This window comes from Chrysemys picta, chromosome 1, assembly GCF_011386835.1.
Source record: "Chrysemys picta bellii isolate R12L10 chromosome 1, ASM1138683v2, whole genome shotgun sequence".
Classification (NCBI taxonomy): domain Eukaryota; kingdom Metazoa; phylum Chordata; order Testudines; family Emydidae; genus Chrysemys; species Chrysemys picta.
The window spans coordinates 253,247,139-253,369,034 of NC_088791.1; the positions used below are offsets into that span (position 1 = coordinate 253,247,139).

The 121,896-nt window shown below is 43.2% G+C and overlaps 2 protein-coding genes across 3 annotated transcripts; both read right to left on the minus strand.

The window, feature by feature from the left end:
- Nucleotides 1-8,532: 8,532 nt before the first annotated feature.
- On the minus strand, nucleotides 8,533-51,445 carry LOC103306335 (protein-lysine methyltransferase METTL21E-like). 2 transcript variants are annotated; one of them, XM_008171646.4, is made up of 5 exons: nucleotides 39,385-39,525; nucleotides 36,790-36,878; nucleotides 12,829-12,986; nucleotides 10,970-11,087; nucleotides 8,533-10,019 (listed from the first exon to the last, which is right to left on the minus strand). In XM_008171646.4, the coding sequence occupies exons 2-5, from the start codon at nucleotides 36,860-36,862 to the stop codon at nucleotides 9,616-9,618; spliced, it is 753 nt and encodes a 250-aa protein (XP_008169868.2). In that variant the 5' UTR covers nucleotides 36,863-36,878; nucleotides 39,385-39,525; the 3' UTR covers nucleotides 8,533-9,615. The 2 variants fall into 2 exon arrangements, with proteins under 2 accessions (XP_008169868.2, XP_065437108.1); XM_065581036.1 differs by lacking the exons at nucleotides 36,790-36,878; nucleotides 39,385-39,525 and adding an exon at nucleotides 51,314-51,445 and having other exon boundaries at nucleotides 9,469-10,019.
- LOC101935754 (DNA excision repair protein ERCC-5) lies at nucleotides 42,723-121,518 on the minus strand. The gene is made up of 26 exons (XM_065581201.1): nucleotides 121,379-121,518; nucleotides 115,390-115,984; nucleotides 113,568-113,694; nucleotides 112,154-112,249; nucleotides 111,949-112,053; nucleotides 110,940-111,034; nucleotides 108,982-109,114; nucleotides 107,862-107,945; nucleotides 105,654-105,750; nucleotides 98,130-98,420; nucleotides 95,607-95,712; nucleotides 79,080-79,175; nucleotides 77,377-77,552; nucleotides 71,700-71,815; nucleotides 71,525-71,617; nucleotides 70,561-70,621; nucleotides 69,281-69,424; nucleotides 67,324-67,531; nucleotides 65,393-66,352; nucleotides 58,618-58,883; nucleotides 58,056-58,175; nucleotides 51,893-52,106; nucleotides 51,314-51,458; nucleotides 46,395-46,595; nucleotides 45,660-45,744; nucleotides 42,723-43,367 (listed from the first exon to the last, which is right to left on the minus strand). Exons 2-26 carry the CDS (start codon nucleotides 115,868-115,870, stop codon nucleotides 42,810-42,812), a joined length of 5,058 nt encoding a protein of 1,685 aa, XP_065437273.1. The 5' UTR covers nucleotides 115,871-115,984; nucleotides 121,379-121,518; the 3' UTR covers nucleotides 42,723-42,809.
- Between the last annotated feature and the right edge of the window lie 378 nt (nucleotides 121,519-121,896).

Below are 121,896 nucleotides of genomic sequence, written 5' to 3' on the forward strand. Positions count from 1 at the left end.
TCCTCGCCCTACGGCCAGGCCGGACTGTTACTCACCCCGGCCCCGCGCTTCCCCTGTGTCTCCCGGGCCTCCCTCCAGCGCTTGTGGAGGGAGGGGGAATGGTGAGCCCGGGGAAGAGGCGGGGATTCGGGGAGGGAGCCAATCGGGGGAGGAGGGGGCGGAGTCGGGGCGGGGGGGGGGTGCGAGCACTTCCGGGCTCTAGGCTCCGGGGCATTTCCTTGTTTGTCCAGTGTCCCGACCGCATGTCGGTCGGGACGCGGGACAAACAAGGAAATATCGGGACAGTCCCGATAAAATCGGGACGTCTGGTCACCCTAGCTGTAGCAGACCAGAGACTTTGGCCCTGTGTGTTGTCTCTCTCACTCCCTTTTCCTATGTTGCTTGCCTTAGGTTGTAAGCTTGTTGGGGCAAGGGCTGTGCCTTCCTCTGTGACTGCAGAGCACCCATTATAGGTGCTACCAGAATACAGATAATCAATAATAATTTAAGGAGCTTCATAAGCACCCGTAGCTGCTGTGTCTCAACATGTTCAGCATCTTCTCACCCCCCCTTCTAGTTTGAATAATTGAAGTCAATGGCACTGCTCATGTGCTTAAGTGCTTTGCTGGATCAGAGCCAGCTTGCTTAGTACCTCCCAGGATCAGAGCAATGAGTGGGCAAAACAGTCCTTTCCCAGGAGCAGTGTGGGTTTGTACTGCTCATTCTGTACGTGGTACATGCAAGAGAGCTAAAATTCAGACAGCAGAGGAGAATTTTGGCCTTATTTCAGTTGACACAAGAGGAAAATTTTAGAAGTCTAAGGAATGTGTGTTTACAGGCTATGAGGGGCACTTAGCCAGGAAGGCAAAAGAAAAAAAAACCCACTTGTTAGAGGATTGCTGAAGGATCAGACATTTTTCTATTACATTTAACATTTTGCTTATTTTTAAATTATGGCTATTTAGTATGCCTTTATCAGGGCAGCTATCTACTAGCTAATTCAAGCACGCAACTATGCTTCAAGAATATCCCAAGCTGCTTCCAGTTCCTGGCCAATGAATCTTACTGACGTAGAGGTTTGCTGCAGGGAAGGGAAAGATGATATTCCTGCAGGATAACAGGTGTCGTGCTCATGAGGAGGTAAGCTTTCAGGAGCCAGAGACTCAAACCCTCAATCTAGGCCCTTGCGGATCAAGTTCCCTACATCGGAGGCCAGCTGAAAGACATTCTGCTTTGGGAGAGGAGGATAGTCACAAGAAGAAACCTCAGACAGCAGTTGTGTGGAGCAACTCCACCTCCACCCTGTAAAAATGAAAAACCAGGGGTTAATTTCTCCTCTCTTCAGCCACTCACAGCATGGTTGATGCTCACTTTATGCAGAAGGGGACTGTGGGTAGTGGACTCCTACACTTTTTGCTTAAAATAATTCCTGTGAATGTCATATATTTGTAATCGTAGCTTATTGTGTTTGTTTGTACCCCACGGTTTTCACACCAGTTACTTATAAAGTCACAGAGCAGCTCCGTTTTTAAGCTGTTTTTATTGTGAATTATTTATTAAGAGTTGCTTATTTTTGTAGAGCTATGGTGACCTCTAGTGGCCAGTCAGAGTGATCACAGCCCTTTGGTTCATAATGCTATTTTGGGAGTGGTAATCAAATCCCTGATTATTATTTAAGTGTGACATGCTGATTTGGAATGGGAGACAGGCGAGTCATCCATGGACCCTTTGGAGCAACATCAAAGCTGAAATGCTATCTATATTATTTCCAAACTAAGGAGGGAGACCTGAGTTTACAGAACCCATTCTTCAGCCATTTCTTTAGCAAGTACGCTTAAATTAAGTAAAGCTGATAACTAGGGCCCTACCAAATTCACAGCCGTGAAAAACACGTCACAGACCGTGAAAACGGGTCTCTCCCGTGAAATCTGGTCTTTTCTCTACTTTTACCCTATACTATTCAGATTTCATGGGAGAGACTAGCATTGCTCAAATTGGGGGTCATGACCCAAAAGGAGGTTGCGGGGGGGGATTGCAAGGTTGTTGTAGGGAGGGTGTGGTATTGCCACCCTTACTTCTGCACTGCCTTCAGAGCTGGGTGGCTGGAGAGTGGCACCCGCTGGCAGCAGCGCAGAAGTAAGAGTGTTTGGTGCAGGTGTGAGGACAATAGTTTGAGGCTCTGAACAGAAAATTCTTTACTCTGGACTAGACTGAGTACATTGCAACTACCCCTCATAAATTAATATCCACTCATAAGGGACAGAGGTGAGGTTATAGTTGCTGTATCTTCTGTACTTACCAGAAACAGAATGTTCAAATGTCTCCTCAAAACCATGAGAGGCCACTGAACTTCCATTCAGTGGCTTGCTTCAGAGAGTACAGTCACAAGAAGCCTTGATGCCACAATCTAAAAAAGGGAAGGGAAAGAGACATTAAACTGAGTTTTAGTTTTCCTTATTTAAACTTTTTCCTGCCCCTGTTATTCAGTTGCTTGTAACCACTGTGTGGCCTACTTGAGTTCAGCAAATTTGTTTATGTAACCAAGCTACTAAATAAAATGGTGCTGTTTTAAACCACTCCACTTTAGTTTCCTTATTATTGCTACTGAAGCCTTCCACATCAAGATTTTATCTGTGGTGTTCTCCTAATGAGTTTTGCATGGATTCATGCTTTTAAAAAATTATAGACAGTATACAATTAACCTGGCTGCAATTATTTCCTTGTTTTTCCTCTGTCTGTTCTCTCCTTTTTTCTGGTGAAGCATGAAATCCCTACTGGAAAGTGCAATTATCTGTATAGTATTTACCTCAGAGGTTTCCAACCAACAGCCCCTTTCTACCCTGCCTGTCTCACAGGGGCTGGCTAGAAAATGATGATCTTCTACATCTACCTATATTCAGCTCCTTGGGTGTGTTCTCTCTCAAGGCAACATTGTACAGCATACAATAAGCCAGAATAAGCACATAAACCTTTGCTAACTTATACACGAGTGTGACAGCCGATCCTCTCAGAATCTCATTGTCAGGGTTCTGAAAGCCCTGTCAATGGTAGAGCTGGCGGCTTGGTAAAGAGAATTCTAATTTTCCTTTAGAGGTATTGCTGAGATCAGTAAAAGGAGTCATGAACCATGTTTTGAAAGCATAGAGAGTATTCCCTATGAGCAAGAAATCTGTTCACCAGCCCAGAGCGGGTAACCATAACAAGAACGCTAATGCTACCATGAGCGGATTTGCTGTCTTTATCCAGAAGCCAGCCTCCAGCATTTTCTCTGGTCTCTTATTCCACTGCCACACCACAGGATCTGAGAATGTAACAGCCATAGTATACTTCTGAATGACACCTGTGGCTATTCAATTTGCCTCACAGGTGAGCTGCAGCTTGAGTTAATGGAACCCCTTTTTGCTCCCCAAAAGCCTAGGAAGAACATGAGTATAGTCAGGAGCACAAAGGACAGATTGGAAGTCTGTAGTATCAAAGACTCCTATACCGATTTGCTGCCTCTGGAAAAATCAGTGTAATTATTAACCTGCCTGAGAATAATACACAAATTGCTCGATGCAACTGGAGAGGTCTAGCTTATCACTCTCCTTTGAGCCTCTGAAATGTTCTCACTGTCAGAAACCCTAGAGTGGTGTTGACTTTGACTATCATAAGTAGAGCACAGTTCTCTTACGTGCTTCTCCATAACCCCTTTTAATTCCTCGCAGAGGTGCAGAATGGAGGTAGTCAAACCTGTATATCTCAGAAGTCTTCTGAAACTAAGTCATAAAACTTCACTATGGCCTATAGATCCTATTTCAGGGTGTAGTCTGGGCACATTTGTATAAAATGGGAAGTTTAAATGCATGACGCTTTCTTCCTGACCCCCCTAGATCCTCACACGTTTATCTGGTTTCTCTCCCCTTTGGGAAAAAAAAAAAAACAACAACAACAACAACCCAGACTTGAAAAATAACTTAAATCATAACAATAATGTAACTCCTGCTTTACTGCATGTGAACTCCAACAATAGTAGGGCACAAGGAATCAAGAGCTGTCAGTCAGTTTTGTGGTTTGAGGTACGCACTCTCACTCAGGAGATCTGGGTTCAGTTCCTAGCTCCGCCACAGACTTCATGTGTGTCCTTGGGCAAGTCACTTAATCTGTGCCTCACAACCTGCTCATATGTAAACTGGGAATAATAATGCTTCCCTACCTCACAGAGGTATTGTGAAGATAAATCCATTATGACTTTAAAGTGTTAAGATGCAACAGTGATGTCTTGCCTGGACACATCTCTCTTCCTTTTCTAAACTATCTGAGGTCACTCCATGGTTGCTACCACTGTAGCACTGATGGCCATGACCAGCCCAAGATTCCCATAATTGTGGAGGCATTCCTGAGGGCCTGAGAAATCTCCCAAAAGCCTGCATCTCAGGACAAAAGTTTGAGGATAGGAAAGTCTATGTCTGACTCTTGTGTTATCCATCGTACCTGTAAAAATCCACCTCTTCCTAAAGACCCCTTGCTCTTCTGTACCTCAGGTTAAGCCAAATGTTTATAAAGATCATCAGGACCCCTCCAACTTACTCACTTACATTCTTCAGCCTACAGTCAGTGACAGTTAATATGTCTCCAGCTTCTCCGCCGTATAAAGAGAGGTTGATGAGGCCATGCAATGCAACTTGAGTGAGTGCTGTTAACCTTATACTGACTAATAGAGGTGCAAAATCTGGTACAAGCTATTTGCTACCCAGCGACCATGTGCGCTAAGGTGCAATTATTTGAAAATTTCTTGGCAGTTGTATTCTTTAGGCCACACCTCTCCACTATATTGGTACTGTCAAAAGAACTACACCCCAGTTGAACTCTTTGAAATGCTCAGCAGCATTTCCTCTTGCACCTATTAGAGACAAAAGCCTGATCTAGTCGCATGAACATGGAAAATGTAGGGTAATAATTTAGACACACAACCTCATTGTATGACAGTAAGAGAAAAATATTCAATATGAGCATATGGAAACCATATACGGATGAGGAAATTTGTTACTTTAATGTTTAATAGTGAAAAGTAAAAAATTGTAAATAGAACTCTCTAGACACTATGATACGCAATGAATGGAAGAACATTGCTGTAATGTTTGTATAAATACTAGATAAAATTAAACGGATGAAACACATTAAAGTTTAAGATTCAAATGCAAGATATTTGAGGCAAGGAAATTCTAACAAATGTGGTCACATTACTTTACAGATATTGTTGTTCGTGAAATAATTGTTAGATTAGCACATAAAGAACATAAAGTAAAATTATGTGGAAAACCAGCTAACTGTTCTATACAGTACCTCCCAATTTGGATAGCCTTCTCCTCATAGCCAACATAATCTCACTACAGCCTTTGTAGCAATTCCTCACAGTTAGGGCTTTCACTTATAAAAAATTGTTCGACTTCATTGCTTTCTCCTCCTTCAAAACAACTACCAATTGTAGCTATCAAAGATCTTTAGACTAGAGTGTACAGTTATGTGCAATGCAAATACACCAGTACTTTAGCAAGCCAACAACTAGCATGGGCATTAGATTCTCTTTTTCAAAGAGGAACAAAAACCAAACTCTGTGTAAGTAATTTTAAAAAATATAGTTCGTTGGGAACTTGCCTTGGGAAGCTATAACCATACTTGACATTATTGTGGGAGGACTATTACTGAAGAAAAGAAATAATTTCTCTATGCAAATGCAGTATATGACCTCCAACCTCACATTGGTCATAGCTAATTCACTGCTAGTCATAACAGAGGACCAAAGGTCACAGGCACAATAGAACAGATAGCCACTAAAGCATTCCCAGGAAGTTTCATACAACTTTGCTAAACAGAGGTGTGAGAAAACAGAGTAACGTTAATAAACAGTTCACCTTATGGACCCAATCCTGTTGACTTCAAAGGGACTCCAGTATGTGGACAGCCTGAAGAACTGGGCCTTAGCTGAAGAACTAATCAGTATAACAGCCACTGAAAAGCAGCTGCATTTTATTGCTTCTTTGTAACACAGAAGGTTTCTGTTTTCTTCTTTCAGACAACCAGCCATATTTCCCTGAGATATTTTGGAGTTCATTTCTCCTTTTAAAGAACTTTCCAGTTTTGGGTTTGGCCTTGTTGTTAATTACATGTTAATAGCCAGCACTATTCATATATCTATTACATGTTCCTATGTACAAATGACCTTCGGGGTGCCAGGTTCACAGCCACAAACTCCTATGATTCAGGGAATCTAGAAATGGCAGAGGGACTCTGCTTTCTTTAAAAAAAATTGTATCCCTTTTTTCCTTGTGCAGAGTTTTGGAAACAAAAACTGATCCACTAAGGTGGAAAGTTTGTCATTGATTTTTTTTCCTAAAAATTCTCAATTATTAATTTTCATCCCCACCTAACATCCAGTGCTGGCTTTTGCCATTTCTGCCACCAGATTTTAAAAAAGGGGGAGACGAGATCATGGTCCATTGTCTCTACATTTCCCATCCCACTTGGGCTGTGCTGGGAGCCACGGATAAATCTAGGATCACCACAAGGTCCCTCCTCGCTGCCTCCTGCAGCTGAGCTGGCCCCGCTGTCCAGAGCCACTGTGCTCCCTAACCACTGGGAGAATGAAAGCTCAATAGTCTGAGAAGCAGCGTAGCCTAGTGGACCAAGTGCAGGACTGAGAACAAGGGATCCTTGCATTCAAATGCATGTTTTGTCACTCGTTGGTCTTAGACAAGTTGCTTCATTTTTCCACTTTATTTTTTTCCAGTTTGACCCTGGAGTTGTGATGTTTAATGCATTTTGTAAATCAGCATAAACAAGTGCTACAATTCACACAAATGCACAAAGAAAGGCCCCCACCTAACACAGCCTATCAGCCCCTAAGACCGCAGGTTATTTGAACAATTGTCCTTGACAAAACTTTTTTAAATGATGGTAACTCTATGCGTGGACCCCAGCACAAGCACCTGGGTTTGCCTTTCTGCATAGTAGGCTGGAATTGACCTGAAGATCTCATACTTACTTATTAAGTGACTCGGGAAATGTAGTAGTATCCAAAGAATTCATATAAACCTCCCTAAAACAAAATTCTCTGGTCAGTTCCAAGCAAAGTTGTGTGGTCATCAGAAATCTATTACAATTAAAGATCAATTATTTTGTGGGAGTGAAATTACCCAGGGTACGATCTTGACTGATGGAAAGCTGTGTCCCCTCAATTCTCCACCCTAGGGTGCCTTTTACACTGCTTTGCTGTGAGAATAACAACTCCTGGTCTGCTCTCACACAGCCTCCAGAATGTAAATCACTCCCAGCTATATTGTATAAATGCTATAGCCAGCCACCCATGAATTATACTGCAAGGCAACACCAGCAAACTCCCAGTACAAGACTTTCCCCCAGAAATGTGTGTCTTATTACTGCCTGGCACCCTCCTGGACAATACAAGCTCATATAAATCCATCATTTCATTAATAGAAAGTGATATGCACAAATCTTGATATCACAAATGGAGTTTTCCAAACACTTCAATCCAAGCACACTGGTTTAGATAAAACAAGTTTAATTAGCTACAGAAAGATAGATTTTAAGTGATTACAAGTAATGAGGCATAAGAGTCAGAGTTGGTTACAACAAAATAAAAGGTAAAACACAATTAATATCTAACTTAACAAGCTAAATGAATTCAAAGCAAAGGTCTCTCTCACCACATGTTTGAACAGTCTTACTGTCTGGATTTCAGTTGGCCAGGATTCTTCCACCTAACCCCCTCCCCAGTTCAGTGTTACTTTCCTTGTCTTTCAGGTGTTGTTGATGTCATGGGTAGAGAGAAAGGGAGGAGTATTTTGAGGCCTCTGTTCCCCTTTCTTATGGTTCTCTTTTATTTTAAAAATTATCTCCAGCTGAGGTTCAGGAGACAGAAGGTCTGAGGAGATGGGAACCTCCAGCTGTTTATTTGCCAAGATGTAAATTTCTTACTCACACCCTTTTTCTTACCAAAGAACGGCAGCCTAACCAGGTGATAGTCCATGTGATTTTGTTGACACCTGGCTGAGGCATCAGTTTGCCTTTTGTCTTTGGGGAACTGGTTTGTGCCTGCTTTTACAGAGTTGGACTATGTCTCAATCTCATACAGTAGAGCAGGGGTCAGCAACCTCTGGCACGTGGCTCGCCAGGGTAAGCACTCTGGCAGGCCGGGCCAGTTTGTTTACCTGCTGCGTCCACAGGTTCGGCTGATCGCAGCTCCCACTGGCTGCGGTTCACCGCTCCAGGCCAATGGGGGCTGCGGGAAGCGGTGGCCAGCACATCCCTCAGCCCGCCCCCCCCATTGGCCTGGAGCAGCAAACCACGGCCAGTGGGAGCTGTGATCGGCCAAAACTGCAGACGCAGCAGGTAAACAAACTGGCCCGGCCCGCCAGGGTGCTTACCCTGGTGAGCTGTGTGCCAGAGGTTGCCAACCCCTGCAGTAGAGTCTTATAAATTTACATACAATGTTGCCACACACAGTTTACCAGGACAATAATGATCAGTAAATTATGAATTTTCAAATGATACCTCACATGGCATACTTTGTACAAAATGCATTATAGTTTTGTAAAAAGGTGAACACAGGGATACAGACAGACAGTCACAGCAGGCCTATCCAAAGATGCTAAGCAACTTTTTCTATGATCTGCCCATAATTAAGCATGCAAATTAAGTCATTTTGGTCTCAAGCTACCACAATGAGGCAGTGATACAAAACATTTTCTTGAGGGCAATTGTTCATATTGTTGTGCTTTCAGAGCTAGAGGTCCACAGTTGTCTATTTTGAGAGGGGCAAAGCTCCAAAGATTTGAGAATTTTTTTAAAAAGGGAATTGGTAGTATGCTGCACTATTCTTACACAAGACCATTTGTTAAAGTTTACAACATGAGGAAGAAGAGCCACTTGCCCCAACGCTGTGAGGCTCATAATCACCATGCATAAGAGAAGGCAAAGGGTGGTGGTGGGAAGGGACTTTCTTCTGAAGGGGACAGAGGCATCCATCTGCTGCCCTGACATCCCAAAAGGCATGCTGCCTGCATGGAGCTCACATCTGAGATGTCACAGAAAGCTTGCCATGGAACTATTCACTACAGTATATATTTCCGTACTCTGTCCAGTCTGGTTTATTGTCCTGTGGGAGTTATTAAAAGAACGCGACTTTGAACAGCGTGGGTGGCGGTGTGGAAACATCAGAGTGCAATTTGATACCACAATTTTTAATTTTAAATAGATTATAATCTTATGTTGTGTGTAGTCATCTGATCTTATCAGGCACTATTATAAGCTGCAATGGAAAGTTGTTGGCAGCAATACTACAGCATTGTGGATATATGATCCGCATAACTTGTGAAAAATATTAGTGTTGCACAGTTTAGCACCTAAAGTTCAGAAAATGCCAACGATATGTTCCCCCGACATGTACCAGTAGATGAAAATTTAATTTAGGATATCTTTTCAAGCATGTAAGAAGTTTTACATTTTGTTTATGACAGGACATTGATTTAACCCTAAAAAGCACCATAATCTACAGGTGTCATCAAGCATTAACATGGAACCTGTGAAGAAACTCAAACTCCACACACACACACTTTCTAATACTCAAGTTGGAAATCACGTCATCTTCTTGCCTCTTCTCATCGCCTTATACAATGCTATGTTTAAACTGGGGAAATTGGAAATTACCTCCAGGTCAAACAATTCCTGAAATCTGCCCATAAATTGGTTCTTTGTGTCCAGCCTGAATCTCATGGCCCAGAGAATAACAGTGTTGTCCTGACACAAGTGATGGAAGGTAAGAAGAAGCTCCTCCAGGAAGGGATGGTAGTACACAACATCAGCAGCCATGATGTAGTCAAACTGACACAAAGACTTGGGAAAGTTCTTCTCTAAATCAACTCCCCAGGAGAGTTCTTTAACCTGGGGCTGATGCTTACATTTCATTTTGGTATTTTTGAGAATATTGTACTGAAGGTTTCCTAGTACTTCAGGCAGATCTGTGGCAGTCACATGTGCACCTATGACAAAAAACAACAACCAAGGATTAACCCTTGAAGAATTAAGAAGTAATCTGTACACAAAACCTACTGCAAAAACAATTGCTTTTCCAGGTCTCTCACATATACATGTACAATATACCTGTAAAAACCCTCCTGTGCGTTCCATTACACTAGAAAAGTATATTAGGTTTTCACACCAAAAATATCATTAAAATATGGTCCTGCTCTGCAAGATCAAAATGATATCCTGGGAATCCACCTTTATGGGGTCTTTATATCAAATCTGCTTGATATACAAGTCAAAAGATGGGGGGAGGGGTTTCTAACTACAACCCTGCAAAGTCAGCCTAGGATCTGAGAATCCCCTGGATTCTTTTCTTCTCATACAGTAATAAAAGACACTGAAAGCTAAATTGTGTCCTTGGTTACATTGCGGTGGTTAGTGATTCCAGTTACTGTTGGTAAAGAACAGGCTGTCAGGAAAGAAGACAGAATGGACAATGTCGGGACAGCAAGCTCAAGGATACGTTTCTGAAAGAACAGGTTACAAATTGGAAAACAGAAGTGACTTGGGAAACCAGGAAGGGGTTATTTAATAGTCAGAAGATAAACTGCTCTTGTGAGAGGTTGTGTCTGAATCCAGCCTCTTCTATATCTCTCTGACCTCCTGGTCTAGTAAGAACCCTAGTTCTCACAGCACCTAATTTCTGTCCTCTGTTTAATACTGGATGGCAGCCACATCTACTGTACCCTCCCACAAGGCATTCTAAAGTGAGGGCAAGTAATTTTATGGAGATAAAAGCAAAACTGGCTTCCAAGTTGGCTGAAAACCCCAAAGGATTCAGTGTTTCTTCCTCGGTTTTCAACAACATTTTAGAGGAACTGAACAACTTACTATATGCTCCATAGTCATCAATATTCATCTTAATGAAGTTTCCAAACCCAGCAAAGCAACAGCCAGCACTTACCAAGTAAAGTGGCTACTATGGAGACCAGCCCTGTTCCCGCTCCAATTTCAATTACACTTTTATCAACCAGGCTGTATTGTTTAGCATTTGTTTCCAAAAAGTGACATAGAACAAGAGCCTGCCGGGGGAAACAAGAACATATTGAACAAAACAAAACAAAGAAATACCACTCTGTGCACACATGAAATCCATAGCTATATGAGCCCTGACCTTTCTGCATATGAATTACAAGAAAAATAGCTTTTTTAAAAAGTCAAGATTTTATGTAATTTATTTCACATCTATTTAAGCTGAATAAGTCCAACTGCACAGTAATAAGGCACATTTTTATCTTGGCTCTCTCTTGCAATAAAAGATCATCCTTTACCCATTACCTGACGCAGAGATTATATATTTTGCCTCCAACAGTGCCTTCTGCTGCCTAATTTCTGGAACAGCATTATTTTTCCAATCACAGCTATCTGAATAATACCACCTTGCACTTAAATAGCTCCTTCCATTCCAGATTCTCAAAACACTTCACAAACATCATGCATGTTTGCCCAACATCTCCCCACCTCCCTGTGTGAGATAAAGAAGTACGGTCATCCCCGTTATGAGGGGGCATGAGGAGCCTGAAGCACAGATTGCTGAAGTGACTTGCCCGACCTCACAGCACAAACGTGCAGTAGGGCTGGGAACACAACCCACGTCTCCTGACTCCTGTGTCTGTGCCTCAAATGCAAGAAACAATGAGAATAATGGGAGCATAGTCGTTTATCAGAATGAAGAGGAGATGTTTCGTCAGGACCAGGTGAACCAACCCAGAAACGATTGCTGGCAGACTGAGATTTACTTCACCCCCAGCAGAGGGAGGGGAAGCAGTGATTCTGAATCTCCATGTTTCTGTGAGTTTTCTGTTGGACCATGAATACCCTTTAACACAACGGTTTTGGGGTATGGTTCCCATGTGTGTTGCTGGGATTTTTCAAAAGACAATATTTCAGTTGTTCTTACATTCTTATTGAAAATTTTCTCTCAAAACCTACATTAGTTTCTGTTTACTATGTTGATTCCTAGTCTATGGGGGCTGGAGGGGGTGGGGGAAGAGATCACATTTGTAGACTGCCTTGGACATGCATAGATTAACACAAAACTGATGTATATGTATTCCAAAGAAGCTTCCCTCTGAAGACAGGATTGGGCAGAAATTAAAAACTATTTCCAAGTTCCGGTAAATGTCAGATGACAACTTTGGGTAGAAAATTCCCGGGTACCCATGAAAAACAGATGTAATGGTTGCCAGCTATTCTGGTCTCCTTGCAAGAGTAATCACTTTTAGGAAGGCCACTTTTTAGTGGTCCAAGATAGAACAAAATAGTTCTTTCCCTTGTTTCACTTGTAGCAGGTTCAGAAGGAAATGGGGGGCATTGTCCCAAAAGTTGCTGAAAGCACAAAAACTGAAAAATGATATATATACAGACCATTGGGCATATTTACCTGCTAATAATCAAAGATCAATTAATTGATATAATTATAATGAGATTATATATATATATATATATATATATATCATTTTTCAGTTTTTGTGCTTTCAGCAACTTTTGGGACAATGCCCCCCATTTCCTTCTGAACCTGCTACAACTGAGGGACTAGGGAGCCCTGTGCATCAGCAAGTTCATGATTAATTCTGTGGATGTGTGGACAGCTCCCACTTGCACAGCTCTAACATAAAAGATTTGTGGGTTGCAAAGAGGAGACAGAGAAAATGATGAACATTTCCCTTGTTTTTACAGAACTGAACAACAAATATGCAAAACAATTTAAAGGGCTAGAGTTTTTAGGGGGGAAAAAACAATAATATTGCATAAATATTGTACCGATGGCCAGACTACTGCCCCATAACATTCGGTGGCTTCTATAATTTTTATCTCATGGCCAGCAAAATGAAAACCTTCCCAGGGTCTGTTAGTTACAACAGCAGGAGAAAAACGCCTTCTCATGATTTCTGCAACTGTCTGTTCATCTTCATTATTACCTGGAAGTAAAATGATAAAGATCATATAAGTTAAAGAATGTTGTAACAAAATTGTGACATGAGAAGCAGAATTGACTGATCATGAAGATACGGGTTTACACAGACAGGCAGCTCTCTAGCTTCCAATCTGGCTTATGCCTGATAGTGGAAATGCCTTTTACAATAAATTGTTTGGTATGATATGGTCCTACTCTCTATGGTAATACTACTACTAACAACAACCTCAACATAGGAGGAGTCTCCTGGAATATAATTCAAAACTATTTATACAGATCACATAATGCATCTCTTCTCCTTGTTGCTGATGCAGCTGCATACAGAAAACATAAAGAAAACAGTTAGAAAAGTGACAATAGCTTATTAATTTATACACCACAATAGGAAGTATTTTCAATTGCTGCTGCTATGCTCTTTACTCACATATAGTTTTGTTTGTGTATTTTTCATTTATTATTTCCTATGCCTTTTTATGGGTTCTAAGAGTGCTATTCTCTTTGACAATGTACAAAAGGAGTCAAAATACCAACCTGAATCAACAAGGAATACTTGTGGCACCTTAGAGACTAAAATTTATTTGAGCATAAGCTTGCATGGGCTAAAACCCACTTATAGACTCAGACTTTAAGGTCAGAAGGGAACATTATGATCATCTAGTCTGACCTCCTGCACAACACGGGCCACAGAATCTCACCCACCCACTCCTGTAACAAACCCCTAACCTGTGCCTGAGTTATTGAAGTCCTCAAATCGTGGTTTAAAAGCCTCAAGATGCAGAGAATCCTCCAGCAAGTGACCCATGACCCACACTGCAGAGGAAGGCGAAAAACCTCCAGGGCCAATCAGCCCTGGAGGAAAATTCCTTCCCGAGCCCAAATATGGCAATCAGTTAAACACTGAGCATGTGGGCAAGACTCACCAGCCAGCATCCAGGAAAGAATTCTCTGTAGTAACTCAGATCCCACCCCATCTAACATCCCATCACAGACCATTGGGCATATTTACCTGCTAATAATCAAAGATCAATTAATTGCCAAAATTAGGCTATCCCATCATACCATCCCCTCCATAAATGTCTCAAGCTTAGTCTTGAAGCCAGATATGTCTTTTGCCCCCACTACACCCTTGGAAGGCGGTTCATATGCTCAAATAAATTTGTTAGTCTTTGGCCTGGTCTACACTATGAGTTTAATTCGAATTTAGCAGCGTTAAATCAAATTAACCCTGCACCCGTCCACACAACGAAGCCATTTCTTTCGAAATAAAGGGCTCTTAAAATCGATTTCTGTACTCCTCCCCGACAAGCGGAGTAGCGCCAAAATCGATATTGTCATTTCGAATTAGGGTTAGTGTGGCCGCAATTCGATGGTATTCGCCTCCGGGAGCTATCCCACAGTGCACCCTTGTGAATGCTCTGGACAGCAATCTGAACTCGGATGCACTGGCCAGGTAGACAGGAAAAGCCCCACGAACATTTGAATTTAATTTCCTGTTTGCCCAGCACAGGAGAGCATAGGTGACCACAGAGAGCTCATCAGCACAGGTAACCATGCAGGCTGATAATCAAAAAAGAGCACCAACATGGACCGTACGGGAGGTACTGGATCTGATCACTATATGGGGAGAGGATTCAGTGCTAGCAGAACTTCGTTCGAAAAGACGAAATGCCAAAACTTTTGAAAAAATCTCCAAGGGCATGATGGAGAGAGGCCACAATAGGGACTCAGAGCAGTGCCGTGTGAAAGTCAAGGAGCTCAGACAAGCCTATCAGAAAACAAAGGAGGCAAACAGACGCTCTGGGTCACAGCCGCAGACATGCCGCTTCTACGCTGAGCTGCATGCAATTCTAGGGGGGGCCGCCACCACTACCCCACCTCTGACCGTGGATTCCGAGGTGGGGGTAATCTCATCAGCCACACCTGAGGATTCTGCGGACGGGGAAGGGGAGGAGGAGGAGGACGAGCTTGCGGAGAGCACACAGCACTCCGTTCTCCCCAACGGGCAGGATCTTTTTCTCAGCCTGACTGAAATACCCTCCCAAGCCAGTACCATGACCCCATGGAAGGGACCTCAGGTGAGTTTACCTTTTAAAATATAAAACATGGTTTAAAAGCAAGTGCTTTTTAATGATTAATTTGCCCTGAGGACTTGGGATGCATTCGCGGCCAGTACAACTACTGGAAAAGTCTGTTAACGTGTCTGGGGATGGAGCGGAAATCCTCCAGGGACATCTCCATGAAGCTCTCCTGGAGGTACTCCAAAAGCCTTTGCAGAAGGTTTCTGGGCAGTGCAGCCTTATTCTGTCCTCCTTGGTAGGACACTTGACCACGCCATGCTAGTAGCAAGTAATCTGGTATCATTGCATGACAAAGCCTGGCAGCGTATGGTCCCGGTGTTTGCTGGCATTCAAGCAACATCCATTCTTTATCTCGCTGTGTAGTCCTCAGGAGAGCGATATCGCTCATGGTAACCTGGTTGAAATACGGGAATTTAATTAAGGGGACAAAGGTGGCCGTTCCTACTGGGCTGTTTGCCTGTGGCTGAAAAGAAATCCTTACCTGCAGTTAGTCAAGCGCAGGGGCGGGGAATTGCTGCTGAGCTTTTTGCCTTTGGCTAGCAGGGATCTTCTCTGATACCAGCCACGCGGTGGGGGGAAGGGTACAGTGCTCATCCCAGAGAATTGGATGTGGGGGGTTAGTTTGTTTTCTGCTGCTGAAGGTTAACAGGAAAACCGCAGCACACAATGGGCTTTGCTTGGTATGTGGGAAAGGAGGGCGCAGAAGCCGAAAGACAATGGCTTACCATGGCCGCATGCAAGCTGAATTCTGTTGCCCGGACCTGCGTCTGTGATCTCTAACACCAAAGCCACAGGCACTCAATATTAAGATGGAAAATGCGACCTTGTACTGAAATCACATGTGCTATGTAATGTGAATAGTGTTGTTCACCGTGAAAGAGTATAAACATTGTTCTGTAAAATGTATCTTTTTAAAAACTTCTCTCCTTTTTTCCATCCCTCCAGCAGCTGCAAAATTTTTCAAGCCTCCCTCCTCCGTCCCGAAGGCTATCTCAGATAAGGCGTTGGAGAAAGAGGACGCGAGACAAGATGTTCTCGGAAATAATGGAATGCACCCACAATGAAAGAGCTCATTTGAACGAGTGGAAGGACACGGTATCTAAGTACAGGAAAGATGCCAGTGAATGTGAGGTCATGAGGGACACTCAAGATGAGAGGTGGCAGGCTGCAATGCTGGGGCTGCTGCATGATCAAACAGACATGCTCCGGCATCTGGTGGAGCTTCAGGAACGGCAGCAGGATAACAGAGTGCTGCTGCAGCCGCTGTATAACCTCCCTCCCCCGTCACCATGTTCCATATCCTCCTCACCCAGATGTGTAAGAAGGTCGGGGGGGAGGCTCCGTGCACCCTCCCACGCCACCCCAGTGGACAGCCCAACCAAAAGGCTGTCATTATATTGAATTTTTTCAGTGGCCTTTTACTTCCCTCCTATCCTCCTCCCAAACCTCACCCGGGTTACCTTGTCCATTCTCTCCCTATGTTTATAATCAATTAATAAAGAATACACGATTTTTAAACGATAGTGACTTTATTTCCTTTAAAAGCAAGCTGTGATTTAAGGGGGGAGGGTGATTTGCTTACAAGGAATGAGTCAATGAAGGGGGCGGGTTTTCAACAAACGGAACTTTCACACCGTAGCCTGGCCAGTCATGAAACTGGTTTTCAAAACTTCTCTGATGCGCAGCGCTTCCTGGTGTGATCTTCTAATCGCCCTGGTGTCTGGCTGAGATTGTGGAGCACACAGCAAGCAGCAATAATAATGGGGATATTGGTTTGGCTGAGGTCTGACCGAGTCAGTAACGAGTGCCAGCGACCTTTTAAACGGCCAAATGCACATTCTACCACCATTCTGCACTTGCTCAGCCTGTAGTTGAACAGCTCCTGACTCCTGTCCAGGCTGCCTGTTTATGGCTTCATGAGCCATGGCATTAAGGGGTAGGCTGGGTCCCCAAGGATAACTATAGGCATTTCAACATACCCAACAATTATTTTCTGGTCCAGGAAGTAAGTCCCTTGCTGCAGCCGTTTAAACAGAGTAGTGTTCCTGAAGACGCGAGCGTCATGAACCCTTCCCAGCCAGCCCACGTTGATGTTGGTGAAACGTCCCTTGTGATCCACAAGTGCTTGCAGCACCATTGAAAAGTACCCCTTGCGGTTTATGTACTGGGTACCCTGGTGCTCCGGTGCCAAGATAGGCTATGGGTTCCATCTATCGCCCCACAGTTAGGGAATCCCATTGCAACAAAGCCATCCACTATGACCTGCACATTTCCCAGAGTCACTACCTTTCGTAGCAGCAGCTCAGTGATTGCTTTGGCTACTTGCATCACAGCAGCCCCCACAGTAGATTTGCCCACTCCAAATTGATTCCCGACTGACCGGTAGCTTTCTGGCGTTGCAAGTTTCCACAGGGCTATCGCCACTCGCTTCTCAACTGCGAGGGCTGCTCTCATCTTGGTATTCTGGCGCTTCAGGGCAGGGGAAAGCAAGTCACAAAGTTCCATGAAAGTGCCCTTACGCATGAGAAAGTTTCACAGCCACTGGGAATCGTCCCACACCTGCAACACTATGCAGTCCCACCAGTCTGTGCTTGTTTCCTGGGCCCAGAATCAGCGTTCCACAGCTATAACCTGCCCCATTAACAGCATGATCTCCAAAGCACCGGGGCCCGCGGTTTGATAGAATTCCATGTCCATGTCCTCATCAATCTCGCCGCCGCGCTGCCGTAGCCTACTCCTCGCCGCCTGGTTTTGCAGGTTCTGGTTCAGCATAAACAGCATGATAATGCGCGAGGTGTTTACAATGTTCATGACTGCTGTCTTGAGCTGAACGGGCTCCATGCTTGCCATGGTATGGCGGCTGCACTGTTCACCCAGGAAAAAGGTGCGAAACGGTTGTCTGAGGTTGCTTTCCTGGAAAGGGGGGAGAATGTACCCAGAACTACCTGCGACAATGTTTTTGGCCCCATCAGGCATTGGGATCTCAACCCAGAATTCCAATGGGCGGAGGAGACTGCGGGAACTATGGGATAGCTATGGGATAGCTACCCACAGTGCAACGCTCCGGAAATCGACGCTAGCCCCGGTACATGGACGCACACTGCCGAATTAATGTGCTTAGTGTGGCCACATACATTCGACTTTATACAATCTGTTTCCAAAATTCAAATTATATAAATTCTGAATAATCCCGTAGTGTAGACATACCTTTTAAAGGTGCCACAAGTACTCCTCGTTCTTTTTGCTGATACAGAGTAACATGGCTACCACTCTGCAACTTTAATCAATCAGTCACTGAACATGTGAAACAAAAACCTTAGCAACACACATTATGACAGCTAAGAGAAGAAAGCACTGCTATTGGCAGGTAAGCATATCCATGCAGCCCACGGTACCCTTGTACATAGATCCTTTCCAGTTGGCTAGATCACCCAAATGTCTTCCTTGTTGCTGTGTGAAGAACATTTAGGACAGCTAACACAATCGCAGACTACACTGCCATTTTTGTTTAGTAGAACAGAAAATTAACCTCAGTTATGTCATCATCACACAGTCTTCTGCGATGGAGTTATGAAGCAATAGCATGTTTTAATTATATATATGTATATGTACAATTTAATAGGTATATGTATATACATACTGTCACATGACTTGCATTATAATCACAATACCATGCACAATTGATTTAGGGTGACCAGACGTCCCGATTTTGTCGGGACTGTCCCGATATTTGCTCGTTTGTCCCGCGTCCCGACCAATGTTTGGTCGGGACGCGGGACAAACAAGCAATTTTTGCCCTCCGCTCTGGCTCGCGCCCCCTCCCTCGCCCCAACTCCGCCCCCTCCTTCCCCCATTGGATAGCTCCCCAAATCCTCGGCCTGGCCCCACCCCCTCAACTGCCCCATTGGATCCCTCCCCAAATCCCCGCCCCCTACCGAAGCACGCCGCATTCCTCCTCCCTCCCAGGCAAGCGCTGGAGGGAGGAGGCCCGGGGACAGCGGGATGAGTCCGGCCTGGCCCAATCGCAGGCAGGAGGGTGGGGGGTACCTGCAGGGGGGCAGCCCCGGGTCCAGCCTGGGGAACCGGCTCCCTACGCGCCCATGGGTGGGGGGGCAGCAGCTGTCCGCGTGGGGACTCTGGTTCCTCGGGGCTTCACCTCCGCCACGTGCGCTCCGGCCCCGGAGGGGTGTAGTTGGCGCTGGGTGCCAGGCAGATGCCTCTGCCTGACACGCGGCGAGGGAGAGGCGGAGTAGCAGCTGGAAGGGCCGGTCGGGCTGCACTCCCGGGCCCGCGGGGAGCTGAAGCCTGCCAGGGAAGGGGCTGCCACACGCTGGCGCGCCCGCGGCCAGCCCAGGACGGTCTCCGCGCAGGGACTTGGCGGGGGTGCTCCCCCTGTCCGTGCCCATCTCCGCGGCATCGGGCTCCGGGCAGGGGTTGTTGCATCCCGGGACCCGGGGGCCGCTGTTTACCGGCACCAGCCTAGGCGCTTTCCGCTTGTTCGTGCTTTTTTTTTTTTTTTTTTCTCCCTACCGGCTTTTTTATTTTTTGGCTCCGCCCCCTTCCCCCCCCGCCCCCCCCCCCGCGCGTCCCGATATTTCGCCTCTCTGATCTGGTCACCCTAAATTGATTTAAATATAACCATCATAAAAGGCACAGGAGTTAGCAACATTTTCTACACTGAACTATGGACACAGGTTTCAAAATGGGCTCTTCTGGAAGATTGGAGCTTCTTGGTTAACTAGTGAAGGGCTAGTTATATAACAGTGTAACAGATTATTAAACCTTGCACAGGGAGGCAGAGCTCTTTTCAATCATTCTAATGTCAAATTAGGTGACTTAGCTCAAAACCTGGAGTAAAAACAGGCTTGAGTTTCCTTCTGAAGAAGAAGGAACCAGGGGCAGAGACAGAGGAGTCCTGCAGAAAAAAATATATATATATTTTTATATATATAAATATACAGAAAAAAAACAGTTGAGTTCAGAAGGAAACTTGTGCTAAAGTTTATTGTTTTTTAAGTTAACAATAAAGGAAATCCCTGGAAAGGGGCAAATTAGACCTATGTTGAGTCTGCATACTTAGTATTCCTACCACTTCTAAACAATCTGTTTAAAAGTAGATACACTCTGGCAACTGTCCAATTTGCACTAAACCCCACACACTTTAAACAACAGTAGATTGTTTAAATCAGGAAGCAGTAGCCTTAAAATTGAATAGAGTACCATCCCTCAATTACTAAGACACGTTAGATATACTGTAAGACAAGGGTGGACAAACTACGACCCATTGGCCACATCCGGCCCATCAAACCTTTTGATCTGGCCCTCAGCTCCCACCAGGGAGCGAGGTCGGGGGCTCTCAGAAAGCAGACAGCATGACCCCGCTCCAGCTCTGACGTAGTATGCAGAGGCGTGGCCAGGCAGCTCTGCGCACTGCCCCTTTCGCAGGCACCACCCTGCAAGGCCTGATCATCTGTTATATTGGAGTAGTGAAGGAGTTGGTGCAGTAATCAGGTGCCCACTCCAGTTTTGCTTGCAATCAATGAATTCTCCCCAATAAGTAGTGTGACAGACCCAGACCAGTGGGGTACAGGAGTCTGGTAGAGGGCAAATATACTGGTCACTGGATGAGTAGTTTTCTGTTCCCTGAGTGACCAGAGCAGGGGCTGCACTAGAGTAATCAGGAACCTGCTAGAACCAGTTAAGGCAGGCAGGTTATTAGGACACCTGCAGCCAATTAAGAAGCAGCAGCTAGAATCAATTAAGGCAGGCTAATCAGGGCACCTGGGTTTTAAAAGGAGCTCACTTCAGTTTGTGGTGGGAGTGTGAGAAGCTGGGAGCAAGAGGTGCAAGGAGGTAAGAGGGTGTGCTGCTGGAGGACTGAGGAGCACAAGTGTTATCAGACACCAGCAGGAAGGTCCTGTGGTGAGAATAAGGAAGGTGTTTGGAGGAGGCCATGGGGAAGTAGCCCAGGGAGTTGTAGCTGCCATGCAGCTGTTACAGGAGGGACTATAGACAGCTGCAGTCCACAGGGCCCTGGGCTGGAACCCGGAGTAGAGGGCGGGCCCAGGTTCCCCCCAAATCTCCCAATTGACCTGGACTGTGGGTTCTTCCAGAGGGGAAGGTCTCTGGGCTGTTCCCCAACCCACATGGTGAATCTCTGAGGCAAGAAAATCTGCCAATAAGCACAGGACCCACCAAGATAGAGGAGGAACTTTGTCACAGTAGTTAATACTTTGCACTTATAGATTATCTTTATCCAGAAGATCATAAAGTGCTTTATGAACATTAATTAAAATTCATATCCTTTTGTGAGTGAGGACACGGACATGTCACCTACTACTGAAAAGCAGCAATTTTTGGGAAGGAACATGGCATCATTCAGCAGCACATAAAGTGGAGGAAAAGAAGTGACGACAATTAAATTGAAACTGCAGGAGGAATGTGAATAAGCAAAAGTTAAGTATCCAAGTTGGCATGTGACCAAGACAATGGGATTAAATGCCCCTCCTATACAGAATCTGTAATGATTATCAGCAATCAGATAGCAGTTTTATGTCATCCATGAGGCACATATATAGCAGCCAAGCATTTCTCCGTATACTTTGCTGATAGACTGGTACAGCACTGATTCAGATGCAAGAGTGCCACCTACTGAGTCACCAACATCACTTCCTCAGGAAAAAGTCCATAATCCCTTCCAAGTATTGACCTGACCTAACCTTACTTAACTTTCAATGTCTGATGTGGCAGACAGCAATCTTATTTACCCTGAAGCCATATCATCTTCTGCTGTGTCATCAATGACTTAGATATTGGCATAGAAGGTATGCTTATTACGTTTGCAGATGATACCAAACTGAGAGGGATTGCAACTGCTTTGGAGGACAGGGTCATAATTCAAAATGATCTGGACAAATTGGAGAAATGGTCTGAGGTAAACAGGATGAAGTTTAATAAAGACAAATGCAAAGTGCTCCACTTAGGAAGGAACAATCAGTTTCACACATACAGAATGGGAAGAGACTGTCTAGGAAGGAGTACGGCAGAAAGGGATCTAGGAGTTCTAGTGGACCACAAGCTAAATATGAGAGTCAGTATGATGCTGTTGCAAAAAAAGGAAACATGATTCTGGGATGCATTAACAGGTGTGTTGTGAGCAAGACACGAGAAGTCATTCTTCCGCTCTACTGTGTACTGGTTAGGCCTCAACTGGAGTATCGTGTCCAGTTCTGGGCACCGCATTTCAAGAAAGATGTGGAGAAATTGGAGAGGGTCAAGAGAAGAGCAACAAGAATGATTAAAGGTCTTGAGAACATGACCCATGAAGGAAGGCTGAAAGAATTGGGTTTGTTTAGTTTGGAAAAGAGATGATTGAGAGGGGACATGATAGCAGTTTTCAGGTATCTAAAAGGGTGTCATAAGGAGGAGGGAGAAAACTTGTTCATCTTGGCCTCTAAGGATAGAACAAGAAGCAATGGGCTTAAACTGCAGCAAGGGAGGTTTAGGTTGGACATTAGGAAAAAGTTCCTAACTGTCAGGGTGGTTAAACACTGGAATAAATTGCCTAGGGAGGTTGTGCAATCTCCATCTCTGGAGATATTTAAGAGTAGGTTAGATAAATGTCTATCAGGGATGGTCTAGACAGTATTTAGTCCTGCCATGAGGGCAGGGGACTGAACTTGATGACCTCTCAAGGTCCCTTCCAGTCCTAGAATCTATGAATCTATGAATAACCCTCTCAGCTGAATAGAGCTTTTCCAGCTGACATGAATACAGAAACCCAAGACTTCCAATTTGCAACGTAGGATGTGACCTGACAAGGTTCAGTGCTGCAACAACATATTCAACCTGCTACAGAAGCTACATACTCTCTCACCCACAGATTTAATTCAAGCCCTGTACTTGTAAATATCACATATCAGTCCGTGCAGCTCTGGAACTGCAAGCAGTTCCTCCAAGCATTACAATCTTAGGTCGTCTTAGGTTTGTAGAGCATGGCATGAATACCTAGACAAACTGGTTTGTATGGCATCCTGGTGACATAGCACTTGCCCCAGAGAAAATGGCCATTTCAAATGAAAATATACAAGTATATAAATACTTGAGGCTCTCCGTAGAACCCCAGTTTCTAATCGTTATATTTAGAGATGAGCCACAGTGGGAAAGAGTATTTTTCAGATGTCAAGAAATTTGGGTTTGGATAACTCAAAAGCAGGTTTCCTTAAAAATTTCCAACTTTGCATATGTGGAAACCTTAGAATGTTTTTTTGTTTTGGCTTGTCTGAAGAATTTTGGTTTGAAATAACATTTTAGAGGTTTGAAATTAATGGATTGCATTAGCAAACAATAATGCTTTCATCTTCAAGCAATTGTGTAATTTACTCTTTATTTTCACTTTCAATAATAGTTACTCCCAATTCTAAAAGGTGGGGGGGGGGGGAAGCACAAGGAAGCATTTAGTAACACTCAGAGGTAAACCTCAAATGATATTGTTCATTTTATATACACATTTTTCAGATGTTATTTATAGACCAGTGGTTCCCAAACTGGAGTTAGTGAATCCTTGGGGGTTCACGAAATGTTACAGGGGGTTCTCGGGGGAAAAAATTCCCTAATGGCAGACAGAGCTGTCCCTAGGGATCCCAGGCAGCATGGGGCCAGCAGCCCGGAGCCCCGGGGACTTCCAAGAGCTAAGCAGATCAAAGCAAGCAGATATATCACACTGAGGAGATTTAAACTTCAAGACTCCTTATAAGAAATGGAAAGGGAGGTGGATATTTTTTTGCTGTTTTTAAAATTAAATAGGCTGTTAGTATTGTTTTTTAAATTATTATGAAGAACAAGTTTAAGCTTTGTTGTAACGTGCGTTGTTTGCCTGGACTGCTCAAGACCTGAATGTTGTGTAGGAGGAACTCTGAGTTGGCTTCTTAAATACCTTCATGCTGTTTCACATCTGATACTCCTTGATGAAACCTAGGAGCTTTGTCTTATAAGAGGCTTAATCAAAGTGATACAAGCTACAAAAGTGAGAGCTTGGAAGAGTGTTGCTATTTTCATAATGTAATAAAATACTGTAATGATAAGTAATACATAGTGTGTAATAAGCATGTCATAAAAACAAATTTTATACTTCCAAGATCACTGCTTTTATACTTTATCCTCAGGTAAGGGAGAAAATCCCTGGAAATATTCATTTTTAGGAAGGGGTTCATGAGACTTGACATTTTAGTGAAAGGGGTTCGCAGGTTGTTAAAGTTTGGGAACCACTGTTATAGACCAAAATGATTCAAATTATCAGAGGGTCTCTATTTCCATCCAGATTAGGGCCCAATCCTAAAAGGAGTGGAGTACCCACAAGTCCCATTGAGCTATTAGCACCTTTCAGGATAAAAGGTGTGATCTTGCAACCCTTACTCTTGTGAAAAATCCCACTGAAGCTAATGACCACTAAGGGACTCCTTACACATGCAAAGGCTGCAAGACTGGGGCCCAGAGTCCCACAACCTTTGTGCCTGTTTCACTTTATCTGCTTGTCTTTACCTAGTTCTGTGGGTCCTTGAGAAACAAAGGCGGGAATCCTCAATTATTCATGCCCTTGTCACCTCTCAGCTGGACTGCAGCAATGCAATACACCTGGGCATGAAGCCTTCAGTACTTCAGAAACTAACTGATCCAGAATGCCACAGCTCATCTCTTCAGAAACACAGGCTACCATGAACTCTTCAAACCTGTCCTCAGCTCTTCACACTGATTTCCAGTAGAACACTGAATCAAGTTCAAGGTCTCAGTCCTTATCTTCAAGGTGCTCCACAGCCTGGGGCCAAGGTATCTAAAAATGCCTAACGCTCCAGAATGAGGACCATAGTCTACAACTTCACCCCTCAAGTACAACAGACCTCTCTACCATAAATGGAAAGTTCATCCATGCAGGAGACAGAACTTCCTGAAGGGCTTGTCAAAGCCTGTGGAACGTATTCCCCCAGGAACCCAGGACCATCACAAACCTCATCACCTGCTCGAAGTGCAAGGCACATCTCTTTGACTTGCCTTCTCTAACAAGCACATAACGCGCGCGGGTGTGTGTGTGTATATATACACACACATTACACACAAGAAGATACATTAAAAGAATATGCTGTGGACTGAATGAGGCAGAGGTCCTGTCAAAAAAAACAGTAAGTGTTCATGTAATTAAAGACTATCATAATGCATGTGCACAAGGGGCCCAAATCAGGGTTCCACAGGCAACCTTAATTGTAGCATTTCCTGACTTTTGCCTACTTGACTTGAAAACCTTAAAAACATTAACGTATTTTTTGTGTGTAATTTCCCAGGTTTTTTTTTAAAAAGTAAACAAAAAAAATCACACAGCATATTGACACCCACATAGATCATTGGCAACATTAGAACTTTTAGATCCAACTTCATAGACCTCTGCTACTTGGCTAGCAGACGTAACTGATACCAGTAGCAGGTTGTTATCCCCCATGTGGACCAGCACTAGAAGGAGGATGAGGGAGCAGCAGGGGAATGCTTAGACTCTGGGATTTTTGGTTCCACTCCAGGCTCTTGAGGGGGAATGTACTTTAGTGGCCAGAGTCTTTTGCTCATTTCTCTCAAGCTTGACCCCTTCCATCTCTGTCCACCAGTCCTCTCTCTACTTCAACACTGGCTCCTCATCCCATCCCATTCTCCTTGCCTAGTTGGTCTCAGACTCCACTCCTCAGGTTTCTGATCCCAGTCCCAGTAATTCCTAGTCTCACCATTCCAGACCCCCATCCATCAGCCCCACCTATAATTTTAAAAAATTCCAAAACAAACACTCCACTGCACATACCCCTCTCACCCAGGGAGAAGAGGATAGAAATAATGTGACAGATGATAGTTACGCTGCTTAATGCACTTCTGGAAGGTGCTCAGATGATATTACTGGGATGAACATAGTACAAGAACCTAGATAGAACAGAACATTAACTATGCCCTTGACAGATTTGAAAGAGCCCTCAGGAAGAGCCTTGCAGATTACTTAAATATAGCAACTGTTAGATGACCTAGCAGTGATTATCAGAGGGTGTAGAACACTAAATCCTTTCACTCCGCTTAACACATACCGAGAGTAATGTGCTACTGTCCAAGAATATGAAACAAAATATTTTTCCAGAGAATAAATTTACCTAGAGACTATTTGACTAATGTTCTTTGGCTTTATCCTTTAGAGGGCTTGCAGCTAAGCCAGTACTATTGCTATTAATATCTGCAAAGGGGGAGAGGGAGAGTATGTCTGGAAATATATAATCAAATGCATCTGTGTTAATTTTGAAGACAAGACACTGAAATACAGTAATTGCAGTGCATTTATTTCTAGGTGTGTGACTTTATTTGCCAAGAAAATCAATTCGATACTCTATGTCAATGTAATATAATGCTTGAAACTTTATACACATGTAGAAATTTAAAGGCATGACTCCCATAGCAGCTATAACCCTTACACAGATGGCATCTAGTGAGATAAACTGTCCCTAGCACTGAGCTGGTGCACAGAGTAGGGGAGTAATCCCCTCCCTCCTGCCCTGCTGCTGATGGACTAGAAGCTAGCACCCCAAGCAGCATAAGAAAGAGCTCAGTAATCTGGTCCCCACCAATTTTCCCCAACTGGTAGTTAATTATACTTTGCATTTTCAAAGCACATTTTAAGCAAAGGCTCTCGAGGTGTTTATATCAGCTATAAATCAATTAAAACTACTCATACCACCTTAATGCATTAAGGCAAGAAACAAAGCCATCTCTGGGGAGGAACAAATGACAACAGCATAGGAAGAGGAGTCAACCCCTCCACAGCAGATGGACACTCCAAAGGAAGTGTAGGTAGGCAAAACAGAACCCAGTGCTGGGATTCAGAAAGAGCCACAGCCTTGTTGAGCCAGCCACAGGAGGAGTGCACACCTTTTGAAAGGATGCAACGATCCATATCCTACTTCTGTGGGCTTCCTGAGGCATAACAGGCATGTTGCCTCCAGGAGCTGGTCTGGCACAGACCTGCACCCTTTACACAATACAGTCCATAGCAAGTTACGTTATTAAAAGGCAGATTATAGAGAAATATTTTTATTAAACACAGAAGGACTGAGACAGATGTTCTAGGATATCAGAACTTTGCAATTCTATGCTTTTGTACATGCAAAAACCACCACCAGAATGCTGCATTCCTCCCCGCCCCCCCTTCATATAAATGAACATCCAAATTTAGAAAAGAACAAAAATCTTAATTTTACATGAGTCAACTCTGTAATAAAAAACAGTATATTTTACCCAAGTGAATGAATGTACTTTGATGCAATCAGTCCTGATTAAATCTGAAGAAATTTATTAGGAAATGCCTGACACCTGCTTACTTTTCTGAATTAATTGCTATTATACTAAGGCCTGGTCTACACTATGAGTTTAATTCGAATTTAGCACCGTTAAATCGAATTAACCCTGCACCTGTCCACACAACGAAGCCATTTCTTTCTAAATAAAGGGCTCTTAAAAACAATTTCTGTACTCCTCCCCGACGAGCGGAGTAGCGTTGAAATCAATATTGTCATTTTGAATTAGGGTTAGTGTGGCTGCAATTTGATGGTATTGGCCTCCGGGAGCTATCCCACAGAGCACCATTGTGACCGCTCTGGACAGCAATCTGAACTCAGATGCACTGGCCAGGTAGACAGGAAAAGCCTCGCGAACATTTGAATTTCTTTCCTGTTTGCCCAGCACAGGAGAGCACAGGTGACCAGAGAGAGCTCATCAGCACAGGTAACCATGCACGGCGATAATCGAAAAAGAGCACCAGCATGGACCGTACGGGAGGTACTGGATCTGATCGCTATATGGGGAGAGGATTCAGTGCTAGCAGAACTTCGTTCGAAAAGACGAAATGCCAAAACTTTTGAAAAAATCTCCAAGGGCATGATGAAGAGAGGCCACAATAGGGACTCAGAGCAGTGCCGTGTGAAAGTCAAGGAGCTCAGACAAGCCTATCAGAAAACAAAGGAGGCAAACGGTCGCTCCGGATCACAGCCGCAGACATGCCGCTTCTACGCTGAGCTGCATGCAATTCTAGGGGGGGCCGCCGCCACTACCCCACCTTTGACCGTGGATTCAGAGGCAGGGGTAATCTCATCAGCCACACCTGAGGATTCTGCGGACGGGGAAGAGGAGGAGGACGAGCTTGCGGAGAGCACACAGCACTCCGTTCTCCCCAACAGCCAGGATCTTTTTCTCAGCCTGACTGAGGTACCCTCCCAAGCCTCCCAAGCCAGTACCCAAGACCATGACCCCATGGAAGGGACCTCAGGTGAGTTTACTTTTTAAAATATAAAACATGGTTTAAAAGCAAGCGTTTTTTAATGATTAATTTGCCATGAGGACTTGGGATGCATTCGCTGCCAGTACAGCTATTGGAAAAGTCTGTTAACGTGTCTGGGGATGGAGCGGAAATCCTCCAGGGACATCTCCTGGAGGTACTCCAAAAGCCTTTGCAGAAGGTTTCTGGGCAGTGCAGCTTTATTCCGTCCTCCATGTCCTACCATGCTAGGTAGCAAGTAATATGGTACCACGCCATGCTAGTAGGAAGTAATCTGGTATCATTGCATGACAAAGCCTGGCAGCGTATGGTCCCGGTGTTTGCTGGCATTCAAGCAACATCCATTCTTTATCTCGCTGTGTAGTCCTCAGGAGAGCGATATCGCTCATGGTAATCGGGTTGAAATACGGGAATTTAATTAAGGGGACAGAGGTGGCTGAAAAGAAATCCATCCCTGCAGTTAGCTAAGCGCGGGGGGCGGGGGGAGGGAATTGGCGCTGAACTTTTCGCCTTTGGCTAGCAGGGATCTTCCCTGATACCAGCCACGCGGTGGGGGGGGAGAGATAAAGCAATCATCCCAGAGAATTGGATGGGGGGGGGGGCTAGTTTGTTTTCTGCTGCTGAAGGTTAACAGGAAAACCGCAGCACTCAATGAGCTTTGCTTGGTATGTGGGAAAGGAGGGTACAGAAGCCAAAGACAATGGCTTACCATGGCCGCATGCAAGCCGAATTCTGTTGCCCGGACCTGTGTCTGTAGTAGCAAAGCCAGAGGCACTCAATATTAAGAGGCAAAATGCGAGCTTGCACAGAAATCGCATGTGCTATGTAACGTGAATAGTGTTGTTCACCGTGAAAGAGTATAAGCATTGTTCTGTAAAATGTATCTTTTTAAAAACTTCTCTCCTTTTTTCCCTCCCTCCAGCAGCTGCAAATTTTTCAAGCCTCCCTCCTCCATCCCGAAGGCTATCTCAGATAAGGCGTCGGAAAAAGAGAATGCGAGACGAGATGTTCGCGGAAATCATGGAATCCACCACCTGTGAAAGAGCTCATCTAAATGAGTGGAAGAACATGGTTTCAAAGTATAGGAAAGATGCCAGTGAACGTGAGGACAGGAGGGACCAACGTGAGGAGAGGAGAGACGCTTGAGATGAGAGGTGGCGGCAGGAAGATCAGAGGAGGCGGGATGCAATGCTCGGGCTGTTGCGTGAGCAAACAGACATGCTCTGGCGTCTGGTGGAGCTTCAGGAACAGCAGCAGCATCACAGACTGCCGCTGCAGCCCCTGTATAACCACCCTCCCCCCTAACCATGTTCCATAGCCTTCTCACCCAGACGTGTAAGAATGCGGGGGGGGAGGGGAGGCTCCATGCATCCTCCCATTCCACCCCAGTGGACAGCCCAAGCAAAAGGCTGTCATTATTTTAACCTTTTTTTAGTGGCCTTTTCCTTCCCTCCGATCCTCCTCCCAAACCCCACCCAGGCTACCTTCTCAGTTCTCTCCCTCTTTTTATAATCAATTAATAAAGAATACATGATTTTTAGACGATAGTGACTATTTCCTTTGAAAGCAAGCTGTGATCGAAGGGGGAGGGTGGGTTGCCTACAGAGAATGAGTCAATAAAGGGGGCGGGTTTTCATCATGGAGAAACAAACAGAACTTTCACATGGTAGGCTGGCCAGTCATGAAACTGGTTTTCAAAGCTTCTCTGATGTGCCACGCTTCCTGGCGTGCTCTTCTAAATCACCCTGGTGTCTGGTTGCGCATAATCAGCAGCCAGGTGATTTGCCTCAGCCTCCCACCCCACCATAAAGGTCTCCCCCTTACTCACAGAGATTGTGGAGCACACAGCAAGCAGCAATAACAATGGGGATATTGGTTTGGCTGAGGTCTGACCGAGTCAGTAAAGTGCGCCAGTGACCTTTTAAACGGCCAAATGCACATTCCACCACCATTCTGCACTTGCTCAGCCTGTAGTTGAACAGCTCCTGTCCAGGCTGTCTGTGTATGGCTTCATGAGCCATGGCATTAAGGGGTAGGCTGGGTCCCCAAGGATAACTATAGGCATTTCAACATACCCAACAGTTATTTTCTGGTCCGGGAAGTAAGTCCCTTGCTGCAGCCGTTTAAACAGAGTAGTGTTCCTGAAGACGCGAGCTTCATGAACCCTTCCCGGCCAACCCACGTTGATGTTGGTGAAACGTCCCCTGTGATCCACAAGTGCTTGCAGTACCATTGAAAAGTACCTCTTGCGGTTTATGTACTGGGTACCCTGGTGCTCCGGTGCCAAGATAGATGGAACCCATATACCTATCGCCCCACCACAGTTAGGGAATCCCATTGCAGCAAAGCCATCCACTATGACCTGCACATTTCCTAGAGTCACTACCTTTCGTAGCAGCAGCTCAATGATTGCTTTGGTTACTTTCATGACAGCAGCCCCCACAGTAGATTTGCCCACTCCAAATTGATTCCCGACTGACCGGTAGCTGTCTGGCGTTGCAAGCTTCCACAAGGCTATTGCCACTTGCTTCTCAACTGTGAGGGCTGCTCTCATCCTGGTATTCTGGCGCTTCAGGGCAAGGGAAAGCAAGTCAAAGTTCCATGAAAGTGCCCTTACGCATGTGAAAGTTTCGCAGCCACTGGAAATCGTCCCACACCTGCAACACTATGCGGTCCCACCAGTCTGTGCTTGTTTCCTGGGCCCAGAATTGGTGTTCCACGGATAGAACCTGCCCCATCAACCACATGATCTCCAAAGCGCTGGAACCCGCAGTTTGAGAGAATTCTGTGTCCATGTCCGTGTCCTCATCACTCTCGTCGCCGCGCTGCCTCCTCCTTGCCTTGTTTTTCTGGTTCAGCATAAACTGCACGATAATGCGCGAGGTGTTTACAATGTTCATGACTGCTGTCTTGAGCTGAGCGGGCTCCTTGCTTGCTGTGGTATGGCGTCTGCTGTGTTCAACCAGTAAAAAAGGCACGAAACGGTTGTCTGCCGTTGCTTTCATGGAAGAAGGGGTGAGGCTGTACCCAGAACCCCCCGCGACAATGTTTTTTCCCCCCCAATCAGGCACTGGGAGCTCAACCCAGAATTCCAATGGGCGGGGGAGACTGCAGGAACTATGGGATAGCAATGGGATAACTACCCACAGTGCAACGCTCCATAAATCGACGTTAGCCCCAGTACATGGACGCACACCGCCAAATTAATGTGTTTAGTGTGGCTGCATACATTCGACTTTATACAATCTGTTTCCAAAATTCGAATTCTGTAAATTTGGATTAATCCCGTAGTGTAGACATATCCTAAGTTCTGCACAGCACTTGCTCTCTTTTCTTTTGTTATGCTGAACTTTTTGTACGTTGTCATCCCCAATGTATTATTTGTATCACAAACATCTATGGAGCCAAGATTGAGATGCCTCTGTGTTTGGCACTGTACAAACAGAGCAAGAGACAGTCCCTGCCCCAAAGAGTTTACAATCTAAAATGACAACACAGACTCAGGGTTGGGAGGAAGGGATAGAACATCTATGGACTTCTCTTCCCTGCAGAGTTAACTTGAGTCTTGCTCCTAACTTGAGTCCCATCCACACTTTACAGGAGCCTGGTGGTCCTTTTAACTTCAATTGGCCAGCCAGTCAGGGACATAGGCTACAACATGAGTTAGTACAACTCATCAGCTTCTAATGCAACGACTCTGCGTAGCTCGAGCGGTATGTCATAGTGTGACCACTCATTCAAGATAGGCTAACCCAAAAGGAATTAATTCGATTGTAGATGACTTGAGTCAAGACTGCAGTGAAGACAAGCCCTAAGTAGAGTGAACAATGTGATAATTTGCAAACATTTTTGTACCATAATTTAATTTTGTTTTTTTAATATTTTGGAGTCGGGTTTTGTTTGGAGAGGATTAGCTGAAAAGAGAAATAAGGAAGTAGAGGGGATACCAAGCGAATGTAGCACGAAAACAAGAAGGGAAGGCAGATGGAGTGAGGCTGTAGTAAAGAGATTATTAGAGGCAGGACTGATAGCACTCTAGTATTAAGCTCGCTTGACACTTCCCATTACAAGACCCTATTTTAAGTTGGTTATAGCTTTGCCACACTTTATATGTTTGGACTGAAGTTTTCCATGCTGGATGCCTGCCACAGGCTCACTTTTTTGGAAAATTTCAGCCAAACACGATTCAGCCATTTCTGAGAACAAACCTAGGGAAAAATGTATTTTTCAATATTAAAAACATCTGGCAACCTTTTCTTTGGAAAGCTTTACAATCTCCGGGTTTGAAGCAGAGACTTGACATTTGGCAGGGGAGTGACTTTCATGACAGGGATGTGTTTGTTACAGTCCCTGTAAAAATCCACCCAAGTTTGGGAATGTTCTAAGCCTTTTAAAAATCGCAGCTTGCGTATGTTCAGTAGACACTCACTATAGCTCAAAAGCTAAAGTTTCTGCAGATTCTGTCCTCACTGATCATGCTCAAGCCTCTCACAACTCCTAGGGTATGCACCATTCCCACAGAGTGACTGAACATGCTCCAGCTCAGGGCTACAGGCAACCGGCTGCTCCAAGCTGGGGAACAGAGCAGGGTGCCCGTCTTCCATGTGCTCTCATTGACCCCCTTGCTGGCACCCATTCAGTATGAATGAGGAAGCCATCTCATTCAAAAGCAGAGGGGACAAAAGATGGACTGAAGACACTGTGGGGAAGAGATGGGGGAGCAGATTGGCACAAGGAACATGGGGGCAGAGACTGGTACTGGTGGTTGGTAAGGGCAGAGACTGCATCTGGGTGGGCAAGAAGACTAGATCCAGGAAGGGAAATGGGGAAGAGACAAGGAACCAATAGGTGGGGGAGAACATGAGACTGAATGAGGAGTGGGGAAGAGTAATTGGGGCTGGTAGGGCAAGGAGACTGGGAACCAGTAGGGCAATGGATCTGACAAGCAGTCGGAATATGGGGGAGAATTCAGACTGGCTGGACAAAGGGACTGGGACAAGGATTCAGGGAGACAAGGACTGTGGAGAACGTGTGATTTCTGTTAATGTTATTAATGTGGGTGACTCAGTTTACCCATTACATTGTATTGCTACCCACTGGGCATGAAGGGGTTAATTTCTCCCCATGGGATATGTGAATGACAGTCAGATGTTATGCTGACAGCAGGTCTGTCTGGGTTGAACCCAAATGGGCCATCAAGAACTGAATGAAATTAAACACATATGAATGGAGTACCCTAGAGAGAAAAATGAAAGACCCAGCAGTCAAACACTGACCAGACGTTAACGCCTGGCAGCCAAGGAAGGAGAAGGTGTGGAACACAGTGGGGCTGCAACTGGGGACAAAAAGACACAGGAGATGTCAGGTGACTGCGTTAAAAAGAACTGCGCTCAGAGAGACCAGGGAGATAGACACACAGGGTCAGAGTCTAGAGGAGAAGGAGACTGAGATGGACTACAGGAGACCATGGAAATGTAGACCAGTTGCTCCTGCCACTAAAAACAAAGACTTAAGCTTGACTTTTCCATGCTAATCTAAGATTGTATGTCAGCAGACTAACAAATGCTTGCTCGTTTCGAAAATGCTGCCCTGCATTGCTGCAAATACTTACTGGTTACATTGCTCCCTGAATGAGTACAGCTTCTACCAGGAGTCTTAACTCATTTGGCCTCGCTGTAGGGAACATGGCAAGTACAGAGGTACCATACTCCACAAGTTCAGTCTCAGAGTTGTGAGACTTCATGGTTTGCCCTTGTAAAAAGTTGTGCCTGAGGCCTGGAAAATAATAGAGGTAGGCCCACAGAGTCTGTATAAAGGCTGCATTAAACCACCCTGTACACCTAGGACAAAAGACATGGATTAGATGAGGAGCCTGGAGATAGACTAGGACTGGGAGCCAGTAGGAACAGGGAAAATGGAGTGTGTGGAGTGACTGAAGGCTGGGGACAGAGACAGATAGATTGGGGACTTGGGAAAGGAACTAGGACTGGCTGGGAAGGGAGACTAGGTCTGGGAGCCAACAGGTAGTGGAGACAGAGTCAGTGGGTGGGAGGAAACTGAGATCAGATGAGGAGGCAGGGGGTGACAGCGTGGCAATGCAAGGAGACTAGGATTTAGCGGGCAAGACGACTGAGATTGATATCAGAAACTTGAGTGAAGACGAACTGTCTACATGAAGAGAATGGGACTAGGATAAGGAGTTAGTGCCAAGGTAAAGACTGGACTGGGACAGGGACAGGCTGAAAGGGTCGTGGCTGAAAGGGTCATAGTTGGGGGCAACAGGTAGAAGAGTATGGCCAGTAGAGCACACTTCCCTTCAGAGCCTGGAATGGAACCGGAGATTCCTGAGTTTTACCATCCCTCTTCTGTCAGCAAAAGGAGGGATAGCTCAGTGGTTTGAGCATTGGCCTGCTAAACCCAGGGTTGTGAGTTCAATCCTTGCGGGAGCTACTTAGGGATCTGGGGCAAAAGCAGTACTTGGTCCTGCTAGTGAAGGCAGGGGGCCGGACTTGATGACCTCTCAAGGTCCCTTCCAGTTCTAGGAGATAGAATATCTTTATTTATTTAAATATCAGTGGCAGAGGCCTGTGCAGTGAATCTAAAGGATCCAAACCAGATGGCTACCCATGTGAGCATAAATCTGATGCCACATGATAGAATTTGGGGTTTGACTTTTGATATGCTGATATCCTTACTAATATGTGTGAAGAAAGAAACCGTGTGTTACATCTGCCCAAAAGCAGATGGGGTGAAAAGAGATAAAGTCAAAAGTGTTACAGGGCATGATGGGAGTGTAATATATGAGCATACACTGGAAGGCTGCCTGGCTCCTCTCTCAAGCCAAGGTCAAGCAACCAGTTAAAATCCAAAGAAAGGCCTGGTCATGTCCAGAGCACCACCTCACTCCTTACCCCTCCCATGGGATACAAAAGAGGTGGGACAAAGACCCAGACTCATGACCCTCCAAAATGGAACATGACCGTAAGTTGTACGGGGTGGGACTAGGGGTATGCACTGCAGGTATATTTGGGCCTGCTAAGGAGGAGGAGGTGAGAATGGGGAACAGGGACACAGGCAAAAGTTCTGTGACGTCAGTGCTAGGAAGGGAGACGTGGGGTAAAGGCTCTGCAGTGTCAGAGCTGGGAACGGAACAGTGGGAAACAGACTCTGCCGGCATGCAGAGCTATGGATATGCTTGCTTGAAACTAACCCCAATAAACATTGCATTGCCTGCACCTCAGACTTCTGGTCTTGTGTGTGACAAGAAGCAGGGGAAGGGGTGAAGGGAAAAGCCTCCAACAATTGTGTGTTCCTCTTTTTCTGGTTACCTAACTTGAGACCATGGGATTTGATTTACAGAAGTGCTGAAAACTCACAGCAGCAACAAATGTCTATGGGCCCTGAGCTTTATATGTTCAAAGTGCTATATAATGGTAGGACCTGATTTTTCACAGTACTTAAGTATCTCAAATTGGGCACCCAAAATTACTGCATACTTTTGACCTCAATCTCCCTGTGCCTCAATTTCTCTTGAGTAAAATGGGGATAATACCACTCCCTGATCTCACGGGACCGTGTGGGGGTGTGTATTGTGAAAATAAATTTGTTAGTGTTTGTGAAACATGTAGATACTGTAGTGATTAATACAATTGAAAAAGCACATGAGGACATTAATAATGGTCTTTAGAGCAGGGTTTGAATATTGTGCAATAAAAAAAGGCAGGAAACCACACACTGAACAGTGTGGAGAAAGCAAATACTGAATAACTGCTCATTAAGTGCACACAGTCCATTCACTATGACAAACTTTCTGTCTTACCTATAAATTAATATTTTGAAAACTCCTTTCACAGCCAGTACTCAAAAGTTTTGATCTGTTTAAAACCTAAAATCTGCGATTAACCTTCATCTTTAAGGGTCTTTAAAAAAAAAAAATCACAGGGCCTGCAACCACAAGCTTTGTGGGAGCAAAGCCTGATTCTGCTACTAGTTTTATGTGAAGATCTCTCAGGATTAAGTTGGAGGCAGTCCAGACTGAAATGGAGCTTGTAAGTAATTCATTTTGGCTTATTGACATCCCACATAGAAACTCTACATTAATATCCTGATCTATGGCAACAGCTTCATTCACTGGAACCAGCCAGAGGCACTGCTCTAAACTCTGGTAGGAAGCTGCCAAGGTTTGTGTGAGCTGGCATGGCATAACATTACGAATTTTCACTACAAACACTGCAATAACACCATTGCATTTTTATGTAAATGTTAACACAGTTCCTTAAGTGACATGAATGTGAAAATACCTCATGGAAAAACACTTTTTCCTCCTACTTAATAACCTTCTCAAGCATAACAGGAAAATGAAGCAGATAAGAAAAATAAATTACCTTCCTTATATTCTGGTGTCCTTATTAATTCAGCAGATATCAGATGATTACATTGTGATGGTATCATGTCCATTTCATGTGGTACAATACTGGACAGAAAATATACTTATTAAAATATCAAATGGAATATTATTTATTTACATATATACACACTGTGTGTGTGTGTGTGTGTGTGTGTGTGTGTGTGTGTGTAGAGAAAATTTTGTGCATAAAAAAGGTGCTGGAAACCAAAATTCTGCTTAGGAAAAATGAATGAGGCAAACAAGCAAACAATGAGGAATACACAGTTAAGATTTGCAGGGAAAATATAAAGGTGGTTTTAAAAAATGAGTTGCTATTACCTAAAAAGGATAAGATGAGGTTTTAAAAATATCATCGGGCAGGCAATACTAGACAAAGTAGGGACCAGTAATGAAATGACACAAATGACTGCGGTGACTCAATTAAAATCACATACTGAACTTGTTTCAAATATTTTAAACAGAAAAAAAAATTAAAATCTAGGGATGAACAATTAGAAAGGAAGCACTTGTAAAAATTATTAAGCAAATAAAGGAATACTTGGACAACCTGGATATATACAAACTTGCTTACCTAGGCAACATGGCCACCTGGGCAATTAAGAAAATTAGCTAATGAATTTATTGAACTATGGAAATTATTTTTGAAAAATCTTAAAGAACTGGGGAGATACTGGCAGGCTGTAGACAAGCAGTACTGTACTGATTTTCAAAAAAGTAAAGAAGAGAGTGCTCCTGGCAATTACAATCCTACAAATAACTTCTATCACTAGTAAAATAATGGAATGCCAAGGGGAACAGAATCACTAAATATCTAAAGGAGTATGGAACCATGGAACAAAGAATAAATTTTCTCAAGCAAATCAGATTTTTTTATTCTCAAAGAAAAAAAAATAGATGAAGGGAATGCAGTTGATAGAAATTTGGGGTATTACTGAAGGATTTAATACTATTTTATTAAATCTTAGTTGAAAATTAATTCAAATAATCTTGGATAGGAACACGGCTGAAAGAACATAAAAAGTTCATGAGAAACGTATGGTGGAGGAGAAAAACGTCCAGCTTAGTATCGAAGAGATTGCCGTAAGATCTGGCCTTGCTTAACTTCATTAATTATCGGGACGGAGGTGTAAACCGTATATTAATGAAATTCATAAATGATAAGCAGGAAGCAGGAGTTGCAAATGCCATTCCGAACAGAGAAATAATACAAAGAGATTTAGAAAGATTAGAAACATAGGAGGAAAACAACAAAATGAGATTCAACTTTGAAAAATTCAAGCAAACACTTAACTGAAAAAATGCCACACACACACACACACACACACACACACACACACACACACACGAACTCGAAACGCATATACTCAATGGAAAATTGTAATGCCCAAAGAGTTTGGAGCGATAGGGGACAAAAAAAATTATACAAAAGTTTGCAATAAAGGCAATGCAATTTTGGGCTGCATATACAGAAGCATCCCTGCAAAGAATGAGGTTAATAGTCCCCCTGTGTATGGATTTAGTGCAACTGACCTGAATATTGTGGTCAGTCCTTGACACTTCATTATCAGATGAATATTGATAAATTGGGAGTTCAGAGAAGAGTAATGCAAAAATTATCAGGGGCAGCAAGATTTATGAATAATAGATTAGGAGAACTACAAATGGCTGGAGTGTCTAAAGAATGGTTGTGAGAAGCATATGATAATACTTTATAAATATTTTAATACCAAAGAGGGAGAGGATTAAGTGAAAGGATCTATAAACAGTAGTAAAGAAATAAAATTATGAAAGTGAAAATATAGGCTGAATATCAGGGACAACTTCCTGACAGTAAAATCTATTGGACTGTAGAAGAATTTCCTCAGGGAAGAGGTGGATACCCTTTTGCTTGGGATATTTAAAATTAGACTAGAAAATGTAAAGTAAAAAACATTCCTGCCTTGTTAAGGAGCTGGTGGTGTGTTCAATCTTCAACTTCTGTGATTTTATCCATACAAGAGGTACAGATTTTCCCTACCACCATATTGCTTTACCATTATTAACCCATACAGGGATGACATAAAATAATCAATTAGTAGCTATGGGACAGGTCAGTAAACGTTACACTGATCAGTTTGTCCTCTACTTCCACAGTGTAGAATGCATAGGTTTTCTTCAGATTGGCAGAGAAATTAATATGATTAAACAGACACTTAGCACTCCGCATGACAGACAGTATTGTTTCACTACACAACCGTTCTAAGCTGGGAAAACATTTCCCTTCATAGCATCCACGCATATTTTCTTCTGAAGGTCATCTCCATAATACACTATTATGTGTACTGAACTAGACAACATCCTGCTAGACTTTGAATGTTAATTCATAGCATGTTTAATGGATTTTATACTCTATTGCTATGATTAACTAAAAGCACTTCAATACTAAACAGTTCAATTTCTAACCTGCACTATTTAATATAAGCAGTGTGAAGTAATTCAGATTACTTAGAATGTATTCTGAAAACTGAGGCAGTAAGAAGAATTTCTATGGTGTCCAGCGTCTAAAAGCTGTGTTTTATATCTATCAACATACCTGAATCTTTTTTCTTGGCCTTCCAATAAAAGGAGGAGATATAAAAAGATTTATCCTCTGGATTTTCCCCTACAATTAGCTCAAATAGTCCCAGATAGAAACGCACTAAAGTTTTGTTACATACTACCAACAATCCCCACCAGAAGGGGATTTCGTAACAGCAAGAGGTCTATATCCAGAAGGCATTAATAAATCCTGACAGCTGCAGCTTGAACACAAAGTGGTCACATAGTGCTGTGTTTCCCAGAGAACTCTGTACTCTTACATAAGGGAGGAGGAGATTTCATAACAGCAAGAGATCTGGACAAATTCACAAAAATAGCATTTACTAAGGCTGTCATGATCTATGTCATTAAAAAAAAAAATTAAAAGGGTGGTGGGGGGGGGAAATCATTCAAAAGCCAAGTATTCTTCCAAACATTCAGGGTCACATTTAAAGCAGAGGTCTGTTTGTGAAATGCATGTACAACTGCATGTCTAAATTTGAGTGCACAATTACTACAACTGTAAAAACTGAACACCTGAGAGATTTGTACACTCACATGTTCAATTTGCAAGAGGCAAAATGTAGGCACATAATTGTACATCTTTGTACATAAATTTCAAATTCAGAAGATACAGCATTAAGTGCATCTATAAGACTCCCCGTATCAGAATCTTTTCCATCGTCACCTTCCCCTCCAATCTCTTCTAAAAGGCACAATTATATCAGTGGAGCCACATATGCATGTCTCTGAAAATTATCTTATTTAGGTTGTAAATTCCTCAGGGCAGAGACAGTCTTACTCTACCTTTGTATAGCATTAGCCACAATGGAGCCCCAATCTCATTTACCTATAGGCGCTACTATTAAAAAATAATAAAATGAAATCTCACTAGAACTTAAATGAAGAACAGCAGGATTCTACCATACTCAGCAACAGTAAATACTGGAGAGCACATTTTATATTTGGGAGCCACTGTCAAACACAACCCATTTAGTCTCAAATGTGAGGCAAGCTGACCACTAGGGCAGTGATTCTCAAACTTTTTTTTTTGCGGACTACTTGAAAATTGCTGAGGGTCTCAGCAGACCACTTAATGCTCTTTCCAAATATTGTTTGTACTGTTAGCTAACTATTGTAAAGTGCTTTGGATAAAAGTGCTGTATAAAAAACAAACAATGTTTTTTTCCTACAAATAAAAGCACACAACCCATTTTAATATCAGTAGTCTTACCTTTCTAATGCAATGGATGTGCCCTCTCTCCCCCCCTGCGGCAGCCCCCGAGCTGGGGCTGGGAAAAAGGGGGTCTCTCCCCTGCCACAGCAACCACAGAGCTGAGGCTGGGAAGTAGGGCCGTCTCTCCGTGACAGCCACAGCCCTGGAGCTGGGGAGTCGCCTTTTCCTCTGGCCGCCATAGCCCTGCACATCCCAAATTCCCATCACCCCTTTTTCTCACCCTACTGCCCCCTCCCACCTACCTCCTATTTCCCCCCCAAGGCCACCACCTCACCTTACATGTGCATCGCCTTCAGAAAAAAAAAAAAAAAAAAAAAAAAAAAGACAGGTTACACCAATATAGATACTCTTACATTGTGGTAAATTAAGTGGGTCTTATGCAGAGTTGGCCAAAATTTAGGGATTTTTGTTTGCATCTAACTGGGATATGTTTCTCCCGAAACAAAACATGAAATTAGCATTCTTGTCTAGTCACTGAACAGTCGTGAAACAAAGAAATACCATTCAATTAGCTACTAATTGGCAGAGAGTCTGCCAACTTTGGAAGTCCCAGTTGGAGGCTCCAGCCACATCTCTGGAGGCCAGTAGGCTTTTGGCCACAAAGCTGTCCTGGCTCGAACAGGGACTCATAAAGCTGCTACCTCAGTGTGGGAAACCCGCCAGCCCCTAGAATTCTGTCTAGAGGGTCTGAGAGGCTCACTGTACTACATCAGGGAGCCTGCCAGGACTCCAGAGGCTGGCAGGCACCCTGAAACACCAACGGGGTGTTTTCGTCAAATCACTGCTGCATCATTACCAATGTTTCATCTATTCACTAGTCTTATGCAAGGTCTAATATTGCCTAAGTTTCACATCACCTCTGAATTTGGACAATTTTTGCTCTTGGACATGCTCATGACTTCAGACGGGAGTCATACACATTGTAGTCAGATTTTCAGCTGCATGTGTTGTGTGTGCCATTCCAGTTCTGCGCAAAACAGGTGGCACAGCAGACCACCCAATGACACAAGGTCCGTTAGATACGAAAGCACCCGGTCAGGTTTATTGTCAACGAAGCCTGGTCCTAGCTCCCAGGATCAATGTCTACAGTTACACTATGCCTGTGACAATGGACACAGCTCAGTGAATGGCCAGAGACACTCCCTTTGAGGCTCCATTTTTTACATCAATACAAACAAGTTACGTACTGCCCCTTAGGGGTAGTTAATTGACACCCTCGGACTTAGCTGATTACCACCCATCACCTTGTACATCTCTATCCATCACACAATCATCCTGACCTTATCTTTGGGATGGGTCAGCGTGTTCTTGTTATCTTTAGAGAATGTGCTTGTATCAAGGTGTTTTGGTACCACCCTTCTGGAATGTGTTTGTGTGAGTGCTCTGTGCCTATTGCAAAATGTGTGTTTTGCGATATCAGTGCTTTTGTTAGATTCTGTGAGCTGGGCTTGCCTCTAGCTCACAGCCTGATTTTGCTTTGATATCAGCAAATTTTTGACTGCTACTTTAGCCGAGGCCTCAGGCCAGGCCTCTGATAGAAGCGCTTATGTTTCAGTCCCTCTTCCTCCTACACACATCTGAAGGCAGAAAGTACAATTTAAGATTAATACTACAAGAGATTATTCCTCTTTGGATTATGTAAATTCTCATAATGCTGCCATTTCCCTCTTCCATTACCACAGCATTCTGTCAATTTTTTTGCACCATGAATGATGCAGTAAACAACAGACTTGGAACATGAAACTTTTGAAGACAGGCAGACGGAAGAGGATAAGAGAACCAGAACTGAGCAGATTTTCTCTTTCTCCCCATACTCAGAAATTCTGTACATCACTTCTCAAACATCACTGAATTGTGAAGTTGATAGATGGTGACGTAATACAACTATCTCACTTCAGTTATTAGGAAATAACACTGACAAATCATCATCAGACCCAATTTTATAACAAAAAACTCAGGAAAAACTCCTATTTATTTAATGGAAACTTTCACTGAATAAAAAGACCAACACTGGACCTTTTGAATAATTGTCCTGAAAAAAACTGCAGTTCAAGATTGCTAAAACGGTCTCTTATTTAAAGTCTAGTCAGAATGTCAGTGCAATACACACACAAAAATAAGGGATAATTTACATTTATTTTTTTCTACAAAGAATTCATTAGACTATTTACAAATCAAGACTTGATCATAAAACAAAAAACCAGTTAGCACTTTTTCTTTTTTCTTCCTCTCACATGCCATGATTTCCCCTTTTTGCCCTCAAACACAGACCGGGCAGTCACCATGACTGTGTTTTCTTCATCCCCATCCTCACCACTTGAGCTACTATTCATGTCTTCCTCCTGTCTCACTGTGTTTTTCTGAACTGCTGATTCCTTGACAATTTTTCCTCTTTTGCTCTTACTTAAAACTTCGCTTTCAGAATCCTCTCCTGAAGACACACTGGATGCTTCTGACAGCTGCACCTCACCAATGAAACCGCCTCCATGGAAACTCTCCTCTTTAGACTTTGAATGTTTTTTCCTCTTTACCCTTTGGCTTTGTGCTGCAGTAGCTCGATCCGTTGTGCCTTGGACAGCTATTTTTCCTTTAGTTTTCTCACCGTGTTTAAATTCTCTTTCTACAACAGCAGTAGCCTCATCAGCTGCTGCTTCTTTTTCTTTCCTCCGCATACAAGTCACAGCTCTTCGAAGTCTCTGGCTCTTAATGGCTTGTTTTTCATGTTGTGCTAGTCTGAAGAATGAATCAATTCGAAGTTGAGTCTACAAGTATACACAACAATTAAAGAGGTGAAGTTTAGGTACCATCATGATAGGCATTCTATAAATAAAATAGATTATGCAATAGTCTAAATTGGTGTAGAACAAAGACTGCTCAAATAAATGAAATATGAATCACAAGTATATACAGAGTACAAGAGATTAGAAATTATACAATAATATAATTATTCAGTAAATTTTAAAAGCTTCCTTAGAGCAAGAAACACTACAGCCTTGTTTAAAGAAACAAATTAATGGCTAAGGAAGCAAAATTCCCTTCACGTTTTACAAATACTGTGTTCATGCTTCTAACATGTGTTAATTGCAATTACAGCACAAATGGAGACCCCCAGATCTACACACACATACTTATTAGCATATTCTCAAATGCAAACTATTAACATAATAAAATGATTGCTTTACTAAAGAAACCCTACAACTATGCTTTTCATTTGCACAACCCAGTGAAATAAAATGTTATTCTCATTGATCAAATGAATTGAATGCTTACTGCAACATTTTAAGTCTTAACTGCAACCTTTTTGAAAGAGTCTCTTAAGATTCCACATTGTTAACAGAGTGTGTGTAGATTTAAAAGTTATCAATATTTGTTATAAAACAAGATTTTAAAAGCAATTCCTCCATTTATCTGCCTACTCCTATATTCAAGGAATCTGCATCTCCTTGCAAGAGCTGATGATATTACTAACATATATAGGGTTACCATATTTCAGCAAGCAAAAAAGAGGACAGGAGGAGCCCCGCCCTAGCCCCGCCCCTGTCCTGCCCTAGCCCCGCCCCTCCCACTTCCCCCCCCCTCAGAACCCCCAACCCTCCCCCCGCTCCTTGTCCCCTGACTGCCCCCTCCTGGGACCCCTGCTCCTAACTGCCCTCCAGAACCCCACCCCCTACCTAAGCCTCCCTGTTCCTTGTCCCTTAACTGCCCCCTGCTAAGACCCCCCCCCCCAACTGCCCCCCAGCACCCTACCCGTACCCTGACTGCCCAAAACCTTATCTACACCCCCACCCCCAGAAAGCCCCCCCCCAAACTCCCGACCCCTCCCCCCCCCCCCGTCTCTTGACTGCCCCCTCCAGAACCTCCCTGCCCCTTCTCCGACCCCCTGGCTCCCTTGTTGTTGGCCTTCACCTAAGGTCTCTGTGAGCTTGCTCAGGAAGCCGTTTGTCCCGGCACGCTGGGGAGCAGGGGAGGAGGAGTGGGGGAGAAGCTCCAGACTGCCGGAGTCATCTGCGAATGCAGGGAGGGAGGGAGCGATCTCTGCTGCAGGGGAGAGGAGGAGGGGCTTTCTCTAGCTGTCGGAGCCCCATGTAAGTGGCAGCATCCGGCCGGCTGCCCTGTTAGCCGCGCGCGCTCTGCATGGGGGGGGGGGGGAGGGGGGGGAAGAGTCCGGACATTTACAAATTCCCCCCGGACGCTATTTTTAGCTCAAAAAGCCGGACATGTCCGGGGGAATCCGGACGAATGGTAACCCTAACATATAAAGCTTTATAGGGAATACAGTACAACCTCATTTAGCCAAACTGTTTGAGAGAACATTTAAAAACATTCAGAGAGATGATGCTTTACATGAACGGAAGACTGGCAAGCCTGCTTTCAAAATCCTACAGGAGCCAAGCTTCAATGCATCAGAAGTAGGGATTACATGGGGCTTACCAATGCTGCTTTAGGAATCTGTAATATCAGCTACTGCAGAACAAACAGAAGCCTGAACTCAGGAGTTGACAGGCAGCAGAACTATTAGATTTTACTAATGTACAGCATTTAAAATTATACTAAGTGCTTCACAGCACACAAACTGTACAACATTTATGCCCAAAAGAACTTAAAATCTAATGTTATGTCATCATTTTTAAAATATATGTACTTACAATTTTAATATCTACATACACAAGACCTATTTCCATGCTGCCTTACAACTTGTGACAGCCCACAAGTTCAATGGAATTGCAGGGGTTGTAGTTCAGCACAGAATTTGACCAGGAGTCTGTTAAATGATTTGGGTTTATAATATACTTTTGGTTGAAGCTTTGTTGGTTATTTTAAAAATACTACACCTCTACCCAGATATAACGCAACCCGATATAACATGAATTCGGATATAATGCGGTAAAGCAGCGCTCCAGCGGATCAAAGCAAGTTCGATATAAATGCGGTTTCATCTATAACATGGTAAGATTTTTTGGCTCCCGAGGACAGCATTATATCAGGGTAGAGGTGTAGTTTTTAAATTTTCAAGCCAGCCTTAAACTACATAAAATCTCCAATAACATGATTACCTGTTGTGAGTTCAGCTGTTTAAGTACAGGCAAAAGGGCTTCATCTGTCTTTGTCCTAGTCCAGCCAAAGCAATTCTGACAGAATGTGTAGGCAGTTAAGGTTCATCAAAAATTAAAGAACACTTACTACCAAAGTATGAATGTGAAAAACGGAAGTTCCTCACCTAACCAAGCATCTCGAAAAGATACAGTACAAAAACTTTTAGGTACAGTAACAACAAAGGAAATGTCAAGGTCTAGTAACAACTATTGCCAGTATTATCCAAAATGTCTTCAGAAAAGCTTTTTCTTTTCTATTATCCATAAACTGTGTTTCAAACAAAAAGATCCCTTTGGCTACATCCAATATTGTTGTAAAATATGTTAACCTGAAGAAAAGAAAAAACCCTCAATGTTTGTATATACACCAGAGGCTTCATTAAGTTACCTAACTATGGACCATCCATTTTTAGACACATTGCTGTATCTCAAATTGCAATCAGTGCAAGAAATACTGTGGCAAGGGATGCTAAATAAAGTGAGGATGGAATCACGGATTTTATTTACATTTAAAGTGAAATCCTCCTCACCTTACCTTTGTTTGAAGTGAATGAGACTACAATATCACTCCTCATGCAAGTGAGACAAGCAGAATTCGGTTCTGGGTTATTGAACTTGCTAATAGACTCATGCATTCTTTTTTATCAAAGCAACTTTGGTTCACAACTCCAACCAGATATGACTGTAAAAAGATATTCTCTGATCTGTTCTACATCAGGCCTTCCCCAGATGAATGACCCCTTTGACTCATCCACCACAGGTTTCAGGTAAGCTTTTACTACTGCTGGATTTGGGAAGCCAGGACTCAGCTGCAGTTGCTGCAGTTTTTTCTTTACTTTGGTATCATGTGGATTGGGTCTTATTTTCTTATTCTTCTGAGCTTCAGTCCACCATTCACTGAAGAGTATAGGAGGAGAAAGACATTCAGTTGTTTCAGTAAAATACATTTTAGACTATTAAGGGCTATCAAGAGAACTTAAACAGCCTTTATTATTATTATTATTATTTCTTATTTGTTTCCAGTAGTGCCAAGACATGATAGGCAATTTCCAAACAACAAGCTGGCACAATCTCTGCCCCAAGAAGCATACAATCGAAAGGCACACACACACACACACACACACACACACACACACTTTAGGGAGAAGATACACAACCTATAAGTACCAGTGGTCAAGGTGATCTTTGGCCACATCTTGGTCTGGACAGTAGAAGTCAACTAGATTCCTCAAAGGCAGCACAACAGAAGTGGGTCTTCAAGAGGTACGTAAATACAAAGAGGGCGATGGCCTTACTGATGAGCTGAGGAAAAGTGTTCCACACATAGTGATGATTCTTGGACAACTTTTGTAACAAAAAATGACTTATGTATATATTTTTTTAAATAAAAAAAAAGTCATAGCCCCCAGTAAGCCCACTTCCAAGTGAAACTGCTCCATGAAATTTCAAAAATTTGGCTCCAGTGAACTGTGCTATGGATTTATAAGTGGTTTAAAACAATTTTTATTGGAAAACAGAGAAGCCTTCCTACTTACTAAATTTCTTTTAGCAATGTCTCCTGCTAATCCTCACTAACAGGATCACATGCACCCTTCAGCTCAAGTGCTCTGAAAGGAACAGTGGGCCTTGCCCTCTTGCCAGAAGACTTCTAAAGATGAGGGAATATTACTTACAAAGAGTAACAGTTGAAAACACAATCCAACCACACAGATATATTTATAAACCAGATACAAAAGAACCATATTCAAAAAACGTTAAAGTTAGAAAGTGCCTGAATTAAGATTGCTCATGCAGCCTTAATTCCAACCCCCCTCCATCCCCACCCCAGCCTTGCTCATAAGCATGATAGTCTTGATTACATACTGTTTTAACTGGACCCCGGATTCATTCAGTGCACAAGAAATACTGAATAGCTAACAATGCACTTTCCATGTGGCCCCATGCCAAACTGGCTGCACAACCATCCAAACCCTGCAGTGAACACAGAATTATTAATTTCTTCATAGGCTTTTCTACGGCACTCATCACCACAATATTCAAGTACTTCACAAACATTAATGAGCTTATCTTTACAACACCCTGTGAGGTAGGGAAATATTATCCTCCCCATTTTACAACTGGGGAACTGAGTCACAGAAGTTTCATTCAAAATGGTCAAAAGCGTCCACTGATTTTGGGTGCCTAACTCAATACACCTAGGACCTGATTTTCCAGTGTACTCAGCCTTTTTAACCCTTAATATGTTCATTGCATAGCGTTCTATGACTTCAGTTGTGTGTGTGCTCAGCACTCCTTCAAGTCTGACCACAGTTATCTAAAGCTGGGTACCCAAATAATAAAGAGCACATAGTTAGTAGCCACCTTGGAAAGCTTTGGTTTCAATGACTCGCCCAGCATCACATGTGTGAACTCTGAAAGAGACAAAGACAGAATCCAAATTTTCAGGGCAGCATTTAGCTTCCTAAAAAATGGAACAGTCTTTTCCCTTCCTGTGATTCCAGGCCTCATTAGCTATGCACTTTCCAAAATCTGCAACAAATGAGCTTGGGGTCCTACAGACAACACACATTCAGTACATAACCCTGATTCATTCCCAGAACACCATCCACACTGTCCCCTGAGTGAGACAGGAGTTATGTGGGGGGAAAAGTGTCTGTGATCATGTAATTAAAGACTGTATCATAAAGCATATGTATAAGGGGGCTGAATTAAAGGTTGTATAGGACAACCTTAATTCCAGCATTTCTTAACTTTTAAATGCATGACTTTGCAATGTTAACATTCATATAATTTTTGGGGAGGTGGGAAGGAGGAAATAATATTTCCCAGATTTTAAGAAAAACAAAATGAAAATACAAAAATTCTATCATGTGAAACCATAATGGCCTCCCATATGGGTCATCAGCAGGACCAAACTGTTAGGTCCACAGCACAGACCTGTACTATGCCACCTAACTGATAGGAGTAGCCGGCTGTTATCTTTTATACAGCCCAGCCACTAGAAGGGGATACCTGGTAGCTAGCAAAACAATGTAGAAACTCAGGAATCCTGGGTTCTATTTCAGTTTCTGGAAAGGAATGTGTCTTAGTGGTTATTGACCCTTCTTTACATGCCCTCCTGCCCCTTCTGTTTCTTGCACGTAACCCCACAGCCTGTCTCTTCCCGTCTCTACCCTAATCTTTGTATGTCTCTTTTCAGGCAGTCTAATTCACATTCTTCATTCTCCTCCTTCTACCAAAAAATATAGAACACACCTTCTCCCAAACTCGGGGGGCCCATATCTGTTCCACTAGAAGGAGTCCAACTCTGAAATGAACTCTGAAGCAGTTGCTCAGTTCTAAAAACCCCCAAATCTCTCCAGTTTTATTCTATTGGCTACATCAGAACATCCTACTATTTCCTTGCCACTCCAGCTAATAACAACCTATATTCAGAAGGAGGTGACAGGCAGACTAGTTGAAAGTCTCTGCGTTAAGATAAAGGGGGAAAAAATAAAGATGACATCATGGCAGGAATCTACTATAGATCACCAAATCATGGAGAGGAGATGGATGAAGCATTTTTAGAACAAACAGAAATATCTACAACACAAAACCTGGTCATAATGGGGGTCTTTAGCTACCCAGACATGTGTTTCCCATATTACTTTTCCAACAGAAAATATCCACTAAAGTCTTAGAATCCATTGGGGACAACTTCTTCCATCAGAAAGTAGTCAGGGGGATAGCTGTTTTGGACTTGATTTTGACCAACGGAGACTAATTGTTTGCTAATCTGAAGCTGGAAGACTGTTTGAGTGAAAGTAATCATGAAATGATGACTTCATGATTCCAAGGAAAGAAAGGAGTAAGAGCAGCAGAACAAGGACAATGGTCTTCAAAAAGGCAGACTTTAACAAACTCAGAGAACTGGTAGGTAAAGATCCCATAGCAGTTTCTAATGGGCACAATATGAAAGGCACAACTGCAAACTATTTCAGTGCAAAAGAAACATAGGGAGGATAGTAAGACGCCAATATGACTCCATCAGGAGCTCTCTAATGACCTGAAAATAAAAAAGGAATTCTACAAAAAATGGAAACCTTTCCAAATAGCTAAGGAGAAGTACAAAAGAATAGCACAAGCATGTAGTGACAAAATCGGAAAGGCTAAGGAACAAAATGAGTTACACCTAGCAAGGGACATAAAAGGCAATAAGAAGAGGTTCTCAATCTTTCCAGACTACTGCACCCCTTTCAGGAGGCTGATTTGTCTTGTGTACCCCAAGTTTCACCTCACTTAAAAACTACTAGCTTATAAAATCAGCCATAAAAATACAAAAAAAAACCAACAACAAAAAAACATTATTACTGAAAACTTGCTTACTTTTTCATTTTTACTATATATTATAAAATAAATCGCAACCCCCAGGTTGGGAAACACTGATATAGCATACAAAGTAGCATAAACAAGTCATTCTCTGTATGAAATTTTAGTTTGTACTGACTTTGCTAGTGCTTTTTCATGTACCCTGTTGTAAAACTAGGCAAATATCTAGATGTGTTGACGTACCCCCTGGAAGACTTCTGCGTACCCCTGGCTGAGAACCACTGACTTGGATAAAGGAGCGGAGAGTATGTTTAGAAAATTTGTAGATACCATCTGAGGGGCTGCACTTTGAAGGACAGGATTAGAATTTAAGATGACCTTGACAAATTGGAGAATGGGTCTGAAATCAACAAGATTAAATTCAATTAAGACAAGCGCAAAGTACTACACTTAAGGTGCCTCTCCCCGCCGCAGCCCTGAGCACCTGCACAGCACTTAATAGGCTGCCGCGCTGCTGCAGAGCTTAGAGAGAACTTAGATTACAGTAGATCACAAATTGAATACAAGTCAACAACGTGATGCTGTTGTGAAAAAGCCGAATATCATTTTGGGGTGTATTAACAATAGGGTCGTATGTAAGACACAGAAGATAATTCTCCCGTTTTACTCGGCACTGATGAGCCTCAGCTGGAGTCCTGTGTCCAGTTCAGGGTGCCACATTTTAGGGAAAATGTGGATAAATTGGAGAGAGTCTAGAGGAGAGCAAATATATATAAGTGATAAAACCTGACCTATAAGGAAAAGTTAAAAACACTGGGTATATTTAGTCTGAGAAAAGAAGACTGAGGGGGGATCTGACAACAGTATTCAAATATGGCAAGGGCTGGTATAAAAAGAGCCTGTGATCAATTGTTCTCCATTTTCACTAAATGTAGGATGCTGCATATTAAGTCCATTACTACATAAGGGGTTAGGGAAAACTTTCTAACTAGAAGGGTAACTAACTCTGGAATAGGCATCAAATGGAGACTGTGGAATCCCCATCAGTGGAAGATTTTAAGGAAACATTGGAGAAACACCTATCAGGGATGGTCTAGGTTTACGTGATCCTCCCTCAGTAGAGGGGGCTGGACTTAGTGACTTTTTGAGATCCTTCCAGCCCTATGATTCTATGATAGCCATGTTGTTTTCTATAGTAACCTGTACTTTTCACCTATATTCACATCTCTCTTTACATGCTAAAGTGATAGAAAAATATGTAAAACATCTGTATTATGGAAAGAAAAAAAAAATCAAATAAATCATACGTGAATTTTAAGAGAGGTTCCATTCCAGGCCCAGGGAATTCATTTAAAATCTCCATTGCTGTTACATAGCCAACAGATGGGATTCCTTCAGTGTAGTCACTTCCAAGCAAATAGGCCAAATTAATTAACTTGCTTCTGTCTAACCCTGTAAGACAGAAAATGTAAACCAGACATTACTCTATGAATTTAAACTCTGTTCTCCCAAAGACAATAATAGCACATTATCTGAAAATAAAAACAGTAACAGGAAAAAGCACAGGCATTAACAGAGATCAAAGCTACTCTGATTCAAGATCAGGGCTTGCTTTACATGCTGGACCAATCTCAAAACATTACTGCTGGCCCAATCACTAGTGATTGTCTTAAGGCACTGTATCTGACAACCCCTTCGAATCAAAATTAAATGCTGTTTAATTGGACTTGCATTAATTTCTGGCCTTTAAATTTCTTTATCTCTCTCTCAAAAAAAGTTATCACCACAATAGTTATGATTCTGAATGAGTTCCAGTAGTAAAAAGATATAGAACAAAACTGCTCATCAAAAACAAGCAAACAATATATCCAGCACTTGCACCTTACCTAGTTGGTTTTGAATATCCACATATTGGTAATATTCCACATACTTGTTTTGACTGAAGAAATTTTTATAAACATGCCGTGCTCCAAATAGCCAAATATCACTATCGTCAGTGATTGTCCCAGATGTCTGATCAGTAAGATCCAAGACAGCACATTGAGCCTCTGCCTCCATAGGTGCTTCAATGTAAGGAACACCAAACAGACGGAGAAGTTCCTACAGGAAGTGGGGAGTGGGGTTAATACTTCATCAAAAAGGACAGCTCATAATACATACTTGCTTAACTCAAAAATGTGCTTGGTTCACATTTGGATAATGTTTACCCATTCACAGAAAACCTAAACAATTTACATAAAAAGGTAAAGAGGCCAAATCCTACTCATCTTACTCATACAAGTAGTGCCAGGAAAGTCAAGCATTACAAGATCCCCTTACTTTGTTGGAGTTTGAGGATTTTGGTTTTTGACCCATTCAAACCTATCATAGTTTTCCGTTTTCTAGGGGAGATAGCCCTGGGATGTGATGATGGGGCCTGGAATAGCAGTTTGTGGGGGCAAAAAATCTGTATCCAGGATGAGCTGAACTGGAGAGGAGATGGAGGCAGGGACACTCCCCATCCCCAGCTTTCCAACCAAGATGCCATGCTGACCTCATAAGGAAGAAGGTGGCCTTCACCAGTTGGATAGGTCATTATTTTGTCAACTATACTCTCTTTGGATCTAATTCCACAAGCCTAACACATGGCAAGGAGCACCTTATTCTGTGAGGAAACCCATTACTACGCAATGTGAGCTAGGATGGAAGAAGACAGTTCAAGAATATAAGGTGTTATGCAAGCTGTATTTAATGCAAATATGTATAGGAACAGGACTGCACTATACTTCAAAAGCATGTGTCCACCGGCTCTCTTTTTTAAAAAATGGTTAAATGAAAAAGAAGAATATATCTAGGAACAGGGTATCTCAGTGCAGAGACAAACCACCACAAATCAGTTTTTATAGATTTTGAGGTCTTCTCTGAACATCTAGTCTTATTCTCCTGCAAAACACATGCCCTCTAATTTCCCATAGTAACTTCTGCAACAGACCCACAACTTCTGGTTGAATTAGAGAATACCTTTCAGAAAGACATCTAGTCTTAATTTAAAGACTTCAAGTGACAAAGAATCCACCACGTTCTTTTCCAAGTTGTTCTAATCCTTAGTTACCCTCATTGTTAAAAATTGGTGCTTTATTTCTACGCTGAATTTGTCCACTTTCAGCTTCAAGCCACTGGATCTAGTTATAACTGTCTGTGAGATTAAGCACCCATCTGCTATCAGAAATCTTCTCCCGATGTTGGTACTTTTAGACCACGGGTCGGCAACCTTTCAGAAGTGATGTGCTGAGTCTTCATTTATTCACTCTAATTTAAGATTTCACGCGCCGGTAATATATTTTTAAGTTTTTAGAAGAGCTCTCTCGAGAAGTCTATATTATATAACTAAACTATTGTTGTATGTAAAGTAAACAAAGGTTTTTAAAAATGTTTAAGAAGCTTCATTTAAAAAATTAAAATGCAGATCTTATCAGTTTAGTGCAGTGGTTCTTAACCTGCGGTGCATGGGGGTGCAAGATGCCCTTTCTGGAGGTGTGAGACATGGGAGATTTTTTTTAGAAGGTAAATCATCAAAAACACAAATTAAGCACAGGCACGTAAGTACAGGGGGCTGGGGCAGGGGGCCAGGTGGCTGGAACCCCAGACCAGCAGCGAGGTGAGTGGGGCCGGCGGCTGGTATCCCAGGTCGCAGCAGGCTGAGCAGGGCTGATGGCCGGACCCCGACTGGCAAGGGGCCGGCGGCAGGAACCCCAGACCGTCAGCGGGCTGAGCGGCTCAGCCCACCCCCGGTCTACGGTGCTATCCGCCAGTGCCTGCCAGCCCGGGTCCCAGCTGCCGGCCCGCTCAGCCAGCCTCACCCAGACCCACAGCAGGCTGAGCAGCAGTGTCCCAGGGGAAAAAAAAAAAAAAAAAAAAAATCGGCTTGCATGCCGTAGGTTGCCGACCCCTGTTGTAGACCATGATCAAGTCACCTCTTAACTGTTTCTTGAATAAGCTAAATGCTCCCTCTAATTTTTCTCCCTGTACTTCTCAATTCCAAAATGACTGAAAACAAGCTAAGTAAATCACTAACTTAGAGAGGAAAACACCCACCCTCCTTAACTGGGTAATTCATTTGTTTCAATACAAGTTACTCAAGTGAATATTCTTTTAGGAAAGTGAAGTATTACAAGGCTTGAAAAGTCCTCAAGCATGTCTGAGAGCAGACACCACTTTAAATTCTGGTGTTCCCAATTTACAGATTCCAGGAAGTCCACTTTGGACTTCACTATTGCTATTGATTTAACGTGAAGGGTGCTCCAGTTCTATAAATGATGTAGCATACAACAGGAAGACAGAGACAGTTGTGAGCAAGTAATTTTATAGCCATATTTCTGACCATGAAAGATAGCAATAACATCCTAGACGTTTTTTATTTGTTTTTCTAAAAATTCCTATAATAATATGAATGAATGGTATATTTACATGTCTCAATGGTGCGGATAAATCTTTAGAAACGTGTTCTGATAAAAAGGTTTCAGACTGGACTCTGCTAAATGTGCTGTTATGTGACATATAACAACTCCAGTTATGCGCGCGCGCACACACACAAATCTATGGAAATTACTCTCCCCATTTCTTCTCCTTCCTCCCTTGTACAAAGTGTGGATGTGCGTTAGTGAATCATTTTTTAGTATTTTCAGGCTGATCTTATTCATTTTTATCTAATGCTACCAAAAGCTAGAATGTTTACGTTTTTTTTTAGAGCTGCTGATTAATCGCAGTTAACTCATGCAATTAACTCAAAAAATTAATTGCAATTAATCAGTTTTAATCACACTGTTAAACAATAGAATATCAATTGAAATGTATTAAATATTTAAGATGTTTTTCTCCATTTTCATATATAGTGTAGTCTGTGTTGTAATTGAAATCAAGGTGTATATTATTTTTTATTACAAATATTTGCACTGTAAAAGTGATAAAGAGAAATAGTTTTTCAATTCACCTCATACAAGTACTGTATTGAAAGTGCAACTTGCAAATGTAGATTTTTTGTTACATAACTGCACTCAGAAACAAAACAATGTAAAACTTCAGATCCTACAAATCCACTCAGTCCTACTTCTGCCAATCGCTCAAACAAACTTGTTTACATTTACAAAGATAATGCTGCTCTCTTCTTATTTACAAATGTCACCTGAAAGTGAGAATAGGCGTTTGCATGGCACTTTTGTAGCCTCTTTGCAAGGTATTTGCATGCCAGATATGCTAAAAATTCGTATGCTCCTTCATGCTTCGGCCACCATTCCAGAGGAAAATGCTTCTATGCTGATGACGCTTGTTAAAAAAATAATAATGTGTTCATTAAATTTGTGACTGAACTCCTTGGGGGAGAATTGTATGTCTCCTGCTCTGTTTTATCCGCATTCTGCCATATAATTCAGCTGTCTCGGATGATGACCCAGCACATGTTCTTCGTTTTAAGAAGACTTTCACTACAGATTTGACAAAACGCAAAGAAGGAACCAATGTGAGATTTCTAAAGATAGCCACAACACTCGACCCAAGGTTTAAGAATCTCAAGTGCCTTTGTGTGGAGCATGCTTTCAGAAGTCTTAAAAGAGCAACACGCCAACATAGAAACTACAGAAACCGAACCACCAAAAAAGAAAATCAACCTTCTCCTGGTGGCATCTGACTCAGATAATGAAAATGAGCATGCGTCAGTCTGTACTGCTTTGGATTATTATCGAGCAGAATCCATCATCAGCATGGACCCAGGTCTCCTGGAATGGCAGTTGAAACATGAAGAGACATATGAAGCTTTAGCGCATCTGGCACATAAATATCTTGCGACGCCGACTACAACAGTGCCACGAGAATGCCTGTTCTCACTTTCAGGTGACACTGTAAACAAGAAGCGGGCAGCATTATCTCCTGCAAATGTAAACAAGCTTGTTTGTCTGAGCGATTGGCTGAACAAGAAGTAGGACTGAGTAGACTTGCAGGCTCTAAAGTTTTACATTGTTTTATGTTTGAATACAGTTATTTTTTGTACATAATTCTACATTTGTAAGTTCAACTTTCATGATAAAGAAATTGCACTACAGTACTTGTATTAGGTGAATTGAAAAATACTATTTCTTTTGTTTTTTTACAGTGCAAATACTTGTAATCAAAAATAAATATAAATACTTACACTTTGTATTCTGTGTTGTAATTTAAATCAATATATTTGAAAATGTAGAAAACATCCAAAAATATTTAAATAAATGGTATTCCATTATTTTTTTTTTAATTGCGCAATTAATTTTAACCGCTTGACAGCCCTAATTTTTTTCAGCGATCCCTTGCTTGAACTGTTGAAGTCTGTTTCAAAACAGTTTGCTCAGTTTTTACCTGTTAAATTAGGATCAGTTACAGTGTTAATAGTCTGTCTGCCACCATGTGGCTTGCAATATCTCAAGCTCTTACCAAAGTACAATTAATTGGCGGCGCCCGGGGGGGGGGGGCGGGAGGGGGGGGGTGTTTAAAAATCACATCATGGTGAAAATATGAGGAAGCCTTTTAACCTCAGAAACTGGGACACAATTTATACCATATGAACTATCCCTCTTTTCCTCCAAAGAAAGCTTGCAAATTAGTATTTTGGAACACCGTTTACAAGTATTAGATCATTTATACCACCACTGCGCGTTACTTCATGGGGTGTCAAGTCAGTATAGTCTTTAATCAAGACCAGATACCTTTAAACCTATAAGTATTTAAATCAAGATAGAGCTATAGCATATCTTTTAGAAAGAGATCCTAACAAAAGTTATGGACTTGATGCAGAGATTACTGGGCGAGGCTCTTCGGCCAGTGGTATGCAGGAGGTCAGATAATCATCATAATGGTCCCTTCTGACCTTAAAAATCTATTAATCTATAGGAAACCTTAACTGGCTACAGTTTACCTGCATTAAAATTAGAGTGATTCTATATTATTGTGAGGGTTTAATATTCAAAGGATTTTGCATGGTTCACATGCCTCGTACAGAAAGAGCCAAAGATCAAATTCAGGGTGGGGTGGGGTGTTGCTCCCTCCTTTCAGTGTTGTAGAGGTAAAAGAAGTCAGGGGTAGCATTCAAGCACATTTTTCATTCAACTATGGTAAATACGAAATCTAAGCCCCACAAAAGTGAAAAATCTGTAAGGATTCAAAAAAATACTATTGTGCATATGTGCAGTAACCAGAGCCTGATACAGCAAGTGCTTACATGTCCAAAAAAAATAAGCTACTAGCATGACTTCAACTGGTAAGAAATGCAGAAAAATGAACACACACAAAGCTTGATATGGCACACAAAAGCATAACTAAAACAATCTTTTGGCTTTTCACAGAATTATAGAAATGTAGGGCTGGAAGGTACCTTGAGACATCATTGAGTCCAGCCCCCTGTGCTGACCATCCTTGATATGTGTTCTGTTCTTAAAAACCTCCAATGATGGGGATTCCACAACCTCCCTGGGAAGCCTGTTCCAGCGCTTAACCACCCTTATAGATATTAGGAAAACCTTTCTAGCTAACTTCAATCTCTCTTGCTGTAGATTGAGCCAATTACTTCTTTTCCTTCCTTCCGTGAACAAGGAGAACAATTGTTTGTATATTTTCAAAAATTGTACATTTCAACAGTACAGTTTTTAAAAAGTTTCAGTTCAAACAACATTAGGTACAACTTGCTGTACTTCACCTTATAAAGGCTTTTTAATTTCTACTCAATCTTATTGCTCCCTTCTCTTGCCCCACACTAAAAAATATAAGCTTGATATTTGAAAAAAGGGAAGATACTTTCCCTTATTTATTCATGAACTATAAACCGTAACTGTACAGTGTAACAGTAGTTATTTCGAGCATTTTGAATCTGAGACATGTTCTTTTAATATTCTCTCAAGTAGGCTGAGGAAAGAAAACAAGCTCGTAAGCGAGAAAAGTGACCCAGAATTAAACATTATAAACAGTTTTTGACATACTGTTTGACTTGCCAAGAAGTACAAACAAGGATTTTTATTTTTAAATGTCAATATGAGCGTCAACAAACATTACCTGACTTTCCAAGAACATCTGTCCTGTTACAGTGGCAGCAATACGCTCTTGCTGTTGTTTTTGAGCCTGAAGCATGTTTTGCTCAACAGAAAGGTTGTTCTCCAAAGCTTCCAATTCCTCCTGCACATTAAATGAAAGCAAAGTTTGGTCATACCAACAGTGAAGTATATTAATTGTTTATACATATATATGTGCTTGACTATAATTACAACAGGAGCCTGTGCACCACTAATTCACACAGATGCCTGTAAGTCTTCATACTCTCCTAATGAAGCACATCATAAGGATATAAATAGAAGAGCTGAGCACTCATAGCTCCCACTGACTTCATCTGGAGTTGTGGGTGCTCAGCACCTCTGAAAAAAATCAGGCTCAATATATTCTGTACCTTTCAAGCAGACAAATGAATAAGACAGGGATGAAGCCAGTAAGTTAAAGGAGGCACACAATAGCTCTGCCACAAGTTCCCATTCAGTAGCGTCCTTTAGAAAAGCAATTTAACTGGAGATTACTTTACTATTCACTCAATACAACTAACAAAAAAAAAAACAAGTATCATTACCAAACTAATATCTTGCCACTCATTCACTGCATCTTCCCTGTCTTTTTCGGTTTCAGTATTCTGATGAATAGTCAACTGCACTTCTTCAGCAGTATCTTTAAGGAGGTTCTCTGTGGCACCCTCATCTCCTTCCTTCTCCAGTTCTGTAGCTGCTGCTTCAACAGCCAATGTCTCATCAGGTTCAGAGGGAGCATGTGATGTCTTAAATATTTCACCTGGAAACTCAGTGTCATTACTAATTTCACTGTCCACTTCAATAAAGCTACCTGCACAAGGGGGAAAAAAAAAAAAAACCACACGATTTCTTCCTCATTAAGGGAAAAAAATACCATACTCAACTCCTAAGATACATTCATTTTGTTTTTTATTTCCATCAGACAGAATTCCATGCTCCAGGACTCCTCTGAGCAGTCCCACTGTTAGATGTTGACATTCCCTACTTCTCTCTAAAAACACCTAAGAACTTTTGCTGCTCTCACAGTTTCTGTAGTACCTTTTTTTGTTTCAGACTAGTGATGTCCTGAGCAGACAGAATTAAATATTGATTGTCTGAACTGGCTTTACATTTTTCTTTATTTCCTTATAAGATTGATACTGATGTAGAGTGTGAAAGCTTGAAGAGTCTTTACAGTTAAGATAAGACAGATTTTCTCTTTGGAAATATCAGCAATTGGCCTTTTTATTCATTCAGTTTTTAATAATTTGTATTGACTTGATGAGAACTGCAGTTTTACTTTCCCCTCCACTCAGTGTAAAGTTTTCAGGATTAATGCTGATAGGAATATAAAAATACAGCCGTAAAAATAAAGAAGGCGTGTGATTTAGGAAATTTTAAGTTTTACTTAAGAGTTATTGATTTATTTAGAGGAAAAAAGGAACGGGGGAGGGATGTGTGAGCATGAGTATATATCTATGTTTTTCCTGTTGCGTAGAACTTCCCCCAAGAAAAAAAAAAAAAATCATGTTAAATAGCTTCTATGTGGTATGACTTCTGTAGAACTTTTATATCAGAAACCTATATTATAGGTAGGTAGGTGTGTGTGTGTATATATACATATATGAGTTGGCTTGTTTTTAAAACAGAAGATATCACTCATTACTTTGCATAATCTTATTTTTAAATGAGTAATGAAATTGTGACTGTGTGTAATAAAAACAGAAGATAGAACAGAGCATAAAATGTTTACAGTTTTAAATGCATTGTATAGGAAAACAAAACAGTTGAAAAATAAATTTTAGTGTAAGTCTTTAATGACAGGAGCAAGCATCGGAATGGCCTGATCCCTCAATGAATTTCTCTCTTCACCACTGCTATGAGAGGAGGGAAGTTTACACCCATGAACCCAACATACATGAGGGGAATACCACCCTTCCTGCTGACCTCACAGTTCTATGGGTAGGGAAGGGCAGCAGGTGTCTGCCAGATTCTACACCAAGCCCACATATCAAAGTAGTTCAAATTAATTTATGCTGCTTACCTCTCTGTGCCATGGAATTTCCTCACCCTGTCAAGGTGGGATCCAGGTGCAGCAGACAGGTAAGACCTTAGCAGCATGACCTTTTGCATGAGCCAAATTGTTCATGGAGCTAGGGGAGCTAAAGTGGCTGACCATCAATACAGAGTTTGCTCAAATTTAGAGAAAAGAATGGTAAATTTTGCCTTCCCCGCCAAAGAATTATATGAAACTACAAGCTGAAACTACAGATTTCAATTACCATGAATGGCAATAATGTTTATTATATAGTAGTGTGCGAGCATCATTACAGTTTAAAGGTCAACCTTTCTAAATCCTCTAAAATGGACACACACACACACAAATTTCAAAGAAATCTGACTATCTCAGGAGGTTCCAGGATAGGATTAGTGATGCAAATTTGGAGTCATTCAAGCCAGGGGTTCTGGAAATAAGCCCTTCCAAAAAATGACATTTTAAAAATAAGTTTCTAGGTGTTTTTTTGGGGGGGCCCAGAGCTAGAAATCAATGTATTGAGGAGATATGGGTCAAAAATGGTTTCAATCTGCAGCATTTTACCTAAGGCAGCGCATGGTACCCACTAAATCTTTGCAGGACCCAAATTAAACAGCATTAAAGAAAATATACATGTTTACACTGTAAATGTACCAATACAGAGAAAGGATTGCCATTCCAACTATTTTTTATGCTTTAAAGCTCGAATCTTGTAAGTGGTCTAACATCCAATTGTTTAAGTGGATTGCTTTGAAAATTGGTGTACTTCATGGAGGTGCAGTGTAGCATTAGTGATTCAAATTTGGGTTCATGACCAAAGGATTCCCAAGTTGCAGACCCCCCTGCCCCTCCAAAAAAATAATAATCTGTTTCTTTCTGTTGCCTTGGACTGTTAAACTGAGCTAGGAACTAATGACTGGGTGAATCACAGACCTCTCGAATCCTGTGACCCTACCCTTCAACATCACTAAGGATAAGGAAAACACAAACCCCCACCTAAGACAAAAGGACTTCGGAACCAAGTAGCTGTTGGTTGCTACAATTTGTGAATCACAAGTGGCAATTTTATTTTGCAGGGGTATGTAATCAAAGTATATGGGAAAATAAAGACATGTGAATGCTTCCGGGGAAAGGAGGGAAGTGGGAGTGAAGAAGAGTGTGAATAGGGGTGAGAGGGGTTTGGGGCTGCAGCCAGGAGAAGGGGTTTATGGGGAAGGAAATAAATGGGGATTGGAGGTTGGAGAGGCAAGGTTAGGAGCTCAGGGAGGCCTGGCAGCCCTCACCTCTGCCTGCATCCCCAATGCACCTCACAGCTCTGCCGGCACACCGTCACCTCTCTGAACTCCAACAATATTCCACTATAAACAGTTTTTCTCGGCTCTAGGCACTGCACTGGAATCAGATTATAGAAAGGGTGAAGAAATAGCAATAGAACTGTTTTTATACCTGGGAGTGAAGACTTCAGAGAAATGCTTGCTTGTGGTGGGAAGGCGTGGATACAGTAGTGGGGAGGGGGGCAGGTTGGATGGAGGAAAGCACTGGATGAGTCAGGGGCATAGTTGGGGAGGGATGCTGAAGCAGGGCTGGTGAAAAGTGGCAGGAGGACAGGCATGGGGAGGATTGCGGCTGTCTCAGTATGCTAACTACCTAAATGACTACTAACTCCTACCAAGATCATTTCCTGTTCAAAAACCGAGGTAATTCAATGGCAAAAAAAAACAAACTACATTAATGCAGAGTTACGGCTGCTGGCGGTATGTTGTCCTCTTGCAGAACACTCAGTTTAGCAAAACTCAAATGTCTGAAAACTAGGAAACGCAGTTAAGGTTGCTCATGCACCCTTAACTCGGTCCTCTTTCATCAATGCCCAATATAGCTTGTTAACACACCCTGCCAACCCCACAGTTCCCGAAATGTATAAGCTGTTCACCTCCTTTTTCAACCCATTTCATCCACAGGGTTCCAGCTAACACAATGAAAGGGCAAAAAGATGGGGAAGGGGAAAGGTTGCTCACACCTTTCCTCTACCCTCTTTGGGCAGTGCCTCACTATGCATGTAACACATACCCAAAGAGGCCCTTGGCACTTAAGATTCAGGAGGTTCCAGATCCTGGTGTACAGTCACACACTTAGCTACCTCCTCAGACAGAATACCACATGTAAAATTTAAGGACCACTTCACAGCATTTTACAGCTCTCTTACACTTACTCACAGGATACAATCTCACTTTCATGTAACCATCATTTAAGCATTAGAATCATGTTCCCCCTCGTTGCTGACAATGCCCTTTGTAAGAATACTCCTGTGCCCTGCTAATTATACAACATGTACACAATTCTAAACTGAAATGATGCATACTGCATCCTGAGAGTACATGTGCAGCTCTTCCCTTAGCACTGACACCTCAGTGTGCAAAACATAGATCTCCTCATATCCTAATCACTGCCCTGTCACACATGTACACATGTCACAAACACACCTTACTTCGCAGGCCCAACTGCTGCCTCCACCATTTAGTGCAAGTACACCTAACACACTGACTGCGCCTGGAGTGTATGCGAATAATTCCAATTGACTACTGCCAGGGGAATAGAAGGAATGTGGCATCCTCAACTGCCTCTCCGTTCCCTTCCCCCCATAGTATTAGATGGAATCCTGTAGGTGAGACAGAATGAGTGGAATGTAAAAGGAGGTGAACAGCTTACACATTTTGGGAACTGTGGGGTTGGCAGAGTAAAGGTATCTGTGTTAACAGGGTGGATTTGCTGAAAGAGGGCAGAGTTAAATATGCATGTGCAGCATGCAAGAACTCTGCAGTTCTTGGTTTTCAGATGTTGGAGTTTTGTTCAACTTAACATTCTGAAAAGGCACAACATACCACCAATCAACATTAACTCTGCCTTAATATAGGTTTTTTTTTGCCATTTAACTGAATCATTAGTCAAAATGTTAAGATATCAATTGACAGCTGACGTATATTGTTAGTCAGTTTTTTGCTCCCAGAGGATCAGAGAAAGTTTTATATTAAAATTGGAGGAAATCGGTTACTTATCAAGAGAAGATGTATTTATAGGTTGCCAGATTTATTGAGAAAACACAACTAAGAATAGAATCTCAAATTTGAGGTTCTAATCCAAAATCTGACTTGGATACGGGACAGAAGTGTTCTTCCCTGCCAAATTAAGTTATTATGGAGCCTAAGATCGGTTATTTCTATATAAGGAGACAAAAGGGCTTATGGACACTGGTCTCGTTTCCCAGGGACTAAAATGATCATGTCAAACCATTGGACGATCTCAATCTTAGAAAAAAAATCTTATTTGCCTGAGTTCTGGCAAATCCCAGATCACCCAGTTAACAGTTTATACCATATACTTTTAAAAATGAATATAACATTTGGATACCAAAATACATTTTGTTATTCAAATGACTACTTAACTCTTGCAGCATCACAACCAAATGCAAAGGATGGTCTGGGTATTATTCTTTATACAGAACACTTTTATATGAACAGTTCTGTCATGCTTACTGTGCTTTGCTACATTGCTGTTGCTGGGTTTTGGTAAAGAAAAATTTCCAAATAATTAATTTCTCTTTGACAATCAGAAAGACTGAATACTGCTGGAATATTAAGCGTAGTATTGGAAAGTTCTTCTGATTTATAAACCAGTATCAAAACAAGACAAATTTAGGAATGATCTCTGAAATGAGGCTCATCATAATTAGAGCAACTGTCAGTCCCTCTTCAAGAAAATATTGATTTGTGACAGAGGATAAGAAATCATCATTTTAATCAAATACTCTCATTTCAAATTCACAATCCAATAAAATTACTTCTCCCTACAATTAAAGTATTAAAAAATTCCATATTAAAAACTGCTTTGTACTTTAAAAAAAATATGAAGCACTTCTTCCCATCTTCAAGAGATTATATATTTAATTGTCAATAAGGCCAAATTTAAAAGTCATACATAAGAGATGTTTTAAAAATACAGCTTTGTCTCTATTAGAAGAGGTAAAAGCAAGGGTTATGTCAGTAGATTGTAAACTCTTCAGGATAGGGAATCTTGTCTTCCTGTGTATCTGTTCTGCTCAACAACTTTATTAATGATCTGGATGATGGGATGAATTGCACCCTCAGCAAGTTCGCAGATGACACTAAGCTGGGGGAAGAGGTAGATAGGCTGGAGGATAGGGGTAGGGTCCAGAGTGACCTATACAAATTGGAGGATTGGGCCAAAAGAAATCTAATGAGGTTCAATAAGGACAAGTGCAGAGTCCTGCACTTAGGACGGAAGAATCCCATGCCCAGCTACAGGCTGGGGACCGACTGACTAAGCAGAAGTTCTGCAGAAAAGGACCTGGGGATCACAGTGGATGAGAAGCTGGATGATTAGCAGTGTGCCCTTGTTGCCAAGAAGGCCAATGGCATATTGGGCTGTATTAGTAGGAACATTGCCAGCAGATCGAGGGAAGTGATTATTCCCCTCTATTCAGCACTGGTGAGGCCACACCTGGAGTATTGCGTCCAGTTTTGGTCCCCCCACTACAGAAGGGATGTGGACAAATTGGAGGTAGTCCAGCAGAGGGCAATGAAAATGATTAAGGGGCTGGAGCACATGACTTATGAGGAGAGGCTGAGGGAACTGGAGTTATTTAGTCTGCAGAAGAGAAGAGTGAGGGATAGCAGCCTTCAACTACGCCTCTACCCCGATATAACGCTGTCCTCAGGAGCCAAAAAATCTTACCGTGTTATAGGTCAAACTGCGTTATATCAAACTTGCTTTGATCCGCCGGAGTGCGCAGCCCAACCCCTCTGGAGCGCTGCTTTACCGCGTTATATCCGAATTCGTGTTATATCAGGTTGCGTTATACGGGGTAGAGGTGTACCTGAAGGGGGGTTCCAAAGAGGATGGAGCTAAGCTGTTCTCAGTGGTGGCAGATGACAGAACAAGAAGTAATGGTCTCAAGTTGCAGTGGGGAAGGTCTAGGTTGGATATTAGGAAACACTATTTCATTAGAAGGGTGGTGAAGCACTGGAATGGGTTACGTAGGGAAGTGGTGGAATCTCCATCCTTAGAGGTTTTTAAGGCCCGGCTTGACAAAGCCCTGGCTGGGATGATTTAGTTGGTGTTGGTCCTACTTTGAGCAGGGGATTGGAAGAGACCTCAGGAGATCATCTAGTCCAACGCTAATATTCTATAATTCTATGTTCAGCAATTAGCACAATCAGGCTCTAATCCTGATTGGGGCCTTGGCTACCACAATCAAATATGTAAAAAAAAAAACAGCATGCTGCACATACCATCTGAATCACTCTCTTCAGACTGTGATTTCCTTTGCACTCTTGCCTCATTAGGATTTGCTATTTCTGGAGTGACTGAAAGTGAATGCTGTAGCTCAGAAGTATTCTTTTCCGCTTTTGATAAAACATACTCTACATTTTCAGATTCCCCGTTCTTGGAAATTTCTGTAGTTTCTGAGTGAATCAGAGCTACTGAAGTGGTCTGTGTTTTGGAACTTAATGGTTTCTGCATGCAAATATTCATATTTTCTTGCAGAGAACTTGAGTCCATTTTTGCAGGGTCTTGTTTGTCTTCTGTCTCTTCTTTATCTAGTCTAATGATTTCAGCGGAGGAGTCATTTTTAACACAAGGTGTGCATACACCTTTAGGTACAGGGATTAGAAAAAAATCTGACTGACTTTTTTGGTCGGATTCACCATCTTGCATAAGGACTGTGTTTGTTGAAAGAATTGTAGGTAAAAGTAGTGGCTCCTTTCCATCCTTAATTTTAGGAACCTCATCTTCCTCATCTGAACTACTAATAAGATCCTTCACCCCTGACATCTCCATTCGTGTTCTATCAGCACTAGTGGTAATAACTGCTCTGACATCATCACCACCACCACATAGAGCTTGCTGAATAGCCTGTAGTGTTCTTGGTGATACATTGCCTTCAACTATACCGGGGCAGAGAGTGACTTGGTCCAAATTCAGCTGCCTTTTATCTTCATCCTCTGGCTCCTCTTCTGAGCTGCTTTCTAACATAGCTGCCTGTATAGCAAGCAAAGTTCTGGGAGAAGGTGGTGCTCCAACTGCATTGCTAGCCTTCTCTGTCTTTAACTTTTCAGGTGAAGGTGGTTTGGTACTAGCATTCATTTCATTATGTATTTTATCAGGTATATTATATTTAGGTCCTGTGGAAGAATGCCCAACTGAAAGAGTTTCTAAGTGTGTACTGGTGGCTTCCTTTACTTGAATACCTGAAAAAGAAAAAGACTGCTAAGTTTCTTCAAACATAACTGTATATATATTCTTTTTCTGCTATAATGAATTGGATTTAAAATCATAAGAAGTTGGTGGTTGATAACCAAGTCTTTTATTGCTCTATTTCTCTGCAATGCAATAATTAAGCTTAGTGTTATAGTTCATCATACTGAAAGTATCAACTACAGTAAACTCTTATCCGGCACTTGACCAACCAGCAAGCTCTATAAACTGGCATTTCTGATCTACACTGAAAGTCTGGTTTAGAATGTGGTTGGTGCAGGGCCGGCAGGGGGCTGTGGCATGGGAGGAGATGCAGGGCATACTCTGGGAGAGAGTTTGGGTCCGGGAGGGAGCTTGGAGCAGGGGGTTGGAGCACGGGAGGGGCTCAGGATGCCGGATGGAGGAGGCACTCACCTCCGGCGAATCCCCATCCCTGCTGTTGCTGGAGGAGGCGTGGCCAGGCAGCTCTGCAGGCATGCTGCCTCCATCTCCGAGCGCTGACTCCGCGGCTCCCAGAACATTGGCCGGGAACCTCGGCCAATGGGAGCTTCGAGAGGGTGGAGCCTGCAGACAGAGGCAGCATGCCTGCTTGCAAAGCTACCTGGCTGCACCTCCAGCAGGAGCAGCAGGGATGGGGAGCTGCTTGCGGGGAGCCGCCAGAGCTGAGCACCCCCTCGTCTGGCACCCTGAGCCCCCTCCCAAGCCCCCTCCCAGACCCAAACTCCCTTCCAGAGCCCATGCTTCGCAGCCCCTCCCATGCCCCTGCCCCACATCCCAAACCCCTCCCTCTGAGTTAACCAGCATTTTTAAATTTACTGACACCCCCCATTTCCCCAGTATGCTGGTTAAAAAAGATTTCACAGGAAACTCAGATTTCTCAACAGTATATTCAAGACAGACAGCAATACAGAGTGCCTAAACCAAGTGAGAAATGTCAGGAAGTAAAGAGATAACATTACAATACCTTTTATCAGAATGTAGTGAGAAGTATCTTCAGAGACTACCCTCTTGCTTTCCACTTCTTTCATGAAGCCCCCCTCATTTTCATATTGGGTTTGGATATGGCCTGAGTCCTGCTGACTCATCTCTTTTTCCACATTTTCTATGTATCGATTGAGGTTGTTTTTTTTAAGCAAACCCTTAAGTTGGTATTGTGAGAAGTCATTGGACTCCTTAAACAAACAAAACAAAAGCTTAAAATTAAACATGAAATGAGCCAAAATCTATTTAAATAAAATGCAATTGCTGAATTTTTGAGACAAATGTATTCATTGGGCTCTTGAGGAAAGGACTGTGTTACCAAAAAAATAAAATAAAAAAATTCTCTACATCTCATCACTTTAAGACACAGGACATTTTTCTGTTACTGACTGCAATGTCACAAGGGACTAACATATTAACACAGGATAAAAATAGGTTAATTATTATGACAGACTGATAATACTCTGTAATATCCTGAACCTTATGGAATGAAGATATAGTTTAACTTATTTAATAAAGTTTATCAAATTAGAGGTAACACCTTTGGTGTACACTCTATTAAAAATGCAATTGTGTATGTGTTACTGTGACACTGCAAATACCTTCTCTCATGGGGGGTGGGGGGAGTCCTAATGTACTTCCTCTATTATGAGCCCTCCTGGAGATAGATAGATAGATAAATCTATATCTATATCTAATTTCCAACTGGATTCTCCAGGGACCAACTGTCAAAGAAAGGGGTTTTGGATTTAAAAAAAAAACCCTGGTTTTAAACCCCCGACCCATATAGGGCCCTGATTCTTAGGATAGGGTTCCAAGGGCTGGGCCTGCCAGAATCCAGGTTAGGGTTGCAGTTAATTCTGGTAAGCTTAATCACATGCGTATAGGTTCCTTTTGTTTGTTTTTTATTATGTTTTACCTTAAGAATAAAATAGACTTGCACAGGATGTGCTATAGGATAACATAACTGTTGACAATCACTCTGTTATCAGTCTCTGAAGAGAAACCAAGCAGACGTCTTTAGGCAACCTGTCTGTGCTGGGAAATAGACAGTGGACTGTGCAGCTTGGGAATACCATGGTCAGAAGGGAGAGAGATGCAGGTCACCCCCCAGAAAGGTAACAGTTGGAAGCAGTCAGTGGATGCCCTTGCTGTACCACTGAAGGGAAATATAGATGCAGCTGCCCTGGAACTGTGACATTGTTTAATGCTATTATTTTAAATATGCTTAGGAACATTGTTTAACTTCACTGATACCTCTCTTACGTGACCAGCAAAAACTGATCATTTAAAAGAGATGGTCCATAACTCAAGAGCAAATAAAATTATAATGGAACCCACATTGGGGTGACTTAAATGTGGTTGCCTATTACGACGTCTATCCTGGCAGGTTTCAATGCCAGCTGCCATCTAAACAGTCCTATTAAGCTTTAAAATATAGTTGTGCTCTCAAAATAGGATTTTGAAAATGGCACTGCAGGGTTCCTGTTATCTCTTAATGACTTTTTACACATTTGCTTAATTTACAAATAAAAAAAAACATATTTCCCAAATTCCAGCTCTGCATGCAACTTGGGATCTGGAAGTGAAGTTGTTTTCTTTCTACCTGACTTATCATAAATAATAAGATTCACTAAGTTCCAATTACAGAATAATTCCGGTGGTGATGCATGAGCCACAATGCAAGAATGGGCAAATTATAAAGCAATCTTGGCTCCGCAATTCTAACAGAAGTCAGAAACTAAAACTCTGAATACATATAGAAAGCAAGTTTGTTGAGAACCATTACCCCGACATTTTTGTGCAGTCACTTTTCTGACATACCAGCAGGAGTTAGGATTTCTTGATATGAGATACCAATGCAGTCTTCATTGGCACTAATGGCAGCAGTTTCTATCCTACTGGCTTTAAAAAAGCTGATGGATTTTTTAAAATTTTACCTCTGGCATTGTCTCAAATAATGTTCTTCGTCGCTTTGTAAACTCCTTTATGTCTGTTAGGATTTCATGTTTCACTTCTGGAGGCAGACTGCTGAAGTCTTCTGATTCAATGTCTACAGAATGAGGATTGTCAAAGAATTCTTCCTGTAAAAAATGAAACAACTTACAAGCACTGATTTCATATAACCAACGCAACAAACATACATAAAGTCACTTATAACCAAATGGAAACTCAAATATACAGTATTTAGTCTCTCAAAGCAGAAGTTAGTACAACAAGGCTTTTATTTAAGGCTGTCAAGAGGTGAAAAACAATCATGCGGTTAAAAGCATTAATCGTGCAATTAATCGCATTGTTAAACAATAATGGAATACATGTATACATTTTCAAATATATGGATTTAAATTACAACAGAATACTAAGTGTACAGTGCTCACTTTATATTTATTTTTATTACAAATATATGCACTGTAAAAAACAAAAGAAATAGTATTTTTCAATTCACCTAACACAAGGACTGTAATGTAATCTCTATCATGAAAGTTGAACTTACAAATGTAGAATTATGTACAAAAAAAACCCTGCATTCAAAAATAAACAATAAAATATGAATCTTTAGTACATCTGACACGTAAATATCTTGTGACACAGGCTACAACAGTGCCATTTGAATGCTTGTTCTCACTTTCAAGTGACATTGTAATTAAGAAGTAGGCAGCATTATCTCCCATAAATGTAAACAAACTTGTTTCTCTTAGCGATTGTCTGAACAAGAAATAAGACTGAGTGGACTTGTAGGCTCTAGAGTTTTACGTTGCTTTGTTTTTGAATGCAGTTACGTAACAAAACAAAAAAACCTACATTTGTAAGTTGCACTTTCATGATCAAGAGATTGCACTACAGTACTTGTATGAGGTGAATTGAAAAATGCTATTTCTTTTATCATTTTTACATTGCAAATATTGGTAATAAAAATATAAAGTGAGCACTGCACGCTTTGTATTCTATGTTGTAATTGAAATTGATGCATTTGAAAATGTAGAAAACCTCTACAAATATTTAATACATTTCAATTGGTATTCTATTGTTTAACAGTGCGATTAATCACGATTAATTATTGGTCCTTAGACAGGCAATCCTATGTTGACACCAGGAATTAAGTGTGGTACGTCTACACACCCCAAACCAGTATATTTGTTGGTTCTTCTTGTTAATATTATCCATTTGAAGTGAGTGATTGAAAAATTTCACAATTACGAAGATATTCAAATGCAGTTACCTGCAATATTTTTTTTTGGCTCATTCTCTCTTCCCACTCTTTTTCATCCTCGTCTTCTGAACTAAAATTACAAAAGTAATCAAGGTGGACAAAAAGGAAGCCGTAGGGTTTTTTAAACAAATGTACCAATAAAGTTTTTTATAATTAGCAAAATAGAATTAACTTACTGCTTGCTTATGAACAGGAAAACTAAGAAACTAACTAATCTGTAATGTATAATTAAAAAAAAGATACAGGCTAGCAGAAAAGATGGAGAGGAACTGGATGGGATACAACGATCATCACTAAAGTCATGATTGTCACAGAGGTCAAAGAATCCGTGACTTCCAGAGATCTCCATGACATTGGGGCACCACAGCAGACCAGCCGCCAGCAGCAGGACCCCCCCAAGCTGCCCAGACGCCATGACCTGTCCATGACTTTTACTAGAAATAACCATGACAAAAATCAAAGCCTTAAATCACCACTACTGGGTAACGAGATACTCAGTCAAGTCTGAACCAGGTCAGTTATGACAGTTATTTGGAGGCCTCATTCTGATTCTTAGCACAGAAATAGCTACATTAAAAAACTAACAACATAAAAGGTACTCCTGCTGGTTACTCTGATCAGAAAAGGGGCCAACTGAATAGGCCCTGAAACTGATCTAGCCTTCTCATCTTCAGAAGTCACTTCAGATCAGGGTGGAGGCACATGTACAGGTTGGTGCAGGAAAGCTTGCTCTACCAGTCACTTCCATAATAGATACAACAGAGGGCTTCCAGCTCCAGGGCTATCAACCCCGCCTCTTTCATGAAAACAAAGAAAACTTAAAATAAATAGCAGCAGGTAAATACAGTTTGCATCCCATGGAGGAACACTCTAGGACAAAGTAGATTTATCAACAATCTCAAAAACAGCATTAAAAACTTTCAATATGGATTTTAACATCTCAGACTGAGCTACTTGTCTTAGCATTGCTTACCTCTTTTTTTCTTCCTCTTGTAAAGAAGACAATACATACATATCATCAATTTCTTCTCTTCGAACTTGTGAAATGCTGGGCAGTGCTTCATTGCTTAAGAAAAAAATTGAAAGAGTTATTAATATCTAAGCAAAAACTGACACAAACAAGAGGAAAATAATACTTTTGCCCTTGCCTTTTGCCTGTTAAAGCCGTTTTGATAGCCTGTCTTTTCAGGAAAGTTTTCAAGAGTTTTTCGGTAGTTTTCTTAGAGTCACTGACTGCCAATTCTTTTCTTTGTCTTCGTTTAGCCTGCGAACATGAAATGAGTAACATCAGATTTCACTAAAAGGATATTTCTTGTTAACGGAAGATATTTTTCAAATGAATTACTCTTATTATAAGCTGTAAATTGAGAAACTGTAGTGACAGATTTTTTTTTTAATAAAAAGAATGGTTCTCATATTAATGGACATGAGCTTTCCATATTATGCCTGCATAAATATCAGAAACTAGATCATTATCTATAAAAGAGCCCAATCCTGCAATCTTTTCTCATTGACTTCCAGTTTTAAAATTGGTATCTTGGAAGCTGCTAGACTTTTCCTCCTCCCTCATGGTTATCACAAATCTGCTATGATCATATACATATCTGGAACCTACAGCATCTCAGAAGGGTTTTTCCTGGGTTTTGAAAAGGTTTTTTTTTTTTTTTAAGATTTCCTGCTTTCTAAGAAAAAGAGGAGAGGCAAATCACATAATAGTAACACATTTCCTTGTTTAAATTAATCAGAATTAAATAAAAGTTCTTTGAAAAAAATTAACTTTAGTACTAATCATTTTATAAAAAATAGAACAGATGAATGATCCAGTTTTCTAATAATATGGAGATATACCTATCTCATAGAATTGGAAAGGACCCCGAAAGGTCATTGAGTCCAGCCCCCTTCCTTCACTAGCAGGACTAAGTACTGCTTTTGCCCCAGATTCCTAAGTGCCCCCCTCAAGGGCTGAACTCACAACCCTGGGTTTAGCAGGCCAATGCTCAAACCACCAAGCTACACTTATAGATTCATAGATTCTAGAACTGGAAGGGACCTCGAGAGGTCATCAAGTCCAGTCCCCTGCCCGCATGGCAGGACCAAATACAGTCTAGACCATCCCTGATAGACATTTATCTAACCTACTCTTAAATACCTCCAGAGATGGAGATTCCACAACCTCCCTAGGCAATTTATTCCAGTGTTTAACCACCCTGACAGTTAGGAACTTTTTCCTAATGTCCAACCTAAACCTCCCTTGCTGCAGTTTAAGCCCATTGCTTCTTGTTCTATCCTTAGAGGCGAAGGTGAACAAGTTTTCTCCCTCCTCCTTATGACACCCTTTTAGATACCTGAAAACTGCTATCATGTCCCCTCTCAGTCATCTCTTTTCTAAACTAAACAAACCCAATTCTTTCAGCCTTCCTTCATAGGTCATGTTCTCAAGACCTTTAATCATTCTTGTTGTTCTTCTCTGGACCCTCTCCAATTTCTCCACATCTTTCTTGAAATGTGGTGCCCAGAACTGGACACAATACTCCAGCTGAGGACTAACCAGAGCAGAGTAGAAGAAGAAGAAGAAACCTTGCAGGACATGGCAAGCATTGTTCCCTGCGAGAGATGTGCTGGAATGAGTAAAATAATTCCTCACCCCAATCACAAATAAGTTCCAATCTTTATAGGGCTTTTTTTTTTCATAATTGCAAAGGTATTAAAACAGGAAAGGATTATGAAATGAAAATCATCTACTACTAAACTGGGTTAGCCCAGGTTCATTATATAGGTACTTGTGAAATTATAACTGACTTCTAATACAGAGTGTACTTCATTTAAACAATTGAGAAGAATGGTGGATTCTTGTCATGCTCAATGTCTGAATTTTTTTAACTAACCTTGTAAACTGCACACAGTCTGCACACTTCCCTGCCACTGCTATCTTCATTCTTCCTCTCCTACTTCCTCTTTTCAGACTTCTTGTGTCTTGTCTTAATTTAAGGTTCAGTCCTACAACTGATTCTGTGCAGACAACCCCCTCTACTAGGCCCCATTAACTTCAATCTCCAGAAGTATCCTCATTAAATTAATGGAGAGCCCATGCAGGGACAAGGTCCATCACATAATGTCAGTTGCCTGGTCAGAGGCCACTGATTTGACCTGCACAGTACCTAGCACAAAGGACCCCCAAACTTGTGGGACACAATCATTCCGGAGTACAAAATATATCGGAAGGACAGAACAAATCGTGCAGGGGGGTAGTGGCACTATATATGAAAGAAAATGTAGACTCAAATGAAGTAAAAATCTTAAGTGAATCCACATGTTCCATAGATAGTAATTTCATGCTCTAATAAGAATATAACATTAGGGATCTATTATCGACCACCTGACCAGGACAATGATAGTGATGATGAAATGCTAAGGGAAATTAGAGAGGCTATCAAAATTAAGAACTCAATAATAGTGGGGGATTTCAATTATCCCCATATTGACTGGGTACATGTCACCTCAGGACGAAATGCAGAGACAAAATTTCTCGATACTTTAAATGACTGCTTCTTGGAGCAGCTGGTACAGGAACCCACAAGGGGAAAGGCAACTCTCAATTTAGTTCTGAGTGGAGCGCAGGATCTGGTCCAAGAGGTGACTATAACAGGACCGCTTGGAAATAGTGACAATATAATAACATTTAACATCCCTGTGGTGGGAAGAACATCTCAACAGCCCAGCACTGTGGCATTTAATTTAAAAAAAGGGGAACTATGCAAAAATGAGAGGGTTAAACAGAAATTAAAAGGTACAGTGACTAAAGTGAAATCCCTGCAAGCTGCATGGATGCTTTTTAATAGAGGCCCAACTTAAATGTATACCCCAAATTAAGAAACACGGTAAAAGAACTAAAAAAGAGCCACTGTGGCTTAACAATCATGTAAAAGAAGCAATGAGGTAAAAAGGCATCTTTTAAAACATGGAAGTCAAATCCTAGTGAGGTAAATAGAAAGGAGCATAAACACTGCCCAATTAAGGGTAAAAATGTAATAAGAAAAGCCAAAGAGGAGTTTGAAGAACGGCTAGCCAAAAACTCAAAAGGTAATAAAATATTTTTTATGTACATCAGAAGCTGGAAGCCTGTTAAACAACCAGTGGGGCCCCTTGATGATCATTGAGATACAAAAGGAGCGCTTAAAGACGATAAAATCATTGCGGAGAAACTAAATGGATCCTTTGCTTCAGTCTTCACGGCTGAGGATGTTAGGGAGATTCCCAAACCTGAGCCAGCTTTTGTAGATGACAAATCTGAGGAACTGTCACAGATTGAAGTGTCACTAGAGGAGGTTTTGGAATTAATTGATAGCATTCACCAGATGCCATTCACCCAAGAGTTCTGAAAGAACTCAAATGTGAAGTTGCGGAACTATTAACTAGGGTTTGTAAACTGTCCTTTAAATCAGCTTCTGTACCCAATGACTGGAAGATAGCTAATGTAACGCCAATATTTAAAAAGGTGATCCCGGCAATTACAGATCAGTAAGTCGAACATCAGTACCGGGCAAATTAGTTGAAACAATAGTAAAGAATAAAATTGTCAGACACATAGAAGAATATAAATTGTTGGGCAAAAGTCAACATGGTTTCTGTAAAGGGAAATTGTGTCTTACTAATCTATTAGAGTTCTTTTGAAAGGGTCAAACATACATGTGGACAAGGGGGATCCAGTGGACATAGTGTACTTAGATTTCCAGAAAGCCTTTGACAAGGTCCCTCACCAAAGGCTCTTACATAAATTAAGTTGTCATGGGATAAAAGGGAAGGTCCTTTAATGGATTGAGAACTGGTTAAAAGACAGGGAACAAAGGGTAGAAATAAATGGTAAATACTCAGAATGGAGAGGGGTAACTAGTGGCGTTCCCCAAGGGTCAATCCTAGAACCAATCCTATTCAACTTATTCATAAATGATCTGGAGAAAGGGGTAAAAAGTGAGGTGGCAAAGTTTGCAGATGATACTAAACTGCTCAAGCTAGTTAGGACCAAAGCAGACTGTGAAGAACTTCAAAAAGATCTCACAAAACTAAGGGTACGTCTATACTTACCCGCTGGTTCGGTGGCAAGCAATTGATCTTCTGGGATAGATTTATCACGTCTTGTCTAGACGCGATAAATCGATCCCGGAAGTGCTCGCTGTCGACGCCGGTAATCCTGCTCCGCGAGAGGAGTAGGCGGAGTCGACGGGGGAGCCTGCCTGCCGCATGTGGACCCGTGGTAAGTACCTTTAAGTTCGAACTAAGATACTTCGACAGCTACGTTATTCACATAGCTGAAGTTGCATATCTTAGTTCGAACTGGGGGTTTAGTGTGGATCAGCCCTAAGTGATTGGGCAACAAAATGGCAAATGAAATTTAATGTGGATAAATGTAAAGTAATGCACATTGGAAAAAATAACCCCAACTATACATACAATATGATGGGGGCTAATTTAGCTACAACGAATCAGGAGAGGGATCTTGGAGTCATTGTGGATAGTTCTCTGAAGACGTCCACGCAGTGTGCAGAGGCGGTCAAAAAAGCAAACAGGATGTTAGGAATCATTAAAAAGGGGATAGTGAATAAGATGGAGAATATCTTATTGCCCTTATAAAAACTGATGGTACGCCCACATCTTGAATACTGCGTACATATAAACTGTGGTCACCTCATCTCAAAAAAGATATACTGGCACTAGAAAAGGTTCAGAGAAGGGAAACTAAAATGATTAGGGGTTTGGAACAGGTCCCATATGAAGAGAGATTAAAGAGGCTAGGACTTTTCAGCTTGGAAAAGAGGAGACTATGGGGGGATATGATAGAGTGATGTGGACAAAGTAGATAAGGAAAAGTTATTTACTTATTCCCATAATATAAGAACTAGGGGCCACCAAATGAAATTAATGGGCAGCAAGTTTAAACACAAATAAAAGGAAGTTCTTCTTCACACAGCGCACAGTCAACTTGTGGAACTCCTTGCCTGAGGAAGTTGTGAAGGCTAGGGCTTTAACAGCGTTTAAAAGAGAACTGGATAAATTCATAGAAGTTAAGTCCATTAATGGCTATTAGCCAGGATGGGTAAGAAATGGTGTCCCTAGACTCTGTTTGTCAGAGGGTGGAGATGGATGGCAGGAGAGAGATCACTTGATCATTACCTGTTAGGTTCACTCCCTCTGGGGCACCTGGCACTGGCCACTGTCGGTAGATAGGATACTGGGCTAGATGGACCTTTGGTCTGACCCAGTACGGCCGTTCTTATGTTATGTTCTTATGTAAACTTAATGAGATTTCTGCACACTTCTGTACAACAAACCACAGCAGTGATTCACCATGTAAATTATCTTTATAAACTTGAGATGAAAATGTATCAAACTTACCAACCCAGGCACAAAATCTACTTGCTCACCATTTAGTTTATCATCAAAAATCATTGTGGTAATTATAGATTTTACTCACTCATTTAAAGATACACATGCCCAGTCAAGTGAGAAACTAGAATTTTTGAGATTGGTTTAAATATATCAATTCACCTGCATGAGCACAGTAATTAAACATTATAATCTGATCTTTAAACTAGAATTATGCATATGTTCATGCAGAAACAATGTATAAGAGGAGCCTTTGTTTCTGCACTTACTGTTGCGGATTTAAGGCTCATTCCTGCTCTTACTGACATTAGTGGCAGAATTGCCATTCACTACAAAGATGCAGGACTGGGCACCTACCCTATAAACTTTCCTATTGATAAATCTCCATCTTATTTAGCACCAGAAGGAACATAACATAAAATTACTCAAAAAAAAAATACGAACCAAAGTTTGCCTCTTCAGTAGTGGTGCCTCTCCATCAAAAACGAAGACAGGCCGGATTCGAAAAAATAACAACTTGCAGAGTCGATGGAACAAAGTGAGTAGGTGAGCATTTTGTGTGGTGTTACCATAACGGTCCCTTGCTCCTTTTACCGCTTGATTCAACCAAATGCTAATATCTTTAAGGGCAGTTAAGAGAAAAAAAATGTCTAGTCTTACAAGCACATTTCATAATGTTAACCATGCAATGAACAAACAATATTAAATTTATTTAAGTCTAAATCTTGTCTACTGTTCCAAGCCCAAGTAGCTAGGTTTGTATACAAGAAGCCAGTTGATCCTCCAATGAATAGTGAAAACGGGAGAGGAAAGAATTCTTAACACCATACCCAAGCCAAAGAGCAGCAATGGAGTCACTCTGCAATCAACACAACAACCCTCACTGCTTCTGTAAGTGAATGAATTGTAATAGCTTCCCAGTTTTCATCCATGTTAACAAGGTGATTTGAACTGATTTTTCCTAACCCAGAAGATAGGCATTAGTTTCCCCTTTTTTGTATTCTAGTTCAAATGACTGTCAGTACTGTGGACATCAGATGAGCTTATGAAACACAGACTCCTATAACCTGTCATTTGTTTGTGTAAGGAATCTAGAACAATAAAGGCACAAGTTTAATTATTGTTTGTTCTTATTTATCATCCCTTGATTCCTACATTTTTACTAGTAATCCTTGAAGTCAAACCATGAAGATAACTAAGATTATAAGGCATTGAAACTACCACTATAGGATAATAAAAATAAAATACACAGAATTTTGGCAAGGGTTCATTTTTGTTCCAAAAAAGAGACACCTTCATTTTCTAAAGAGGTGTCCTATGCATGCTCTGATAAATTTTCAGCCAGTATATCTGTCCTAAGCAAAACTGTTATAGAATCCCACTCCCTTTGGCCCCATTTAGAGTGCTGAAACAAATATGCTTTGCGACCATGCGCTGATGCTCAGATGATGAGTGTGGCATAAGTGGTTTATATAGCATTTATCTATTTATTTTTTTAAAAACTCAGCCATATCCAAATTAAGTTATACCGGTTTGGCCAGCCAGGTAGGCCAGACCATGCCATGTTATAAATGAGGGTTTTTTTAAAAAAAACCTAACCTATGTTCCTGAGCTAATGCAGGGTTTTGAAATTCCTCTCTGTACCATTTGGCTAAACTGCAGTGTAACTCATTTCAGTCTGAACCATGACTTTAATATAGAGACTTAGAATGTGTCTTTGATAACACTGAAAAGCCTTTTATTAACAGACTGCACTTTAATGTGTAGAAAAACTTCAGGAACAGAGCTAGGGTCAATCAGATGCAGCATTCCACCTCATCCTCTTTTGGCATGAGCCAAAGGCGAAACCCTACATACAGAATTAATTCAGTCCCTTTCAGCTTTGCACACCCTTTACTGGAACATTTCCTTCTACATTTGTGCGTAAGATATAAAGACCAAACTGGTTAAAGCACTCCTTGCCACTTGATCTTTCCAATCATAAGATTTCATCTGTCAAACTCACAGGGTCTATACCTGTACCATGCCTAGTCGTAGCGGATTGTTTTGGTAAGGTCAATTCAGGATATTTCTGCATCTTTTCACAATAGGACAGATGGACCAGCATGTTTCAGCAACAGTAGGTCAACTCAAGGTTTTAAGGATACCAACAGCAAGAATTTTTCCTTCCAAAGTTTCTGGGTTTATCGGTCTTCCAGAGCATTCAAGCAGTTTCCAAAGTCCTTGAACTCCCATTGTTCTTCCTTACTTACTTTGATGAAAAATAATCTATGAGGAAAAGTTGTAAATATTTACTTTATGGTGCAAAGAACCTTGTTTATGAAAACAAAAGGTTTGTTATTAATACAACATTTATAAACAGCAAAAAGTGTGTTTAGAAGACCCTGCTGTACAGTACTGTGTTAAATGTAAACTACTACAAAAATAAAGGGAAAGTTAAAAAGTTTTGACAAGGTAAAGAAACTGTTTTTGTGCTTGTTTCATTTAAATTAAAATGGTTAAAAGCAGCATTTTTCTTTTGCACAGTAAAGGTTCAAAGCAGTATTAAGTCAATGTTCAGTTGTAACCTTTTGAAAGAACAACCATAAAGTTTTGTTCAGAGTTATGAACATTTCAGAGTTATGAACAACCTCCATTCCCAAGGTGTTCGTAACTCTGAGGTTCTAATGTATATACAAATTATTAGCATAAACCATAATCTTGAGTCTATGTTCAATACTGCCCTGAGCAGCGTTGGAAGGGAGGCATGGAGCTGAACAAAACCTGGCAGTTCTGGCTGGTGAGGATGCTCACTTGAGGGTGGCTGGTGGATAGCTGGGTACCAATGGAGGAATCTAAGTAGGAAGCTAGGTGGGTGGAGGTTAGGGATGCTGAAAAACAAATGATACTGGGGATTTGGGGACCAAGCGTGTTGATGGTCATGGGGAACAAGGGATACTGTAGCTAGGTGGGAGCCTGGTGTGGGAAACCACTGGGAAGCTAGGGGCCAGTATTAGGCCTCATCTTATCTGCTGCTGTTGCACTTCCTCCTCCAGCTGCTCATTCCTGGCCCTGGTCAAACAGAAGGAACAGCAAAAAAGGCGGCAATTAACTGCCTAGTGACTAGTCCACAGGCACGTCTAGTGACCAAAATACAAAACTGCAGTTAAATGCCTGTTGCCTTCCCACAGCTCACCTAGACAAATGACATTTCAGGTAAGATGTGGGAATGCACGACATGGCTGTCAAAAGCATGACTGCAACACGAAATACATGACACTTCGTAGCCCTGTCTTTTATATATAGCAAGGGAGCTCCACCTCCAGTACTTCCAGTTCTCAACTACAGCAGTATTGCACAAGGTGAGAGGTGATCTCTCACAGCAGAAAAAGTGGTCACAGGCCATAAGCAGGCAGTGCAGATCTCAAAGCACTGGCAGCAGCTCACTGTGAAATACAAATAAACTGCTGTAAATTGTACCGGATGCAATTTCCCAATGGAGTTAAGATACAGCCCCAAATAAAGCATAATGCACTCATCTGTTAGTTACTTATATGGAGCCACTACTATAGCATCTAGCACCTCACAATCTTTTTAATCTATTTAAAAAAACTCTGAGATATGGGGAAGTACAATTTTCCTTCAAAGAGACCAAACGATTTGCCCTAGGTCACACAGTAAGTCCGTGGCACAAGAAGGACTTGAAGCCAGGGTTCCTAAATCCTAGGCTAGTGACAAATGGTTTGAATACTGGACCATCCTTCCTCTGTTGGCCATGATAAAACATGAATCATTGTTGTAAAGTCTGCACTAAAGAGAAAAACATGCAATGTTTTGGCCAACTTGAAATAGAAAAGAAAAAAGAAAGGTGAACGCTGGTTCTCCACTTTAACAGAGCATCAGCAAAACACTGCAATGTTTGGTGGAGCATTTATTTGATCAAAGTTCTCTGATTTCCTCCTCCCACCCACGATCTTTTTTGTACGGTTGTTTATTTATAAAACCCGAATTTGAGCTAAACCTGACCTGACCATTTCCTTTTAGTCTTTTTAAAGATAACAAGAGGTGCAACAACAAAAACCCACCGGCCCTTGAAAGTCTAATTGCTATTGTACAGACCTCCTAATAGGGGAAGCCCGGCTCTGCCACAGCGACTGACGGGAGGTTACTCTCCAGCTACTCTAGTCTCGCGGCCGCCCCCGGGCCCGGCTCTGCCCCCAGCAGGGGGAGCGGCTGCCGCGGCCTGGCCTGGCCGTAGGGAAGGTCGGTTCCGAGCCCTCCCGGCGCGGCGCGGCGCGGCGCGGCGCACACCGGCCTACGCGCCCCACCCCCACTTATACAGCGGTACCATCGCCCCACCCTGCAGCGCCGGGCCGGGCCGGTTCCTTCTCCGCCGCGGAACGGGCCGAGCCCCGGCCCTGCAGCAGCCCAGCCTCGCCCGCCGATCGCTGTAGGGAGCATGCGCGGGCGCGGGGCATGCTGGGAGTTGTAGTTCGCTCTCAACTGAAACTAACCGCGCGCGCATCCCCCATTTTATCCCCGTTGGAAGGCGGCTCTTTCAGGCGCCCTTTTTCCCCCGCTCGTGGCGGGGAGCCGGGGGTTCGGGCGTGGGCCACGCTCTGAAGCTTTTCTGTGCCACGCCAAGGGCTAGAAACTTAAGTCCCGATTCTGCCTACGCACACTTACGTACCTGCGTAACTTTACCTTTGCTTTAAGTCAATGAGACTGCCCGTCACTGCTGCTCACAGCAGTAAAGTCAAGCACGTGCAGAAGCAGTTTCAAGATTGGGGCCTTGCCCTCCCCCCCCTTTTCTTTTTAATTGAAACCTGAGATTCTCGTGTTACTTGACTCCAAGTTAGGGGGATTAATAAAAACAATAAATATGGCAAGTCTTTAGATAAAATGGAGAACTCACAACACTGCCAAATAGATAAGGGCATGTCAGAATTTGGCTCGCAATTTGTGATTATTTTGTCGCAAACCATGTGTTGTAGGTGTTTCTACTGTCAAGTGAACTCAAATATGAGTTTATTTAACAGAACACAGAGATTCAAGTAACAGCAAGTAGACATATTGGAAACATGGTTACATATAAAATAAAATCATAACACGCATCCTAGGGGCTAGACTTAATTCATTAGATACTCTTGTGTCTTGTAGTGTAATGCTTACCCTAAATCCTTATAACGCTTTACAGCCAGGTTGGCTGGAACCCTCATTTCATAATCAAACACACTGTCAACTTGCTTCCTCAGTGAAGAACTCACTGTGTTTCCTTGCACACCAACATATACCAGAGCAATCCTTTGTCTTTATTCATTAACAGGATACCCTCCTGCTTTAGTTTCATCTTGTAGACTTCCTCTCTTGTAGATTTCAGAGCAAGCGAGGAGAGAGGGGGGATGAAATGAGCAGGGGGTGGGGCCTCAGGGAAGGTGCGGAGCAGAGGCAGTGCCTTGGTGGAAGAGGCGGGGCAAGGGGAGGCTGTTCTGTTTTCTGCCATTAGAAAGTTGGCAACCCTAGGGCTGGGGGGCTAGGGTGACCAGATCACCAAAGACAAATATCGGGACGTGGGGGGGGGGGCGACGTGGGGGGGGGCGTGGCGGGGGGCGGGGCCAAAAAAAAAAAAAAACTTCCTCCGCAAGTGCTGGAGGGAGGCCCGGGAGACTCAGGGGAAGCGCGGGGCCGGGGTGAGTAACAGTCCGGCCTGGCCCCGAGCAGGCAGGACTCAGTCGGGCGGTAGGGAGAGGAGGGGGGCGGCCCGCGGGGCCAGGAGGCGGCTGTTCTCCCCCCCGGGCAGCGGGACTCGGGAGCAGCCGCTGCTGCAGCTCCCACTGCCGCGGGGGAGGAAGCGGCCATGGCGCTTGGCGGCTGCGGCGCCCCCGAACCCCCCGAGCCGGGGCCTGCTGCGGGGACCCAGCAGCGCGCACGCTGCGCCCAGCCCCTGGCCAGCGTCTGGGCTGCTGCCCAGCTGGTGCTATCGCGCGGCGGCCCTGGAGTGGGGGCAGTAGGCCCCAGCCCCCCCCGTCCCGCAGGGGAACGAACGGGGCTGGGCGGCCGATGCCTCCGCCCCGGGGCCACCGCGCGATAGCACCAGCTGGGCAGCCCAGACGTGCCTAGCCAGGGGCTGGGCCCAGCGTACGCGCTGCTGCAGGCCCCGGCTCGGGGGGTTCGGGGGCGCCAGAGCCGCCGAGCGCCATGGCCGCTTCCTCCCCCGTCGCCTGGCCCCGCGGGTCGCCCCCCTCCTCTCCCAACCACCCGAGTCCTGCCTGCTCGGGGCCAGGCCGGACTGTTACTCACCCCGGCCCCGCGCTTCCCCTGCGTCTCCCGGGCCTCCCTCCAGCACTTGCGTAGGGGGGAGGAATGGTGAGCCGGGGAAGAGGCGGGGATTCGGGGAGGGAGCCAATCGGGGGAGGAGGGGGCGGAGTCGGGGCAGGGGGGGGGGCGCGAGCACTTCCGGGCTCGAGGCTCGGGGCATTTCCTTGTTTGTCCGGTTGTCCCGACCGCACGTCGGTCGGGACGCGGGACAAACAAGGAAATATCGGGACGGTCCCGATAAAATCGGGACGTCTGGTCACCCTATGGGGGGCGCACTGGCTGTGGAAGGGCAGGCCCTGAGGTAGCAGGGAAGGAGAGAGAGGGACTGTACAGGGAGATTTTGGTAAACCAGTAAAATGCCTGAAAGCACTATTGTTTATTGCTAAAAGCAGCCATGTCAGCAGGCCGTAAATTGGCCATGCAGCAGTCTTAGCTTAACCAAGGCAGGAGGGGAGGGGGTTTGGGGTTCCACAGAATAGCAGCTTGACACCATGTCCTCCCTGATAAGACTTGTGTTGAAATTGCTGTTACATACATTTTAGAAGAACAGGAAGCTTGTCCATGTGCCCTCAGGAATGTGTCTGACAGGGCCTCAAGGCGTGCAAACTCTGAAAAACCACATCTGGTTAATCGATGACCAGAAGGAAACCTCTTTGCTTGATCTTTGAAACTGCTTGCTTAACAAGTTTTCTTTAAGTGACATGTCATATTACTAATGTATAAATTAGGAGGGAAAGTTTGAGTTAGGGGGACTTTTCAGACAGCTTATGCTTTGCAGGGGTCCGCCGATGCAATTGCTGCTGCTTATTGCATGTCTTCTCCTTCCTAGGTGTCCTGCAGTTTCTTCTCTCTTCAAGGTCCATTATCCCACTGCAGAGTTTAGCCTGCTGTCTGTCACCTAGGGTTACCATACGTCCTCTTTTTCCCGGACATGTCCGGCTTTTCGGCAGTCAAACCCCCGTCCGGGGGGAATTGCCAAAAAGCCGAACATGTCCGGGAAAATGGCGGCTCTGTTTAAGAGCCGGGCTGCCTGAACGCTACCGGCTTCGGGCAGCCCCGTGCCTCCAGACCCTGTGCCGCCGGAGCCCGGGAGGGGAAGTGCCTGGCTGGGGGCGCAGGGTCTGGAGGCAAGGGGGCTGCCCGAAGCCGGTAGCGCTCGGGCAGCCCGGTTCTTAAACAGAGCCTCCAGCGGCTGCGGCTCTGTGTAACTGACACTGTGTCAGTTACACACAGCCCCGGCGGCTGGAGGCTCCAGCCGCCCCCGCTCTATTTAAGAGCCGGGCTGCCCGAGCGCTACCGGCTTCGGGCAGCCCGTGCCTCCGGACCCTGCGCCCCCAGCCGGGCACTTCCCGTCCCGGGCTCCGGCGGCGCAGGGTCTGGAGGCACGGGGCTGCCCGAAGCTGGTAGCGCTCGGGCAGCCCGGCTCTTAAATAGAGCGGGGTCGGCTGGAGCCTCCAGCCGCCGGGGCTGTGTGTAACTGACACAGTGTCAGTTACACAGAGCCCCAGCCGCTGGAGGCTCTGTTTAAGAGCCGGGCTGCCCCAGAGCTACCGGCTTCGGGCAGCCCCGTGCCTGGAGACCCTGCGCCGCCGGAGCCCGGGACGGGAAGTGCCCGGCTGGGGGTGCAGGATCTGGAGGCACGGGGGCTGCCCGAAGCCGGTAGTGCTCGGGCAGCCCGGCTCTTAAACAGAGCGGGGGCGGCTGGAGCCTCCAGCCCCCGGGGCTCTGTGTAACTGACCCAGTGTCAGTTACACAGAGCCAAAGAGGAGCAAAGCCTCCAGCCCCCTGGGCTGTGTGTAACTGACACAGAGGCTCTGTTTAAGAACCGGGCTGCCCGAGAGCTACCGGCTTCAGGCAGCCCCCTTGCCTCCGGACCCTGCGCCGCCAGCCGGGCACTTCCCCTCCCGGGCTCCGGCGGCGCAGGGTCCGGAGGCACGGGGGCTGCCCGAAGCCGGTAGCGCTGGGGCAGCCCGGCTCTTAGAGCCTAAGAGGAGCAGAGCCTCCAGCTGCGGGGGCTCTGCTCCTCTTCGGCTCTGTGTAACTTATACAGTGTAAGTTACGCAGAGCCGCCGGAGCCCCGGAGGGGAAGTGCCCGGCTGGGGGCGCAGGGTCCAGAGGCATAGGGGCTGCCCAAAGCCCGAGCGCTACCAGCTTCACGGTTTGCTGGGCAGCCTCCAGACCCTGCGCGCTGGGGCTCCAGCTGCGCTGGGGAAGCGCCGGCCGGGGGCGCAGGGTCTGGGGGCTGCCCGGCAAACCGTGAAGCTGGTAGCACTGGGGCAGCCCTTTCCCCCTGGCTGGGAGTGGGAGGGAGGAGGGGGCGGAGTTAGGGTGGGGGAAGGGGCGGGGCTAGGGGTGGGGAAATGGGCGGGGCCATGGCCCGTGGAGGGTCCTCTTTTTTTATTTATGAGATATGGTAACCCTACTGTCACCATTATATACGATTTGGTCAGCTCATCAACATAATTCACTCATTGATTCAGCCAATCAGCTTTCAGAGATTAGCATATGCTAATATATGTCATGTGTACCGACATGTAACGCTCAGGCTCAGCCAATCAGCATCTAGGGTTTAGTGTATGCTAATTTCATATTAGCATATGGTAATTATGTCACGTGTACCAACGTGTGACTAATAGCTCTTCCTCCTCACCGGAAGTCCCATGTATTCATATGGGCTATAATGTATCCCTATGGGATTTTGTTGAGTCATTCCCCATAAGAAGTGGAGTCATTCCCCATTGTGTTACAGGAAGTGAAATTATTATGCCATAGGTAATGGATCCCTATGTGTCTTAGAAATGGAATCTTCCACTACATCACCCTATAGCCACCATTACTGGATTTTCTAATTTAAACTACTATTAATTTTTATCTAATTAAAGATTTATTCTTAAAACTAATTACTAGTCTAAGCATCTCAAAGGGTCCTGACACTACCACAACTCTTTCTATGTCTAATTAAGCAAGTTATAATTTTCTGATTCCGAGGTTTTTTGCAAACCTCCAATTTAAGGTAATTAGAACAACTGAGGCAAAATCTTTGGTCACAGAAGCAAGTACTCTTCTCTCAGTTAAGTCGGGAAAAGGGCTCACGGAGGGCATTGGAAGCGTCGCCACACCATACAGCAAACCATACATCAAGCCACAGATCACTTTGAGGAGACTGAGAAGCGATGAAGGAGGAAAGAAAGGACACAATAGTCCAGCCAAAACTATGTCTCCTCCAAGATTACACCTGTCACTTCTGTGGGAAAATCTGCAGGGCATGAATTGGGCTCCTCAGCCACTTAAAAACCCACCAATGAAGCCCCTTGGCAGAATCATCCTTGCATCAAGGGATAAGCGAAGAAGATTAGAGGCAGTATTCGGAGTAGGTCAGCCATGTTTAATCTGAGCAAAATAGATTTATCCTTTCAGTTCTGATTCAACCCTTGCTGATGTCAAAATTACCATCTCAAAACTGGCTAAAAACATGTAGCACCAAATTAGGAGAGAGTGATATAAAACCAACAGAAAGCTATTATCTAGCCCTCAGGGAAGAAAGTTCCCAAGAAAGAAAGTTACAATGTGGAGCCACTGGAAAAGTTTTTAATGGACTCAGTGTTCCATAATTTCAAGTGTTGAGAATGAGCTGTCACAGGATCTGGCAGTTGACCCTGTCATGTTAGGGAAACCCTGCAGAATGCTAGAGACAAAATGCCAAGAGACTTCCATATCTGTTTTTCCTTGTGTTGTATTAGGTGCTAATTGCTGCAGTGTTCCCTCCAAGTATCAGAGGGGTAGCCGTGTTAGTCTGGATCTGTAAAAAGCGACAAAGAGTTCTGCGGCACTTATAGACTAACAGACGTATTGGAGCATAAGCTTTCGTGGGTGAATACCCACTTCGTCAGACCCATGAAAGCTTATGCTCCAATACGTCTGTTAGTCTATAAGGTGCCACAGGACTCTTTTTCGCTGCTCCCTCCAAGAGGCTTTACAACAGCGCTGAATAAATTTATTTTGATCAGAGACTACTCTCACACTGTTATTATATGTACTGATTATTTATAAATCATACAAAAATGTGCTAGGTGCTAGACACAGAATAAGACAGGTTTCTACTCTGTAGAGTTTACAATCATCTAAATACTCAACATACATAGCAGAACAAAAGAATGGGAGAAAGAAGAAACACAATTTTAAAAAGAAATTTATTATTTTCATTATCTGCTTTTTTATCCCTGGTAGCTTACCTCATTATAATTACTATGTAACCTATATCTGTGTGCTCTGGTATTTTTTAAAAAAAGAAATGGTTACTAACCTTCTCATAACTATTGTTCTTTGAGATGTGTTGCTCATGGCCATTCTAATTAGGTGCGCGTGGCATGTGCACGGCAGCCAGAAGATTTTTCCCCTTGCAGTATCCATCAGGTTGGCCTGGGCGCTCCCTGGGGTTGCACCTTCATGGCACTCAATAGAGGACTCTGCCAACCCACCACCCCTTCCATTCCTTCTTGCCGGCTGCTCTGACGGAGGGGTAGGAGGGTGGATATTAGAATGGACGTTAGCAACACATCTCGAAGGACAACAGTTACGAGAATGTTAGTAACCGTTTCTTCTTCTTTGAGTGATTGCTCATATCAATTCCAATTAGGTGATTATCAAGCCTAAGTTTTGGAGCCGGAGGCGGCGCTCAAAGGTTCGCTGACTATAGCACCATTCTACCAACGGCTGCATCGTCTTGGGCCTGCTGGGTAATGGTGTAATGTGAGGTAAAAGGGAGTACTGATGACCACGTCGCTGCTCTGCATATTTCCTAGGTTGGAACATGCGCCAGGAACACCACTGAGGAAGCCTGTGCCCTGGTGGAGTGCGCTATAAGTGGAGGGGCAGGTACTTTCGCCAGGTTGTAGCACTCCCAGATGCAAGATGTGATCCATGACGAAATCCTTTGAAAGGAGACTGGAAGCCCTTTCATTCTGTCCGCTACCTCGACAAACAGCTGGATGGACTTCCAGAACAGTTTTGTTCGCTTGATGTAGAACGAACGAGTAAAGTTTTTGCTCCCTGCTGCTTGAGTGTGGCTTAGGATAGAAAACTGGGAGAAAGATGTCTTGGTTGATGTGAAACTGGGAGATGACCTTAGGAAGGAAAACTGGATGCAGCCTGAACTGAACCTTGTCCTTACAGAACACAGTGTAAGGAGGTTCTGATGTTAGGGCCTTGAGCTCAGATACCCTCCTCGCTGACGTTATCGCTACCAGAAATGCTACCTTGTTTGAGAGGTACAGCGGAGAACATGTCGCCAGTGGTTCAAAAGGTGGCCCCATTACCCTGGAAAGGACCAGATTGAGGTCCCAGGTTGGGACCGGCCGTCGGAAATGCGGATATAGCCTGTCAAGACCTTTCAGAAACGACTGACCATGGGGTTGGCAAAGACTGACCGGCCATCCATGTCTGGATGGAAGGCTGAAATGGCGGCCAAGTGCACCTTTATTGATGACATGGACAGCTCCTGCTGCTTGAGGTGAAGAAGGTAATCCAGCAGGAGGGGTATGGACACAAGAGTTGGACATGGACAGTGTTGTGCCAACCAGAGTGAGAATCTCTTCCGCTTGGCCAGGTAGATAGCCCTCATGAAAGGTTTCCTACTGCCAAGGAGGACTTGTCTGACCAGGTCCGAACAAGCGAGCTCCATTGGGTTCAGCCATGGAGCTGCCACACCATGAGGTGCAGCGATTCGAGGTTTGGGTGCTGGAGATGGCAGTGATCCTGAGTTATCAAGTCCGTAAAGAGTGGCAAGGAGATTGGGGCTTCCAGGAACATTTTCAGGAGAGATGTGTACCAGTGCTGACGGGTCCAGGCTGGAGCTATCAATATCACCGAGGCCTTGTCCCTCTGAACTTTGAGGAGAACCTTGTGAATGAGAGGAATTGGAGGGAATGCATACAAGAGGTGGCCCTCCCAGGAAAGGAGGAACGCGTCCACAGTGGAGCCTGGGCTGTGATTCAGGAAGGAGGAAAACTGCTAGCACTTCCTGTTGCGTTAGGTGGCAAACAGGTCTATCTGGGGAAACCCCCCACTGTTGGAAGATGAAATTCACAACATCTGGGCACAGAGACCACTCGGGGCTGTGGAATGACCTGCTGAGATAGTCTGCCAACTCTCATTCTGTACTCCAGGGAGGTACATTGCTTCCAGGTGTATCGAGTGAGCTACGCAGAAGTCCCACAGTTTGAGGGCTTCCTGGCAAAGGGGAGATGAGCATGCACCCCCGTCTGTTTATATTAGACATCGCTGAGGTGTTGTCCATCATGACCGATACATCATTTCCCTTCCAGATGCACTCGGAAGGTCTGGCATGCCAGGTAGACTACTCTCAACTCTCTGATGTTGATGTGAAGAGAGAGCTCTGCCTGGGACCAGAGACCATGTGTCATGAGGTCTCCCAGATGTGCACCCCACCCGAATGCTGATGCGTCCATCACCAGCGAGAGGGATGGCTGAGGTCTGGTGAAGGGAAATCCCGTACACACCACCGATGGGTCGAGCCACCACAGAAGGGAGTCGAGGACTGGACGAGGAAAAGTGACGACCTTGTCCAGATTGTCCGAAGTGGCCGACATACCAAGGTCAGCCACACTTGGAGCGGCCGGAGTCTGTGCTTGGTGTGCTGTACCACATATGTACAAGTGGCCATGTGTCCCAGAAGCTTTAGGCAATTCCTTGCTGTAGTGGTAGGAAACTGCCTGACACTTTGAATAATGTCGCCCAGAGACTGTAACGGCGAATCCAGGAGGTACACCATGGCCTGTGTGGAGTCCAATACCGTCCTATAAACTTTATCTGCTGAACGGGAGACAGAGCTGATTTTTGCACATTGAGGAAAAGGCCCACTTGGACGAATGTAGTTCTTACGACATCAACTAGTGCCTCCACTTGTGCCCTGGAGCGGCCCTTGATCAGCCAGTCATCAAGGTACGGAAACACCTGTACCTGTTGCTTGCGCAGGAACGCAGCCACTGCCATGCACTTGGTAAACACTCAAGGAGCTGCTGACAGGCCAAATGGGAGGACTGTGAACTGGTAGTGGTTGTGGTTCACCACAAACCTGAGGTACCTTCTTTGGGAATGCGTGATTGAAATGTGAAAGTAAGCGATCTTCAAGTCAAGGGTGGCATACCAGTCCCCTGGATCCAAGGAAGGGATGATGGAGGCCAAAGAGACCATGCGAAACTTCAGTTTCCTCACAAACCTGTTGAGATCTCGGAGGTCTAGGATGGGCCTGAGACTGGCTTTGGCTTTCGGTATTAGGAAATACTGGGAATAGAAGCCCTTGCCCTTCAGCTCCTGAGGAACCTCTTCCACTGCCCCCAGCCATAGGAGCGAGTGCACCCCCTGTACAAGGAGTTGCTCATGAGAAGGTTCCCTGAAGAGAGACAGGGAATGGGGATGGAAGGGCGGGAGGGCAGAGAATTGGAGGGAATATCCCCTTTCTACTGTGCAGAGTACCCAGCGGTCCGATGTAATACGGGCCCATGCAGGGTAGAATGGGGACAGTCGGCACGAGAAGGTAAGGTGGGAAGGATCCAGTGTTCGTGCTGGTGCACCACCCCTGTAATCCAAACACCCCAAGTGTAGTGCTTCTGAGGAGCAACCCTTCCCAAAGGCTCTGAATCAGAGATTGACAGGTTACTAATCCTTTGCAGGTCCCCTCCACACCCATCTGTCAGAGTTTGCCCAAGAAGAACGCCACCCACACTGCTGTTTGAATGTAAATGTTCCTTTAATTACTACGGGAGGATGTAAAGGGAGGAAAGGAAGGGAGGGGAATAACAATGGAGCTTTAACCTAACATACACACACAGGCAAACATATGAGGTGGTAATTGTAAACCTTATACCTCAACTTCTGATGCTGCCAGATGATTGATTCCTAGCTGAGCTGGATCAGACGCCTCCTCCGACAAGGACTGCTGACGATGGAGTTTACGTGAGTGTCTCTAACACTAGTTTTCCACCCTAACACCTTTGCGCTGTCGTGGCTGCAAGTAAGAACCTAGCTCTAAGTGTCTGCGAGTGTGCTCCCCAACAAAACAACAAACCCTGACAACAACACACTCACTGGTAACAGCAGCTGTCACAGGCTGATAGCTAGTCCCTGCTGCTACGGAGAGAGAGAGAGAGAGATCCTGACTGCTGCTGTACTTAAAGTCACAGCACAGCAGGCCGCAACCTTCTCACTCTCCTGAGAAAAAGCCCCGTCCCTACCCAACCGGCTTCCCTATATACCCTTCCGGTTGCCAGGCAACTCCTGCCTGATAGGTTCCCGCTCTTTCTTTGCTTCCCACCCTTTGTCTTTTTCAGGGAACCTAAACTTCACAAAACCTATGTTCATGGACAATCTCAGGACCCATAAACATATGACAACCATTACATAACAAGAACTTATACATAACTCTTATTAATTACATACATACACCCTACATGGATGTGTCCCAAGCATGCACAATTTAACTAAGGGGCCTCATTCTTTACACCCCCAAGCGCGCCTTCAAAAGGCCTGCTCCTGTCCGGAAGGCAGCTTCATCTGGCCAGAGCCCTGGCCTGAGAAGGGTGGGGCCTCTTCCTGGCATTTCTGTTACTCCACCGGGAATCATCCTGACTGTTCTGCAGATGGTAGATCCGTGGCGGGGGCTGCGGCCTAAAATGCCTCCCTTGTGTCACTTGTGTATGGAGTCCAAGGGACTTAAGGGTGGCCCTTGAGTCATTTAAGCTATGGAGCCTTGAGTCTGTTTTTTCTGAAAAGAGGGCTGAGCCCTCGAAAGGGAGGTCTTGTATGATTTGTTGGACCTCATGGGGTGGCCAGAAACCTGTAGCCATGAGCTCCTCCTCATGGCAACAGGGGTTGCCATGGTGCGGGTGGCTGCATCTGCAATGTCCAGGGCCGCTTGCAGGGATGCTCGGGCGATGAGCTTCCCTCCTTGATGAGCACAGAAAACGCTGCATGGGAGTCCTGTGGCAGCAGCTCTGTGAATTTGGCCATTGCTCCACAGGAGCTGTAGTTATATCTACTGAGGATGGCTTGTTGGTTAGATATATGGAGCTGCAACCTCCCCTCTCCCCATCGAGTAAGCCTTCCTGTCAAACAGGTCTAATTTTTCTGCCTCTTGGGTTTTTGGGGAGGGGCCCTGGTAGTCTTGGCGCTCCTGCTGGTTGGCAGCATCCACTACCAGAGAGTCTGGTGGAGGGTGGGTGTATAGGTGCTCATAGCCCAAGGGGACAAAGTACCTGCACTCATTCCTCTTTGCAGTTGGAGGCAAAGAGCACAGGGATCTGCCACAAGGTCTTAGTGGCCTCACTAATTGTTTTAATTAGTGACAGAGCAATGTGGGAGGGACCCGAGGGGGCGAGGATGTCGACCATGACATCAGCGTCCTCCATCACCACCTCCGCCTGGATTCCCAGGTTCTGTGCCACCCTCCTGTGCAGCTGCTGTCAATAAAGCTGGATGCCTGCTTCTGAGTGTGACCAACCTCACCCCATCCTGTGAGCAGCAGGCCCCTGCTTGTAGAATGGTAATTGTTAATTGTTCAATGTTTCTTTAATGCTATGGTGTAGTGCTGTTTTATGCATATGCATTGGGTATTTGTTTGTTACATTGTAATAAGTCCAATGTTATTATATTGGAGACCTTATGCATATATATTAAAAGTTCAGTGTGTACCAACTTGCAATATTGTATTTGTCTCATAGTTTGTGTAGTCTCTTGTACCATTTAAATATATGATTTTGAACAGTAATCTAATTGTGCCTTACTACTTATACATTGTAATTTTTTCCTTTCTTGCTTTACCTATTATACATTGCAATTTCTTTTTTTTCTTTCCTGTGTTACTGAATATACTGTAATCACCTAATTTTTCCCCTCAATAAGTAAGATTTTGTTTTTGAAGTATTACTGCTTGTATGTCTATTCTTGATCAGAGGGCTGTATCTATGTCCTTTCAAGAGTTAGCAGAATTAGCCTGCTCTGGGGAGTCCTCTGCGGGTCAGAGACAAACCCCCTGGTAATACTCTGGCAATTCTTTTAGGGCAGATCACCACTTTTCTTCCCCATTTGGATAGACAAGCCAGTACTGGGATACCTTAAGTCCAAATAGTGGGGTAACAAATTGGCGTCCCTGGGTTGGCTCGTACTAGTTTACCTATCTGGATGTTAAAGGTATAGCACTCCCTATTGGAAACAAAAAGCAATAGCTAGACAAGCTGCTATGAAGTTGGGTCATTTCAGCTGCAAAAGAGGAAAAAAGAATAAATCATTTAGCCTGCAGAAGACAAATTCATCCACTAAAGGAAGAATTGAAAGCCAGCAGAGGAGTCATAACAGCAATAAAGTCCCTAGAGTGGTGAAATCAGATGAAGAAGCTATGGTTCTCCTTGCTATGATGATAATCCCAGAGTCCATTCCAGAATTTTAGTCCACCGAGGGAAGAGCCAGAAGAATATCAAAGGCCACCTCCCGTAGCTCCAATTATTACCTCCACAGTAACCAAAACTACTACCAATGGAAACAGAGGGGGTACAGAAGAGAGGGTAGAGGAAAGACCCTATGCCCCTGAGCAAATTAGAGCTCTAGGAAAATCCATGGGTCCTTTGAACAGGAACACAGTAATCAGCTGACTAGCTAAGACAACAGGGATACCTGGATTAACAGGAAATGATCTCTCTGCGTTAATAAAAGAGTGCATAAACTCAGATGAATTTGCTGGGCTTCCTTATGATATCCAGAGAGGAGGAGAAGGTGATACTGATATAATAGGTAAAGAAATCTTGAAGTTTTTCTTTCCTGGAGAAGATCCGGTGGCATCCAGTTTCATCAGGAAAAGCAACGATCAAAGGAAAGACCTGAACCAGACATAGCTAGAAATAATTTATTATATAAACATGCAGGAATCATCCCATTAGGATATCAATTGATATATGATTCCCCACAGTATAGAAGAGCATTAATACTAGGATTTGATCTAATGATCAGAATGGCGATGGTCTCTGATGAGCCTGGACATACCCCCCTCCACATTATAGAAGATAAAGTGAAAAGACTATATGAAATACAGCGGGAGACAATGCCACCTCCAAAATTACTTCAGAAAAGAAAACCTGAGAAAGTATCAGTAATAACTTTCTCTAACAATGGCCCCAGAGGACAAGGAAATCAAAGTCAGCAAAATAGAGAAAGAAAGAGAATAGGAACAGAAAGTTCGTTCCTCATGAATCAAGAAAAGGTGATCCAGGAAGAAATTGGTTATGTGGAGAATTGCTGCAGTATGACCCTAAAAACAAATTAATGGGCTTCCTACAAAAGAACTACTTTGAAGATTGGTGAAGCATAAAAGGAGCATGCTGACGGCTCCACCTCAGCCTCCAAATCAAGCATAGGGAGGCTGAGCGCCCCCCCATCTCCCCAATATTGGAAAAAGAACATCATGCTAATGTAGTGGCACATTTACAAGTGGATGACTGGGGGAGACCCACTGTGTATATGGAGTTCAATAGGGGAGCATTCAGACAAAATTTGTTAATAGACACAGGTGCCACATTTTCTTCAGTTAGTACAAAGGATAAGAATTTATGTGGACCTCCTGTAATAGTCAGGAAGCTGCAAGGATTTAATGAAGCAATGAGTAGAGTACCATTTAGTGCTCCAGTTCATTTTCAATTAGGGAGGAAGAAAAAGGTAAAGAACAGTTTGGTATGATGAATTTAGATGGTGATGGAATAATAGGTGTTGATGTATTAGGTAAGCTTGAGGTAACAGTAGATTTGGTAAATAAAGTATTATGGGAAATACCGTCAATAAGGCCAGAACAAGAGATCTACCAATTGTTATTGAGGCAGGATACAGGTTAGCTGCTATCAAAGCAGCAGAAGAAATAAAATGGGCTGATTGGCCAACAGAGGTTCTGGAAATAGCACAAAAGTATAAGGAAGTCTGGGCAACCAGTAAGGCAGAATGTGGAAAAATAGAAGCAGAAGTCTTGATCACTGGACCAGATCCCCCACTTCAAAGACAGTATAAATATTCTAAGGATGCAGAACGTAGTTTAATGAAAACTATCCAAGGGCTTTTAGAATAAGGTATAGAATAGTTGAACAACAGAATACCAATAATGCAGCTATTTGGCCAGTTTTAAAGGCAGATAGTAAAACTTGGAGACTATCTATTGATCTTAGGCCTCTTAATAAAGTGACTCCACTGACAGCTCCAGTAGTGGCAAAGTATCCCAAAGTAACTGCCTCTATTATCGGAGGAGCATGATGGTTCACTGTTTCAGATTTAGCCAATGCATTCTTTGCAATTCCTTTGCATCTGGACTCCTGGTACAAGTTTGCCTTTACATTCCAAGGAAGACTGTTTTATTTTTGTCGATCTCCACAAGGTTTCCATAACAGCTCTGCTATCTGCCATATGGATGTGAACAAATATGGGATAACATGCCTAATAAAGAGAACATCATATTATATGTACATGATATCCTTATAAGCACAAAAACTAAGTAAGAGAATTTAGAAATTTAGAAAGAGAATTAGATCACGTATTACACAAAATAAAGGAAACAGGGTTTAAAGTTAGTCCAGAAAAAGCTCAAATATGCCAACAGCAAGTAAACTACCTAGGTCTAATGTTGGGACAAAAGGGACGATCACCAGATAAACAATGGGTAGAATTATTGCAAAAATTACCAGCCCTCAGAGGCATATCTACTTTAAGATCGGTTTTGGGTATGACAAGACAAATTTCTCAAGAGAATTATGCAAAGAAAGCCAGCCCACTGTCTAAGTTATTTAAAAAGGGTAATAACTGGGAATGGGGATTAGAACAGCAGGGAGCTTTTATGCAGCTTAAGAAAGCATTAGCACAAACCCCAGCTTTAGCATACCCAATAGTAGGACAACCTTTTATGCTCCAATTGGCTACTACCAGTACTGGAATGAGTGCTGTATTGAGTCAAGACCATGGACCAGGTCTTCGACCACTGGCATATGCCTCTAAGGTTCTGAATTGAGTGGAAAAAGAATTTATTCCTTGAGAGAAAGAGGTATTAGCCTTGGGTTGGGTTTTGCAACATTGAGTGTATTTAGTAGGACTATCTCCAGTGCTTCTTAAGACATCACATTCATCTGTGAAATATGTATTAACAGGAAAAATTAATGATGCACATGTTTCTAGTCCTAGATTAGCAAAACGGACGTTAGCCATGCTAAATAAAAATGTAACAATGGAAAAGGTCCCAGTTTATCAACAGTTTCGTATGGTCTTATAATTGAAGAATAGCATCAATGTCCCCCACCAGAAATGGACCAGTAATGGGATATCTTAAGTCCAAACAGTGGAATAACACCATTATCAACTGTCCTGCTTATCCCACACCTGCCTTTACTTCCCCTGCAAATTAGTCTCTCTTATAGAAAAGAAATGCTGCCCTTTTAAATTCATACGCTTAATATATCCCACACCATGATTTTCTTAAACAAAGATACTTTAAAAAAAAAAGCAGATACACTCCATACAACAGCAGACATATTATGGACTCAGTCATAAAGGCGTCATTCAGGAAACCTCAGTGAGAGAAGCAAGAATAGTCCCTCAGTTAGAGGATAAACTCTTCAAGACTACGAATAGGGACATTCCCAAAACAAACAAATGACAAAGTAGAAAACAAATTTTATTAGATGAAGAAAATTGTCTAAAAGTCTCCTGTTTTTTGGTTAACAAAAGCAGCAAACCACAAAAAACCCTGCATTCCATGACAAGAGTTCATGTCAACAAAATTAATCCTTGAGCACATCATTTGTATATAGAATGTTATAACTGCTAAAATGTTTTTGGGCAAACAAAGTTATATTAGTCCAAATATAGGTGCTTTACCTGGAAACATGAAAAATATAAATTGTTTGCTGACAGATATACTGTAGGACTGCTAGCATTTTTTGGTACTTAATAGTGTCACCCCTCCTAGAAAAATTAACAAGTAAAAACACTAAGAAATTTGGAGACACAATGAAGGAAAAGAACAGCCAACAGGCCAAAGTGTGTTCAGCTTGGTCATCAGCAAATTCAACTTCATTTTTATTTAAGAAGCCTGTGGAAAATGAAGCGAATTCAATGCTCACAAAGGTGCTGTAGTCAGAAGTCCACTACTTTATCTACACAACAGGCAGAGGAGGGGTAACAGCACAAGCCCACCATACAGTTGTGCCTCAAGCCTGACCCAGAGTAATGCCATTTTCCCTGTACAATCCATCTCAGGCTTTTCAGATACAATAGCACTAATTGGTACCAGTTGGCAAAATATAATTATTTTAAGGGACATGGACACTAGTCCACTGGGAATTAGACTGAGACCACCCACTCAGTTAAGTTTGACAAGTTTTGTATTACAATATTTCTAATTGACAGTGGCAGCCTTACTGAATTTAAAATTAAAATAAAATGTTAAAAGGAAGGAAATGTCTACATTTTTACCCTTATACAGTATGCAGAATAATCAATCACTTTGGAAAGTCATAAGATATAAAGTTTCATGCTTTGAATACTTTTCAATGCTGTTTGTTTACATAAATGGCTTTAAACACAATTTGTTCTTTTGTTTTCACGGTCCCAAATGCAGTTCAATTATTTGAAGTAACAGTTTGCTTATTATATTTATGCTAATTACAAAGTACAATAATCTGTGCTTATTTGTTAGTTTACACGTCTGATGTCACCCATCACAACCACACACAGGCGTATGTATTTAAATAACTATGAGACTGCATTTTATACCATTTCTATTCATATGTACTCTAGGCTTAATAAACTCCTACTATGTCTTAGCAAAACAGTAGTACATCAGCTGTGCTGTACTAAAGTTAATTTCTATCATTCCCATCATAATCAGTATAACTCTGATATCCACTGTTCCTCCTCTCATGAAGATTATACATCTTCTTCCACATGGACTCTTGATGGAAACCAGCACTGAAAGATCTACCCAGATGTCCATGCTGTTTCTTGGTGATATTGTCTTCGCTTTCAGATTTGGCAATTCCCTGTGCTTGTGGTTGCATATCTCGTCTAATGTTTCCAAATGGGAAGTTCCAAGGACCAAACCTTTGCCAGTTAAGTCTCTGAAAAGCAATGATACAATGCAGGTTTCCTCCTACCTGACAAAAGGTAAAAAGCATTTTGTTAAAAGGTGTGCAAAGAAAAGTACTTAAGTATTATTTATGAAAATATTTTGAATATTTATGTAACAAACTGCTTTAGTTTAGTTTCTTCAACTCTTTTACTAGTTCCCTTCCTAATCTTCTACACAATACTTAAGTTTCCCTATGTAGCATTCACAAGCCAGCATAATCCAGCTTCTGCCTACCTTTGTTAGCCTTTACACTCTCCACCCAAAATGCACAACTACCAGAGTGTTTCTGTCCTCTTTCTACTCATCTTCAGATTTTCTTCCATGCACCCTTCCTTGCACCTAGAAGAGAGGGTTACTCACCTTGTGCAGTAACTGAGGTTCTTTGAGATGTGTGCCCCTGTAGGTGCTCCACTTCAGGTGTGGGTACATCCCGACGCCGTTGATTGGAGATTTTCGGTAGCAGTGCTCGGACAAATGCGCATGCGCAGTAGCTGTCTTGCGGCGCCGCTGGAGTCTCCTTTAGTGCATGCACGGCCTGACCCCCTCAGTTCCTTCTCTACTGTAGAGTCCTTGTATCAAACTCCAAAGTAGAGGGGAGGAGACTGGGTAGTGGAGCACCCACAGGGACACACATCTCTGAGAACCTCAGTTACTGCACAAGATGAGTAACCCTCTCTTCTTCTTCGAGTGCTGTCCCTGTGGGTGCTCCACTTCAGGTGACTGTAGAGTAGCATCCACAAAGGGGGACTCTGAAGTTACTTGCATAGTGGAGGAGAGGTCTGTTAGGCCTAGTATGGCATCAGCTCTTGAGGCTTGTATAATTGCATAGTGGTTAGTGAACTTATGTTCTGAGGCCCATGTAGCTGATCTCTGAAATGGGTACATTATTTAGAAATGCAAAGGATGCTGCCATGGATCGTGTAGATGCTGCAATGGATCTGACACCCATTGGGGGTTCTGTCTTATACGTTTGATAACATAAGCAAATGCAGCTCGAGATCCACTTAAATAGTCTATGTTAGGATATAGCAGAGCCCTTAGATCATTCCGTCATTGAGACGAAGAGCCTTGGGGATTTGCAGAAAGACTTTGTTTTGTCCAAATAAAAGGCTATAGCTCGTCAAACATCGAGGGTATGCGACATGGCCTCCTGTGTGTTTCTGTGTGGTTTAGGATAGAGTGTAGGAAGGTGAATAGGTTGATATGGAAGGTTGAAGCTATTTTAGGGAGGAATTCTGTTCTGTCATCTGGTACCACTGAGAACAGTCTAGATCCATCCTCTTTGGAACCCCCTTTCAGGTAGTTGAAAGCAGCTATCAAATCCCCCCTCATTCTTCTCTTCTGCAGACTAAACAATCCCAGTTTCCTCAGCCTCTCCTCCTAAGTCATGTGCTCCAACCCCCTAATCATTTTTGTTGTCCTCCGCTCGAAGCTTTCCAATTTTTCCACATCTTTCTTGTAGTGTGGGGCCCAAAACTGGACACAGTACTCCAGATGAGGCCTCACCAATGTCGAATAGAGGGGAATGATCACGTCCCTCAATCTGCTGGCAATGCCCCTACTTATACAGCCCAAAATGCCATTAGCCTTCTTGGCAACAAGGGCACACTTGACTCATATCCAGCTTCTAGTCCACTGTAACCCCTAGGTCCTTTTCTGCAGAACTGCTTCCTAACCATTCGATCCCTAGTCTGTAACAGTGAATGGGATTCTTCCATCCTAAGTGCAGGACTCTGCACTTGTCCTTGTTGAACCTCATCAGGTTTCTTTTGGCCCAATCCTCTAATTTGTCTAGGTCCCTCTGTATCGTATCCCCTACCCTCCAGCGTATCTACCACTCCTCCCAGTTTAGTATCATCTGCAAACTTGCTGAGAGTGCAGTCCACGCCATCCTCCAGATCATTAACGAAGATATTGAACAAAACCAGCCCCAGGACCAACCCTTGGGGCACTCCACTTGAAACCTGCTGCCAACTAGACATGGAGCCATTGATCACTACCCATTGAGCCCGACGATCTAGCCAGCTTTCTATCCACCGTATAGTCCATTCATCCAGCCCATACTTCTTTAACTTGCCAGCAAGAATACTGTGGGAGACCGTATCAAAAGCTTTGCTAAAGTCAAGGAATAACACATCCACTGCTTTCCCCTCATCCACAGACCCAGTTATCTCCTCATAGAAGGCAATTAGGTTAGTCAGGCATGACTTGTCCTTGGTGAATCCATGCTGACTATTCCTGATCACCCTGGGTCCGATGGACAGTCCAAAGGGGAATAACCTATACTGGAAATGGTCATGTCCAACTGTGAATCGGAGGAATCGTCTGTGAGCTGGGTGTATGGTAATGTGGAAATACGCGTCTTGTAGGTCGAGGGCTGAAAAACAGTCCCACTGTTCCAGCATTGGGATTATTGTACCTAATGTGAACATCTTGAATTTGTGGGAGCGTATGAATTTGTTGAGTTTCTGTACATCTAGTATGCATCGCCATCCTCCATTTTTCTTCTGGGTCAAAAAATAGTGGGAACAGAAGCCCTTCCCTCTGTATTGTGTAGGTACTGGTTCCACAGAACCCAGATGAAGTAGATGATCTATTTCCTGCCTTAAGAGGTGCTCATGAGAAGGGTTCCTGAAGAGGGAAGGGGATAGGATAGGGGGGCAAGAAATAAACAGGATGGCATACCTGACCTTATGATTTCTAAGACCCAACCATCTTGCATGATGCACTCCCATGCATGGTACAAGTGTCTCAATCGGTGGCTAAATGGGCAAAATGGCACAGCTGTGAGGGGGAGGTCATTCAGACCCTCGACCAACCTTTCAAAACCATTGCTTGTTAGGTGGTGGTTGTAATGCTGCTTGTTGAGGTTGTGAGGGTTGGCGCCTCGGAGATATATTTCTCTGTCTGTTAGACTCATATGGTCTGGACTGTGGACGGTTGAACTGTGACTCTCTGGCATGGTGGTAAGGCTGGTAGCACTTTCTCTTAGTAGGAGATGTGTAGATGTCCAGTCGCATGTGAGTCTTTCATAGAGTGGAGTACCTCATCGGTCTTAGATGAGAACAATTTATCTTTGTCAAAGGGGAGGTCTTCCACTTTAATTTGCAGCTCTTTTGGGATGCCAGATGACAAGAGCCAAGATGCTCTGCGCATTACAATAACTGTGGCACATGCTGCCATATTGGCAACCTCCAGGGAAGCTTGTAGGGCAGTCCTGGCTACTAGTTGTCCCTCAGTGAGCATTGTCTTGAATTGTGCTCTTTTACCTTCAGGAAGGTCGGTCATAAACTCACATAATTTCTGGTAATTGTCAATCATATTTCGCCAGAAGGGAATTGTAGTTAGTGACCCAGGATTGTAAAGTGGATGAGATGTGGACCTTTCATCCTAAGAGGTCTAGTCTCTTGTGGTCTTTGTCCTGAAGTGTGGATCTGGACTGAGGTTGTTTGGCATGGGTGGAGTGGGTTGTTTGGAGCAGGTGGGAAAAGAGAAAGTCCATTCCCTTGGCCGGCACATAGTATTTTCTATCAGCTCATTTGCAAGTGGCAGGGCTGGTGTCTGCCATACCATTTCAGCGGGTTCCAGAATTGCATCGTCTATTGGCAGTGCAATTTTTGAGGAAAGGAAGGTTGCGAGTTTTTGAGCAGCTTACGTTGGTTTTCCTGGACCTCCTCCAATGGGATGTCCTGGCTTAGTGCAATTCTTTTAAAGAGGTCTTGAAATTGTTTGAAGTCATCTGCCGTTGTAGGTGGAGGTGGCATGATGGCCTTATTGGGGAAGAAGAAGAGTTGTGCATTGGTGACACATCCTCAGGGCCCGTTTCTTCCTCTGGCTCCTCTGTAGTCTCCTTTGGGGCTACAGATGTTGTAGCCACTGGAGATAATGGAGGAGACTGAAGTTCACCTCTGGGTGGGGATGAGGTTCTGGCATAGTGGGCTTTGTATGCTGCCCACGGATTCTATGGCAGCCACTGCATGGGAAAAGCCATGGAGGGACACATCCATGGTCGTCCGTACAATGGATATGGTGGTTGACCATGGTGGCTTTTAGATCTCAGTGTACCCCCAGCAGGTCTGTGGTGAGTCAGGGAAGAGTGTTGTGGGGAGAAGACTCCTCCATCCCGGTCCTCATCATCGCTGTCACTAGATACGGATGGTGCCATGGGGGAAGTGGGCTGCATAATGACACTCCTTGTGGACAATCCATTGGCGCCAAGGAGTGCTGATTGGAACACCAATGATACGGAAATTGCTGCAGTGCTGGTGGATGCGGTGCTGAGGGTTTAGTTGCAGCTGAAAGGTGTGCAGCCATTTTGTGGCTAAATTTTGTAAGTGCCAGTGGGCCCATCGCAGCACTATCAGTCGGTGCCAGCAGAGGCAGCAGTGACGAGCATGGCAGTGGCGCAGATTTTGTGGTTGGCACCGGAGGTGGCAGCATGGTTGGTGCTGTGTCTGCTGCGTGTGCTGGCGTGGTCAGTGCCATGGAGAAGACATGGCTGTGCCTATGTCTTGACTCCCTGCCCTTTGCTTCGGGCTCAACGGCATGGTCCGTGACGGAGGTGCTGGGGGAGTTGTAAGTGCTGACTTTCGGGGTCGTCGGCACCGAGGCTAACGACCTCACAGTGGACTGTTTCTTTTTATGCGGATCCCTCTGTGGAGAGGTCGATGCTCACTTCCTCTTTACATGAGAGGACGGAGCCGTGCTCTTCGTCGGTTCCAACCTTGTCAGCGAGCACTTAGGGGGAGGTTTCGGTTGGTCCTTTTCTGTACCTGGCTGGAGTGACTTCTCCATGAGAATCATTTTGAGGCAGAGGTCCCGGCTGCGTCAGGCTCTCGCCTTCAGGTTGTTACAGTGAATGCACTTTTGGGGTATGTGTGATTCACCCCGACATCTCACTCAGAGAGAGTGTCCATCAGATCGTGGCATTGTTTCTTGGCAGAGCTGCATCTTTTAAAGCCAGGTGAGCTCAGGATGTTTCGAGGCATGCTCCAAAAGGAGCAGGGAATGGGAGAAAAAACTTTTTTAAAAAAACAACTGACTGTTAATTAAGCTAACTAGGAACTGTAATAAACTTATCTAAGATATCTAACTACTATTTTTCTTTCTTTACTATCTGCAGGGGAAGAAGCTGCCGCACTGCTCCACGCTCATCTTCAGCAGAGGATGGTTGAGAAGGAACTGAGGGGGTTGGACCATGAGCATACTAAACAAGACTCCAATGCGCGTCCCGACCAAGCACTGCTACCGAAAATCTCCGATCAATGGTGCCGGGATGCACTGACACCTGAAGTGGAGCACTCACAGGGACAGCGCTCGAAGAAGAACTATCTCCTCAACCCATTCCACCATGCTTCAACCCTCTCTGCCTTCAAGTCCAGTCTTAAAATTCAATTCTTCTCAGAGGCCTAGTCCTCCATAAGAAAGAAAAATTACACAAATAAAAGCCATGGAACAAATGGAGACACATGCACTGTTCTTTATCTCCTGATTACCCCATGCTATACTAAATGAACAAGGAGGTCATGCAATCAAGTTAATGTCAGGTAAATTTAAAAATCAATTAAAAAATTCAGTATTTCGCGAAGATAAAATCCAGCTGCACTAACAGGGTGTGACATTCTATATCTTGGGGGAGCGTCCTGGAAATCCCATATTCCTCATTTTTATATAATCGTGATCTTACATATAAAGCATGCCTTGTAAGATAGTAGGGGAAAAGTTATGATCTGCTGAAAGTCATTTCTCTATCCATATATGTATATTATTAATGCATATGAAGTTACGAGAATTGTGTTAAATGGTTGTCACTAAAACATGGTGTAAGTTGGGGAATCAGCCAGATATTAGCTCCCCAGAGGCAACAGCAAGGAAAGTAACCAACACCTGGGCGGGGTGTCAAACAACCCATCAACAACCATTGTGCAATAAGGGAGCTACAATTCAATGACTCACATGCATGAGGCCACACCAGGGGAATTGCTCAACCTTGCCTGGAGACTCAGCAATGCCCCCAGACATGCCTGGACTTGTGCTCCCCAAGCACATGGGCCTGAGGTTATAAAACAGAACACAGCGGCCACACGCGGAGCCTTTCTCCTGCTCCCACCTAAGCTGCAAGCAGCAAGGACACTCTGAAGACTCCAACTGAGGAGACTGGCCAAGATTTCAAGGGTGAAATCTGTGTATTATGAACTGCAATATCCTGTGAAGTGAGGAAAACTGCTTAATCTAGATGTTGCCCCATCTAATAGTATTGAGAGTTTAGACTGTGTGCTTATATTTTATTTTATTTTGGTAACTAACTCTGACTTTTTGCCTATCAGTTATAGTCACTTAAAATCTATCTTTTGTAGTCAATACATTTGTTTAACTGTTTATCTTTACCAGTGAGTTTGTATGAAGTGTGTGGCAAATCTGCTCAGGTTTTGCAAAGGTTGGTGTATATTCACTTTCCATTGATGAAGTGGTGAACCAATTAATAAATATGCATTGCTCATCTTGAGCAGTGCAAGACAGTATATTCCTGAGGTACAGTGCTGGGAGCTGGGGGGATTTGGCTCTGGTGCCTTTCTCTGTGAGATTTATGAGTGTCTCTGGGAGCATTCATGCAATCTAGCCGAGCGTGTGGGGCTCCACATGCTGTTGTGCTGAGTGATCACAGCGCTTAGAGGTTCTTCCTGCTTGTCACTAGCAAAGCATTGTGAGACAGCCCCAGCTGGAGAGAGTTAAGGGGGCACAGTGGTCCCACAGTACCTGGCGGCACCCCAGGGATCTCGTCACACAGAGACTGGGTAATTGTATGCCCCCAAAAAATTACACCATAAAATGAGATAGGATATCAAAGATGAAGGGCCAATAATCTGGACTGGCATATCCTACATCCTGCAAGGCAGGCCTAAACTCTTGTGCTCTGCAGTGTCTCTTTTAGCATCTATGTTTGGTTTTCTAAATTTCCGCAGCATTCCCTCTCAGCAGAAGTTATAATTAATAGATTAAGAGATTCCAAGGTCAGAGGCGACTACCGTGATTATGTAGGCTGACCTGCATAACAAAATCCATAGAACTTCCCCAATAATTTTCACTGCTTCAGGCATGGCAGACACAGGATTTGAACTCTGGACCTCTAACATTGTAGAAGACTTCACCAGAAAAGTTAAATGACAGCTTCTTAGGTACAGTGAAGAATGAATAAGCTTGTTGGGAAAAAAAGTCTAATGTAAAAGTTCTTTCCCCCATCTTAATAAGTCAATATTACCTTCTTTGTTTTTCTATACTGCAGACCCCTCTCCAGGTGTCGAATATCTAAGTATTCTGGATTTTGAGTGTTCAGGTCAGTAACAATATCTACCCACCTACAAAATAAAACGGACTAACATGTAGAAGAGATCACAAAACCCATTCACCACTAAAATTTATGGAACTACACAAATAATTCATTTCTATAATTTTTAAATGATACACATTTACCTGTGATAGAAAAACTGAGATTTGATTGAGCACATGAAAAAAAATCAATATTTAATATTAAAGACTTGAAGTTGTGACATACAATTTAAGTTTTAAAAACACCTAGATAGTACCATGAACATTACCACTATTCACTGCAGTGGAGGACAGTGCCCAAAGTAAGTGACAGGGCTGCAGATAGCAAAGTAAAAAACTGGGACAACATTTTACAGTAAAAAGTAGTGCGGAAAGAAAAATATTTATCCCTCTGTGTCTCTGTTCTTAGTCCCAACCTCTCCCTCTCTAATCTGGTTTTTACCCCAGGATCCCATATCCCTGTTCTCTCACAACCTCAAATCAAAGACTTCATTCCTCCCTCCTCTCAACTCTGCCAAGTCACATTTTCTTCCCACAGCCCCTTAGCGCCTTCCAGCCAAACCCCCATCAACTCAAACACCTCCCAGCCCCAACACCTCTCTATAACCAGGCTGAGGGGGACTCCTTTCTTCCTACTTAACTACTTGAGAAATCTGAAACACCTCCCACACAACTATTCCAGGTTTAAGACACCCCTGTCCCTCCTCAACCTGACCCTCCTGGTTTAGAAAATTCATCACCTGGCTCAGCACTCTTCTCCTCCTTCTTAGACCCCCAGCTCAGAAACCCCCCCACTATTTGCTGCTGGGAGTGAAACAACCAGAGTTTAGGCAGCAGGGAGCATGTGTATGAGCTGAAATAGCACCACAGAAGCCTGTATTTGTCCTCTGGGCCTCCTCCCTCTGCTGCTTGAAGCCTTTAGGGTATGTCTACACTTAAAACGCTACAGCGGCACAGCTGCAACTGTGCCACTGTAGCACTTCAGTGTAGACACTACCTACACCAATGGGAGAACCCCTCTTGTCCATGTAGATAATCCACCTTTCTGAGAGGTGGTAGCCAGGTTGACAGAAGCAATTCTTTGCCCCCCGAGACACGTAGCTATGCTGATGTAAATTCCCTGTGCATACCACCCCATAGGGCCAAAAGTCCTCTAGTGAGAGCCAGGGGTACTGCCCTCTGTAGTATATCAGCTGCATTATGACTATCACAGGATGGCTTTTTGGTAGAGTTTAAGTCTCATTAGGCCACAGTGATCAGTTGCCCCAATTCACTGACAGAGCCTTGGCACACTCACCAAAAACTGAGTCTTACATAAAGGGACAGATCTGATTGGCTATGAAAAAGTCTAACAAATACAGATTTCAGAATAGCTGGACAGAACACAGGAGTGGGGTGGGGGGAGGGAGCGGGGGGAGATGCACACATTTTTATTTGATTACTGTCAGATTTTTCCAACCAGCTATGTTCCCATGGGTCAACATACCATCCCACAAACAGGCAGGAGAAAAAAATCAGAGAAACCTTTTTACTCAGAGTCCCCATGTTTTGTTTTGGTTTGTTTGTTTGTTTTTTGGGGGGGGGAGGGGAATGGATTTTTCAGAAATTCTGAGGTTTTGGAGAAATGCTGTTTCCTTCCTCCAGAAACTGGTACCAAGTTTTAGAGATCCAGCACCAAGTGAGATTGAAGAAGCTGTTCAGTGAATCAGTTCCAACTCAGACATCTAAAGCATTTGTATTTTCTGAACAAAAATAAAATCTCTTAAAAGAGAGCTGTGAGTTACACCTTTTCGGAGTCTCCAATATTTCTGATTTGTGTTTGTCTATTTAGGCTGTAAACATCTGGGACTGGAAACCTTGTCTTCTGTACATTGTACTCACAAAAACATTGTTGACATGTTGTAGATTTGATCACAGAATTAGTAACCCAGGTCTAGTATAATATGAAAAAATCAAAACTCTCACTAAAACCCTGACTTTTCTGAAAATATTGAGTACTCCATGAATCATGGAAGCTACAAATGGTTAGTGTACTGCCCATGCCTGATTGGAGGGGACAGTTCTTAGAAGAAACTGCATGTTTTAAGTACCTATATTCTAGAAGTTTAAAAAAAAATAGGAGAGAAGTATATTAGCTTACTTTTTACAGTGAATGGTAGGGTGTTTTCTACTTGGTTCTCCAATTAAGACCCAATATTCCACTTCTTGTTGCAAGAGGTGACCTCTGTTGAACAAAAATACAATTCTAGTAAGACTCAGCATGCATATTGCAATGAAAGACAGCAGCATATTAACTTGCTATTGGTTTTTAGAATTTTGTATTGAAATATTTTACAATTGTTAGTATAGTTGAGACAAATTACAACTGGCTACTGAACTATTAAATAATGTATTACCTATTATAAATTAGCAAAATAGATTACCCAAATGACTTAGGAGAAACAGGACTTTGATTTCTGGTCCAAACTCCTGTTTCACACAGGAAACTGAGGTTGAAAGTGACCGTTCATTTCCTGGAGATAAGGAACATCTTGTGTTGTGACACACACTGCCTCCTCCCCACTAATAAAAACGGATGTTGACTGACTCATCAGGGAATTCTGTTCAAATCTCTCACTGGAAGAATGGTGATCACAACATAAGGCCAAGAGTGTGATATGTATGCAATGATGAAGACTGAAGGCTCCAGAAAGCATGTTTAAATTAGAAGAAACTTTTTTCCTCACCATCCTTGTTCTCTGAGAGTGCCTCCAAAGAGCTTACTTTTTCCTGCTCTTAAAACATACCCCTAGTGTTACTAGCCAATGGCTGTTCAGCGCCCTATGCGAAACAATCGGTGGCTTCAATGAATTCTATTAAAGTACTACTCCCATTTTATAGCTGGAGAACTGAGGCACAGGGTAGATTAAATGATTTATTTTAAAATAAAACACCACACAGGAAGTCTGTGGTTAAGCTGGGAACCTAACCGTAGTCTCCTCAGTTCAAGTTCAGCACCCTATCTTCCTTTCACAACTTAGAGATTGAATTATTAAAACACGTCACAGCTACAAGGCAAAAACAAGTGGCCAAGATTTGCTGCAGAGATTATCAGCAGCAGACCTGGAAACTCTGTAAAATAATGAGACATTTCATTTTCACTCAGGGGGCTAGCATTCTGTTCGCACAGCACTCAATTCATGTGTAATGCATTGATCATTTGCAGTCACCATTTTGGTGGAAGATTCACATAGGAGCAAGCATAACTACAAGATTCTTACCTGTATGCTTTACTAGCTTTTACAGGGGTAGCTTCAAATCCAATTGGACAAAAATAATGATTTTGGCAATGATAAATATAGGCCATCGACTCATCTTTCAGTCCTTGTGTTAACTTTACCAAGGCCCCTGCAGCTACAAAGAAAGGTCTGATCATTCTCCAAAGTGCTTTTAATCTTGCATTCAGTATCAAGCAGAAGAGATCAGTTATTTTTCTTACATTTTCTGGTGTTATATTTATTGTAACACTGCACAAGCAGCAACATAATGCATTATGGGAAAGCTTTGCAATAAACAAATATATTTGATTTTCAATTTGTTTCTTTCAGATCCCATTCTCTAAAAACATATTACCCTGAAACAGTTACAAGAACTATTTCTCTAGAAACGGCACATAATTGAAATACTTGCATCATTTAGATCTGAAAAAAAGTATTTGGGGTTTTTTTTCCCACCTTGCAGGAGAGTCATAATTAAAGACTTAGGGATTGGTTTTGTTTTGAACTACATCAAAATATTGTAAGGCTGACTAAAGCAAGAATATTCACAACCATTCAGAGGAATCCCACTGTCCTTAATTCCACTGACGCCAGTTAATACAACATTTGTAGTACACAGCAAGCATATATTAGAGAGACCTGTAATTCTTAGATCAGTGGTTCGCCAACATTTTCATAACGGGAACCACTTTTTGAATAATGATCTTCTTGGGAAACACATCTGAATCTTGACCTCAATATATTCCTTAACCCAACTATAGTGCTTACAAACAGGAGAGAGACTAGGAGAGCACTGAAACAAGAAAAACTTGTTTCTCCGCTTAAAGAGCAGAGACACAAAATGTTATTTCCTCTCCATGGGTATAGAATTTAGCAAATTGTCCCTCATAACTGCAGTGGGGATTGCTAACAATCTCCCAGACTCCTTTGCAGCATGTTGTATCCTATATCTTAGCTACCTCTTCACTTTGACAGTTTACTACCTAAAACGTTTTTTTAAAGGTTCAGCTATATTTTTATATCCAGAGTAATCTTCAGTTAGAGGCTTATACATTCAGAAAGGAAGATACAGTAGCTGAACAATGCTGTTCAGCTACTGTATTATTACTGGTAGAATAGCACCAACTGTAGAACTAATTAATGTTGGTGGGCATTCTGCCCAAACAGACATCCTGCTTTCAACTCAACATCTGAAGTTGGATAGATGTCTTAGCATTTATGGGTTAGAACACCATTATAGACTCATGTAGTAAAGTTATCACTTACCTAGTTCACACATGCTGCAAGTATTTCCAGTCAAACTTGTTGATTAACCAGTTATGATTATTTCAAGGAAAATTGTTTCATGTGATGCATGACAAGACTAAGAAACATTGTATAAGATGTGTGGCATTTTTAAAAAGTGCACTGGTCAGTTAGTATTTTTACATTGTAAGTTTTCTGAATCTATTTTATATAAAGAATTCCCAAGTGTTAAAACATACCAGTTGGTGGGATATGCTGTTACGATAAATGCACATCTTTAGAGAGCAGCCAGATACAGGTTGGGAAGCCAAAGGCCTCTAGCACCTTAGGAGTGCAGCTATTTCACAATAATTACACACAAGGTATATTATTTTAGTTAAAAGAAGGAAAATTTGAGTACAGAGAGAGAAGGGGAAAAAAGGAAGGTTAGAAAAGCTATGCAGCTCAGAGCCATTTAGGGTGACCAGATGTCCCGATTTTATAGGGACAGTACCGATTTTTGGGTCTTTTTCTTATATAGGCTTCTATTATCTCCCACCCCCTGTCCCGGTTTTTCACATTTGCTGTCTGGTCACCCTAGAGCCATTTGTTGTTCTGGCTGTAACTGCATACGTTGGGACTTTAGTTACACAAATTGTTCTCTTGATCCTAAAACATTTTACAACTACAGCTTTCCAATTTATATACTAAATTAGTGTTTAAGATTAGCTACTTACCAGTTTCTCCAGCTGTCTTGTTCTTCCCATGAGGTTTATATAGAACATATGAATAGCCTTTTACATGGAAATGATCATTAATCTGTCTAAACCACCTGAAAACAATAAGACTCATTTTAAAGATTTTGGTATTTTAACAAACACTGAAGCAAAATAATTCTTAATATTTATACTTTTTTTTGCCATCTTCTCCTCCTTTAGTGATTTAGAATATGAACTCACTGGGGCAAGGACAGTCTTCTAATGCGTTTATGCAGTACTTTGCACAATGGTGGCCTGGTCTCAATTAGGGTTGCTATAGTAGTACAAGTAGTAAATAATTCATCACAAGGAGCTGGAAGGGACAGAAGTCTGGTAATGGATATATAGCTTTTTCACCTTTATCTTACTAGTTCAAGTCCCACACAGATCTATAATGAACAAAGTTCTTATTCTCAGATACAGCTAATTAGAGGTCTCACTCCAATCCCTAAATAGGTCTGCACATAAAACTATCATGGCATCTGACATATTTGGTAATATCTTGTAAGAGGCAAAGGACTGAATGGATATGGAGAACTGACATGGAGACAGATGTACTTCTAAAAAGAAAGGTGAACTATGGATTTAAAAAAAGGGGCGAGGGGGAAGAGCTTTCCCCCCATGTTAGCATTTGGGTACCCTGTGTCACCCTTCCAGTGCAGGCTCATAGCACAGGCAGTGGTAATGCAATAGAAACATAACTTCAGTCTCTAGTCACTAGAGACATCAGTGTAGAAGCATACAAAAATAGTAGGACAGCAAAAACAGCTCAGGAAAAAAGCTATTAAAAACAGACTCTGGGCTCTATTGTCAGAACCCTTAAGGTTTGTTTAATTGTTCATGATGTTTTCAGAAAGCTCAAATAAAACACAATGAGTTAGTCAGAGTATATTATTGCTGTTTTAAGAGTGACAATCTAATTATTTTTAGTATTAGAAAATTATTCTACACATTAGTATTTCAGTTGCTTCAAGAAAACAAATTGTACCTCATTAAAGTTGTATTTCCTGTAAAGGGACCAAACCTAATTTCCTCAAATGGGGGTTGAAAGCCCAAAATATGCAAGGCTTCTTCTTGAGTAATAGGTGGTAGGCTGAAAATGAAATTGATAATCATAATTAACTATAATTAATAGAGTATTTAGATAGCCATTTTAGGTTCCTTGAAATTGAAATGGAATAGAAATGACGTACTTTCCAGCTCCCAGTGTGCTATATAAGTAATTCCAGCAAGATACTAGAGAGGAAATTCCACAGGAAGTCTTATATTGTGGTCGGCTAATACAGTACCTGAGAAGAAAGAGAAAATTTTCTTTATTTAGATATATGCAGCTTGCTGCACTTTCATTTGTGACAATTTACGCAAAAGTCAAATAGTGTTTAAAAAAAAAAAAAGTATTTTGTCTCACCTTGCCTTTAAAATAAGTCACTGGTAAGTCTCAACCTGCATATATGAATTTAAAAAATCTGGAATAAATATGCCAATTTCTCTTTCATGGGACTTCACACAGGAAAAGTAAATAAAATGGAAATCTGGCATATTTCACAAGCACAAATCTCACACACATCATTTTCTGAACATTTCTAAAATTAGGTGGTGATGTGGATCCCACTCCATCAAGATCTGTGCTGAGACTACCAACTTAATTCACAAGGGCCTTTTAACCATAGAAATAATTTTGGGGCAGAACTGAAATAGGTCAAGTCTACATTAATGATCTTGTGGAAAAGATTACATGTATCCCAATAACAATACCTTAGCCAGCCAGCCTTTCAAGTCAATAGCTTTCTAATGCTGCAATTCCTTACTAAATTGCAACTCTTTGAAACTTTACCAATGGAGGTGACTTTAGGTCACAGATTCCCTATCCTAACCTTTATTTCCATGCCATAGAAACCTTCTGACGGGTTAAAATTAGTTTAGTGGCTTCAACCCAGTTCTTAGTGAACATTCTGTAGTACATTCACAGTTCTGTATGACAGAGATTTTGCCCAAGTAGCCCCGACCACAAAAGAAGGGCAGAAAGTCAGAATAAGCTACACTTGTATGTGAGTAAATTTACACATTGCCTGCTCATGCTAATGGGCTCTCACTTTTTATTAGTACCAAATTCACCCACAACTTTTTTGTTCTTTATTGAAAGTAGAAATTTCCAAATATGTAGGAAATGTAAATGATGGCACACAGTATCTTAACAACAATAAGGATTGGCAGGGATGATGTCCCTAGCCTCTGTTTTCCAGAAGCTGTGGATGAGTGACAGGGAATGGGTCACTTGATGATTACCTGTTCTGTTCATTCCTTCTGGGGCACCTGGCATTGGCCACTGTCAGAAGACAGGATACAGGGCTAGATGAACCTTTGGTCTGACCCAGTATGGCCGTTCTTATTTTTTATGTTATGTTCACCACAAGATCCAGATCCCCTTGTAGGAAGTATCAGGTCTAGTTCACTAACTCTATGTTGAACAGATCCCATATACTCTTCTATCCAACTATTAAAGAAAAACTATTACACATTAAAATTTAAAATAAGACAGCCAGCAACAACATTTACAAACAAGCTCTGCATACTACGGTAATCTTAATTATGACTTTTAAATACTACCATCTCCTGAGGTCGAGCACTTTCCGCTGCTTTATTTCTTCAACAGTGGAATGTTGAGAACACTCCCTGTATTGTTTGCTTTTTTTGTCCAAAGATTTTTTCTTTGTTACTTGTTTCTTCATGTTTCCTGCAAGATAAATTTTAGAAGCAGTTAATGACTGCTTAATATACAAGCTAAATATTTCCACTATAATGCCCTTACCAGAAGGCATTCAATGTACTTCTAACAAAAAGACAATATGCTGCATGGATAGAGGTGTACTGTGATTATTTCCATTGGAAGGAAAAGTTAGCTTGTGAACTGGGACTGCCAACAGCTTTGGGAAGAACCAGTAAACTGGTACATACACCTTTTACATAATAGCTCATTTTACTGAAGAATATTTCTATTCTCTATAATCACCTACTGAATGGATTAAAAAGGAGGTCATACTGAATGGCCTCCAAAAACATTGTGAGCCTCACTCACCCAGCCATCCCAGTAACTGGTGGCCTTCCATGACCTCTCCAGAGCCATCTTGGTGCACTAGAGGGAGAGCAGACCACTGACAATAGCCTCACATTATATATATAATATGATTAGATGGATATATCTGCTAATCTGCATAAGCAGCGTCTTCTGTCTCCAACACTAACAACCACACTTTCAGACTGAAGTGCCTAGGGACATGCAGAGGGGAAATATATCCCCAGGAACTTTCCCTTATTGCAAGTCGCTGTACAGGAAGAAGAATAAAAACAGTTGAAGGAACATTTTCAATCTTGTTTTGCGACTACATATTTCTGAACCACAGAGAAATATACTGTTATATATTTTAGCAGAATTGAAACCATACCTGTAAAATACACTTTATCCATACATCTTATATTTCAAAAGAGCACTATATGAATACATGAAGACAAAGCCAATAGCATTTTATATCTTAAAAAAGTATTTAAGAGTTGCAAAGACTGTTTTGCAATCATTAAGCTAAATTAGACCTTGACTGGTCAGCCAACTCATAAGAAAAATCTAAAGCAATGGCTCTAGGCATACTCAGTGATTATAGGCCAGATATAAAAATCAGTTGTGTACATATGCATGGTCAATAAACCATTAAAATCTCTGGCTAAGCAGAAACAAGAGGAACACAAAACAGTGGAAAACACAGTTTCTTTATCATACACAATTCAAAATACTTGAACATGATGTAAATTTTGGGAAATTTTGACTTTCTCCATGCATAATAAATTTAATTTTATAAAAATAACATTTGCTTTTGTTGGTATTCTCACAGGAGCCTTTGGGCAGTTTTTCAAGGTAGCTGGATCAAAGCCGAAAGTCACAAGGCCAGCAATTTCTTCCCTTTTAAAAATAGACGTCAGTCCATTCTGTCAGCTCTAAATAGTTTTATTTTTCAAACAGTGACAAAATGTAATACCAAGAGAAAACAATAATAAAGTATTCATTTCCCCCACCCTTAGCTGGAAAAGAGGTTGGCTTATATGAGCACATAAGATTTACAATGCCTTGTATTATTTCTACACAGCTTGAAAATGTATGCCATGTCAAACAAAGTACTGGGTTCTACAGGAAAGCAAAAGTAGAGTAAGGAAGCAAGAGCCACCAGGTTTGGAACACTGCAGTCACTACTCCCCTGGCCTGACCCACTCCTATCCAAGCCCCCAAGACCAGCATCTGTGGGGCCAGCACAAAGACCATTTCTACAACACACATCTACGTAGTTCCAATGCACAATGTAAGTGGGGGAGGGTCTTGCATTGGCCCTCCAGGTCACTCATGCAGCATTTTTCTGAATGGTGCAGTGCTGTAATGTCTTACCTGCTCTGTTTTTCAGAGGTGGGGTCACTCCATTGAACTCTGATTTGTCAATTTCCCATGCCAGTGGAAGCTTTCCAAGACTACTAGATAAATTTTCCAAGTTAGTGTCTTCATTGTAGATTATCTCAGAAGCTCCACTTTGAATGCCAATGAAGTTAGGTGTATTATTTCCAACATTTAAGGCAGCACTATCTGATAGGCAGGCACTAACTGTTGCACTTGGACTTTTACAAACGGACGTTACCTGGTTTAAAAAAGCATAGTCTGAGCAGATGGTATAAATTTTTTCTCGGGTGTGAGTCACAGGACATCCCCATGGATAATGCCCATCTCCAGTAGGACCCAGTGACACAGCGGACGCATCTGAAGTGCAATATGGCTTTACATCATTATGAAGAGTAGCTTCTGGAGATTTTTTTTCAGGTCTGTTTTCTTTGTGTCCAGAACCATTCTCCCTTTCACCTTCTGCAATGTTAGGCATTGAATGATACTAAAAAGTTCTGTCTAGTTAAGAAGTGTTCAGCAATTTTTTTTTTTTAAATAAAAATTCAGCCTACATCATTGCCCGCAGATTTGCAAGCTACCGACGAGGTACCTGCAAGAAGGGAAAAGCAACTGTTACCACAGCATGCCTCAGCTGATAAACAAGCTATATACAAACTTTAAACAAAGGCTTTTATTTTAAAAATTGCAAACAATGAGAGTTGCAATACATTTCAGGGTATTTCAGAATACAGAATGCTCTACCCTGCTGTCCAAACATTTGCTTTCTATAAGTACTGCTAGGATGCTGCTACATATAGAGCTTTCATTATTTGTGACGTACCAACAGCATACTCTGTGCTGACAGCATACTGAGTCAACCCTCAATAAGTCATTTCTTAAAACAATTTAGGATAAACAAGTAAATAGTTTTTCCACAGAGAAAATTGGCATATGCATGAACACTGCAGTTTATTATTTCTGCCACAAACATTTGTAACAGTAATCATACAGATCTCAACGCATTTTCCAATTATTACTGAATTAAAGGGATATCAACTAAAAAAGACACACTTCTCACTGAAAATCTTACATAGTTTTGCCATCAGAGAAACTCAGATTTATTGTAACTAGAAGAACAGAAACATTTCCTTTTCAGTTAGTGTATTTACCATCACTTGTGTACAGTGAGTCACTGTATAGTCACTCAGTCTTCCCTTTTGTTTGTGTGGGTCTTTCACATAGCAACAGGGGAAGAAAAGGTTTGGTTTTGTGTGTATGTGCAAGTTTGTTTTATACACACAAGAAAATGAGGCAGGTGTACTATTAAAAGCTACTTTTAATTAAAGTTTTAAAATCAAGGTGATGGCATCCTTGAAATCATCCATACCACTGCAACATGGATAACAAATATGAAGAAACACACACAGAAGAATTAATACGCATTGTTGTAGCTGCATCAGTCCCAGGATATTAGAGAGACAAGATGCATCTAGCATCTTCCACCTTGCATTTAGCTATGACGATCCACGTACCTTTCCCAGACCTGAAGAAAAGCGCTGGATGGTGCTCACTCTCCCACAGAAGTTTGTCCAATAAAAAAGATATTACCTGAGTCACTTTGTCTCACAGAAGAGGTAAGTGATTTGTTCAAGAACTAGAAACAGAACCTGGCAATGCTGACTTCTAGTATCTATACTTAGCCAATAAACCATAACCCCTCTCCAATACACTACTTTGTAGTACGCATGGTAGACAACGCTGAACAAGGCTGTAGCTATGGGAGTTTCAATTTGTAGTAGATATAGAGGTCCTGTCGACACTGGTAAAATGAACGTGTGTATTTGCTACCATTCAGGTCCCAATCCTGCAAAGGACTCTGCATTGGCAGGTCCCTCTAATATCACCATAAATTACACTGAGACAAGGCACAGCCAAGTTGTTACAACCACACCCCGGTACACATCCCCACACCATTTCCTAAGGTAGCTGGAGCTACAGTGGTTTGTACCTAGGGTGGTATCAGGAACCACTGAGCAGAGTGAACCCTCCTTCACTAAGGACCCTTTATTGGCCAGCGCCACGCACATGGGAACATTGCACACGCGTTTGTATGCAACAGGCAGCAACAGCATTAGAACCCTCCTCTGGGCCTGGGAGGGCAGCTCCCTGAACTCCGTCAACTCATGACACTAAGATAGCAGCGGATCTTCACATCATGAATGCCCCGCCCACACATGGGGCTGGATCATGAGCACACGCCATAGTCAGTAGGTTCCAGAGTTAATGTTCTGGTGGGAGGAGCCAGAGCAGCCCCAGCGGAGGGCAGGATTTCACCGCTCACTGGCCGGGCTGTGAGGAGCAAGCAGCTGCCGCAGCCCAGCCCTGCCCAAAGGCCAGTGGCCACCACAAGCTGCGACAGACCCACCCCACTTCTCCTCAGGACGTAGCACATGGGGAGGCCTCCCCGGCCTCTCGCCTTCCCTCCAGGATGCGGGCGCTGAAGGCCCCGGGTCGTTACCTGCATGGTGGCTTCCACGTCTCTCACTCGGCAGCGGCTGGGGTGTGATTACACCAGAAACAGAATGGGGGGGGGCTTCAAGCTCCAACTCACCCATACCCCCTTCCTACTCAGCACGGCTGCATGGACAATACCAAACCTCACCAGAGGAAGGGGTGACCGGGCAAAGGAGAGGGGAACGCAGACGGCAACGACCTCCCATAGCTCCTGGATTGTTCATGACAGCCAGCAGGGTGGAAATCACGCGAGGACTGAAACAGAGCAATGCATCTCCGCCCCTCTCCCCCTACCAATGGTATTGCCCAGCGCACCCACAACACCTCGGGGCAGGAAGAGAGGGAGGGACAATTGTTCAATGAGAGTGCGGCAGAGGTGTGGTGGGTGGAGCTTGTGGGGAGGACTGATGGGTGCCATGCTGTAGAGCGGCTGGTGTGGGCTGCGCAAGGGCTGGGCCTGTGGTGGTGGGATCCTCCCACCCTACACCCAGGAGGTTACGGTGTTGTGGCTCTGCCCAGGCCATAGGTGGCCTGATATGGGGGGCAGCCCCCCCGCCCAGGTGAGGTGCGACGCGCATGTAAGTCTCAGCTGCACCGGTCCAGGTGGGAGTCAGGACAAGCTCCAGGATGTTAGTGGGAGTGGGGGACCCTGGGTGGGGGGGACTGGCAGGCTCCCAGGATGGAGGAGAACTGAGGGCAGATTAAAGGAAGCACTCGAGGGAGTGGGCAAGTCACAGTGCCCTGGCTGTCACCGCTGAGCAGGCAGCCCCTCCATGGTGAGAGGCTGGCAACCAGCACAGCTACACAGACTCCTAGGATCTCCCTGCAATTAGAAAATCCCCTATTGCAGTGTTATCGACACTCAAGATTTTGTCCTGCATCTCATGGTAATTACTGTTTTCCTTCTGGAGTCAAGTGAATATGTGATGAGTTCAGCCTTCATTCTTAAAGTACATTCTAGCCACAGGTGTCGACTGTCATTTCCCCTGGGGTGCTCGACCCCTGCTCTGCCCCCACTCCACCCATTCCCCCAAGGCCCAACCTCTTCCCTCCCCAGCTCTGCCTCTTCCCACCCTGTTTTGCCCCCTCCCTCAAGGGTGCCCCCTCCCCCACAGCACCTCTTGCCGGCTGCTGAACAGCTGATCATGGCAGGCAGGAGGCACTGGGAGGGGGAGGAGCTGATCAGCAGGGTCGTGAGCACCACAATTTTTTTTTTCCCATGGGTGCTCCACGGAGTCGGCACCTATTATTCTAGCCCTTGTGGTGGTGGTGAAGGCTTCAAATTATGACCCCAGTGCACCTAACGCCTCAAAAAGCAGAAGGCAAATAAAAGAAACACCAAATCTATTATTTTTACATAATCCCATGGTTTTAAAGCCAACCTTGTGATTTTTGGTGACTCTTACTCATGATTTTTGAATGTTTGGGGATGGCAATGCTATTGCTGACAGTGGCTGTCTGCCATGGGGCTCCCCTTGGCAGCTGATGAGAACAGATTGGCTGCTAGGGTTGATATAACAAAGCTGTTTCCCTACAGTTACCCCAGCCCACGCTACATGGTGCTCTGTCCTAATGCTGAAAATGTTCCCCCCCCCCCCCCAGCTTCACGACAGCTAACTTGTTTTCAAATTTAGCTGAAACAGTGACATCGAGAGACTCATATGGCAATCTTGAGTGGGGCCTCTAGCCACTACCACCACATAAATATTAAATACAAATATTTATTTATGGTGATTTATCACAATATATTCAAAAAGCTGCCCATCTGTGACTCTGGGCGTTTTTGATATTTAAAAAGAAAACAAAGAAGGAGCTAAAAGCTATGAGCTTCTAACATATAGAGTTTAATTATAAAATTGCATAATTAAGCCTTATAACCCATAAATAGAGCAGTCCCTAGCCATAGAGGCACTTCAAACAGTGAAAAGGGGACTTTGATGCATAGAATGGGTCCTCAAACTACAGGGTTTTTGTGGCCGTTGGTGATGATGATAGGTATGCAAACTCACTGAGTTCTCAAGTGTCCGGTGGTCCAGTCAGGTTTGCAACTCGGAAAGGGGGGGCGGTAGGAAAAGGACAGGTCCAACACCAAAGCCAGAATTTTATGTGACTGCTTCCAAGGGTAATGTACATCTTAGAACGGAGAGCATCTTCCCAGGTTTCACTCTTTGGAAGGCTTGGGGAACCGTAGTTGGCCAGCAGCCTTGGAGGCAATTATGCAACAATTTTGCTTCCAATGTATTTTTCTTTGAGCCAAATTACTATCATTAGGATAGCAATAGTACTGGCTTAGCCAGACAGACCTAAAAATAGATTAAATGATTTAAGCTTATTTTAGAAATTAGTTTGGCACTGACAGACTGTGCCATATTGTGCTCTGTAGATCCATGACCAGATAGCCCACATCTCCCACACAAGTGGGGCGAAAAGCTCAGTAACCTCTGTAGATTCTGTGGATCTCTCTCCAAGCAGTAAAAAGTAGGGGGAAATATTTTACTCTGTAGAGTCATAGAGAGTAAGGCCAGAAAGGACCACCAGATCATCTAGTCTGACCTGTATATCACATGCTACCAACACCCCCACACACTAAACCCAACAACTGAAATTAGACTAAAGTATTACAGCTCACAGGAGACTAGACTGTTATGTGCCACAGGCACAAGAGAATGAGGGGGATCGAGGTGCATCCCTGCCCGAGGCCCTTGCTATAGCCAACAACAGGGAAATCGTTAAGTGAGGTATACCTAGGTCAGGGGTTCTCAAACTTCATTGCACCGTGACCCTCTTCTGACAATAAAAATTACTACCCAACCCCAGGAGGGGGGACTGAAGCCTAAGCCCACCTTGAGCCCTGCTGCCCCGCATGGGGGAGCCAAAGCCAAAGCCCCACTACCTCAGGCGGGGGAACAAAGCTGAAGCCCAGCCTGAGCCTCACCACCCAGGGTTGAAGTCCTCGGGCTCTGGCTTCGGCCCAGGTCCCAGTAAGTCTAAGCCAGTCCTGGCGACCCCATTAAAATGGGGTCCTGACCCACAGTTTGAGAACCGCTGACCTAGGTAATCCTGTCAAGTGACCTGCACCCACATACTGCAGAAGACAAAAAACATCTAAGGTCTCTGCCAATCAGATCGGGGGGGGAAATTCCTTCCTGACCCTACACCCTCTGCCCCCCAGAGCCCAGCCATGGGGCACCCTCTAGTCCAGACACCCACACACCCCTCCCACCAGAGCCCAGTCCCCAGCCCCACCCACATGTGGCAGGGCAGCCCCCGGCCCAGCCCCCCAGACACCAGCGCCCGCCCTCTCCACAAAGCCCAGCCCCGGGGCAGTGCCGGCCAAGACACCAGCCCCACAGCCCAGCTGCAGGGCAGCCCCCAGACACCAGCGCCCCCAGCCACGGGGCAGTCCCCGGCCCAAACACCAGCCCCACCCCCAACTTCTTTACTGTCCCGCCAGGGCACACAGCGTGGTGCGCCCGCGCCCCTTCCTCACCCTCCGCCAGAGCTGGCCGGGCCTCCCAAGCCCGCTCCTGTCCCCGGGAGAAGGAGGATCAAAGAGCGAGCAGCCTCCAGCCCAGCCAGGCTGAGCGCTCCGCTCACTGCGAGCTGGGCTTTGCAGAGTCCAGCGGCGCCTAGTGGTGGCCAGAAATTATGTGGGGAAAACAGAGAATGCTGCAAAATTCTGCATAATTGCCCCAGGACTAGGCGATCACTTAGCCCCTGACTATATGAGCAAGAACCACCCAGCCTAGCACCTGTAGGAGAGAATTCAGAGCCCTGGCCCTATCTCTAGCTATGGCCATTCCTGATGCTTCAGAGGAATGAGATAACAGCTCTCCCCGCCCAAAATCCTTCTTGACTCTTGCAAGTGGTTGTCTGAAACCCTGATGTATGAGTTTTTAAGAACATAGGGCACAATTTAACTGTGTAGCCATGATATTTCTTTTTTAAAATAATATTGTTCTTGAAAATCTTCTCAATGTAACTTATTCTGTGTTTTTACACAAACCT

Excerpts from the sequence above, each read along its gene's own strand:
- LOC101935754 (XM_065581201.1), bottom strand. The coding sequence starts at position 115,870 with ATGCCTAACATTGCAGAAGGTGAAAGGGAGAATGGTTCTGGACACAAA. Across the intron at positions 107,946-108,981 it reads AAAGCTAGTAAAGCATACAG|AGGTCACCTCTTGCAACAAG; the intron begins GTAAGAATCTTG and ends TTTGTTCAACAG. Across the intron at positions 98,421-105,653 it reads AGTATAGAAAAACAAAGAAG|GTAGGAGGAAACCTGCATTG; the intron begins GTAATATTGACT and ends ACCTTTTGTCAG.
- LOC103306335 (XM_008171646.4), bottom strand. The coding sequence starts at position 36,862 with ATGGACATGATACCATCACAATGTAATCATCTGATATCTGCTGAATTA. Across the intron at positions 11,088-12,828 it reads GGGCAGTAGTCTGGCCATCG|GCTCTTGTTCTATGTCACTT; the intron begins GTACAATATTTA and ends TTCCCCCGGCAG. Across the intron at positions 10,020-10,969 it reads CATAGTAGCCACTTTACTTG|GTGCACATGTGACTGCCACA; the intron begins GTAAGTGCTGGC and ends TTTTTGTCATAG.